This window comes from Arachis ipaensis, chromosome B3 (genome assembly GCF_059453495.1).
Source record: "Arachis ipaensis isolate K30076 ecotype BB chromosome B3, ASM5945349v1, whole genome shotgun sequence".
Lineage (NCBI taxonomy): Eukaryota > Viridiplantae > Streptophyta > Magnoliopsida > Fabales > Fabaceae > Arachis > Arachis ipaensis.
Genome location: NC_142438.1, coordinates 25954175 through 26098353, shown reverse-complemented (window position 1 = coordinate 26098353; position 144179 = coordinate 25954175). Strand labels below are relative to the sequence as shown.

General features: G+C 35.9%; 12 protein-coding genes, 1 long non-coding RNA gene and 2 pseudogenes across 18 annotated transcripts in view; 10 read left to right on the top strand and 5 right to left on the bottom strand.

Annotated features, from left to right (window-relative positions):
* Positions 1–2684: 2684 nt before the first annotated feature.
* LOC107634304 (senescence-specific cysteine protease SAG39-like) lies at positions 2685–4894 on the top strand. The gene is made up of 2 exons (XM_016337846.3): positions 2685–3206; positions 4022–4894. The coding sequence occupies exons 1-2, from the start codon at positions 2744–2746 to the stop codon at positions 4618–4620; spliced, it is 1062 nt and encodes a 353-aa protein (XP_016193332.1). The 5' UTR covers positions 2685–2743; the 3' UTR covers positions 4621–4894.
* Positions 4895–18416: 13522 nt separating this feature from the next.
* On the top strand, positions 18417–22898 carry LOC107630039 (chaperone protein dnaJ C76, chloroplastic). Its single transcript, XM_016333060.3, has 9 exons — positions 18417–18850; positions 19247–19375; positions 19465–19594; positions 19682–19802; positions 20725–20806; positions 20905–20958; positions 21426–21464; positions 21553–21652; positions 22571–22898. The coding sequence occupies exons 1-9, from the start codon at positions 18629–18631 to the stop codon at positions 22699–22701; spliced, it is 1008 nt and encodes a 335-aa protein (XP_016188546.1). The 5' UTR covers positions 18417–18628; the 3' UTR covers positions 22702–22898.
* A 2437-nt stretch (positions 22899–25335) lies between these two features.
* LOC107634303 (uncharacterized) lies at positions 25336–26477 on the bottom strand. The gene has a single exon (XM_016337845.3). It carries the CDS (start codon positions 26329–26331, stop codon positions 25576–25578), a length of 756 nt encoding a protein of 251 aa, XP_016193331.1. The 5' UTR covers positions 26332–26477; the 3' UTR covers positions 25336–25575.
* A 10551-nt stretch (positions 26478–37028) lies between these two features.
* Positions 37029–37667, top strand: LOC148570109 (putative protein FAR1-RELATED SEQUENCE 10). The gene has a single exon (XM_088506847.1). The coding sequence runs from the start codon at positions 37029–37031 to the stop codon at positions 37665–37667; it is 639 nt and encodes a 212-aa protein (XP_088362973.1).
* A 285-nt stretch (positions 37668–37952) lies between these two features.
* Positions 37953–39361, top strand: LOC107632754 (protein FAR1-RELATED SEQUENCE 5-like; annotated as a pseudogene).
* Positions 39362–40586: 1225 nt separating this feature from the next.
* Positions 40587–41289, bottom strand: LOC107632753 (uncharacterized). Its single transcript, XM_016336413.1, has 2 exons — positions 40987–41289; positions 40587–40883 (listed from the first exon to the last, which is right to left on the bottom strand). Exons 1-2 carry the CDS (start codon positions 41287–41289, stop codon positions 40587–40589), a joined length of 600 nt encoding a protein of 199 aa, XP_016191899.1.
* A 16433-nt stretch (positions 41290–57722) lies between these two features.
* LOC107632752 (uncharacterized) lies at positions 57723–58241 on the top strand. The gene has a single exon (XM_016336412.1). It carries the CDS (start codon positions 57723–57725, stop codon positions 58239–58241), a length of 519 nt encoding a protein of 172 aa, XP_016191898.1.
* Positions 58242–73713: 15472 nt separating this feature from the next.
* On the top strand, positions 73714–78520 carry TPS7 (trehalose-phosphatase/synthase 7). The gene is made up of 4 exons (XM_016333059.3): positions 73714–74020; positions 74498–76534; positions 77063–77336; positions 77831–78520. The coding sequence occupies exons 2-4, from the start codon at positions 74544–74546 to the stop codon at positions 78155–78157; spliced, it is 2592 nt and encodes an 863-aa protein (XP_016188545.2). The 5' UTR covers positions 73714–74020; positions 74498–74543; the 3' UTR covers positions 78158–78520.
* Positions 78521–80537: 2017 nt separating this feature from the next.
* LOC110270048 (uncharacterized) lies at positions 80538–81591 on the top strand. Its single transcript, XR_015907052.1, has 3 exons — positions 80538–80569; positions 80753–80943; positions 81081–81591. It is a non-coding gene; the product is annotated as an uncharacterized LOC110270048 (long non-coding RNA).
* A 5644-nt stretch (positions 81592–87235) lies between these two features.
* LOC110269417 (pentatricopeptide repeat-containing protein At1g18485-like) lies at positions 87236–87938 on the bottom strand. Its single transcript, XM_088506846.1, has 2 exons — positions 87935–87938; positions 87236–87846 (listed from the first exon to the last, which is right to left on the bottom strand). Exons 1-2 carry the CDS (start codon positions 87936–87938, stop codon positions 87236–87238), a joined length of 615 nt encoding a protein of 204 aa, XP_088362972.1.
* Positions 87939–106867: 18929 nt separating this feature from the next.
* Positions 106868–107345, bottom strand: LOC107632750 (uncharacterized; the record flags this gene model as incomplete). Its single annotated transcript, XM_016336410.3, has 2 exons — positions 106868–107143; positions 107274–107345. Coding segments are annotated over 2 exons (348 nt in total), but the record flags the coding sequence as incomplete, so codon positions are not given.
* Positions 107346–110328: 2983 nt separating this feature from the next.
* LOC107632747 (uncharacterized) lies at positions 110329–116146 on the top strand. The gene is given in 11 exon segments (XM_088506844.1): positions 110329–110732; positions 110775–110868; positions 110871–111062; positions 112399–112476; positions 113294–113335; positions 113403–113505; positions 113875–113942; positions 114159–114266; positions 114359–114450; positions 115439–115485; positions 115788–116146. Coding segments are annotated over 11 exon segments (1305 nt in total). The 3' UTR covers positions 115865–116146.
* A 3163-nt stretch (positions 116147–119309) lies between these two features.
* Positions 119310–125824, top strand: LOC107630036 (CRM-domain containing factor CFM3A, chloroplastic/mitochondrial). 6 transcript variants are annotated; one of them, XR_015907273.1, is made up of 10 exons: positions 119310–120377; positions 120977–121511; positions 121585–121715; positions 122277–122627; positions 123063–123219; positions 123431–123719; positions 123892–123951; positions 124055–124144; positions 124238–124363; positions 125508–125824. XR_015907273.1 is itself a non-coding variant. In XM_016333051.3 (10 exons), exons 1-9 carry the CDS (start codon positions 119442–119444, stop codon positions 124358–124360), a joined length of 2676 nt encoding a protein of 891 aa, XP_016188537.1. In that variant the 5' UTR covers positions 119311–119441; the 3' UTR covers positions 124361–124363; positions 125508–125824. The 6 variants fall into 6 exon arrangements, 4 of the variants coding, with proteins under 4 accessions (XP_016188537.1, XP_016188540.1, XP_088364579.1 ...); XM_016333051.3 differs by having other exon boundaries at positions 119311–120377; positions 123427–123719; XM_016333054.3 differs by having other exon boundaries at positions 119311–120377; positions 123427–123719; positions 125481–125715.
* Positions 125407–126432, bottom strand: LOC110270046 (calmodulin calcium-dependent NAD kinase pseudogene; annotated as a pseudogene).
* Positions 126433–143104: 16672 nt separating this feature from the next.
* ASP1 (aspartate aminotransferase 1) overlaps positions 143105–144179 on the top strand; it is a 6365-nt gene continuing 5290 nt past the window's right edge. The window contains exons 1-2 of the mRNA XM_016333050.3: positions 143105–143397; positions 143700–143785. Of these exons, the coding sequence (XP_016188536.1) occupies positions 143221–143397; positions 143700–143785 (263 nt within the window). The 5' untranslated portion in view covers positions 143105–143220. The remainder of the gene's footprint in view (positions 143398–143699; positions 143786–144179) is intronic.

Here is a 144179-nt window from a genome sequence, read left to right as displayed (position 1 = left end):
AGTATATATCCATTTTGGTCCTCAAAAAATTTTAAATTGGATACTTTAGTTTTCAATTAAACTTAATTACTCGATTGGTCCTAATAATTAATTTCGTCAGTCACTTAGGTCCTTTACTCCATTAACTCTAACGGAGGACAAAATAGTCCCTGACAACTCTAACAGGGGACAAAATGGTCCCTGACAACTCTAACAAGGGACAAAATAATCTCTGATCCCTTTTTTCGAAAACGACACTGTTCTTCCCCAATTTTTATCATATCTCGCATAACCTTAATATTCATACTCTCCTTCTTCACCTTCACATTCTTCTTTTCCATCTTTTTCTTCCTCCTCTTTAACTTCAAGATTAAACTATGGTGTAATTGTCACACGTATCGCACCTACCTCAACATGTCATGGACCACACACTTCCTAAATCTTTGTTATTGGTACATCCACCTCCTCTACACTTCACCCACCAAAAATATCCACTTTCACGTCTTCGATAACATCACCTCCAACCCAGATACGTCCACGACATCCTCAAGACCAAATTCCACAACTATTCCAAGGGCACGCCTTTCTCCACTCTCCAACAAGCAATATAGATTGTTGAACCTTATTAGGACACCATGAGAAGATTCTCCTTCGACATCATATGCAAATTTTTATTTGAAATAGACACCGAGTGCTTCATTCCTTCTTTTCCAGAGTCCAAGTTGGCAGACATTTTCGACCTCGCATCCAAGCTATCAGTACAACGAGCAATGTCGCTATTGCCGCTCATATGGAAACTGAAGTGATTACTGATCACTAGTTCGGAGAAGAAGCTGAAGGAAGCGATCGGAGTGGTGGACAATGTGGTCATGAAGATGATAGGGAAGAGGAAGAGGGAGATGGCAACGACGACGACGGGTCTTAACAAATCAGACTTGCTGTCTAGATTCATGAGATCCATCGAAGACGATAACTAGTTGAGAGATATAGGCATTAGTTTCCTGAGTATGAATTGGTTGAAAACAAGTTGAGAATTTTTTTCTTGTGAATATTATAAGTGTCATTTTCGAACAAAGGAGATAAGTGATCATTTTGTCCCCTGTTAGAGTTGTCAGGGACTATTTTATCCTCTGTTAGAATTAACGGAGTAAAAGACCTAAGTGACTGACGGAATTAATGGTTAGAAACTAATTGAATAATTAATTTTAGTTAAAAACTAAACTGTCCAATCTAAAAATCTTTGAAAACCAAAATGGTATATACTCATCTTTTATCACGGGTTAAAATTTTGGTGTATTTAAAAACCATGACTTTTCAATTATGATAACTACTTTATTTTGAGTAAGGTATAGTCTTATTAGCTTAATGATCTGGTCACGGTGGTTTTTGAAACAAATGTCACAGTTGTTTTATATCAAATTGAAAAACATTGACCAAAAAATTATAATCACATATTTTAGAACACTGCAAATTAATATAAATTAAATAATATACAAAATTAAATTTTTTTAATTATAAAAATCTGTTTTTTTATGAATTTAGTGTTTCGAGATTTATAATTTAAAATTGAAAATTAAAAATTTTTTATTTATAATTTAAAACTTAAAATAAATAAAATAAAATTTAATTATTCTATCGATTCTTATAATTTCACTGAATTTTTAATTACATCCTTATATTTTTTTTTCTTTTTAATTGAGTTCCTATATCATATCAAATTTCGTAACTAAGTCCCTACCGTGACAAAAATATTAGAATTAATGGAATATTCAGTCAAGTGTTAGCCATATTCATTTTATTTAACGAAATATTTTTCTAATTCCAATAATTTTGTTACAGTAAAAATTTAATTACAAAATTTATATGGTATAAACTATAAAGACTCAATAAAAAAACATAGAAACTAAAATTCAATAAAACTATAAAAGCTGACAAAGTAATTAAATCATAAAATAATTTTAAAAATTGAGTGATATTTTGTTAAAAAAATTAATTCCCTAATATTACCCATGTAAATTAGCTAAAAACAATTAGAAATCACAACACATAACGATATAAATAAAATCAAAACACAGCAACTCAGAATTGAGGAATAATTCAAAATGAAGGCACATTTCATTGTTTACTAGAAAAGCAAAAGAAAAAAAAAAAAAACCTAACAGCAAAGAAATATTAGTTTGGTAATTTTATTCCTAATATAATTCCTATAAAATCTTACATATATCAAATTAACAACCAACAAAATCTAAAGTTTCAAAAGTAGAGGTTTAAATATTAGAATGGAAACATACCAAATCAAAATTAAAATGTTAAAGATGATAGAGTCATCAACACACAGCCCAATAATTTTGGTGTTTAAGAAACACTTTTGTTTCTGAGATGGTAGCAACTTATCCAATAAGGTTTGAATTAAAAGGACCATTATTATGCATTCACATCTAAATAAAAAATCAATTGGATGGAAAAGGATCTTCCATCGATAACAAGAGAACGTTGACTAGTTGACTTGGATAAATAAAGCATAACCCACGTGGATTAATTAGTGCTTCTTACAATATTATCCAAAGTTTGAAGTGGTGGAGGCCCCCATGTCATGCACTAAAGTATCCCTAATTGAAATAATTTCCCCTTATTTCCACTCCAAAAGAATTGTATATATATAGTAGTTATTGCATGCCTCCAATGCAATCCTTGTAAACGTTTCTTCTTTCATTTCTATATCATCACACATAACACTTAAAAACAAAATTAGTGTGCAATCATCATGACGATGACTACTACTTCGTTTATCCAATTTCACCAAATAATTTGTTTCTTTCTCATTCTCACTTTATGGAACTCACAAGTAACAATGTCACGCAGGCTTTTAGAGTCTGCATGCACAAGAGAGACACATGAGAAATGGATGGAAGAATATGGAAAAGTGTATAAGGATGGTGAAGAGAAAGAAAGAAGGTTCCAAATATTCAAGAACAATGTTGAGTTCATTGAGTCCTTCAATGTGGCTGGGGACAAAAGTTTCAAGCTTAGTGTTAACCGATTTGCGGACCTAAGCGTTGAAGAGTTCAAGGCTTCTCTTAATGGCCTTCCCAAGAGTCATTGGCCGGGGACGACCATGGAATCCAAAACGACGCCGTTTCAGCATGAGAATGTAACTGACATTCCAGAAACTGTGGACTGGAGGAAAAGAGGAGTTGTTACACCAATCAAGGACCAAGGCGGATGTTGTATGTAATTTTTTTTTAAAAGCATCATGCATTGTTATTACGTTGATGGTGCATTATTTCGTTATATGAGTTTATGTGATCATAATAATTGGATGTTAGAAAGGACAATAAAAATTGGCATAAGTAATAAAGATATAGAATATATATAATTTATAAAAAAATTTTAAATTTTGCTAAGCTGTGACTTTAAGAACATAGATTAAGAACGTTATAAAAAACATAAAAAATATTAAAAATTTTTATTAATATATTTTTAAAATGTGTCCTTATATTAAGATAAGGATTAGCTGAATCTAAAAAATTATAAAAAAATCAACTTTTAGTTAATTAACATGAATTATCTTTAGAATTTAAGTTTATAATTTAAGATTTAAAATTAATGATTTATAATTTAAGATTTAAAATTTAAAATAAATAAAATATTTTTTAAAAAAATAATTTATGTTAATTAGCTGAAAAAATTAGTTCCTTAATGTTACTCTAATTTATAAAAGTTTGATTTGAAGCATCATTTTTATACTAATAATTAAGTAAGTGGTCACTAATTCTATGTATATAAATGTCTAATTTTAGTAAAACCACTAGGGTTGAACTCATTTAAATTTATATACATATATATAATCTTTAGATAATATAAAATTGGACCAACTATTCCATTCAATACGAATAATTTTAGGAATCTATTTTTCTAGTATTCTATTTAATTTAATGACAAAAATTATGATGTTAGTCTATAAGTCTATAACTATAACTATAACTAATATATATTACAAAAATTATATGCTAATATTCTTCAATTCTTGTATTGAAAACAGATAGTTGTTGGGCATTTTCAACTGTGGCTTCAATTGAAGGTATTCACAAAATAGCTACAGGTAAATTGGTGTCTCTCTCAGAGCAAGAACTAGTAGATTGTGTCAGAGGCGACACAACAGGATGCAAAGGTGGTTATATGGAAGACGCATTTAGATTCATTGTAAAGAAAGGAGGAATAACGAGTGAGTCAAACTACTCTTACAAAGGAGTTGATAAGACTTGTAAGGCAAATGAGAAGGAAACAAGAAAACACAATGTAGCTAAGATAAAAGGGTTCGAGAAGGTTCCTTCCAATAATGAAAAGGCTCTTCTCAAAGCTGTGGCAAAACAACCAGTGTCGGTTTATGTTCAAGCTGGTGGGGATGATTTTCAATTTTATTCCAGTGGTATTTTTACTGGGAAATGTGGGACTGAGCCAGATCATGCCGTTACCGTAGTTGGTTATGGTAAAGCTAAGGATGGTACTAAGTATTGGATAATAAAGAATTCATGGGGTACTGATTGGGGAGAGAAAGGGTACATGAGGATAGAGAGAGATATTCATGCCAAAGAAGGGTTATGCGGAATTGCCAACAATCCCTCGTATCCAATTATTTAACCCTTTTTTTTCTAAGTGTGCGTAATCGTCGCTGTGTGTGGGGTATGTCAGTATATGTCTAGGGAATATATTTTGTGTAATAATATCAGGTGTTAAATAAGGTATATTAAGTGGGACTCACTATATGTAGGTGGGGTTCGGCATGTTTACGAGAAATTAATATATCGTGACCGAAAAAAAAAAAGAGAAATATATATATGTCGGGTCAACAGGGGTGTGAAAAAATTAGTACAAATAATATATATAATAAAATGGTATGTTATGTCTGCGACTACTATATATGGAGCTTGCCAAGTTTTTGATTATATAGTTCTCTTTATATTTTAATAATCATTATATCATATGTAATTTATTATTAAACTAAATCAGTTTTTAACGCGGGTCATTATAAATAATAATAATAATAATAATAATAATAATAATAATAATAATAATAATAATAATAATAATAATAATAAAATCAGATAATCATATATATCACTGGTCAAAATTAGTAAACGGCCGTTATTGTAAAAATGAAGAGTGCCCAAATAGGGATTTGTTTCTCGGCTAGGGTTTTTCTCACTGAAGTACTTTTTTCGATTTGATGAGATCGATTATCAAAAGTCTATACCAATTGTATGTGTTCAAACATGGCATAATGAACGGCTGTAATCATGGTAGAGCTATGGAGATTTAGGATAGTGTAGGAGAAGAGATTGAAGGAGTCATTGTTTTTGGAGATGTAGATGTTGAAAAGGGTCTACAGATTTGTACCAAAAGTTTAATTAGTCAAATTCTGGTAGACTGCTCTTTCAATATTTGTTAGAGAAATGAGTATTGAGAGAGAAAATGAAGTATATTGTATTCTGTTATTGATGTAAAATTGTAATTATTGTATGTACCATTTCCATATATATATATATATATATATATATATGAAAATATTTGGTAATTAAAGAAAATCAGTCAAAAACAGTCATAACTTGTCTTATTTAGTATTCATTAATTGTTACGACAATTAATGAATGTTAAATAAGGTAAATTCTGCCTGTTTTTTTTGTCTCCCTAACATTACCCTATATATATTACTGCTGCTGCTCTATTGCACATGGACTTAGTGCAAGACTCTCAATATTAGTATTTTTAATTTAATTAACTATAGCTAACTTAATACACTGGAGTATTAGCTAACATCCCCCTTTAAATTGGAGAATACAAATTATATGTTTCCAACTTGATCATGTGAAAGCGAAATTGCAGCGTAGGAAGTGCCTTCGTTAGAATGTTTGCGACTTGATGCTTGCTGGAAATAAACATGAACAAGCTTTACTATCTCCGATTTAACTTTTTTTTAGATGAAGTGACAATCAATTTTTACATACTTTGACCTCTCATAAAGTGCAGGGTTCGTGGCCATATGAATGGCAGAAATGTTATCGCAAAAGAGTATTGTTGAACTAATTTCAATGTTCACAAACTTGAGCAAAGAAATTACGGAAACTATTTCACACGAGGCATTAGCAAGGGCTCTATACTCAGCTTTGGTTAAGCTTTGAGAGACTACATTTTGTTTCTTGCTCTTCCATGAGACCAAGGAGTCTCCAAGAAAAGTGTAGTAATCGGTGGCGGTGGATCAACGTGTGTCCAAACAACTTTTTCCATTTGCATCGGCATAGACAGAGATGTTAAACTTGGAATTGGATGAGAAGACACTACAAGAGAGTATGGACATTGCAGTGGTTTTTTTATTATTAGCGGCAGTTTTAAACCGCCGCAAAATCAAATACCGGCGGTTAAGTAAACCACCATGGATAGTGGCGCGGGCAATTGTTTTAGCGATGGTTTTTAGCAACCGCTGGTATAACCGTCGCTAAATGGAATGAGTTACTTGCGGCGGTTTTAAACCGCCGCTATTTAAAAAACAGGTTTAAAAAAAAAGTTGTGGCGGTCAGGAACCGCCGCAATTCAGCATGCATTTTTTTTTAAAAATAGCAGATGTTTATAACCTCCTCAATCTTCACTGTCATATTAAAATAATAATTTCTCCCGTTTGAGAAATACAATTTATTAAAAAATAAGTAAACCTCCACAAGCTTAGGTGTTGGAGAAATACAATTTAAGTTTCAAATAACATAGAAAAGTACCCTTCCATTAAACATAGCTAATTCTCTCATCTACTTCCATCTAGACTCACTCTGCATTTCTATTGCAATACTCTGCAGCGAAATAGGGCAAAAATTATTCATGGCATAAAATAGCAAGTGAAACACAAATATAGAAATTTGATAACCAAGTTAACAACTTTTACAAGCCAACTAATATCTCTTTGCAGGCATTACAAGAACAAACCTTTGCAACTTCTAATCTTCCAAGTTGTATTGTGCAAAGAAAAATAGTTCACCTATGATTTGGAAATTCTGAAACTTTCATATGAAAATAAGAGCAACAATCGAACAAAGATGTAAAAAAAGAAATATAGTAGCCTGTGCAGATACTTGTCGCACACAAGTCTGAACTGAATGAAAGATCTTACCATCAATTGCATCGGTATAGTAGTCAAGCATCTCTCTAGCTCTACCTCTTCTAAAATACACTTTGACATTCTGTGAGAAAAGAAAAGACAGGTAATTATAGGGGTGTGCAAAAAAATTGGTTTCACTGAACTGAATTGAAACTGAACTGAAACGGTTTTAAATAAACCAGTTTTTTAAAATAAAAAACTGAACTGAAACCATAGTTTTTATGAAAACCAGTTTATTAAAAACCAGTTTTTATAGTTCAGTTTAGTTTTAAACCAAATTAAAACTGGTTTTATTTAAACACTAAAATTAGTTTTTACATACTCTTTCTCTCTCTCTCTCTCTTCACTTTCTCTCTCCCCTTCCTCTCTCTCTCCTCTTTCTCCCCCTCTCTCCTTTCTCTCTCCTCTTTCTCTCCCCTCTCTCCCTTCTCTCTCTTTCCCCTTTCTTCCTTCTCGTCTCCCTTCTCTCTTTCTCTCTCTCTCTCTCCCCTTTGTCTCCCTTCTCTCTTTCTCTCTCTCTCTCTCTCTGATCTCTCTCTCTCCTTTCCCCCTCTCTCTCTCTCTCCATCTCTCTTTTTCTCTTTCTCCCCCTTCTCTCTCTCTCTCTCCTCTCCCTCCTCTCTCTCCTCCCATCTCTCTTCGTCTTTCTCTCTCTCTTTCTCTCTCTTCTCCCTTCCCGTCTCTCTTCCTCTCTCTCCCCCTCTCTCTCTCTCTCTCCTCCCTCCTCTCTCTCCCCTTCACATCTCTCTCTCTCCCAATTCCTTCCTCTCTCTCTCCTCCCTTCTCTTTTCTTCTCTCTCTCTCTCTCCCTCCTTTTCCTCGCTCTCCCATTTTCTCTCTCTCTCTCTCTCCCCCTATTTCTTCTTCTCTCTCCTTCTCTTTCTTCCCCTCCTCTCTCTCTCTTTTTCCTCTCCCTTTCTTTCCTTTTTCTCTCCTCTCCCTCGCTCCCCCTCCCTTCCCTCTCTCTTTCTGTCTGTCTCTCTCCTTCTTTTTCCTCTCTCTCCCCTTTTGTTTCTCTCTCCCTCCTTTCTCTCTTCCTCTTTCTCTCTCTCTCTCTCCTTTTTCCTTTTTCTCTCTTTCTCTCTCCTATTTCTCTCTCCCCCTTCTGTTCTTTCTCTCTCCTCTTCTCTCTCTTTTTTTGCCCTCTTTTCTCTCTTTCTCCTCTTTCTTCCCTTCCTTTCTCTCTTTTCTCTTTCTCTCTCAACCTTCTCTCACTCTATATCCATCTTCTCTCTCTCTCTCCCCCTCTTTTCTTAAAAATAAGAGAGAGAATGAGGGAGAGAGAAAAGAGAAAAAATAGGAGGAGAGATAGAAAAAAGAAAGAGATAAAAGGGAGGGGGAGAAAGAGCGCAAGAGAGAGAGAGGAAGAGAGAGAGGGAGAAAAAGTGAGAGAGAGAGAGAGAAAGAGAGAGGGAGAGAGAGATAGAGAGGAAAATGGATAGGGGAGAGAGAATGAGAGAAAGGGATAGAGGGAGAAAAGAGAGAGAGAAAGAAAGGGGAGGGGGAGAAAGAGGGTAAGGGAGAGAGAGAGAGGAGGGAAAGAGAGAGAAAGATAAGAAAAGAGAGGGGGAGAGAGAGAAAAGGAAAAGGGGGAGAGAGAGAGAGAGAGGAAGGGGAGAAAGAGGGGGAGAGAGAGAGAGAAGAGGAAGAGTGAGAAGGGAAGGAGAGAGAGAGAAGGAGAGAAGGGGAGAGAGAGAGAGGAGGGAGAGAGAGGGAGAGAAGGGGAGAGAGAGAGGGGAGAGATAGAGAGAAGGAGAGAGAGAAGGAGGGAAAGAGGGGAAGAAAGAGAATGTAAAATCTAATTTTATATATGTTAAGAGAGAGAGGGAGCGAGAGAGAGAGAGGGAGAGAGAGAGAGAGAGGCGGGAGAGAGAGAGAGAGGAGGAGGGAGAGAGAGAGAGAAAGACAAAGAGAGGGGAGGGGAGAAAGAGGGGAATGGGGAGAGAGAGAGAGAGAGAGAGAGAGAGAGAGAAAAGGAAAAGAGAGAGGGAAAGAGAGAAAGGAGGGGGAGAGAGGGAGAGAAGAAGAGAGAGGAAGAGGGGAAGGAGAGAGAGGGAGAGAAGGAGAGAGAGAAAGGAGGGGGAGAGGGAGAGAATAAGAGAGAGAGAGAGAACGGAAGGAGAGAGAGAGAGAGAGTGAGAGAGAAAGAGGGGGGAGAGAGGGAGAGAAGAAGAGAGAGAGTGGGAGAGAGAGAGAGGGGGAGAGAGAAAATGTAAAAACTAATTTTATATATGTTAAAAGTTAAAATTAGTTTTAGCCTATAAATCAGTTTAAACTGGTTTTTTCAATTAAAACTGGTTTTATTTTTATGAACTGGTTTAAACTGGTGCACTGTATTGTAAACTGGTTTAAAACCAGTTTCTTATTTGACAAAGTAGTTTGGTTCAGTTTCTAAACCATTTAAAATGGTTTAGTGTAGTTTCAGTTCAATTTATGAAAAAACCGAACCATGAACACCCCTAGGTAATTAATATCAATAAATAATAAAATTCTGCACAGCTACTAGATCAAAGGAATTATAGAATATGCAAGAATCTAAACCTAAGTTAGAAGGAGCTTCATATGAAGCAGACTCATGATATTTGGACTTTGGATTCTAAGCAAAAGTTGTTTGTCTTCATGACAAGAAAATCAATCATCACAGAACTTTCATAATTATCCATGTTCAGGATTATTTATAGAGGTAAATCACCTTTTTGTCAAGGTTAATTGCTTTTGTACACTACGCCTCAGCTTGGAGGTAACTGCATAAAAAGTTAAAGGATAATAATAAAATAAAATAAAAAATCATGATGCTTGCTAAATAACTTTTGAGAAGTGAAAGACAAGAATGATATGCTACCTTCCAAGCTCTAGATAAACTTGGGACCTATCACTGTCGTATGTTGCATTGTTGCTGCTTAGTTTTATGGCTTCCGAATAAAATCCAATGACTTTCTGCCACTGCTTGTCTTTGTAACCTTGATTTCCCTGATTAAGTAACAAACTGAAAAAGTTAAAAAATAAATTAACAAAATAGTAATAATAATACAAGAAGAAAGAAAGAAAATTCAGCGTATAATGTACATGGATTCAAATGAAAGATAAGCATGGTTTATAACAGCTGAGTTTTAGTCAAAGATGATGTCGTAAAATGTGCCAGCCATGTTGCATGATTACTTGGAATAAAATTTGCAGACAACCATGCTATAAATTAATATTAATAAATTGTACAACTTGGATTAAAAATCTAAAGAAGTATATAAAACTTATAACAAGAGCAACAAATAAATCTAAATTAACGGCTCATGCTAATGCAGTATGTCTAACACTACCATCAATTTCACAAACTTCAAAGTCTTTCTCACTAAAATAGTAATCCAGTATGTCTAACACTTTGGTCCACTGACTGAAGATCAAAACCTAAAAGCAATTGGCAAACACAAATAACCATAACAGCTTGGAGAAAAATAAAATAATGTATTGAGACATAAATAATGGTTACAGACTTCCCTAAGTTGAATAACCAAATTACTAAGAAACTTTATTCCATGTCCTGATGTAAAGCAATACAATACCAAATTATATTAGTATATTTCACTTTAGTCTTGTGTGATTGTAGATGCAACACAAGACTTTTAAACTGTACTAAATTGAGAACTAAAACAAAAAAAAAACCTAAACAAAATTGCAATCCAAATTTGCAGCTATGTTGTGTGATGTTCTCTCTCGACTTTCTCACTTGATTCTGACAAATTTATAAAAATATTTGAAAAAATTATTCTCACACTGCAATTTACAAATTGATTTAGATATTGAATTGAATATACTAAAAAGATTCTCTATTGAGCTTTCTCTTCTTCTTCGATAAAGCAAAACAATCAATTTAATTAGTAGAAAAACCCAAGAACAAACTCAGAACCAGGATTTAGAATGCGCAAAAAAATAGAAAAAAATCATAAAGAGAAAACTAGAAGTGAAGGTGCAAAGCAGAAGGAAGGAGGCACGAGCAGCGAGCGGATCTGGGACATAAGATCCCTTTTGCTATGGGGGAAGGGCACTTATCCTCTTGTAAAAACGTGAAAACCTAGCAGAAAAAAGTAGATAAATAAACGACAATCCAAATAAAGAAATAAAGGAAGAAGGAGAAGAACATGCAACAGGTGTGGTGGAGGTGACGGTGACAGGATGCTCGTGTCGCTACCGCAGATTTGAACCATGCACAACACTACGCGGATGAGATAGCTAGCAGATCTGGCAGAACAGAGGAGGAAGCAGAAGAAGCAGAAAAAGCAGAGGAGCTAGCACAACGTAGAAACTTTGGAGAGGTGCAGAGATGATGATGGAAGTTAGAGAGAAGAGAATTGTGTTGTAACTAGTGAGAGTGAAGACAATCAGAATGAGAATTGAGATAGATCTGAGAAAGAGGGGCATCTAATTGAACCCTGAAAAGAAAGCAAATAGCGGCTTCTCTCAAATCTGCCACGAAAATTGCCGCTAAACTGCAGATAGTGGCTGTTTTCAAAACCGACTCTAATAAAGCGATGCTATCTGCCGTGTGTCTTGTAGTGAGAGGAAACCTTGACCAGGAGCACCTTTTAAGTACCAAGGACACTATGGGCTGCGTGGAGATGTGGCATGCGAGGATCGAACATGAATTGGGCAAGCTTTGCCATAGCAAACGTGATATCGGATCTAGATATGGTCAAGTACATTAACCTGCTAATCAGCCTTCGGTAGCTTGAAGCATTTGGAATTGGGTCTCTTACTTCTGCATCTCGAATCTTTAATTTGGCTTCTATAGGTATCAACGCTGGCTTACAATCAAGGTAACCAGTATCTTCAAGGAGGAAAAGGGTATACTTCCTTTGTGTTAAGGAAATTCCTTGCTTTGAGCGAGCTAACTCCAGACCCAAGAAAAACTTTACCACCCAAAATCTTCAATTTAGAAATTGATTGCAGCTATTCTTTAAATTTTCTCACTAGTTTATGCCTTGGTCCAACAACAATAATGTCGTCGACATAAACAATTAGGAAAGTGGTATCATTTCTCTCACCCAATGAAAACAACGAGTAATCCTGCTTGCATTGCTTGAACCCATCCTAAGTAAGGGTTGTGCAAAATTTGGTGAATCACTGCCTCAATGCTTGTCGAACGCTATAAAGAGATTTCACAAGCTTGCATACTAGACCCTATTTCCTTTCTGGATGTCCAAGAGGTAAGGTCATGTACACCTCTTTGTTCAACTGGTCATTTAGAAAGGCGTTGTTGATGTCAGGTTGCAACATGCATGGTCCAATGCTTTACAGCTGCAATGGTGAGAAGAATGCACAATGTAGTGATTTTAGCAACAGGACTAAATGTGTCCTTAAAATCAATGTCTGATTGTTGTGTAAAATCCTTCGCCACGAGTCGAGCTTTATAGCGCTCTAGAGTGCCATCTGCACACATCTTGACATTATAGACCCATCTGCACCCTATGGTGTGTTTACCCTTTGGTAGAGGAACCAATTCCCAGATTTTGTTGGCTTCGAGTGCGTCGAGTTCTTCAACCATGGCATGGCGCCACTCCTCATATTTCACTGCCTGATAGTAAGATTGAGGTTCTGGGACAGCATTAGCATGAGCAAAGTTGTGATGATAGGTGAGGTTCAACCTACGATTACTAATGTAGTTAGTAATTGAATATGGTGAAGTGGTAGAGCATACATAGTCATATAAGTAGGAAGGAAGGTGTGGATGTCTGGACGAGCGACAAAGTAGTTGAGAGATAAATCCGGTGGCTCTATTTAAAAAAGAGTGAAAGACTTTGACTATGGCTCTACAGATTTGAGGCTAAGGATGTGAGGTACAAATCCTAAAAGAAGTTTATATATTTTTGAAATTACTAACTTTTATATATCTATATTATATTATATATTTATTATTATATAATATATACCCTGGGGTGGGTAGGGACGGGTTCACCCCAAATCTGACCCTGTCCCACCTCGGGTCAGGTTATTATCCAACCCAACTGAGTAAGGGGCAAGTCGGGTACCCACGAGTTTGGGTACTGTTGTCAAGCCTCAATTATGTGCATAAGTTTACTCTAAAAGTGGGAAAGATATAGCCCTTTACCAGCATAGAGACACAAACATAAACACTTTGAGATTCATAATAGACTTAGCCTATCAAAAAAGTAACCAACAAAATATCATACAGTGGCTATTTAGAAACTAGTTTATCAAAAAAGACAGCCTACATTTGTTTATATATAAACCTAAGAGTACACTTCTAGTTCTTCATAGGAGGCCTAAATCCAAGAGTAAGAGGATGAAGTTGAAGAATCTTGATGAGGTTGCTATTGTCATAGTCTCAGTTATGACTCCACTTTATCCACTTGGTTTAGGCACTGTAGATCTACTAGGAACATTAGACAAAATATTGATAAAAAGTTGTGTGATAGGTGGAACAAGAGGCCTTAAAGAAAGGTCAACGGTGGAAAGTTTAAATTGATAATCTCATATGCTCCCTATAAACAACAAAGTTGTTTTTATATATCACACAATTATTTATATCTTGTAATGACATAATTCTAATTGGGAGAAAGATTACAACCTCTTCTTGCGGAACAAACTGTGAAAGTGGAATTTCATTCCCTTGTGCTATTAGTGTCATTCTCTTTAGAGTTGATTTAGGTATTTTTTTTCTTCTTTTTTTGTCTTTGTCTAGAGTTACGAACAACATACAATTTATATATCTAAACAATCACAAGATTACGAGCATATCTTTGAAATATACTTTTTGAAGACTACTTACCACTGGATCTATAGTAGTTCTTAACATCATGCAATATTATCATTTTGACTATCTCTCTCTACTACCAAGACCTGTATAAATCATTATTCAAAAATGATATATTAAATACCTTACCATTATATTTACAGACAATTAAACCTCTAACTAATAATGTAATACTTAAACCCTTAACCATTTCTTAAATAAGACAAATCGTACCCTAAAGTAACAATACTTGTGTGGTATTGGTAGAGTTCACTGATACAATATTTTTCTTGCTAGCTCTTCTTTTTTTTCTTGATCATATGCTTTCAATTAGGATCTTTTGAGGGATTGGAGCAAGTCTTGTAGTAATGGTCTTTTTGGCCACACTTATTATAGGTCACTTCAAATGTCTTTTTAGCCTTATTAGAATGCATCTCTCCTTTAACAGAATTAATTCTTTTCTTCATTTTTAGAGGATGAGTAGATTTCTTAATTGAGAGAGGTAATTAATGACTTAGGTAAATCAGTTGGCATCCAGTGCTCTTTACTGTTGACTAGTTTGATGCAATGTTAGTAGGTTGATCTGATATTGTCCATTGTGAGTCATATGTGCACGAAGTCCTCTAACTTTAGCCCCATCTTAGCCATGGATGCAACAACATGCTTTCAGGACAAAGTACAAACTTAATAATTTTATATTAAATTAAACAGACCGAGCAAGTAAATTGAGAAAGACTTTATCAGTCAGCTACTAGACATTGCAGGTAGAAGTCCTATTTTACAAGTTTACTCCAACTTTGTGTCCTTGCCTATGAACTTCAAAAAGTATTTTATTATTGTTTCCAGCCCAGATTGCACTCTACTTGGTGCTCTTAGACTTGATAAACTCATCAAGTTTCTTCTGTTGCATAGGGGCTAACATGCCAATATGATTCTCTAACTTCTTTTTGTGCACAATTCTTTTCTTCATAATGTATGACCTCAAGTGCTTACACATTGTAAGTATTGGCTTTCTCCTGTAATCGACAATCTTGACGTTTCATATCTCGCACATATTATTTGTAATATTATCAATTTTTGGCTCATTGATGAAATAATCCTTACACAACACAGTAGGATCAAACCTCTGCATATATTCTTAGGCTCCCTCATTTATCTGCTTTAACTTTTTCATAGATGTGCTGAATTTTTGGAATGTTTTGCAGCTAGAGCACTTCAATATCCTCTACATATACTCCCATATGTGCATTAGGCATCACTTTCTATTCTAAGCCCTTTCATAATCAGGAAAACAACAACATAAGAGAGTTACATAAATTAAATAAAATCATAAATAAATACATAATAACATATCATACATGAATATGAACAAGTTAGGTTGTAGAATTTACTTTTTGTTGGTTTAAAATAAAATTCTTTCCAAATTGTATTACCTCTTCTAGGTCTTCCTGCAAGAATGTCAAAAACCACTTCCAAATATCCTTGCATTCATTAGGAACCACTGCATATGTAATGGTATAGAAGTGGTTATTGGCATCTTGTCCCACTACACTTAGAAGCTATCCGCCATAATAGCTTTTCAAGAAGCAGCCATCCAATTCAATCAGCGGTCTACATCCCTCTTTAAACCTCTTTTTGGAGCATCCAAACTGATGTATAACTTATCAAATAGTGGCAGAGATTCAGGTTGGAGATTGTCTCCATTAGAATTGTTGATCCAGAATTACTTCTATGCAATTCCATTAGATAATCACGTGTCTTTTCATATTGTGCTCTTTCATTTTCGATCATAACGTTTCTTATAACCTTCTCTAGCTGTCATTCTTGGGTTGAGTTGAACATTATACTCCTCTATCATATAATCCATTACTTTCCTTAATTTAAGGTCAGGTTGTATGAGAAGCCTTTTAACCAATTTTTCAGCCACCTAAGATTTGTCAACCAAATTACTATCAAAATATCTTTCTACAAGAGTGCTCATTATATAAAGTCTTTACTTGAAAGCAACTTTTTGCACTATTTCAAATGAAAATCAACCAAGGACAATTTTTATTTGTACAAGCTACCCTCATTCTATGCTTCTCATTCTTAACATACAATACATCTTTATCCTCGTACACAAAATAATCCTTCAGAGCTCTGTTGAAGACTTTCATAGTAGAAAAGATTTGTCCAACCTTAAATTCCACCTCACCATATTCAGAGTCTCCATTAAAAGAGTCATAAATTGTCTTGCCTTCATCTTCAGATAATATTAGTACATTTCACATTCATACTCATAAGGTTTCTCAAAATCACTGTCCAATTCTACTGCAGTTGGGTTAGGTATGAAATCTTCAGCTCCATCAGCCACATTAGCAACATGTCCACCAAATCCCCCTCCAACAGGCTCACTTCTCCTAGACTTTCTTGGGCCTTTCACATCTAGCCCAGGCCCACTATTCTCATCTTATATTCTCTGTTTATTTATCTCATCTCTAAGTACAATTTTTTTTCTAGTACTAAAATATTTTTTAGAGACTATTTTCTTAGTAGTTTTAGGAGACATCTTTGGCTCACTATTTGTTGAGTTAAGCCCCTTCTTAGATGCACCAACCTTATTACTTTTTTTAGGTGTCACCCTTTTTTTAATAGGACTCATAATCTTTTTTTTCTCTTCAAACTATTGTCATTGCTACTGTCATCAGACTAATATCTAAGAAGCGGAGGCTTATAACCCTCATTCTCAACACTTTCAAATCCATCATCAGAGGAAGATGATGATGAATCAGAGGGTGTCTTCTCACTTAAAATCACAGTTTTCTCCTTAGCTCTAATATCAATTACCTTTGGCAGATCCACGAGATGATTGAAATAGATATAAAACTCATCCACATATCTATTCTTAAGAAGAGCTTCTCTCAGTTCATTAATCTCTTCATTCTCTAAATGACATGAAGCCCAGACTCTATATCAAAATTAGTCACATCATATCAATACATAGCCTTATACTTCAAGTAGCCTAATTCTTTAAATAAAATTACCAAATCAAAAAGATTAATTAGGTCAACATCTAATGGTAAATTTTTTGAACTTTTTCATGTAAATAGTGTAAAACTTTTTCGTTATCTTTCTTAAAATTTTTCTCTTGATGAAACACAAGGACAACCAGATATTTAACCATCTAAAAAATAAAAAGGCCTAAATTAAATCCTAATTAAAAACTCAATATGTTACACAAGCATTTTAATCTGATCTTATTATAAACACCTAATTCTATTACTTTATTTCAACTTTGTTTAATTTATTACATAAAAAATTATTTTTAAACAAATCTCTTCGCTTTCATATTATTTAAATATAGGGCATGACAATATAAAAAATATTTTAACATTTCTAAACCTTAACCAGAGCTGGATTCAGACAACAATAGTTGCATGTCATACTCAAGACCACACACATAAAAAGAGAGAGGGACAACGACACATACCTCTACACTTCGTAGCGTCAACAACAACCATCCAAACTTCGCCAGTAGCGCCGTGCAAGTTCCATCAACTTCATCATGAGAAGCTTCGTCAGCAACCTTGTGAACACATCCCTCTAACTTTGCACACTCACCACTGCCTCAAAGGAAAAAAATGTTCCTCTAGCTACTAGGATTTTCTTATAATTGTTAGAGAGGGTCCATGGAGTTTTATAGAAAAATCTATAAGGCGTGAAATGAAACATCTTCTGGGGAAGCAAAATGGTATTATTTGTGCTCACGTGGAAAAGGCCCCTGTCCTTTCTAACAAGTCACGTGGGTCTCTAACCTCCATCTCACAACCTTAACTCTCTAGCTAAGCAGCTTAATAAAACACATAAACAAGTTTCGTTACTCTTTGATGGCAAAAATGATAGAAGAACCGCATTAGCAAACGGAGCATAGGAACATGAGGTGAAGTAGATCCTTTTTTTTGTTAAGGGTCGTGTTGTCATTCAGGCAAATGAACAGTGTTGGGTTAGTAATTTACTCTTAAATTAAACTTTATTTATTTATATAATTTGTCCAATAAATTTAATTTTAGATAAACCACAAAAAATACACTTGAATTATTTTATCAATAATAAAAATTATCTCTAATTTTGTTATTAACAAAAATACCTTCAAATTATTTAAAAACATGATAAAAATACATGTGTAAAATTAAAAATTTTATTATTTGAGAATATTTTTGTCAGCGATAAGATAATTCGAATTCATTTTTAGTAATTTATCCATCAATCTTAATTAAATCAAAATTATAAATTTAATAATAATCAATTTTTATTTTATTTGTTTTACAAATCTTTTCAACTTTTTTATCTTTTGCCGATTATCGTAGTGGCACTTCAACGCCAAAACAAAACTAAAAGGCACTTGCAAATTACAACACAAGCGTTTACCAAAAAAAGAAAATTACAATTTACAAGACGAGGTAAGCAAGTGACAAACCATGCAATGCAACACCTGTGCACGTGAGGACACGTGCCACCTCTAGTGAAACCCAATTCGTCTCGTTCTTTTTCCCCCTCTCAGATTCATCTCAGGGTTCGTGCAGATTCTTTTGAATGTCTTTGGCTGTGACACTGCCATGTCAGCAACACCACCCTTCTACGCCAAAATTTCTCCCTCCGCAAATATTGCAAAATACTCCATTTTCCACTCTCAACAATATCCAACAACCACCCACAATTATCATTATTATTTTTATATATTTATATATTATACTCAATTTCGGTAGAGAGTTGGTATTGGAATGGCTCAGTTACTCTCTCCAGTCCAAAATCCTTCACTGAGTCTGTGTCCAAGAACCACATCATCATGGCGTGTAATGCCAAACGCTGCAAATTCTTGGAGCTTTGTAACACACAATGGCAACAGAAGAGCCTTCAATTTTGGAAGGCTCAGAGTCGCAGCTGAGGAATCTTTTTCTACCACTGATGCTGTTGCTGATGACTATTATGCAGTTTTGGGCTTGGTAATTGATCAAACTCTATTTCTTTTTCTTTTTTTTTTATCATTTCTTATTACTTTTTGTAGAAATTATTAAAAAACGGAAGTAAAATTACTAGAAGTAATGAAATTCTGACACTTAGTTAAAGAGTCAAAGTTTCTTTTTGTTTTGACCATTAATGTTCATCAAAATATTATGATTCACTTATCAATTGGAATAGTGGTAGTTTCTTTTAGCCAACTAACTAATTCTTTTCCAATTATAGTTACTAAGTTCGTAATATGATTTTTGAAAATCTTAATCATAAAAGCTTCAATAAATTTAAAATAATGGATAAAAACGTATGAATGATTTTATATTCCACCAAAAAAAAAATGAAATGAAACTAATAAAAATTTATTGTTTGGTGGAATTTACTAGCTTCCGGACGCTACACCGGCACAGATCAAGAAGGCCTATTATAATTGTATGAAAGCTTGTCACCCTGATTTGAGTGGCAATGACCCGGAGACTACAAATTTCTGCACATTCATCAATGAAGTCTATGCAGTATTTTTCATTTTGAATATCTTAAATTATGTTCATTGAAACTTTACCCTATGTTTTCTGCATTGTAAATTGACTATTGCAGTGTGCAGGTGCTAAGCGATCCTGTTCAACGCATGGTTTACGACGAAATTCACGGCTATTCTTTGACATCAATAAATCCCTTCCTCGATGATTCTAGCCCAAAGGATCATGCTTTTGTTGATGAATTCAGCTGCATAGGTACTTTTTTACTTAGTCTTGCAATGATATATCTAGAAAGTTATGTAAGTTGAAAAATTCCTGTTATGTTGCAAAATTCCTGAACAGGATGCAAAAATTGTGCCAATGTGGCCCCTGATGTGTTTTCAATAGAAGAGGACTTTGGAAGAGCCAGAGTATACAGCCAATGTGGGAACCCTGAATTAGTTCAACAAGCAATTGATACTTGGTATTATTATTATTATTATTATTATTATTATTATTATTATTATTATTATTATTATTATTATTTGTTGTTGTTGTCTCTCTGCATGACTCTAATTGATTATTAATCATCCATTTTGGTCACTTGTTGCAACTTTCTTTCTGACGATGTAATTAAAGCATGATACAAATATAATTGAGCCACCTCAATTTTTCATTACTGTCTGAGATATCTAATATCTTTTTCTTATACTGATCTTAGTTAAAAAAAAAAAAAAGAGAAGAGAAACATATTCAAGTCATGATGAGAAATCCATACGACATCGTATAAACTAACATTTCGAGTGATTCGCAAAACATGAAACACAATAACATAGCACATGAACTCCAGATTCAACACACAATAATAGACAAGCTAAACTCTCAAAATTTTTGGCTATCCATTTTACCAAAATGAAAGAAAGAAAAATATAGTGTTATTCAGTATAGGGATGCATTATGTAAGCATATCAATTGAATTTTCATGAAAGCATGCAAATCACATGTTTTGATATTCATCCTTTGTCAACAATATACATATGTATCGAAACATCCAAGGGTTAACTCATTCAACTGATCATTAATTCCAAATGCAGAACCTTCATTTGTAGTTAAAATCCATTATGAGGCATAACAAGGTACCATTACACCAGGATTCAGTTTCATGTTTATATGTGAACAAGAACTTTTCCTCCTCAAGTTTCTAGATGATATATATTATTATCTGTTGATGCTATTAGATCTTAGAACTTCATAACCTTTGGTATGATAATGTTGCAAAAAGAGCCTCCTTCTGTAGGATCTTGAGCCATCAGTGAGATACTAATCTCGAAGAGCTAGAATTTTAACCTTGTGAAGCAACTAAGCCGATCGAGATTGTTGATTTCTTTTATTTTTTATTTTTTAAGCCCTGTTGACTGCATTCATTGGACTTCAGCTGCACAATTGTCACTACTTGAAGACGAGATGCGCCGTGTAGAGAGAGTTAATGTAAGGAGTCCGTTTCTTCCTTCAATTTTTTTTCCCTCTTATGATCTCTATTCATGAGTTTTCTGTCTTCATCTTCTTTGTTTTATACCTCTCTGCAGGTTGCCCTAATGCTTTCTGGTATGGGGTCAGCATCAAGTGATGTTTTCAGAATGGTAAGTTATTTGCATGTTCAAAGTTTTTCTTATAACTTCTTAATTTGCATTTTGTTGAGGGGGTTCAATAGACTTTCTCAGTTTGAAATATGCTTGAAATGACCATATTCTGCATGCTCCGAAAACCTGGCTGAATTACCTTGAATTTTCAACTTAAAACATCTAAGTATCATTAGATAAGGAATCAAACTCAAATGGTTTTAAATTGTGGTTGCGATTTCGGTTGCTTCAACTTCAAGCATAAAGGTGTGATTGTTTATGTTCACAACTTGAAATTTAACTTGTTACAGCTTTGATAAGGCCCATAATGCTATAATTCATCCAATGTTCGTAACCCTTGAAACAGAGGTTATAAAGTCATCATGTTATGGATTAATAGAATGGTTTTCAGGATATTATTCATAGTGTACCATATATGTGTGGATTATTTACGCGTTCTACTTCTTCTTAACTTGATCTTATGACAGGCAAGTAGCAGATGGGAAAAGAGGCAAGCAAAAGTCTTGGTAATAAATCTTATATTCTGATTTATCTTTCCACAAAAAAACCATGTCCTGAATTGAATACTTTATTAATGTGATGAGTTTCTTGAAGGAGCAAGCAAAAGTGAGAATGATGAAGCAGAAAGGTACTGATGCAACAAACTCATACTGGGACAACTTATGGGCAAAACCAAAAGAATACCAAAGTTCAGGTATGGCCATGTCAAACTGCAAAAACTGGTGTAACTTGACACATCACTGATTCCACAACTTGAACCTATAACGTTAAGGTCTCATAACACCACTAAATTGTCATTCCAAGGTTTCCCTTCATTTTTTGATATAGCAATTTAGAAATATTTTATGGCCTAGACACTCTTTCAAAATTAGATTGAATGTGAGACCCATCGTATATAGATCACACACCACATTCAATGGTGAGGAGGGATAAATTATTGCATTCTCATCATGGAGCATTTGGAATATGCTTCTTTCATTTATAAAGTGACATTTCCAATAAAAATACGGATCTATTCATAATAAATGGTAATATATTCTGCCACTTTGTAAATGAATGACACACAATCCACCTAAATCACTAAATGTCTATAAATATGCAATAATTTTTGGATCGAGAGGTGTGCAGTAGAATAAACTACAAGATGTAATAATGAATACAAATTACACATTTACACATTGAACAACTGATATATGACTAGTTATGCCTTATGATTTGGTTTATGTATTAATTATTGTATTACTCTTTATAATTTAACCAAATTTTTTATTAGTTATTTTTTAAAAGAAAAATACAGTCATTCTAGAATGTGTTTTTAGAATATTCCATAATTCATTCTACGTCAAACATAAAAACGAATATTTCAAAAAAAATATTTTTTAACAAAAAATAATTAGAAAGGACCTAATTAAAAGTTTTGATTTAGTATAGGATTTTAATTAAAAACTTTTAAACTATAAAAATTTAATTTAAAATTTAATAAAATTATAAAAATTAACAGAATAATTAATTTTTTGTTTTTTTATTTTCACAACCACAAAATATGAGAGATATATATTCTCTATGCAAAATTGGCAGTTATGATATTTGAGATGTTAATAATTTATTGCAGAGGAGGAAGTGAAAGAAAGAGCAAAAAGAGCTGCTGCTGCTGCTAGAAGATGGAGGGAGTACTCAAGAAGGGGTGTTGATAAGCCTCCAACTTTTAAGCTTCCAGAAGCTGCCTCAAGCAAAGACAACTGACCCAATATTTTACACACTATCTTATATGTAGCTACAAATCCCATGTAATTAATTCATCCATTGACCATAGTCTAAAATTAAATCATGTAAGTCTATTTCTTATTGTATATGCAACAACTCTAATCAAGTAAATATAACACGTTATTTACAAGGGTAAGATACAATAATAATAGAAGAAAGTTACTACTTTACTTCAATGTGCTTTTATTATGACTTTATAGAGATTTGTTTAAAAATAGTCCAACAGTGATGGAATTCCTACTAATTAAGCTCTTTCATTTAAATTGTCAACTTCTTCATTCAAACAACAATATTGTGAGCTGTTGTTAGATTAGCAAAATTTTAAATTTGGTTTCGTCATCATCGTATCTTCCATTTTAAATAGTCGTGAATGAGGGGAGAATATTCTCTCACAAATACCATAGCACACTCATCCTTCTTATCCAATTCAGTTAACCGCAACTGGTTTTTTTTTTTTTTTTTTCAAATCATGTCATTCTCATTCGTACTCAGAATATTGAGAACTTTTATTTTTGTATATTGGATTATGAGTGGTGAAGTCTTTAAAAGTGATCTAAATTAGGTGTTAAACGTTATTGTGGGTGTTTACAAAACGTCAGTGACGTTTTCACTTTATATAATTAAAATAATATTTTTTTTACAAAACGTCAATGACGTTTTCTCATTTTATAATTAAAAAATATTTTTTTACAAAACGTTGGTGACGTTTTGTTTTTTTATATTTAAAAAAATATTTGTTTTACAAAATGTTAGTGACGTTTTGTACTACCATCATAGCATTGTAAAATACCAAAATGAACAAATATTGTCGTATTTCACATTAAAATTATCCATATCTAAAAATTTTAGCCGAATATTGATCGATTTAGTAAAGTTTTTATTTTTTAAAAATGTACTATAAAACATGAATATGAGACAAGATATGACACAGGGTATATAGTTATACGAATTTTAATTTATTGTAAAACATAGGAACACAATATATATATATATATATATAAAATGTAAAATATTTTTTAAATAAAAATTACAATAATATATAAAAATTTTATTGATATTAAAATATAAATTAATGTTTCTTTTAGAAAGTACAAATACATTTTCAAAATATTTTACTAAATCAAGACTATATTTCATCGTACTAGATACAGATACAAATACAAATACAAGGTATAATAATTTGTAAACTATGAAATATAAATATGAGAAAATATTATATTTAAGAGTGAATGCTCCATCCGGCCCCTGACAATTATCTCGAAAGGACAACGAGGTCCCCAAGAAAAAAAAACACCCAATCCGTCCCCTGATAATTTTTTTTTGGGACTGGTTAGCCCCTGTGCCAAAAATATAACATTGATTTTTTTTTTGTACAGGGGCCTCGTTGTCCTTTCGAAGTAATTGTCAGGAGCCGGATTGGATTTTTTTTTATTAGGAGCCGGGTTGGGGTTTTTTTTTGTCAGGTGCCTCATTGTCTTTCAAAGTAATTGTCAGGGGCTGATTTTGATTTTTCTCTATATTTAAATGTAAAATAGTAATAAAAATTGATCCAATTGAAGAAATATTTTTAAGCTAACAAATAAATTAGTTTAACTTTGGTTGAAAACAGTTGGTTGTCAAGTTTATCCTATTTTACAAAAATAAATTACATAGTATATAATATGAGATTTAATATTTTATAAGGATTAACTAATTTGGATGCATTGAGATCGATAATATTTTTTTGCATAATATTTCACTAGTAAGTACTTTAAAAGGTCGCCTTCAAATAGCATAGTCTCTCCATACTCATTTAAGAGGTCGCAAATTTAAATGTCTCTATCTTTGGTGAAAAAAATTACTTAAAAGAGTCCAATAAATACCGGCGAAATGTCTTAAATTGTTAAGGAATAGTAGTGTTTTATGCCTTACGATATATAAACCGATATATCATATATATAGCCCCGTATTTATAAAACACACCCACACACTGTTATTCTTTCTATTTCTATTTTTAAATACTAAAATCATAAATATTTTTTTTGGTGACTACTAAAATCATAAATATGCTCTAAGAGACATCATCCCCTACAATAATGAAAATATATTATTAATTTATGAGTCAACCTTTTCTTCTATTCTCTTCCACTTTAGCCCAACCAATCTTATTATTGATTATTCACGAAACAACATAATTTAAGTTGTTGATGAGGTCCCCGTGTCAACTACGCTAACGGCACCTGTCTAATGTTATTGTATTGCTCAGTTATTGAATAAAGAAACAAAAAATTAATTGAAGGTAAAAAATATCTTTATATCAACTTTGAATTTGAATAAACAAATCAAGATTCTTCAGAGGAAGAAAACAAATTTACCCTACCAAGATGGCAAAATCAACTAGTACAGGAATGTCCAAAACGCAAATCAAGGTTACTTTACTCTCAAGAATTCTCTCTCTTTACGAATAAACTTCAAAATGATTTTTGAACACTCAAATCCTTATACTTTATATCTCTATATCCCTCTTATCCCTCTTGAATTTTATAGCGATTCTACTCCATCTCTAAAATCCTAAATTGCAGCCTAAACAACAATGGGGACAAAAATAAAAAGGAACATAGAGAAAAATAAATCTTGGTAAAAAATTGTACATATTGGATAAAAGATATCTACAAATCTACAATTAAGATTTTTTATTAAACAAAAAAAAAAGACAAATACATAAGAACAAAAAAAATATAAGGTATTTTTTAGGTAAAAATTCAAGTACAGTTATTTATGTGATGACAATTTAGTTAAATATATTAAATTATCTTACAATTTTTAACTATTAATTTCACATAAAAATAATTTAACGCGAATTTTGGACGAGGATTATCTTACAATAGATGCAACTGTATGAGCCCAAGACTTAAGATTGTGCTTCATGTCATTCTCATTTCCCAAAGCTGGCACCCTCCAATTGAACAATGAAATATTTCTAATCTCCTTTTGTTCATAAAAATCCCAAGCTTCTGATAAATAAGGCTTAGAATTCGAAACCAAAGCAATTCCATCATTTTTGTTTTGTTCTTCGTTTTCTTCTCTTCCCAATCTTTGCAACCCAGGTATCAAAGAAACCAACCTTGAATCTTTATCTTCTTCAGTGAACACAAAACCCAAATCCATAAACCCTTTCAGCTCCTGAAACTCAAGTTCCGTTAAGCTCTTGCTGCTGTAAAAATTGCCTCTGTTCTTGAATCTTCTTCTTTTGACTGTGTGTTGGTTTTCATGGCTTCTAGAACTTTCCACTGCGAATTCTCTTACGTCTGTTCCGGAAGGAATCGTCCTCAGTTTCTGTAAAGTGAGGACAGAATTCGGCGACGGCGAATCTGAGAAAACAGATGCCGTGTGTCCCAAGTTTTGATCACTGAAGGACCTGAATTCAAGTGTATTATTAGCTGCTTTTGCAACTTCTTCTATGAGCTTTATATCCGTGGAAAGAATCACTTGTTCTTCTTCTTTTCCTTCTTCCACCACCTTCTTATTATGGGAATATTGATCACGTTTTGAAAGGGCTTTGTTGCTTAAGATTGTAGTCTCAAACCAATAGGAATCTAGGAGTTTCAGAACTTGTTCAGCACCAACCATTCTTTTTTTTGTGGTTTGATTTTTGAACTTTGAAATATGGATTCAACTAAGATATGAGGAGGTTGAAGAATATCTATAAATAATGATGAGTAGTTTTTTTTGGAGATAAGAAGAGAAATTGTGCGACTATTTGTTTATTATTTCTGAGTGGCATATTACATTGATTGCCACTGGCACTGCCGAAAAAGTTTTATTATTATTTTTGGTGCTGACCACGCTAGCTTTATTTATTTATATTCTCATTTTATTCGAATATGCAACCTAGGAAGCTTAATGAAAATTTCTTTTGTTTGTCGGGTTTCATGGATATGACAAAACTCATATCCCGATATTCATTTCTTTTGTGGAAAATTGGACAATGAAAATATTTTGTTTTTCTTCCATTAATATGCAATTTCGAAACATTGAAAGTCAAGGGTTCTGAGTTTGATTACAATTATCTCTAGTAGATATAAATTTGTAGGATTGAAATATGAAACTTCAATCTTCCCTTTCTTCGCAGGGATTATGACTTATTTAATACAGATAATTCTTGAAATATTAATAAAGTGGTAAATTTAATTTGTAGTTTAGTAAAAAAGTTTTATATTATTTTTGTTATGTATCAATTTTTGTCTTTTTTTTTATTTTGTTTGTGTTGAGTTCTACTTTTAATTCATTTTATTAAATTAAATTGTGATGTTAGTTATTTTGTTCCTTTTGACTATGTTGGTTTTAGTTGTATCATTTACAATTCTGATGAATGTTGGTTGAAAGGTTGTACTAAAAAAGTTGAAGTGTGCAGTGTTCTTTTTATTGAATTGTATGCGATTTAGAGAAGTTTATTTCTAGTTTGGGATAGTAGATTTCGTGAGGTTATTTGTGAAACAGACGGTTTAAAAGTTCTTTTCTTGATAAACCAAAGAATGCTCGGTAAAGATATTCCAGAATAGAATTTGGCAAAGCATATACAAGAAGTTATGAATTGGAATTAGAGAATGGAATTTGACAAAGCATATACAAGAAGTTATGAATTGGAATTAGAGAATCTCTATTCTTGTAATTCAGAGGAATGCAAATAGTGTTGCAGATTGTATGGCTAAAGCAGCTACTTCTGGCGCGAACATTCAAGAATTGAAGTCAACCATGGAGTGAGCTTCAACATCTAATAGATTTAGATATGAATCTAACCAATTAATTTAGTTTTGTCTTTTTTCTGTTTAGTGCATGTTTGGGCGCCATTATTTTGTTAAAAAAAGGTCTTTTTTCAATGAAAAAAGATCTTTTTTTATTTTTTAACGTGTTTGGCAAATTTCTAGTAGTAAAAGTAAAAGCACTAGTAAAATCAAAAAAAGATCTTTTTTGAGAAGCTGTAATTTACATCTTTTTTTAAAAGATCTTTTTTCCTTAAAAAAAAGATGTTTTTCATGTAATAAATGAATAAAAAAATACTTTTATATTGTTATACCCAAACATAATTGATAGATAAAAAGACCTTTTTACATGAGATATCCAAACATAAAATTACTTTTACTTCTTTATAAGATCTTTTAAAAAAAGATAACTCGAAAAAAGATCTTTTCTTAAAAGCTCACCCAAACAAGCCCTTAGTCAAAACAAAAAAATCATCAATTTCTTCGTAGTTCTATTTAAAATACTCATAAGTATAACTCTTAAATCACTTTTAATTTTAAAATAAGTTTTCAAAATCAATTTTAATTTTATTTTTAAATTTAAAACATTCCATTACATCAAATCAAATTCAAATACTTTAAATTCACTAAATATTTTTTAAAATATATTCTTTTAATTATAAGTAATCTAATAAAAACTCATTTTATTTATCTAATTTTCTAAAACTAACTTTAGTTTCACTAGTTTAAAAACTCTTATAGAAAGATTCAAAATCATTCTTTAACTTTAAAATTTTTAACAAAGTTCAAGGCTATAACAGTTAGAAATTAATAATTCTAATTAAAAATCTCAAAAGTATTTATTTTTAAATTTATTACTTTAATTACTCTAAAATTTTTAAAAGTATTCGAGACATATCTCTTTTGATAAAATTAATCAAATCAAACTCATTTTTTTTTTAATCAAAACTTTCAACCTATTTTTGAAACTATAATCAAAACTCTTCAAATTCTTACAAAAATAAGTGAATCCTTGTTATTAAATTTCATTTAAACACTTAAAAAAATTTTAGCAACATCTTTTTTAAAATTCAGACTTTATCACTCTTTAAAAGTTTTATCCAAATCACATTTTTCAAACTTTTTTCAACAATTTCAAAACCAAATCATTACTCAAAATATATATATATATATATATATATATATATATATATATATATATATATATATATATAAAAGTCGAATTTCTAACACAAAATCTCTTTCTCAATAAATATATATATATACACACGACTTTCAACATAAAACCACTTTTCATATATATATATAAACAAACGAATCCACTTTCCAAATCAATTTTTATTAATAACCACATGCTAACTCAAAAAATCAATAATTTAGTCAGGTAGATAGTAATATACATCCAAAATATTTATTATATTTTCCTTGTACGGTGTCTCCACTCCTTTTTTTATTATATTTATTTTAATTCCTCTATCTTACACCATAATTAAATATTTATTTTATAGTACCCATTAATATTTTTTTATGATACCCATTAATATCTTTATAGTATAACAAATATTTTTTTGTTTTAAAATTAATTAATATTAGTGTATCAATACTCATTATCATGCTTATTGATTAAATCTTTTATACAAATTTAATAAATACACACATTAGTGCGTACAGTAGTATTAATTAGATTTAAAATAAATAATTTTTGTTATAATATAAAATATTAATAAATACTATAAAAAATCAACTATATTAGATTTATATTAAGATTAATCATTAAAATCAACTACAAAATAAAATACATATATAAAAAATATTATTTGTATATAAAAATTAATTATTAAAATTAACCATTATATATTTATAAATAAATACATATATAATTTAATTTATTTTTAATATATATTTTATATTTTAATATATATTTTATTTTAAATTAATTTTAGTATATATTTAATATAATTAAAAAAATATTAATAAATTATTATTTTATTGTATTTATTAATATTTTTTATAGTATAATAAATATTTAAATATATTTTAAAATAGAAGAATACAGATAAATATAATAAGAAAGGGAGGAATAAAAAAAAGTTGGGAGCACAGTACAAAATTTTTTTATAATACATGCCATTCGTCAATACATACTAAGGGAATAAGAAAATTTTGTTATAAATATTCATAGAGGTAGGTTAATCTTGTCATTCATAGCGTATATTTAATTATTTTTAGATGGATGAAGAATTAGGCTCAATTTTTTCGTATGTGATGTGATTGGATATGGAATTAGGATGTGCTAAATCAAATTGTGGAATAGCTTTATGTGAGTAGTAAGAGTTAGAATTCAGACAGTGCGAGTTCTGTGTTGCTAAAAGTTGCTAAATAAATTGGAGAGTCCGATTTGGTAGGAATGGAAAAATTTGAATTTCACAGCATGCAAATTAGATCATGCGTTTTGTATATATATATATATATATATATATATATATATATATATATATATATATGAATTTTTGTATGAATCCGAAAATAAATTTGCACAATTCGAATTGTATTTTTTAAATTTAAGAGTGAATACCTCATCCGACCCCTGACAATTATCTCGAAAGGACAACAAGACCCCCAAGAAAAAAAAACACCCAATTCGGCCCCTGATAATTTTTTTTGGGACTGATTAGTCCCTGTGCCAAAAAAAATAACATTAATTTTTTTTTGGTACAGGGGCCTCGTTGTCCTTTCGAAGTAATTGTCAGGGACCGGATTGGATTTATTTTTTGTCAGGGGCCGGGTTGAAATTTTTTTTTGTCAGGGGCCTCATTGTCTTTCGAAGTAATTGTCAGGGGCTGATTTGGGTTTTTCTCTAAATTTAATGAATCAGCTGTGCCTAATTGGTGGGTCCGATTTATGGATATTGTATATATAAAAGTGTGTAACTCGTAGAAGAGATCAGATTCCGTCTTCTTCTTCATCTTGCTCGGCTTCTTCCTCTGGTTTTTTCTATTTGTGTTTCTCTCCTTCTTGGTATGTAGCCCAAAAATCTGGTAGTGAAGTTGCTATTCTTGTTTAGGTGAGTGAGAGAAATGGATGACAGAGTTCTTTTAAAAGTATATTATTTTGGTCAGATTTTGTTACAAATATCTGAAGCAGTAAAATTTATTTGTGAAAATTCGTTAGATGTTGTTATTCTCTTCACAATCTCATTTGAAGAGCTCGAAGGTGTGATCTGTGAGAAGATAGATTCTGAGATGTCAAAAAAAATATCATATATTTTATACAGATATCCTATACCGGTGTTTAGTGGATTCGTCCAATTTCAAACCAAATATGTAACGGACGAAGCGAGTATGCAAGAGATATTTTTAATGTATATTAAAAGTCGTGCTCAGATCTCGTTCATCGAGTTATACGTTGAGTTCGAACAATCTGAGGCCGACTGGAATATTGTACGCGAAGATTACAATAGTGACAGTAAAAAAGAGTTCGAAAGCAATTACGAAGTTGTTAGACAAGACGGAGATGAAGGTCATGGTGATGGCATCATGGTTCCAAATGTGACAGACGTGGCAAATGCACTCGCAAACGAAGTGCCGTTTGAGGAGTCATCTTTCATGCGAGTTTTGGATTTGGAAGCCATGCATGTTCCGGAGTTTCCGGAATATATGAGTGCAGGTACGTAGTTGCCTATATTTATAAAAAGGATTAGAAGCTTGTAATAATTTATCTTGGGTATGATGGGGTAAACTGTGTTTGAGGTACATATTGGCTTCACATAGGTTGTTCTTGTGGAAGTGGATTTGGAGGTGGAGGTGGAGGTGGTGGTGGAGGTGACTGTGGCTCCTGCTCTCGATTGTCAACATCCATATCCTGATTACCCTCATCATTCTCTTGAACCACAAGATTAGACAAGTTCAAACGGTCCCCAAATTTTGTCTGGTACCAGTACTTGTAAGTATCCAAGGGATGCTATGAAGGCATCAGAAGCTCAGTAAGAACGTGATTAAACCTGTTTGTCCACTGCATCACCCAAAATGAATGAGTCGTAGCCGTGACCCAGTTAAGATTCTTAGGACCAGTCAGGACTTCTCCGTGTGCCTTGTCTAGATTCCATTCTGATGAGGAACTCCCCGAACAAAGCCGAACTGTCACCTATACCTATCGGTTACATGCCACTCAATGCATTCAAAACACACCAATGGCACCGTAGCGCTCCACACAACTGAGTGCATGTAGATGTCTGGAGAAATTATGTCCAGATCCACGCGATCGACAGCATAGGCAACCCACACAAACTGAAAAAAATAAAGTAAACTCATGATTACAATCCACTTCAAGATCACAATGACAAGAACAATAACAACAATAATAAGATTAACACTAACACTAAACCCGAAACAAATACTTCTTTAATGAAAACACACATGGCCTTCCTAAAGATCATCCAAGGCTTTCCTAAAGTGAGCAAGCATAAGATATCTATAGCGTCGGTTTTCATGCTCCCAGTTACGCCACCTAATATGACTTATTTCATTAACACAATTGGATTATAAATATGCAGATATGGGGTGTCTATAAGATAATATTACCTGTTTGCAAGCAAAAAATTGCGGAGTTTCCTAAGAAGCGGTGCTAGATATGGCAGGCGGATCCAAGCCCAACTGAGCAGAAGTGTTAGCGGACCATCGATCTCCTTACAGTCATAACGAGATGCCCTACATAACGTCCTGTATAGGTGTGCTAGGCATGCCGATCCCCAACTGTACTGTCCAATACTCCCAAAATCACGAAGCAGAGGTAGAAACTTCCAATGCACAGATGCGCCAGACTTGTCCCCAAACAAGATTGTTCCAATCAACAACATAATGTGGCACTTCACGTACCTTTGTATACTGTTTTCATCAGTCAACTGTAAATTTTCTTTTAGATCTCGCAGCCAGATCAGTTTTATGCAGCTTTCTCTACAGTCCGACTTATTGGGTGCAACTCCAAATTGGTATAAACACTCCGCCTCCAAGGCTTCAAAACTACTCATTGTCATCCCAGTGACTGGAAGACCGTACGTCGAAAGACCAAGAATTATTGCTACATCTTCAAGCGTCACAGCACATTCACCAATCGAAAGGTGAAAGGTATGTGTGGCTAGGTGCCACCTTTCAATTAGAGCATTCACCAGTGCTTTCTGATATTGGACTACCCCAATCTGAGATACATGATAAAAACCAGTTAATCGTAAATGCTCCTCCACCCTATCATTGTACCGATCCGGAGGGATTGGGTGATCACATATCAACATCCTTAAACTCTACAAAATCATAACAAATTATTAGTCAACTCATTAACAATTTCTAATTTACTACTAAACGATAATAATTTTCTTACTAGAGCAACTAAAATATTAAACTTGTGCTAAACTTTTTCGTAATTACAACATTTAGTAGTTACCATGTACTAATCCACCAATTTATTAAGTCTCATTAGTAAAAAATCTGCACAACTAACTCAACAACACATATTAATTGAAACCACACAACTATCATAAATTATCTTACTAAATCCAACTAAAACAAATAATTCTAACTTCTAAATTTAATTAATAATCCTAAAAATTATTCATAACTAACTATTAACAATAACAACTAATACATAATTCTAATTCTTATTAAACTAATAATGCTCTTATTTAATATTAAGACCTCAACTACAACCAAATTAATATTACCAAAAAAACAAATCCACTATATTTAAGTATTTCATAAAACCGAATCATGCTCAATCAAAATTCTCAACAACATTACAAGATTTAGATTAGTTGTTTATTTATTCACAGTTACAAAAAAATGTTATAATATCTAAAATTAATGATAAAATTTAATTAAATAATTATAACTTTAAAAATTATTACAAAAAATTTTAACCATACATTATTTTTTACTTAGTTATTATATCAGTCTAACTCAAATATTATCATTCATTCAAATATTCTCTAATTACAATTAAACAAATATTCTAACTATTATTTTTACATATATTCCTAAATTTTTAAAAATAATAATCATTCTATTTATATTCCTAAATTCAATTTCTAAAAACAATAATAATAATTAACTTCCTATCAATAATAATTATAATTATAAAAAACTAAAAAAATTTCCGAAAAAAATTACATAATCAGATAAAAATAATAATAATCATTCTGTTTACAGTCCTAAATTCAATTCTAACAACAATAATAATTAACTTCCTAACAATAACAATTATAATTATAAAATATTAAAAAATTCCAAAAAAAAGTAATCACGTAAAATAATAAACATTTCTATCCAACTTCTAACAACAATAATAATAACTGACTTCCTAACAATGATAATTATAATTATAAAATATTAAAAAAATTTAAAAAAAATTACATAATCAGATAAAAATGATAATAATTCCTAAATTCAATTTCTAACAACAACAATAATAATTAACTTCCTAACAATAATAATTATAATTATAAAATATTAAAAAAAGTTCAAAAAAAACTTACATATTTTAGATGGCTGAGATAATGTATAATATGAAGTTCAGGACGATCAACATCTCTAGATTTTTTTTCTTTGGTATTTTGATTTTTCTTCCACCATGCAAAGCAAGAACCAGTAGAGAAAGGAAGAAGAAGAAGGAGTGACTACTCTTTGATGTGAAGATGATAGTAATATCGGATAGTGGGTGTGGGTTCAGCATGGGGTAATGTTAGGATTCAGGGCACCGTTGTGGGGAGACATCTATGTGCGACATGTGGCTGGAGAACCACAACACGGACCGTCTGTTTTCGTGCCTACAACTCGGACCGTCCGACAAGCTGTGAGGAACTCACATGGTCCGATTTGTAGTGTTCTGACACCACACACAAGTCAAGCCCCTCTCTTCTTCATAACCACGTCTAACCTCACCTTTGCCTCCATATTAAAATTAAAAAATGGAAGAATTAAGTCTTAAAGTGACTCCTCAAATAAAAAATTATTTATATTTATTTTTGAAATTACATTTTAAAATTTAGAGTAGTTCTTTAAGCAATTTCTATCAAAGAGGGGCATGAATTCGGTACGCGGCTATACATAGTATACCGAAACGCCATTTTCTTGTTTGGCGCACCGGTCAATCGAAGGAGACAAGAATAAAAATGCATATTTTTGGTGGGTCTTTTCCATAATTTCGTATAAGTTAGAGGGGTCACTTTTAGAATTTTTAAAATGAATATATTTAACTTAATGGTCAGAATTAGTTGGACACTCAGCATTTGGTTAACAACTATTACTGCCGCTAAGTTCCTCCTCCAGCCCAGGTTCTCTTTCTCCCCTTCCTCTCCCCTTTCCCCTCCGTCACAATCGCACCCTCTTCCTCCCCTTTTCCCTCCGTCGCAATCGCACCGCCTTCCTCCCCTTCCCTTCCGTCGCAATCGCACCGTCCCTTCCTATCTCCACCACCGAGAACGACTGAAACCTCCCCACTGAGCTAACTTCTTCTCCCACCCCCACTCAGTGTTAACGAGTCTGTTCAGGCGGATCCAAGCATACAAAAAGCCTCACCTCTAACGACGACGGTACCTGATCTACATTGTCGGTTGTCTTCAGCAGTTGATGGCTTCTCTGTCTCCATCAATGGAAAGAAGGTACCTGTTGTATTATCACCCTTCACTTGATTTACAAATATCCCCCTTTGTTTCGTCATAGGTCTGCAATTTTCTTTGGAAGACATCCCCCAATTTTGCGTGTTTCGCTAAATTACCGCATTGTTGCTGTTTGGCACAGGGTTGCCGGGGATGAAGATACCACTAGGGGCATTCGTGTATGATAAACCCATATTTTATGATATATTTTGTGCTTAGTTTGAGTGATTTATTCAATCCTTCACCCACTTATTCATATTAATTGCATAGTTTTACTTTTCCTTCCTCATTATGTGATGTATGTGAAAAACATGTTTCCTATGCTTTAAAACTAATTATTTTAATTACCTTTAATTCCATTCGATGCCGTGACTAGTGTGTTGAGTAGTTTCAGATCTTCTAAGGCAGGAATGACGTAAAGGATGGAAAGGAAACATACAAAAATGGAAGGAAAGCACAAAACGGAGTTTCTAGAGAAACTGGCATCCACGCAATCGCATGGGTGATGCGGACGCATGCCAAGCGCGAATCAACAGCGATGCGGCCGCATGAATGACGCGACCGCACGCCTTAAGCAAAACACATATGACGCGGCCGCATGACTGACGTGACCAGGTGACAAGAAAAGCTCCGAATGACGCGACCGCGTGACCCACGCGGACGCGTGACAGAGGTCACGCACCAGAAATTGCAGAAAATGCCCCCAGCGATTTCTGAAGCCTTTTTTGGCCCAAATCCAAGTCCAGAAGGCATAGACCAGAGGTTATGAAGTGAGGGAACGCATCCAATCAGAGAGACGACTTTAGTTTAGTTTTCATGAGTTAGATTTAGTTTTGAGAGAGGTTCTCTCCTCTCTCTTAGAATTAGGATTTATGATTTCTTTTAGCTTTAGGAGTGACTCTCGATCCCAGGTTTAATGTTCCTTTACTTTAAGCTTCCCTTTCACTTTTGTTCATTCCATTACTTTAGTTGATTATTCACTTTTGCAATTTGATTTATGAATTCTTCCATGTTACAGATTACTCTTTTGAATTAATGTTATTTGAGGTATTTCAGTTTAATATTGCTTTCTTTTCTTTATGCTATTATTGCTTTTACTCTGAAGACATTTTTATTCCAGTAGATTTACTTTTCTTCTTTTGGCCTTGGTTAAGAAATCAGTAACTCAGGAGTTATCAAACTCAAACATGCTTGATAATTGTTATCTTCGTTAATTAAATTGAACTTCAATAATCCCAGTCTTTTCTTAGGAAACAAATAGGATTCGAAGATCAAACCAATTAATCCATTGACCTTCCTTTATCTTAGTAAAGGTTAACAAAGCGGAATTAAGATTCAATTCTCATCATCATTGATAAAGATAGCTAGGATAGGATCTCTAATTTCTCACACCTTGCCAAAAGTTTATTTACAGTCATTTATTTATTTTACTTGCCATTTAAATTGCTTGTTCTTCATTTACTTTATTCGCTAATTAAACTATTCGCTCCTCATTCTCAAAACCCCAATTTACAATCTCCATAACCAATAATAAAAACATACTTCCCTGCAGTTCCTTGAGAAGACGACCCGAGGTTTGAATACTCGGTTATCAATTTTTAAGGGGTTTGTTACTTGTGACAACCAAAACTTTTGTAAGAAAGGTTGATTGCTTGGTTTAGTAACTATACTTACAACGAGAGTTTACTATAACCTCTGAACCATCAATCTTCCGCTTCTTTCAGTGTTGCCGAGGAAGCACAAATGTCCGACGGAGCAGACCACGGAGTTAGATCGTTTGAGGGCGAAGGCTTTGCAGGGATGGAGTCGGACGAGTACGATTTTTAGGAAGATGAAACAGAACACGACCATCATACAGAGGCCGATGTCGACAATGGGATGCGGTTAAATTGGAAGACAATTTGGACAGTGTCGGAGGAATGTCTGACAATTATTCGGATGATGACTTATACACTGTTGATTCCGGCGAATCGATAGGTTGGATTGATTTTTTGAACTTGAGCGAGGAGGAGGTTCTCCGCTTTAATTTCACAGATGTTTACATTGCATTTGAGTTCTACCAGCAATATGCAAAGCACCATGGCTTCGGCGCGAGACGTTTCAGAAGTGAAAAACGTGGTGAATTAAGGATACGGCAGGAGTTCGTGTGCCACCGACAAGGGTACCGATCCCCGAAGTTCTACTCGATGCCTAACCAGCAGAAGAGGCCGAGGGCCGAGACACGGTGTGGATGCCCTGCAAGGATGCTACTTTGCATGGACGATGAATCAGGACGTTGGTGCGTTGCGTACTTTTCAGACGCGCATAACCACCACGTTCTTGAGTTGCGATTTTCTTCCATGCTCCCAGGCCATCGAAGGATGAGCGAAGCGGACATCGAGCAGATGAACGACATGCGTAAAGGAAGCATTGGCGTCTCGCGAATCCATGGTTTTATGGCGAGCCTAGCCGGCGGGTATCATAATGTCCCGTACACAACAAGGGACATGCACAATGTAAATGTGAAGCAACGAAGGGAGGGTGGCCTAGATGCGAAATCGTGCTTAAGGTATCTCTGAGAGTGCAAGTCAAATGATCCAGCACTTTACTATAAGGAAGTTGTTGACGGTGAGGGCGTGTTACAACATTTGTTTTGGTGTGATGGCACCAACCAAATTGATTACCAGGTATTTGGAGACGTGGTCGCATTTGATGCAACGTACAAGAAAAATGTTTACCTTTCACCTCTTGTAGTGTTCTCCGATGTGAATCACCACAACCAAACAGTTGTCTTTGCCGCTGCACTAGTGGCAGACGAGAAAGAAAAGACCTATGTCTGGCTGCTTCAACAGTTGCAAACCTCAATGAAAGGGAAGGCTCCCGCATCCATAATAACCGACGGTGACAGGCAAATGAAGTCTGCGATCGAGCAAGTTTTTCTAGAGGCTCACCATCGACTATGTGCTTGGCATCTACTCCGAAACGCCACGAGCAACATCGGAAAGCCTAAATTCACCAGGATGTTTAGGGATTGCATGCTTGGCGACTACGAGGTCGGAACATTCCAGAGAAAGTGGTTTGAGATGGTTGAGAAATTTGGCGTCGCCGATAAAATATGGGTACAAGACATGTACGAGAGAAGGTACAGTTGGGCCACAGCACACATACGAGGAAAGTTCTTTGCCGGATTTCGCACAACCTCAAGGTGCGAGGGCTTACACGCTGTGATATCACGGTATGTTAAGTCTCGATACAGTTACACTGATTTTTTATGTCATTTCCATCGATGCTTGATGTTCGTGCGTGCAAAGAAAATAGAGGCTGATTTCGAGTGTGCAAATGGTGACCCTATTATGACCACCAACCTGAAACAGTTGGAGCGGGGTGCAGCCGAGAACTACACTCGGACAATATTCTATTTGTTTGTTCACATTCTTGACAGGGCCTGTGCAATGAGGGTGGTTGATTCTGAAGACAACGGTTCGTATTTTATCCACACCGTCTCTCGATACGGCACTCCAGGGAAGGATTGGCGTGTTGTTGCAACGTCTGATATGAGCGAAGTCCGATGCACGTGCATGAGAATGGAATGTTTCGGGGTCCCCTGCGAACATATAATTGCGGTGCTTGTTCTTAACAATGTTCATGAGATCCCAAGTTCTCTGATATTGCCGAGATGGACCAAGGATGTAAAACTTATGGTGGTGCAGTCGATGGGCGTGATTTGGAAAAAACACTGAAAAGTTCCAGTTTGCAAGAGACATTGCATGCTGATGCTGATGCTGAAGCACTTCGAGAACGAACATGCAGCAGACACCAGTTTTTCACCCGAGGGGCCACCCACTGCGGGTGGCAGAGCCCCGGCACGGAATCCACCCAAGCGCAATACAAAGGGTAACGGTGATGACGGTGGAAAGAAAACCAAGCGATGTCGTTTGTGCCGCGAGGTGGGACATAATAGGACGACGTGTCCGGACCGCCGCACAATGGAGTCATCTAGCGCAGTTGCAGATGAAATGGATTCGATGGACACTGACATGGTGGGTTAGTCGTTTTATAGATGATCTAGTTAACATTTATGCCCTGTTAAATGGTTCTAATAATTTGGTTTTTACATTGGTGTCAGCTCTATGATAACCTATCGGGGGATCTGTATGCGACTGCGGAGATTCCTTCGTTCCGATGCTCCGACAGTGACACGCAGGCTGGGTTTGTTGACAGTGACTTCGCTGGGACTAACACGTCCGGGCCAGTCATGTCTCTCGCCGATTGAGCAAAGGGGGCCTATAGTCGTCACTGTCGTGCGTTGCAACGGTATGTTAGTCGAACTTTTCACATTCTCCGGTAGGCGGTAGCCAGACACCGAATATTGTCTGCATTTCATGTTGGTATAGAACCACTATTTGAATTACAGAGTTTATTTTGTTAAACTACATATACCTAAGGATGTCTATATGTCGTCGACATCCAAAATTTTTTTTTGCTATGTTGGCTTTCGTTGGTATGTGGCTGTGCTCTAGAATTAACTGATTTTAATCGTGTATTTTCAGTAAAACCATAGAGCTAAACGGACGACTGATTCCAGAAGTGGAGGTGTGAAGTGGTGTCGTGCGAAGAGCTGCAAATCCACTGTCAAACCCGATGTATTATATATCGTTCATTGTCGACCCTTTTGTTGAACCGGACATGGTAGTTAGGGGCATCTTTATAGCGATTCTATATTTAGTGGATATTTTGTATGCATGTTGGGGATGTTAAGTGGATATTTTGTATGTAACGTTGTGTAGTAGCTTGTGTACTCATTTGAAACCGAATTTGGTTCAATCGCAGTTTTGAAATGCTTTGTAACTTGTAAAAGGTCATGGCTTCTGGATGTAATTTAAAGCACCCGATTAAAACACTAGATGTGATGAATTAAATACACTGAATGAAGCACGGTAACAACTCTGAATCAACAAACAACTACTACTAATTAGCATTTTTAGGAGATTAACAAATCATTGCGAAGTTTCAAAAGTCAAAATTACAAAAATTAGGTAAAGTTGATCGAAAAATTGAAAATTCCTCAGTCGTAATAGTAGAGGGTGATGTGGTTCTGTAAAAAACACATAAACAACAGACTAACGCAGTTTTTTCCAACGAAAATAATTTGACCATGTCCCATATTAACACCGGCCGACGACTACTTCAGTCATTCAAACTTTAAAGCCATTAGCACTAATTGACATACATTTCTAATCCTGGGAGAACACTTTACTTGCATTGCTATATGCACATTAACAAAAGAAAAGATTATCGTGTTTAGTATCTAAAGCATAGGTTAAGGAGGGCAAGGTAGAATTGTATGCTTGGAAATAAAATATAGATTAAAGATATTAATATATTGACATGCAACTTGCAGCATTGTACTTTACAAATGGAGGCAAGAAAACAACATGGATCGAGTGTACTTGGATGGGGGTGGGGGTGGTGGTTGCGGGTTTAGTACACAGGAGTTCTCAATATATATGCAGACGGTAGTCTTGCGGCGCCAGCCGCTCGAAGACACACACATGGCCGTGTCTTAGTTGGCATGCAGTTGCTAGGACAGACCAGCCTACTCCAAAACATCCGTTCGTCCTCCCGGCATAGTGCCTATACTGAACGGTCCAAGCGCCCCTCTCGTTGGTAATCGAAATTGTGCTATCCTCGTAGACTTCCGGCAAAGGTGGGACATTTGGCTGGAAGCGAAACATATTTTTTAGAGTGAGTGCAATGAAATAATTGGCTAGAACAATAGCACCAGAAATAGTTGCCTTTTAAAATGAACATTTATAGTATAGACCATAGAGTTACCAATTATGATCCAACATAATGTAATTCGGTGAGGACATATATGTTAATTGTCAGCACACTTACGAGAAGACGGGATGTCATGGGGTATACGATTGACACAACAAAGAATGGATTGGTCGATCTGAACCCGTTGGCTATGTGCATTGTCCTGGGGGCCGTCGGATACATTATACAAGTGCAGTCTGTTCCCGGTCCGTCATGAGCCAAGTAGTTTATTTCCATTGTATGCCCGTTGAAGAACATGGCATACATGGTATTTTGAATGTTGTGATAACGGAACAGGACCAGCCACTCATCCCTTAGGCCGTAGTGTTCCCTAACAGTGTCCCATCCTCCACGAAGCACGATCCTTCCATTAGGTTCCATATTCTAGCCCACGCGATGATGCTGTCCTGTAGGCATGATTAGGGTTAAGGGTCGCGGTAAGGACCGACCATAATCCCGCGAGAACCGTCGCGGCAGCATCTGTAGCGGATGGTGAAAAAAAATGCGGTGTCATACATTGATTGATGATTGCAGGTAGAAAAGGAATTGAAATTGGCGTCTATACCAGTGTATCAAAGTCGTTCACCGGGATTATCGCGAAGAACTGGACTGTGTAGTTGCCATGTGCCGGTATTGCTGGAAGACTTCCATGTCGTAAGTTTCTGCTGGCACAACATAAAGCAGCAGAAAACACACGCTTTACTCAAGTTCATATAGCATATAGAAAACCCGTTAAATAATCGTGTTACCTTCCATAGTTGATCTCGCAGAAACTTGTGCCATGGATGGCTACATAGAAAAACTTTGGTTGGTGATACGATAATAGCAGCATGGAACCTATTCGAAGATGGTAGTGTTCGTAAAAATGCCGCCACCCTCCGGTGAAGACGATTCGATGCGGATGCTCCTCCTCGACGCCCCACAAGATGCTCCACGACTGACCATTTGTGGTGCTTATCTCAATGGGTTGCTCATGGTCTCCCGGGCAAGGTTGGAGAAGGTCGTCAGTATTCTCTACACGATTAAGAAAGCGATAATGATGTGTCCTTGCATGCGGGTCTTAGGGTTATGGGATTAAAACAAAAAATGAAAACTTACAATTTGATTATCCATGTTGGGGATTATGAACTTGAAGAAGCGGAAATCCGCGACCGACGGCATTGTGATACTTCGCCTTTGATTACTTTGATGGTTGACAGTTCTTACTGTTGGATGCTTTGGAGTCTTCTACAATGGCTTTCCTTCTTCGAAACGTTTGCGCGTTAATTTGGCAAAAAACCTCCGGCTTTTTAAATTTTTTTTTTAAATAACCCTTAAACCTGATTAGACTGGGCATTAATTGGGCATTAATATTGGTTCAATTACCAAGGGCAATAACCAAATTTCTAAAAAGGTGATAACCAAAGTAATTCAAAAATTAAATTATAGGGTTAATTTAATCTTATCATTTATTCCATTGAGTGGGTCAGTGAAGGATCACTTCGTATTGTCAGCCTTGCCTTGGTGATAGATGAACGGATTGATGTAGTCGATGGTAGCAGGTAATTAGGTCATAATTACACTTTTTTGTATGTCAATGTTTTTTAGGGTTTTTTTTTTGGAAAATAACGTTAAATAACATTAATATGATATATGACCCATGATATAATTAGCCCACGAAGAATGCCCGTCCATTGATTAGGCCCAACAATTTCACATAACATTACTTGTACCATGACATCGAACAACCAAATTAAAAAAAATTGTAGTGCATGACAAAAAACGTTGTTTTAGGCCACTTCACACTTAGCTTGGAAACGGTTCCCATGCCTTAGCCGAATCTGCTGCCTTTGCAAGCAATGCACCCCTTTCCTCGTTGCGTCTTCCCGTTAACAGTGCAATGGCCATTTTGATTCTGGTCTTCTCTTCGTCAAGCTGCAATAATCATTGCGGCGTAGATTAGAAACACACATTGGAATGGCATTTTACTTGTATGCATGCGTTAACTTACAATTGGCAACACCGCGTACGTGAACCGCCGTCTCATTGTCATCCATTGCATGACCCAAATGCCAGAGTCTGTACTGCTGCTGTTTTTGGCACCCCCTGTGTGGCCATGATGTCCAAACTGCAAACTCGGCAGCACTCTTAGAGCGTAACTCTTTATACGCATCAGCTGCAATGATTCCATCCAGCGCAGTCAGCTGCCATGGATTCGCCAAGATACAAAGATTAGCGTATTCGGACAGGACGCTGATTTAACCTATGTGCGTCGCTTACCATGCATTGTATGACACGTCTCCTTCTTGCCTTCGATTCTTTAGTTGCATTCGTGTCAAATTGGAAGACCTGCTTTTCCGACAGGTCCACCACAGCCAAAAACTAGTGCTTGTCACAGTCTTCTTCCAATACTAGCATATAGACCTGCGATTGATAAAAAGGCCGAATACGATAAGATAGTCATAATTCAGTCCACCAATGTTCAGAACTTGCATACAAGAATTTTATCGGTCGGGTACTTACAAGGCGCAGGTCTTCCGTCGGGTGCATTTGGTCATTGCCGTATCGCTGCGCCAAAATCTTAGGGTGGACACGTCCATTACATCAGCCTAGTTACTCAGGGAGTATTCAACGGATGAAACAAGTCACCGTGCATGTCAACGGTACATGGTTCATGTTAAAACAGAGAACGTTAAATCATAGTTATGCACTCAATTAAGCTACGAAATTAGAATTTGTACCACAAACTTCGTATGCAAGCACCACACATCTCGAGGGTGATCTCCATCGGTTTCACCCTCTGATGCAACCATGATCGTGATCAACTCCATTATCTGCAAATCATCGGATGACAGAAAAATCAGACATCGCACAGAAAGGTCAAACACGGGTCAACGGATAAATCCATTAATTCGAAGAGGATACGATAGATTACTACGTGCCTTCGGGGTTGGTTGCCGGCCGTCTACCAGGCATTCCATGTCAGAACGAGTTGCATGTTGCGAGCTGACACGTACAACGATCTCTCCGCGGTCAACAAATAGAAGAAGTTACACCCGTGGGGCCAGTTCAACAGGGGCCTTCCGGCACTAATGACGCCACACGTTAGATTCAGTTGTTGATTTTCATATAGAATACTCACATGGGGTCGGCATCATGGTCGTAGACGTACTTACAGATGTCCAGCTCGTGCTGAGAGATGGGCCAGCCGTTGGTGGTGTTTATTCCCTTCTTGGTCAAGTTTGACAGAGGACTTCATGAAATCTGCTTATAGGTGTCGGCTGTCCGTCTGTGGCTGCTTTCTGGCTTTGATGAGCTCTCGTCGGATGATGTCGCTGTGTTAAAAGGAAAACTGCTTTTTCTGTTATGTGTTGGCTGCAGTCTATTGGCACCCTTTGGCACCTGTTCCACGCTGTTCGTGTTTGACCTACAGATCTTTGGGTGCACGGCCTGTTTCTGATCGTCATCGTCATCGAAAACAGACATGTCGACGTCTCCGGCGCTGCTTTTTGACGACAACGGGTGTAGTCTCTTCCTTATCGCTTCTGGAAGCATCATCTGTCTATGGTTTGGAATGGAGGCGCGTGACATCGGCTTGTGAATGTATTCCCCGTCGGTGACTGGTAGTCTTTGTTTCTCTATCTGGTTTCCATCGGATGTTGCGTTAACTTTCTTCGCAAGTCCCTTATGCGCCTGGGTGAAAGGCTCTCTGAGACCGCCCACCAACAACCGAATCATGACCATTTTTGCCTCGACCCTGTCCATTCGGTGTTGCGTGCTCTTTCATGGAAAATCGGAACAGATCTGTCAGACGGTTCGATTTACCAAAACAGTTAGAGCGAAAATTGACACGGGTGTTACTCACCTTTGTATTCTCGAGCACTTCTCTCATTATTTCCATTAAATCATCGTTCAAAGTGTTGTCATTTGGGTCCGGTGTTCTCTGGTCCTCCTGGCATTGGGCTTTCGTTAGTACGTCATGGTACACAACTAACTCAGTAGAACCGAGAGCAGCATAAGCATAATAAAAAAATGGAAACCCAGCCAATGCATCAGAACCGTACCTGAGCCATCTCGTCATTGACGTTGTTGGTTGTAGCGAACGTTCCATGATTGGCCATTGTTGGTTGCAGTATCGCTCGTTGGGGTCCGATGGGTCGGTCCGCATTGGCTATGTATGTGGTTGATTGTGTTTCCGTGATGGCTTGAGGCATGTAGACGATCGCATCGGCTAGCTGTTGCCCAGTCAAAAAGTTGGGTCTGCGAACACCTTGCTTGGAGTATGAAGACGGTCTTATCCATCGAAGCAGGATGCATCACATGCGTTAAGAATTGCACCAGTTAGGCAACCTCAGGTGCCGTCCAATGTTGAAGCCTTTGCAAAGTATTTCCTAACATAGCAAAAGGTGACCTGCCATTATACGATATCAGCAGCGTCTGTACACGGCGATACGATATTAAAATCTATTTTAATTATGTGGCATGGAAAAAATAAAAACATAATATGCAAAATGAAAAAAATTCAAATAAAACGAGCAGAATAAATAACATTTTTATTATATAATCTACATAATGACGCGTTAATATTATGATTAATTTATCCTTTTAACCCTATTAATTCATAATTTTCACACATTGTTCAAAATTTCACATTGTTCACACATTGTTCAAAAATTGTTGGTTACCTATACTTTTCCTAATCTAAAATAATAAGAATCAATAATGTATAGTAGCTGTATCAGATTGCATACCTTTCATTATTTTCATGTTAACGTTTAACGATATGAAGTTTTCCATTGCATAATAAGCTATATACATATGAATTATTTTTTTCCCAACTATTGAATACACAATGCAGGGATCCTATTCCATAATCTCGTCCTCCGTCGATGCACCGACGCCTCGCTGTCACTGTGGCATGAGGCCGCCCATCAGAACTGGTTGGAAATGTGATTGTCCAGGCAGAAGGTTTTATGGCGTGACAGCCTACTTGCTGTATTTGTGATCGTCTAACACAAGCAGCCGCTCCATCAGGGAACTAGAGAACCCACCCCCACAATTAAAGAATGCTGAAGGGACATGTTACTCGGCCACTCGCCCTTAAATGCGGTGACTATGTGTCGGCTAACTAAATTTATCTTATCCAACAAAATCTCCGTCACAGGAACACCGTTAACCCCTCTTGCTGCCCGTCTATGCAAATTTTTGCGCACTGTGATCATACAATCACCCATGATCGTCACAGGATTCCATAAAACACCCAACTGACCAGCAACTCCTAGCTTGATGAATGGGACGACGCACATTGAGTCCAAGTCAATCTTGCACCATATGGTCGATAGTCCGTGCGGGGATCGTTCATATTTGACCAAGTGTGGGATGCCATCGAACACACGCATCGCCTGCACGTGCTGAATTGAGCTACGATTTATCCTAATCTTTCTCATAAGAAATTTGTCTGCATCCAGAACGACCACATGTGTTGCAACCGTGGCATCACGTCCACCCCAGTTGACCCACAAGGTCTTACCAAGGTGGAACACTGAGCTGCACTAAGGTAAGTGAGACGCTGATCGTTTATGTACACGTGTTTCCAGTATCCGTCTGCGGAATTAAAAATATTGTAGTGCAAAAACCTATTTTTGAGATGCCTCTTTGAAATATGGACGACGTAGTAATTGTCAGTTCCCGCCCGGTATCCAAATGCATATCCAATAACGGCTTGTTTTCATAGGGTGTCGGCGGGATCGTCCAGATGCCGAGCGACTCGCAGCAATGGATTCCATACCATGAGTCTCGTATCAAAACCAACCCGGCCTTACCGGACACAGATCATACCGCAATCGAAGCCGATAACATTCCACCATCCGCGAGGACCCAGTTGTTCTGGCATTGGCGCGGTACTCTTCCTCCGTCTAGACAGTCCACAAGACAGAAAGATACTGTTGAACAGTACGTCTTCTTGTCACCAATCTGGAGCAACACCTTATGGTGTTTCCCACTATTTGCGAGCGTGTTGCCCCTCCTAAATTCGTCGGAAGACAGTCGGACACGCCAGGTTGTGCTTGCGGTTCTGCATCTCGCCGCCGTCTTAGGGTCTGTCTGGGGGAAAATCTCCATCAATATATCGTCTGGAAAGACCTAATCACCCATCTCAGCCAATGACTCCGCCAACTGATTTGCCATATTCCAAGCTGCTTTTCTTCTCTCTCTTTTTTTTGAATGTCGTGAATTAGACTATCCAGAACAAAATGGAGTAAACATTTAAGGGATGCGTGTACTATACACTTTCTCACGTTTGCTTGATTTTATCATTGATGCGCGCGGTTCGCGGTTGTGCATCATGATGGGTCTGACCCTCTTGTTCCGCGGATAGCTACAACGAGCTGTCACTCACGTCACATCAAGAAACATAAATGCCCCTTAAATAAAAACAGTATGAAACAATTAATTAACATCGTTTTTCAAGGAATAACAAGAAATTAGATAACAATAAATTTTATTTATTCCAGTGTCAAACAAACTAGGGCAATTGCATTGAGAAGAGTCCCGCAATAATGACCACGGAAAGCTTTTTTTATTTTTTATTTTTTTTTAACATGGCTTTGTGTCATCAGTCCGACCCGGCCCAAAACAATAGAAACAATTCGCCCCGCAAACCAACCCAATCCCCACACCGACCCAGATGAAATCGGACCCTACAAGATATATAGATATGCATTATGTTTCCGATATTTTTCCTAGAGAAAGATTAAACCCATCGGATATAACGGGGCACATATTTAATGTTAATGGTTTGAGTCATCAGCTAACAACTCAATGGGGGTGAAGATGCCTCCACCCTCGAGGCTTTAATCGACCGGTCCATGCCAGATTAGCGTCACAGGTGTCAGTCAACAAGAAGACTGTTGGGATGTGAAGACATGATGCCATTAGCAGAGACGTGAATATGAACCCTCGTTGCGCGTTGCTATTTCAAAAGCCAGTCTTTCACTCTCCCCGTGAACTATTGAACACATAATGCAGGGATCCTCTTCCATAAGCTCGTCCTCCGTCAATGCATCGATGCCTCATTGTCACTGTGGTGTGAGGTCGCCAATCAGAACCGTTTGGAAATGTGATTATCCAGGCAGAAGGTTTTACGGATGTTCTGGGTACGGAACCAACAAGAGATGCTCGTTCTTTCAGTGGTACGACCCAGATCCCCTGGCTCGTTATTTTGATGTCATTTGCAAGTTGCTGGAAACCAACGAGGGCATTAGAAGTGAGAACATGGAGTTGAAGAAGAGCAGATAGGAACTCTTAGACGAGGTGCGTCGTTTGTAACAGTGTGTGCATGAAACGACGTCAGAGCTCGAGGCTGCCGTTGCAGCCTCTATGTCCATGGAAGACAACATGCGAGTTTTACGACGAGGAGGAGGCGTAGAGTTGTGATTGTCGCGCTGATATCCATGATCATTTTGTTGGTTTTTTTCCAATCAAAGTCACCAGTTGAGGGTTATTTTTTTTTTGGTGTTGACGACTGAAATACATTGTTAATTCAAAGGATTTGTTTAGCATTGATTGTAGCGTGGATTTGTTTGCATTGGTCCATACGTACTCACGGCAAGCATAAATTAATCATACCCAGAATACAAACAACGATTACATTTTGTCCATACGTACTCGCGATAGATTTACGCAGTGACAGCCTACTTGCCGCATATGCGATCGAATCACACAAGCGGCCGCTCCATCAGGGAACTGGAGAACCCACCCCCACAATTATAACGCGCTGAAGGTACATCTCACTTGGCCACTCACCTTTGACTGCGGTGACTCTGTGTCAGCTATCTAAATTAATCTGATCAACGAAATCTCCGTCACAAAACCACCATTAGCACCTCTTGCCCGTTTATGATTGTTTCCGCGCACTGTGATCATACAATCACCCATGATCGTCACAGGATTCCATGGAACACCAAACTTATCAGCAACTCCTAGCTTGATGAATGGGATGACGCACATCAAGTCCAAGTCAATCTTGCACCATATGGTCGATAGTCCGTGCGGGGATTGTTCATATCCGACCAGGTGTGGGATGCCATCAAGCACACGCATCGCCTACACGTGCTGAATTGAGCTACGGTTTATCCTTATCTTGCTCAGAAGAAATGTGTCTGCATCCAGAACGACCACATGCGTTGCAATCGTGACACCACGTCCACCCCAGTTGACCCACACGGCCTTACCAAGGTGGAACACTGAGCCTGCATCGAGGTGAGTGAGACGCTGATCGTTTATGTACGCGTGTTTCCAGCATCCGTCTGCGGAATTGAAAACATTCAGTACAAAAACCTGTCTAGGGCGTGCCTCTTTGACATATGGACGACGTAGTAATTGTCAGTTCCCACCCGGTATCCAAATGCGTATCTGATAATGGCTTGTCTATATAGGGTGTCGGCCAGATCGTCGAGTTGCCGAGCAACTCGCACCAGTAGGTTCCATACCAGGAGTCTCAGATCAAGATCAGTCGTGCTATACTGGAAAGATCATACCGCAATCGGAGCCGATAACACTCCACCATCCGTGGGGACCCAGTTGTTCTGGCATTGGCACGGCTACTCTTCCTCCGTCTATACAGTCCATAAGACAGAAAGATTCTGTTGAACCGTACGTCTCCAGGTCACCAATCTGGAGCAACACCTTATGGTGTTTTTTGATGTTTGCGAGGGTGTTGTCTCTCCTAAATCCGTCAGAAGACAGTCGAACACGCCAGGTTGTGCTTGTGGTTCTGCATCTCGCCGCCATCTTCGGGTCTGTCCGAGTGAAAATCTCCATCAATAGATCGTCTGGAAAGACCTGGTCACCCATATCAGCCAATGACTCCGGAAACTAATTTGCCATATTCCAAGTTTCTTTTCTTTTTTTTTTGAACGTCGTGAGTTAGACTATCTAGAACAAGGGCAATGGAGTAAACATTTAAGGGAAGTGTATACTATACACTTTCTCACTTTTGCTAGATTGTATAGTTGAGGCGCGCGTAGAGTTGGGCATCATGATGGTCTGACCCTCTTGTGCTGCGGATAGCTACCGCGAGCCATCACTCACGTTACATCAAGAAAAGTAAATACCCCTTAAATACAAACAAATATGAAACAGTTAATTAACATCGTTTTTCAAGGAATATCAAGAGATTATGTAACAATAAATTTGATTTATTCCAGATTCAAAGAACATGGGAGATTGCATTGGGAAGAGTTCTGCAACAATACCTTGGAAAGCTTTTTTTTGACGTGGTTTTGGGCCAGCAGTCCGACCCAAATCAACACAACAGAAATAATTCACCCCGCATCCCAACCCAGTCCCCGCACCCGGTCCAGATGAAGCCCGACCCTACAGGAACCTTATCTTTGCTCTTTGTCCTCGTTCACGCTGTGTTCTCCCACTACTATTACTGTTTCTTTCAGCTCACCTGAGTTTGATGCATTATAAGATGAGGATACGGAAATTGATGGGTGGGGCTGTATGGTCTGGATAGGGTTAACGAGCTTAGCCAATAAACAAAAGAAAAGTCAGAATAAATAAATTTTAATTTAGAAATCACGAAAAAATTAGACTTTAGACATAATAATAATAATAATAAGACCCAGCTGGCCAGGACGAAGGTGGACAGGTGACCTCTATAAATGTAGCGTGATTTCCTCTCTTTCCTATAATAATGTCAGGGATAAATGGTAATACTAAATAATAATATAATAATGATAATAATGTTAACAACGTTACTTATTTATTAGCCGTGAAACAATAAATAAACATTGTATTTCAAAAAAGTCCAATTATAAAGAAATATATTTTATAATGCTTTATGTTATTCTACATTAGTGTTTAAGGGGTTTATGGTTGAGGGTTTAGTGTTTAGGGTTTATGGGGTTAGGGTTTAGACTTTAGGGTTTAGGGTTTATAGTTTAGGGTTTATGGGGTATGGTTTAGGGTTTATGGTTTATGGTTTAGGGTCTAGGATTTAGGGTTTAGGGTTTGATGTTTGGGTTTGAGGGTTTATAGTTTAGGGTTTATTGTTTGGGATTTATGGTTTAGGGTTGATGGGTTGATGGTTTAAGGTTTAGAGTTTAGGGTTTAGGGTTTATGGGGTATGGTTTATGGTTTATGGTTTGGGGTTTATGGTTTAGGATTTATGATTTATGGTTTAGGGTTTAGGGCTGGGGTTTAGGGTTTAGGGTTTGATATTTGGATTTATGGTTTAGGGTTTAGGGTTTGGGTTTTAGGATTTGGGGTTTATGTTTAGTGTTTAGGGTTTAGGGTTTAGGATTTATGGTTTATGGGATATGGTTTAGGGTTTAGGGGGTATGGTTTAGGGTTGATAGTTTAGGGTTTAGGGTTTATGGGGTATGGTTTAGGGTTTAGGATTTATGGTTTGGGGTTTAAAGTTTAGGGTTTAGGGTCTGGGATTTTGGGTTTAGGGTTTGATGTTTGGGTTTGAGGGTTTATGGTTTAGGGTTTAGGGTTTGAGATTTAGGATTTGGGGTTTATGGTTTAGTGTTTAGGGTTTATGGTTTAGGGTTTAGGGTTTAGGGGATATGGTTTAGGGTTTAGGGGGTATGGTTGTGGGTTGATGGTTTAGGATTTAGGGTTTAGGGTTTATGGGATTAATGTTTAGGATTTAGGGTTTATGTTTTAGGGTTTAGGGTTTATGGGGTATGGTTTAGGGTTTAGGGTTTATGGTTTGGGGTTTATGGTTTATGGTTTAGGGTCTGGGGTTTGGGATTTAGGGTTTGATGTTTGGATTTGAGGGTTTATGGTTTATGGTTTAGGGTTGGGGGTTTTGGGTTTAGTGTTTAGGATTTAGGTTTCAGGTTTAGGGTTTATGGGATATGGTTTAGGGTTTAGGGGGTATGGTTTAGGGTTTAGGGGGTATGGTGTAGGGTTTAAGGTCTAGGGTTTAGGGTTTATGGGATATAATTTAGGGTTTGGGGGGTATGGTTTAGGGTTGATGGTTTATGGTTTAGGGTTTAAGGTTTAAGGTTTAGGGTTTAGGGTTTATGGGTTTATGGGTTTAGGGTTTATGGTTTAAGGTTTAGGGTTTATGGGTTTATGGGTTTAGGGTTTGTGGTTTGGGGTTTAAGGTTTAGGGTTTAGGGTTGAGGGTTTGGGGTTTAGGGTTTAGGGTTTAGGGTTTAAGGTTTAGAGTTTATGGTTGAGGGTTGAGGGTTGAGGGTTTAGGGGTTTGGGGTTTAGGGTTTAGGGTTTAGGGTTTAAGGTTTATATATTAATGTTGGTTATTGAAACAATAAATTAAAATGAAACAATAAAATTAAATCCTGTACTTTTCCAATTAAAAATAACGTAACGAGATTCGCGGGCAATTGTGCCCATAACTGGGAGAGAAATAGATACTACTAATCCGCGCACGATAGTGAAAAGTAACATCCTCCACTAATTTCCTTGTAATGCGCACGATGCCAAACTTTATGACGCGCTGACCTAGAGCATGGGTAGCTGCAGACAAGTAGGTGTATATGTCAATTCGGGTATGGGACAATACACTGTGTATAGATATATATGCTTAAACAAGTATGTCACAATCTTTGGACAAACCGGTTAATACGTACAATGGAATAGGAACCAGATAGCTAAAGGCATCTAATTTATTTGCCATTTTGGCTTTGTCCCATCTCCCAACGAATGCCTTTTGACGGTGTACTGGTGTAGGCAAAAAAGCATTACGCCCATTGCATATGTAGCTCGCAGTTCCATGCCTGTACGATATAATCAATTAAAATAATGGCCCTGTTGTATTGATAGGGGGCAAAGCAATTGTCAGATTTAGTGCTGTAGTAGAGAGTTTTGGATAGATTTGACCGCAATCATCCCAAAATAAGTGATTGCAAAAGGAAATTTTATAGTATATTGTCACTCAGAACATTCATTTTTGGATACGGAACAGACTCTAAAACGATCCCGCATACGAAGGTACCATACGGGTGAAAGATTTGTCACGCGTTTGACGATTACAATGAATACCCGTGACTCCACCCACAATACCATACTATCGTAAACATAAACGCAACACACTCCGAAAACGGAGCATACAACCATCGGCATTTACAAGAATCTTTGCAATTAAATAAACCCACCTACCCTTCTAAACCACCATCATTCGAAACACAAACAACAATGGGTGACAAATAAGCACGCTCGAGCTCCGACAGTGACATACACAACAGGTTAGACTAGTTTCATTTATGACTTTTAGAATACAATAAAATACAGCACGTTGCATATGCATGGTAGACGAATATTCGCATTAACAACCATGTACGACGTACATGCAAGGACGTATGCGAAGAGGTCCATGATGCAGATACAGTTGAGCAGTCGCAGCCCCCGCAAGCATCTGAGGTAAATCTTCTGCTCAGGTGTACTGCACACATTCTTTCAACAAATAACTGATTCGTTGGCACCCTTTTGTCTTGGTATGTAGCTTCCCGGTGTACCCAAAGCTGCTTCCAAAACCTCGGACGAATCTCCACAGCCGGAGGATGTTACTACGGTCAAAGGTACAGGTTAAGACTGGTCGTTTCCGAAGATTGGTCTCATTGTCAAGGACTTGATGAGGGGCCTCGTGGAAAAGGTCCAGGTTAGGATTTACTCCTTGGCCTTGTATGTAACGTGTTTTGTTGGTGTCCCTTATCCTAAACGGGTTTAGCTTACATTTTGATAGAGGGACCTCGAGAAGGAAACTGACAACCTAGCTGCTGCAAGCCGCAAAGAAACCATCATGTTGTTGGACTCTAATGGGAAAACGGATGAACACTCAACCCCACACAGTCCATGAAAGTTGCATCCGGCATCGCAGGTGGAACGCCGGTTGTCCCGGATTCGGCTGAGAAGAGTACTCCACCCTTGGAAGGAACCGACAGCATCATGCGAAAGTTGTTCCGCACATCACCATCTGCCACAAGGAACACCAAACGGCCACATTCCGATGAGGGAACGGATAGATCCGTGCAAACTGGCTCCAACAGCGAAAAGTCTACCCATTCAACGAGCAAAAAGGTAAATAATCGGTTAGTTAGTTTAACCCCAAATGCGACTACCGACTGACGTTAGACAAACTTATAGCGTAGAGCCATAGATGAGGTTCAAGATCACTCCTGCCATGGACTTCAACAACCGACAGTCGGCCTTATTCGCCTATGTGTTCGACAAGAATCTTGATCCATGGTAAAAATTGATGCCCGTGTGTTTAAACCCGCCTATCCCGGTTGTTTTAACGCCTTAACACTTTCCTCCTACTGTAGCGAGGAACTTGTTTGCATTGGAGTCAAGTCGGCAGACAGAGCTGATTTACACAGCTTACTACCAGGAAATGACGTTGATGACAAGGTATGGCACCTGTTTAGTCTTGTTTTGAAGAGGAAAAATATATATGATGTATCGTGATACACCATAAAATTTTTGTTTGCTATTCTTGGTTACCAGATCATCTATATGGTTGCCCTGACAATGACTGGTGCTGAGATCCTTGCCACGTCCCCCTCGTACTGGTGCATTCTTCCGTTGGTCTCGGTATGTTAACTCTGTCTAGTGTTGGTACTCGAAATGAATCATTGCGTGATTAACGCTCCTTGACAGTCGTCGGGGATCAGATATAGAACATGACTTATTTCAATCGTCAACGTTGTCTTTGTAGGATGAAATTTTGAACGGGGAGACGACAGAACTAATGCTCAATCGTTACATGGAGAAACGGATGAGGCCATCCAGATTCTTCGAACTTGTCTGTTAACGGAGAACTATTTGTTAATCGAGACCTAAACCACGAACAAATGTCTTCCGTGGATTGACTATACGTGTTTATTTTGTGGAGATTTATGTCCCCATGCTGGACGCGTTGGACCACTGGTTTTTTATGCTCGTGTCTTTCAAAGACCGGGCAATTTACAACCTTGATTCATCACCGAACCAGTTCGAGACGCCGCACCGAGAAGACTGGATCCGAAAAATGGTTTCCAGACAATTTTGATTGTAGCCTTTACTTTAATTTGGCATACCATGCAACAATTTTAATTGTAGTCTTTACTTTAATTTGGCATACCATGCAACACGACGTGCATAAAAGCGTTCTGACTAATATTTCGCGGTTCGTGTAGGCAAGGGTCTTATACAACATGACACAGGCAGTATACGAGAAGCACTTAATGAACTTACCAAGCAACTTCAGAGATTTCCCGATAAGGAGCCCCGTAGGGATACCAAATTGTGGGAAAAGGTACGTTATCACCCAGTAAAACATGCATGCATGACATCTAAGTGTTTCACGGGTTATCCATGATACGTACTAACGGTTACTGTCTATTTGTCCGATCAACATTCAGCATGAACTCTAGGATATGGGTCATTGGATGGCTCAACATGGGGGACAACTTCAACCCGATCATGGATGGGATTGTAAGTACGCTCAAATAAAAAAAAAAGTAGATTATGGCTATTATATTATACGGGCACATTAAACCCGAGTGTCGATCGTTTTACAGTTACGGGAGAACGAGATTAGGGCAACAATTGCGGTGAACCTGACCAGCACACCATTCAACAAACTCAAAGAGCGTGTGTTGAGCAAGGCAGAGTTATGGAGGATGAAATCAAAGAAGAACACCTAAGTCAACCGCCTGGTACTGCATAGGATACATGGTTCAACCAGCTTTGACGCTAATGGCCCCCAAGTTATTATTAGGTTGCTTCTTTCTTTTGTTTTTTATTTGGGTACACTGCGAGCATGTGTGACGATTCAAGTTTTTCTTACTCACAAATTAGGACTTTGTGTGTTTACGGCCTTTCCCTTTATGTTTTGTCTTTCGTGCATGGACGTCTGTTGCAATTTCCAAGACAGATTTTCCTTAATTATATATATGTATATGAATGCGATGATGATTTATTAAAATATATTTTATTTTCACCCTTCTAGCCATCGACTAAATACGCACCAGCGAGTAAATACAAATCTAATAAATGCCCTCAATTAATAATGTTATTAATATTTGCAATGCAAGTGCATAGAAGCCTTCTTTTTTTTTTTTGAAAAAAACAAAAATGGATTTCGTCAAGGATAAGATGCGACGGTTAAGGCCGAGGGAACTAAATTCCAAAGGGCGCAGTTAAACCATAAATATACTAGCAGGCGCATTTTCAATACCACTGGATAACACCGTCTTAAGCATATACACTGCCAGGCCCTCGTCCAACGAAAAGTTACAATGAAACGTTTGTCTACCACCGTCGAACTACCCCGCGACTTTGGTTAGTCATAGCCATTAAAGTCACGTCAAACTCCATTGAGGACCTGTGCAGGTTCTGTATGACGTGTTGCGCTGCGCACGATGTAGGCGACGAGGATACTGTACTCAGGATGGTTGCCATACCACCCCCACATGAGATGAATTGGTGGTGGATACGCAACCCGATAAGGCGAAGATTTTTCGAGAGGTGCTTTGAGATTGGTCATCCAGAGCTTCTGTTTCGGGAGGTGTTGTGGGAGCTCTACATACGACGTAACCACGCCATCGGATGGGAAATACTACAGAATGTAGCAAGCAATGGGTTGGACGCTGCCAAGTACGCACTTTCAATGGAGTTGCTCATCCGAAGGGATGACAGCAAGGCCAAAAAAATGGTTTGGAACTATTTCGAGTGCTTGAAGCAGGTGGCTTACTCCCCTTATGTTACTCGAGTTGCTTCGCGGTCCTCACAATTTCTTGGCCGGATGAAATCTAAATGCCAAAAAAGAGAGAAGAACATACGGTCTGTGACTTGACCAGATGCTTGACCCGAGGCCACATGGGTCTTCTGTATGAGTACTGCCGAAGGGCGGCAGAGCGGGGCTCCGTCCACGGTGTCGGAGGCGCCGACCATATTCGGTGCATTCGCTATCGCGCCGACTACGAGGTCGAACGATACGTAGACATACCTAGGGTTTAGGATTGTAATGGATATTGTGGTTGACGGATCAACACTGGGTTTAGGATTGACGTATAATTAAATATTATATTGTTTATCGTATAATGAATGCTATGTTTTTTATATATCCATGATGTAAATATTTGACAGCGATTTATATTATCTAGCCGATTACTCGTTTATAAATCCCAACAAATAACAGGCAAACCGTAGCAAAAGAAAAAAAATGGAAAACCCCAAGCGACGAAATGAAAAAAACGGAAGACAATATGATAAAGAAAGTTAGACTTCTATAAATCTATTTTATTAAGTGGACATCATATTTTTCAAGATTCTCCTCGAGTTCACTATATTATTAATTATGAATTTCTTGACCGGAAAGTAAAAAAAATAAAAAATAAAAATAATCTAAATACAAGGGACGTGTTTGCTAAGGAAGCCGTGTGTGAGGCGACGGGAAACTAAATCTGCACGCTCCTAAATCGATGTGTGGCTGAGTTGGTGTAGAGGCACGGTACATAACCGATGGGATACCATCGCAAACGGCACCAGGTGGCTATAAAGACACCGTAAAGAATAGCCATTGACAGAACTACTTGGAGCCTTTGTGTTGTCCCCTCCTTATACATAACTGTCCATTCAACTATTGTATCAGGCATTCATCATAAGGATAGGAAATGGAGCGTCCGACAGGAACCGCAAACCTTTTCCACGATGTTTGGACTTTAATTGCTGCGAGGACCACAGCACAATCCTTCAGGGACTTGTGCAGTCTCAGGATGTCGTGCACTACTGCACACAATGCAGGGGATGAGGATTTCGTATACTGATGCGCCTCGATTCCGATTTCTGACCAACGGTGGTGGAGTTTCAGTCCGATGCACCAAGGGGAAAGGGACTTCTTAGCGCGATGCAAGCAGAGCAGACACCTAGAAGTTCTGTTTCGGTCTGCTGTGTCTGACCTTTTCCTCGGCGGGTGTCGTTTTGCGGGGATGGAAAGGATGCACGTTGTCGTAGCCCACGGCCATTTGGCCGCCTGGTATGCAGTGTCAACGATGCTGATGCTACGTGACGACGCCGAGGCAAAGAACAAGGGCTTGGAAATATTTCGTGGGCTTGAGGCGGCCGGTGCCCTAACAATCTGCAAATTGGTGTTCTGCGGTGTTATCCAAGGGACGTGGACACACCTGCGTCGCGTGCCAATGCTAAGCGCAGAGAATCTAGTCTGTTCTTCGCATGCATGTCTAAGCCGTGGAAACATGGGTGCTATTTACCACCGTCAACGCTGTGGAAGAGGGTGGCACGTAAACGACGGTGATGGAGGTGCTGCTCATCTTCCGTGCGTGCATTGTCGGGCAGACTATGAGTTGATCCTGTTTGTCCACCTCTTTGACTGATAGGATATGATTGGGTTCACCATATTTTTTTGGTTATCCTATCTAATATATGTATTATGTAAGCATTTTTCTATTATGTGACTCGTGGTGCTATCATTTTATTTATGTGTTTTGTGTTTCGTATTAAAAATTTTATTTATAAAAAAACAATTGTTCCTCGTTATTGACCTCCCATTCAGTGACTCCCCATTGCCTCTGCAAGTAATCATTTTTGTATAAACTTACCGACAGTCCCGTCTGCCACGTTATTCATAGCAGTCCATAACCCTTCAGCCCTTCATGTCTATTCTAACGTCACATTGCCAAGATTTGCATTTATTGCAAATTCTGCGCAATCAGTACAACACACGTTTCCCCATATTTTTTCTTCGTTTACCGATAAAACTATCAGGGGCATTATTATCTTCATTTTTCAAGGAATAGCAGACGTACATTAATTAAACACATTAAAATGTATTAATTTATTTATTCGTAACTAAAATTTTGATTAAAAAATGTATATCAATGCACAAGTAAGTCCGTCATAAGTCATAACCATTTGTCAGTTCTTATAATCCGTACCTTCTTCTCTAACCTCTCTGCCGGGAGAAAAATCATTGCTTGAAGGGCCTTCATCGTCTAGCAGACCTCCCCGTCTTCATCCGAGAAAATGTCGCACGAATCCCTCAACGACCCGCCGTTAGTCCCGACGACCTCGCGGAACTTCCGACCGCAGATCTGATCGACACCCTCCAACGAAGGATGAGGTTTTTGAGGGATAGTCTTCAAACAACACAAGAAGAACTAAGGCAGACGAGGATGGAGACAATCACCACGAAGGTCAGGGCGAGTATAAGGAAGCATGAATTGGAAGAAGGTCGCCGGTTGCAAAAGAAGTTGCGCATGGAGCTGGAACAGCATCAAACGACCACTCGCGAATTGGATGACAACGCAAACTAATTGAAGGCAAAAATTGCCGATCTTCATCAAAGGGAACAACAACAAATTGCAACGTGGCGTGAAGTGGAAGGCAGGCTCGAGGTTGTGGAGATCAAGCTAGGGTTATTGGCCCGCCAATTGTGTGGTCAAGCTCTGGTAACGGCACATGGCTCAACTATCAGGAGTCCGCCGGGCAGAATGGAGACGATGTTGGGGGTATATGACCTACGGCTTCTATGTTCCAAATCTTTATTTGCTTTGTTTCTTTAGCCATTCTTTTGATGTTCTGTAACTTCTACATAAAACTCGATTTTCTTAATTATATCTAATATCTGCAGCATTTGAATTTTCTCTGGTTTTTTTTTTCTCCTTCCGGATGAAGCTATGTAATAATGCGTGAACAACAATGCGAATTAATTATGTTAATTTATTGGATCAAACTGCCATTTTTTCAACCAAGAAATAGATTGTTAACAAATCGCCAGTTGCTAGCCACTGTTTTGGCAGATTGCATAAAGATAACCCTACAACAGTTCATTCGGGGGCAGATTGACAAGAGTGATAAACAACCACGTTCACTAAAATCTAAACATCTCTAGGAAAACCCTGACCTTGTAATCCGTCAGGCAGTACACACACGAGACATGGGATACATCATTCACATAAGCCATGGTGCCGCGGGTAGTGCAAGTGGTGGACCGACAAGCCACGGCATGTCCCGGATCCGATGGTCTCTCGTCAACCCATCGCTCCCAGAAAATGTCCGCGAAGAACTCCCTGCACCTTTCGACCTCTCCAGAAGTACGGATAGACTCTAACATTGCAACACCCCTTTGTACTTCTTCTTCGTTCTCGTGATCACACAGTAGCAACATGGTAGACAGGTAACCTGCTTCGACGCTGCCCTCCGTCGAGGCCCTAGAAAGCAGTTCCATCCCAATGCCACAGCAAACAATCTAGAAATACTCCGTCAACCCCTGTCGAAGAATAGCATCCACATTTTCTGCTTCAATGCAGCGATCGAGGAACCTCCTTTCCGGCCGGTCAGGGTAAAATAAAAAGGACACTAACGGTATAACCCGCATCGTCGCATGTTGGTACACAGCTTCGAAACTCGCTGCATCCAAAAAAATCTTACAACTCGCCTGCATGTTGAACAGATCATGAATCGAATTTGATACAACTTTAGTGGCAATCCTCACCCATATATCGCGAGGAAGAAGATTTAGCGGACATTCATGCTCGACGAGCACGTTCCCTTCCTTTCTGTTTGTCTTGGAAGATCCAGTCATTTGCAAGGGCTTAGCAGAGGCTGAAGGGGGCTTGTTGAGGGATTATAAAAAATTATTAGCAGGAGAAACGACCACTAATTAAGAGACGGAATGTAAGCTTTTATATATTATTATTATCATTTAAACTTATCGGTTATCGCGATAATACCAATTTCCAAAACATGTATATCCTCAGCTATAACATTTATTTTCTATCCTATAAAAGTTAATTTATCTATAAATATATATGTATATAATATATCACATTATCGGTCAGAAAAAATTATATATTATATTATATACTGACATTAATTAATTATTACGGCTTAGCGCGTCAGACATTTCGTTGCCCAATATTATGGATAATACCGGATAATTAATACATTTAATATATGTACTTATACCCATATTTATCTATACGTACAAGCAGAAGTGTCTTTCTTCTGCCAAACGGCAGTGGGCAGTCTCGTTTTCATTTTCCAATTTGCCTCGATATCCGAAAATGGGAAACGTGAATGACGTTTTGGTTGTTTGCAATTTTATTGAAGCTCATCGATAACAGTTAATATTAGGAAACATCAGATAAAATAATTAAATACATATCGTAATTGCGTAGATTAAGAAATCTTAAACCGATTAAAAAACTGTGAATGGTCAAATTAAATTAAATTATCGAATTAAATGATAAATTTTTTTTGCAGTTAATTTCATTCATTTTAATATGTTGATTGACAGAACAAACCTTTTTTTCTATCTAAGTGGGTGCAGTACACCCTTACTCCTAACCCTGGTATCCCTGCACACCTGCTTCTGAACCTACTTCCGTGTGAAGTACCCGCTTACTCCTGAACGTGAGGTCCGCGTGACAGTGCACCTCTGCTACTCCGTTGGAGTTCTTCAATTTACTTTTCCAGTTTTGAGCATCCAGGCGAGGGAAAACCCCTAAACCACTTTACACCATCAAGCTTAACCAATTCAAACTAACTAAGATCTATCCACGCACGAAAACGGAAACACAATAAAAATATATTTAATATGAGGATAACCATGCGTAAACTCTTAACAAAAGTGGAGATAATGCTTCATACGGTAATACCAGATACGAGAAGCATAAATGACAAACTTGGGAAACACAAACCCTAAAATAGACCATTTTTATTCGAATGCAAACAACTCACGAAACACCCGAACCTTGTAATCGGCCAGGCACTGCACACACGAGATGTGGGACAAATCTTCCACATCACCCATGGTGCCTCTGGTGCGGTAATTGGCGGAAGACAAACCTCGGGCAGCCCAGGATCCAACGGTTTAACCTCCACCCATGGACCCGCGAATACCTGCCTGAAAACCTCTCTGCACCTTTCGAGCACTTACAATCTCCAAAAATTCAAGTCCCTTTTGCAGGTGCTCTTCGTGTTCATTGTCATAAGACAGTAGCAGCATCGCACACATGTAACAGGCTTCCAGGTCGCCCCTAGTTGCAGCCATAGTCAGAGTATCCATTCCACCAACGCAGTGACTAAGCCAGACAAATTCAGTCATCCCCACCCAGAGTAGGGCAGCCGGATTTTCTGCCTCCGTGCAGCATTCGATGAAACTGTGTTCAGGTCGGCCATAGTAGTATAAAAAGGATGCAATCGGCAACTCCAACATCGACGCCTCCTTGTAAACAGCATCGGACCTCGCTGCACCCAGAAACACCTTGCAAGTCGCCTGCATGTTGAATCGATCCTTAATCGAATATGACACAACCTTAGTGGCAATCCTGACCCATATGTCACGAGGAAGAAGATTCAGCGGACATTCGTACTCAACGGATACGGTCCTTTCTCTATGATCGTCTTGGCTGCGTTCCTTTTCTTTCTGTTCTTCATGGAACCTCCAGCCATTTTGCAAGCAACTTAGGCCAGGGGTTTTAGAAAATACCAAGACGACACACGACCACCAAAGAAACGTTTTGTACTCTTATTATATCCTTTTTTTGTTGTTGTTAAAATGGTTCAGTGCCTCGTACGTTTCTTTGCCAATTGTTCTGGAAAAGATAAGATAATTAATAAATAGGGGAGGAACGAAATACTCATTTTCATTGATTTATTTTTCTAGGAATATGAAACAAAGACAAGCTTAACTCAATACTTTACCCCTTTATTTTAATATTAATGTGCTATCCTATTCAAATGCTTTGGTTTTACAACGCAAGAATTTACTGTTGACTGTTCGATTTTTGTGTTATATTCATGTCAACTTTAGTTGCTTACTTTAATTACTCGCGGAATAAATGTTATCTTTTCTTCTTTTTTTTTCCATCAAAATAGTTTAAATTAATGTTTTATTTTCCTGAAAATAAATCCCCGTTATTGACACATTAGTTACGAAAAAAAGGATACCAAGCAACTTTCTACCTACTTCATAATATATATATATATATATATATACGTGCTCGTTATTGACAACTCCAAACCCTACTAAGTACTAACCCTTCTTCAGTTCTTCCATGCCGTAACTCCTTCTTTCCACTATCTGTCTATCCTTCTCCCTCTCCTTATTACTGCCATACTCCACTGCTCTCTCCGCCGTCTGCCACACCACCACAGTCATCTCCGCACACGGCTTCCACGTCACACTGTCGGTGTAACTTCAGAAGAAAGATTCGACGTCTATCGCCTGAGAATGACCACCCGGAGGACAGCCGTCGTCGCGTGGAATAAAAATCGTTGCTTTAAGGATCGTCATAGTCTGCCATATGTCGTCTTCTTCCGAGAAAATGTCGGAGGTATCCATCACCAACCACGCCATTAGTCCCGACGACCTCGCGGAACTTTCGATCGACACTCTTATCGACATCATCCGTGTGGATGAAAAGTTCGCGGATTGTGACCTCGTTGAGGCCGCACTGGTCAGGAGGGAGGAGATTTTGAAGGATAGACTTGTAACGACCATAGCAAAACTGAGGTAGGCGAAGGTGTAGATGTTGGCCGCCAAGTTCGTTTTCGAGGCAAAGAAGGATGAACTGGAAGAAGAGGAGAAGGAAAGGCGACGGCTGAAAAAGGAGTTGAAAATAGCGCAGTGAAAGAATGACGTGATCCTTCACCAATTGGACATCAAAGCAAAAGAATTGGAGGCAGAAATCGCCAAGCGCCGTGAACGGAAACAGCTGGAGGCTCTATCGTGGCGTGACCTGGAACGCAGGATCGACGTTTTGGAGGAAAAGCATAAGTTTTTGCTCCGTCGGGGTCGTCATCCAGCCGGGCAGAATGAAGACGGGGCCGGAGTTATTTGACCTGCTGCACATGCTTGATATCTTAATGTCATGTTTTCCGTCGAGGCCTGTATGATCCTTTTATTACCTTTTTTTGTTCTGTCTCACATTTGATATTCTGTAGTGGAACTTAAACTTTGATAATATAATTATATCTACTTTCATATGTCTATTCTTAATTTCAAAAATCATGTGACCTGTTGACTCACAATTAGGGATTTATGTTACGATGGAGCCAAGTACCATTTCCAAATCGTGATTTCGGACCATTTCTGCAATTATTTACGTGTGCATTATCAAAGACGTGTTTGTCGATTTATCCTTCCATGCAGATTGGTATTACCCCATAGGCAGCGCGTTTGATTGTCACGAATGCTTATGGGTTCCTTCTGATTTAAGGTCATATACCGTCATTTTAAACTAGATAATAAAACAAAGGAATGTAGACATAGTATCATTTTTATGATATCCTAATATTATATGAAATTATAGGAAATAAACATCTTTCAAATTAGATTGCTTGGATGAACAAAGAATACGAAGCCATTGATCGAAACAAAATTCAGATTACTTCTCTCTCAGGTTATAATAAAACATTTAGTGCAATTACAGAATAAAAACTCCTTAAAATATGAAAGCAAATTTTGTTCTTTAAAGGACAACTATTCAATCTCTCAACCGGTTATATTATACGAATAGAATCCCGTGGTTCAATTGGAACATAGATGCATGTTCATTACTCAACGTTTGTACAGATTTTATACACCATCGCCAATTATCATTGCACATACAAAAATTATCTCGTACCCATTTTTTACCTGACCCCTTTCGGTCACTCCCTATTGCCTATCCAAGTTTACCAGTTTTGTATAAATTCACTGTCACGGTCTTAGTACCCAGCCTGAGAAAAAAATCGTTCGATGGTTTAAAACGTTGATTGACTAAACAGTCTTCTGTCCATTCAAACGTCACTTTATTAGTGCAAAGTTCAGATCATATCCCACTCAAGAAGAAAGCATTATTTGGACTAAGTTATAGGCTTATAGCCAAGATACGCATTAATTGATGAAACTGACAGTTTTTTAACAAATAAAATAAAATACACCATCAGTACGCATAGTAATTAGTAAGGGGTTAATGAAGGGGTTAATGAAGGATCATAACAAACCGGCATTTGCTAGCCACTGTATTGGAGGATTACATAAAGATAAACCCACAACAGTACAGTCGGGGGAGGATTAGCAAGAGTGGTAAACAGTCACCTTCGTTCAGATGCAAGCATTTCTAATAAGAGCACCATGATATCTTTGGAAATGTCCCTGAGGAACTTGATGCAGCTCTCGAGCTGCCCAGAAATACGGATAACCTCCATCATTTGAACACCCCTTTGCACTTCTCCCTCTTCTTCGTGATCAAACTTTAGCAAGTGGGCACACAGGTAACCTGCTTTGACGTTGCCCTCCGTTGAGGCCCTAGCAAGCAGTTCCATCCCATTGTCACAGTGTTCAAACCGGAAATACTCCATGAACCCCAGTCAGAGTATAGCATCCAGATTTCCTACTTCCACGCAGCGATCAAGGAATCTCCTTTCAGGCTGGTCGAGGTGAACTAAAAAGTGCGCTAACGGTTTATACGACATCGTCGCATGCTTGTATACAGCGTCTGAACTCGCCGCACCCAGGAACACCTTACACGTCGCCTGCATGTTGAACAGATCCTCAATCGAATTCGATGCAACCATCATGGCAATACTCGACCATATTTTGCGAGGAAGAAGATTCAGCGGGCATTCGTGCTGAACGGATACGTCCACTTTCTTTCTGTGCTTTTGGGAACTTCCGGCCATTTGTAAGGACTTCATGGAGGGATTATTAGAGATTATAAAGGGAAAAGTATAGGTAACCAATAACATTTTTAAACATTGTGTGAACAATGTAAATTAATAGGGTTAAAAATTTGCAACTGACGCCCTGACCTTGTGGCATTTTGCTTTTTAATATACTGCCATTGGGGGGGAGGGGTTGTGGTTCAGTACCGCATACGTTTCCCTAAATGTTTTCTTCATTTACCGATGCGTCTAGATAGTATAATAATTATATTGATTAGAAAGGTATTTATGGTATCCATAACCTTGCTTTAGTTTTCAAACTATATTAAATTAAGTCATCCTTGAAAAACTGTATCTTATAAAAAATGAGCATCCACATAAGATGTGATAAGATATTCTTATCACAACAGATTGCAATTTATAATGGAAATTAATTCTTGATCAAAATTAATTTTAAAAATATAATAAATTCATTGAAATTAATAGTGGTGAATAAGACAGACGTTATTACTTTTTTATTTGCTAGTGCAAGTACATCCCTATTCCTGTACTACTGTACATATAGTCCCTGCACCTACTCCTGAACATAGTGTCCGCGTGCAAGTAAATCTCGACTGCTGTTGCACCATTCTAGTTGCTTTATTTGTTTATTCTTCCATTTCTTAGCCTCCAGGTGAGAGAAAAACCCATAAACTGTATTCCACCATCAAGTCTAACCCCCTCTCCCTCTGCAAGGTCTACCAGATCTCCTCTAACAGTTGGATGGCAATGCGAACAGAAGGTGGGTGGTACGTCGTCTTTAGGGAAAGGATACCCAGAATATACCCCAACTGCGAGACGGCATCGGCTTAGGTGGAAGGCTTTCCACGGAACCTGCTTCTTCGTTACCGGAGTTACCAAGAGGCCGTGATCGCCTGGAACGACTACTTCCAGGTGACTGTATCGCCTGTTCCGGGGCTAGGCAGCGAGCTCCCGCCGGAGTCGGAGTTCAATCAATTCGTTCAAGGTGGACGGCACGAGGCGACGGTGACGACGACTTCGCCTTTTCCGGGGCTGGGCAGCGAGCACCCGCCGGCGTCGGAGTTCAATCGATTCATTCACGGTGGACGGCACGATACGACGGTGACGACGACTCCTGCGACGGTACCAGGTGCATCTGGTAAGCGAAAAATGTCTTCTTGCGACGCCCCAATGTCTAGTCACTTGCGTTGGTATCAATATGTTGCTAACAAAGTTACATCACTTGCAGCTAGCCAATCGATTGAGGACCTACAACAGGCCATTGCGTCGATCGAGTACCGTGTATCCCAGATCGAAAGAGAGAGATAAGAACTCAAGACTCAACTGGGAGAAATCATACGGCAACTGGCCAACGTTTTGCTGGACAGGTAAAGTCCCAGGTCTTAGGGGTCAGTGCAACAACGGGATGGAGACATCGTAAACCGACCCCACCCCTCCCCGGCAATGTATGAAGTATCGTACTGTTCAGGTTTAGTATTGTACTGTTTAGGCCCAACACTAATATTGTACTGTTCTGGTTTATTTTTTTTTATTCGGCATGGCCTATTAGCTAATGAAGTTATAAAATAGTGCTTCTATCGAAGGTTATACGTGTGAGCGTTTAAAACATGGTGATATGCATCGGTTCAAATATGTCATTTGTCTGACCCACAAAAGCAAAAATTTACAAAGCCACCAAACTCAACCACCCGAATCATTAGCAATAAAATACATTCAAATTTGGTTACAACGAAGCTTCATATGAACGTAAACAGACTAAAGAAATGCAACACCTCGAACTCTGCAAGGCAGTGGACGCACAACACGCTCGACAAATTGTTGGCGGCAGCCATGGTCTCGTGGGTCGGGCACACGCTTGACCGACAGACGACGGGCTTTCTTGGATCCGACGGGTTCACCCCAATCAGCAGATTCGCAAACATCTGCCCAAAGAGTTCTCTGCACATTTTGATTTTTCCAGAAGCCAATATGTTGGCATACAGTTCAACCCCCCTGCCAGCGTCTGCCTCGTGCTTAACACTGGGCGTAAGTAGTAGCATCGCACACATGTAGCGCGCTTGGATATCACCCGCATCGGCGGCCGCAAGCAGGGTGTCGATCCCACCGACGTATCGGCCCATCCAGAAGAATTCTCTCATCCCTATACGGAATATAGCGGCCGAATTTCCTGCGTGCGCGCTTCTATAAAGAAACCCATCCTCAGGACGGTCGTCGTCGTCATAACCGAACGCGACGGGTAGCTCCGCCATGGAGGCCACTTTGTACACCGCAGATGCATGGGCTGCATCCAAAAACACCTTTGCAGGTCGCCTGCATGTTAAACAAATCCCAGATCGAGGCCGACGTAACCCTTGCTGCAATTCTCACCCATATTTTGCGAGGTAGAAGAGTCAGCAGACAGCCGCGTGGGGGCACCCCCTTCCCTTTCCGTCTCGCATATCCGGCCTTCTTTTCCCTTCTGCCTTTGTCGGAGGTTGCACCCAATTTCATCCTATTTAATTTAAAATTGTTGGATGGGGGGAAGGGGAAGGTTACAGGAGGACCATCGTTAGTATGGAAGACTAGACGCGATGAAGGAACGCTGGGGAGGAAACTTATATACTACAAGACGCCTTACCAGATAAGTCAGGTACCGTGCCACATATGCCTTCATTTACGCCCACTGTAACCGATGCTTCGTTTGTGGGTTTGGCACAGGATTTGAAGAGATCGTAAACGTAATTTTTAAAGCTGATCATTGAAACATAATTTTAAAAACAAATTTAAAACTATATTAATGCGAAATGTTAATTTAAGCCAATATGTAATTAAATTGTTATCTCTTCTTTTTTTTTCTTCCATCGAACTAATTTAAATATAAATTGTTTATTTTCCCAAAAAAATGAAGTACATTAATTACTCATTTTCTACGTAAAAAAGTATTCGAAGCAGCTTCCCACTTTACACTATATATGTATACGTGCCCGTTAATGACAAACCCTATCCCTCCTAACGCTTCTTTCCCAGTTCTTCTCTGCCGTAACTCCTTCTCTCACCTCTCTGTCTATCCTTATCCCCATTCTTATTTCTGCCACCCTCCACTGCTCTCTCCACTGTATACTTCTGAGAAAATGTCACAGGAGTCCGTCACCGACCACGCCGTTAGTCCCGACGACCTCCCGGAACAGCCGATCACTTCTCTTATCGACATCGTCCGTACAGATGAAAAGTCCGTGGGATTGTGACCTCGTTGAGGCCGAACTTGTCAGGAGGGAGGAGATTTTGGGAGTCTAGACTTGAAAAGATCTCAGATGAACTCTTCAACGTCAGAGCCGAGAGGTTAAAGTTAATGGTCAAGTTGAGGGAAAAGGAGGATCAACTGGAGGAAGAGGAGAAGGCACGGCGCTGGGAGGAAAAGTTGCTGCGCAGGGCGCAACAATAGTTTGAAGCGACCGTTCGCCGATTGTATGACAAAGCAAACGAAATGATGGCGAAAAGCTCAAAGTGGCGTGACGTGGCACATAGGGTCGTCGATGTTTTGGAGGTCAAGCACAAATCTTTGTTCCGTTGGGCAGGCGTTCAACCGGAGCAGATTGAAGACAGTGACGGAGGTATTTGACCTGGTGCACATGGGTGATATCTTTATGTTGTATTGGTTTCTATCGAGGCCTAAAGCCCTGAATGATCTATTTGTTTTTTTTTGTTTGGTCGTCCTTTTGATCTTATGAAATGCTAATTAAAACTCGGTAGCGATTATTATATCTACTTTCATCGGTTCGATATTAAAAATTTGTTTATCTTGAATTGTTAATCGGTTTATTCTTCCTCGCCAGTGAGTATAACACGACAAGAACAAAATTTTTGAGTTATTTCCATTTTGATTGCTATTGATTCGGAAGATTAATATTCTATGCTTCGTAGTCAGTATAAATTCGTTTAATCCAGATGCGGTTAACTATCAATATCTTCTCATCTCCTTTCTTGTTAGTAATAATTTGAATTGATTTAAATTGAAATAGATATTTCCTAAACATACGCAAAACACGCTTTTCGGTGACTCCCCATTGCCTATCCGAGTTACCAGTTTTGTGGGCTGTTTTGTATAAATTAATTGTGATGGTATCAGATAGTTCACAGCCCCAAGCAAAAAACGGGGGATGTAAATCATCCAATATAAAACAAGTCATCTGAGCGGTTGATACATAAGTAGGAAATCATCTTGCGTTGTTAGCATTTACCGTTTTCAAATCGTGATCCAGTACCTTTCGCCAACTATTTACGTATGCATTCTCAAAGACCTGCTTATCGATTTTTTTCTTTCTGAATTATTTTCATGTGGCGTATCGTAATATTATGCCCAATTCGGTTATAATGGATAAAATATTATCCAATTAAAATGCTTGGATGAACAAAGAATACGAAAGGATTGATATAAACAAGTTTCATAGTACTTCTTTCTCAGTTTATAATAAGCCAATTAGTGCAATTAAATACTAAAAACTCCTTAAAAAACCTCATCAAATTATGCTTGTTAAAGGAGAGGTATTCAACCTCAACCAATCATATTGCTCGAATGCAATCCCGTGTTCAATTGGAAAATATGTGGATGTTCCTTATTCAACGTTTCTGTTAATATTATGCACCAGCATATGGCAAAACTTTACATTAATCAGATAAGTTGGTTTTTTACAGAGCATTTTAATTATTATATCCTATAGAATATTAGATTGTTTAGCAACTAATTATACATGCAATAACTGTTTTTGTGTTATCCTTTTTTTTTGGTACTGGGTGTTCCTCTACTTTCTTCAGCCATGTAATTTTTTTTTACCATACCAAATCAGTGATCCATTTTTAACAAAATTATTAATAACCCAGCACTTGAGCCCATCATTGGTTTCAGAAAAAAATTATAACGTAGAGGCCCATCTGGATTGAGCCAAGTCCAACCAACTGTGTTCCAACTTGACCCGCCCGACCCAAAAAACCTTCTTCCTCTCTTTCGTCATCCTCTCGCCCACCATCTCCACGCCGCTTCGATCCTTCCTTGTTGATCGTCTCCGGCAAAGCCATACAGCTAGCCGAAACATCACTCATTGTTATCCGACGGTGATCAAATCCAGCTCCGGCGAGGACACTATGCAGATCTTCATCCTCCGAACCAACGAGTCGCGACAGATGCGCCATTCTGAGTATGACTTGGCCACGAGGGAAAGAAGGCGCCAGAGAGAGATAGCTTCTTGGAGGACCGGTTGCTAGCCCCATCATCATCTCGAGCTTTCACTAAGGCGAGATTGGCGGTCCCATGCCCATATTGAGAAACGACGAGCCCTATGAGCTACCTCTTCCGTCTCTGCCGAACGGTGGGCAACTTTGCAGTGTGATTCTGCGGGAAAAAACATTAACTTCAGGTGAGTGTTACGTTTAATCTCTTGTGGTGTCGAGGAGGAGCACCCGCGTCGAATCGTCTTCACCGGAGGCTGGCGGGACTTAATGCAGAATCATTAACTGCCATTAATTTCAGTCTTAAAACATCGTGAACTAATTCTACATAACCCAAATAATTTTTGAATCTAACAAAAATAACCACCTACAAAGTAAATTTTGCAAAGTGACCCCTCTAACACAAGATATCCACTAGCCAATCAAAGGAGAGAAGAGGTAGCATGATCTCTATCGTTGGATTACAAAAACAAGAGAGATCCGACGGCCATCATCAATTGGTGCATCGGTCAGCCGAACATAAACTCTATGTGCACTGGTGTGCTAGAGAGCGTCGGCACATGGAATCCATGCCCATCAAAGAGACATCATCGAAAAACTGTCGTAAACTCGTTGCTGACATATTGGCAAGCTCTAAGTGACACTATAATTGATTGACGCCTAAATTGAGTCAAACCACATTGCTTCATTCTTTAAGCATATAAATCCTTTTCTCAACAATAATTTAAACCACTCAGATAAAAATATTTAAAATATCTTTTTTTAAAAACGTTTTTAATAATTAAAATTCAACCTATATAATTAATTAAACTGTATTATTTTTATGAAAATTAGATCAGATAAATCGATTTAACTAAAAAATTAGTAAATCAAACTTTAAACTTATCTAAATTAATTTTTTTTATAAAAAATAACTATAATATTTTTATTATAAAAATAAATAAAATATTTATATTATATTTATTAATTTTAAAAATTTTAAATTTTAATTAAAAATTAGAATTTAAAATTTTTAAAATTAATATAATTAATAAATATATATAATAAAAATATTATAATTATTTTTTATAAAAAATATTAATTTAAACTGATTTAAAATTTACTAATTTTTTATTTAAATCGATTTATTTAATATAATTTTAATAAAAATAATATAATTTAATCAATTATATGGTTTAAATTTTAATTATTAAAAAAAAAACTTTAAAAATTTTTTTTCCAATACTTTCTCTCCCTCCCAAAGCACAAGCAGAGATCTTTTTCTCTCCTTGTTCCTCCTCGATGGTGCTGTTCTGAGTGTTTTGATTACATTAAAAATCAGCTGGTCTCCAGAGTCAGCTTCATCATCGTCGTTGTTGAGAGAGTGTGTTCAAAATCCTATAGCTGATCACCGTACACGGCGATAATGGCCGTGAAGAAGGGGGGACAGAGAAGGGGAAGGGGAAAGCTGGGAGAGCTAGAGGAAGCGGAGGAAGGAGAGGATCTCCGGAGGCGAGGTGGAGACGGGGGAGGCAGCGTTGCAGGAGCGGGAGGCCACGGAGAAGGAGGTTGAGAGGTTGAGGAACGCTGTGAGGAGGCAGAGGAAGGATTTGACTATTTGAGTTCGAGGATGCTTGAAGAGGATGCTTGATGAACGCTCCAATTACCGGTCCACTTTTGTTTGTTTTTTATCTTTTCATTTGTATAATTTTGTCCTAATTTCTGTGTATTGTGCTTGATGATTGTTAAAAAGTAGAGAGAACATATTACATAGCAGAAAAATTGGTAGAATTTGCCTTACCCTAATTTGTGTATATATAGAAAGGTCAGTGAAGTCTTGTTAAGGACAATATCTGAGATGCAAGTAAAGTAGTATAATAGCTGGTGCTAGAGATATGATTTTATGAGTTATGTTTAGAAATATGCGTTTAATGATAAGAAATTAAAATGTAATTAAATATGATTTATGATTTCTATTTAAAAGGAAGGTTTATATACTTTTGTCTATGCTGGTGATATGTTTGAAGCAACAAAACAGCTGCAACAATAAGCCTTTTTTCTATTGGTGTGATCAGCTACACACTCTCTTAACAACGACCATGACAAAACCAACCGTGGAGACTAGTCGATTTTGAACGGAATCGCTGCAGTGAGAGTACTCAGAGCAGCGCTATTGAAGAGGAATGAGTCCACATCAACTTTTCTATGGCGCTTCGTGGACAGAAATTGTTTGACAGAACTATTCTGAATTTCAAAGTGTAATTTAAGAATGAATCTAGGTAATTATTAATTTAAAAAGACTATTTTAGAGTTCGAACATAATTTAAGTGACCACTTTAAAATTTAACTGATGAAAGGAGTAGCTATTTTCAGAGTTCGTTAAGGATTATGTGAATTTTGGAAGATAAGTTCGTCGAGGGTTGCGCGAACCTGGTGAGAAGCCAAAAGAATAGTTATTTTGGTTAGATTTATTTTTGAAAATAAAGATTTTTTTGTTTTTATAAGAAAAAAATTCACAAAATTTACATCCTCTCTCATGTTTCACGCGCACGACGCGTGCTATTCCGCACACCCTCAGTGCTGCCAGCTGGCACCTATCGGTTCACTCGGTTGGCCAACCTTATCCAATTTCATATTAAAGTTTTACTAACCTCACCTGCAGTTACTCACTCACTTACCCCTTACAGCTAAATCTCACAGCAGCAGCGATTTTGCAATGACGGTCCCTTCTTCACCTTTGACCTCACACGTGCCAAATCAAGCTCTCATTGGTCTGTGCCGCGATTCCTTTTGCCTCTGAAACTGTAGATAAGAGGTGCACGATTATGTTGTGCTTTAGAAAAAGATAATAAAGAAATAAAAAGAGACACCAACTAATATTTTTGTTTAAAATAAATAAAATTAAGGTATTTTCCAGTCATCACATCTCTTGAATAATAATATTTTTTAATTATTAATTATATGAATTAATGCGTAAAACTGAAAACTAAAAGGTTTATATTATTAATTCTCTGAATATTCATTATTTCCTAGCGCTTTCCTATTTCATCATCATAATAATTCGTTTCTTATTTTTTATTTTATTATTATTGTTCTCATTTTTGTGGGAGAGAAGAATAAGGAGAAGGAGAACGAAGAAGAAAAGAGTTGAGAATTGAGATCTTGCGAAATAAGAAACCCTAGTTTTTTTCCTTTCCCTTTTTAGGTGTTATCTGCAGAAATTTTCCCAATCGAATTCAGCTCCAACCTGCTACTGTCACCAATAAGGATTCTTTGGTCATTGTTTCAATCGCTACAGGTATGTTTTAATTCCCCATTTTCCCAATTCCTTAGCTCCATTTCTGTGTTGCTTAGAATGAGGGTAAAGAACAAAAGGTTTCTATTTTCATTTTATGTGGTCGGATTTTGTTGTCTTTGATCTTATTGTGATGGGAATCGACGGGGTTTGGTTGGTATAATGCATGTTTTCTTGTTTGTGATGTAATATAGCCTATGTTGGAACACTGTCAAACGTTGGAATGCTTCTTTATCGAATCATGTTGCATATGTGTATGCGCTATGTGTCTGCATTTGGGTAAATTGCAAATAATTTTTCAGCACAAATGACTAGCCAAGAGTAAGTGTTCTTGGTTATCATCAGTTCATGAATCTTACTTTCGCTTGTTAATGTTTATGCTTACGCCCTCTTGTGTATGTTGGTTGTGAGTTTCATTGTTTACTTGTGTATTCAAATGATGAATGATTTTAATATTGGTGCTTTTTGTCAATTTTGTAGAGTAAGTCAGTTTTTTTGGATTGTGTGCAATTAAGACGACGCAAAGATGATGTCAAGGTCGTATACAAATCTCTTAGATTTGGCTTCTGGGAATTTCCCGGCAATGGGGAATTCGTTTAAAGAACGGCGGCGGATGCCAAGGGTTATGAGTGTACCTGGGATTGTCACAGAAGTAGATGATGATCAGGCAGTTAGTGTTTCTTCTGATAACCCGTCAACTGTTTCTACAGATAGAATGATCATTGTAGCAAATCAGCTACCTTTAAAAGCAAAGCGACGAGAGGACAACCAAGGTTGGAATTTCAGTTGGAATGAGGATTCCTTGCTTTTACAACTCAAGGATGGACTTCCAGAAGAGATGGAGGTTCTTTATGTTGGATCATTGCGTGTTGACATTGACCCAGCTGAGCAGGATGATGTGTCACAGTATTTGTTGGATAAATTCAAATGTGTTCCTACTTTTCTACCCGCTGATGTTTTGGCAAAGTTTTATGATGGCTTCTGTAAAAGGCAGTTATGGCCACTTTTTCATTACATGTTACCATTTTCAACCGCTAACAGCCACCGTTTTGATCGATCTTTATGGGAAGCCTATGTGCTAGCAAATAAGCTATTTTTTCAAAAGGTAGTTGAAATAATAAACCCAGAAGATGATTTTATTTGGGTTCATGATTATCATTTGATGGTGCTGCCAACCTTTATAAGAAGGCGCTTTAACAGGGTTAAACTGGGATTTTTCCTGCATAGTCCCTTTCCTTCATCAGAGATATATAGGACTCTTCCTGTCAGGGAGGAGATACTTAAAGCATTACTCAACTCTGATATCATTGGATTCCACACGTTTGACTATGCTCGTCATTTCCTTTCTTGCTGTAGTCGTATGCTGGGTCTGGAGTATCAGTCAAAGAGGGGCTATCTAGGATTGGAATATTATGGAAGGACTATCAGTATTAAGATTATGCCTGTAGGGATTCACATGGGTCGAATTGAAACCGTTATGAAGATGGCAGATGAGGAGTGCAAGGCAAGGGAGCTCAAACAGCAATTTGAAGGGAAAACCATTTTGCTTGGTGTTGATGATATGGACATTTTTAAAGGTATTAATTTGAAGATTTTGGCTATGGAGCAAATGCTCAAACAACACCCCAAATGGCAAGGAAGAGCTGTTCTGGTCCAGGTTGTAAATCCTGCAAGGGGAAAAGGGATACATCTAGAAGAGATACATGCTGAAATAGAAGAAAGCTGCAGCAGGATTAACAGGATGTATGGACGGCCTGGTTATGAACCAATTATTTTTATTGATAGATCAGTTTCAGTTGCTGAAAAGGTTGCCTATTACAGCCTTGCTGAGTGTGTTATTGTCACAGCTGTGAGAGATGGGATGAATCTAACTCCTTATGAATATATTGCTTGTAGACAGGGAATATCTGGTAATGGTTCATGTTCCGATATTAGAAGCCCAAAGAAGAGTATGTTAGTAATATCAGAATTTATTGGGTGTTCTCCATCACTCAGTGGGGCTATACGTGTCAATCCATGGAATGTTGAGGCCACTGCAGAGGCAATGAATGAGGCTATCTCAATGAGTGATGGAGAGAAGCAGTTGCGGCATGAAAAGCACTACCGGTATGTTAGCACACATGATGTAGCATATTGGTCACGTAGTTTCTTGCAGGACATGGAGAGGGCTTGCGCTGACCTTCTAAGAAAAAGATGTTGGGGAATTGGTCTTAGTTTTGGATTTAGAGTTGTAGCACTTGACCCAAATTTTCGTAAGCTCTCAATTGATGCTATGGTTTCATCTTACAAGAGGGCAAGGAGTAGGGCCATTTTGTTGGACTATGATGGTACGGTGATGCCACAGAATTCCATTAATAAGAGTCCAAGCAATGAGGTTATCTCTCTTTTGGACACGCTTTGTGCAGACCCCAGAAATGTAGTTTTCATTGTTAGCGGAAGGGGGAGGAATAGCTTAAGTGATTGGTTCTTACCCTGCAAAAATCTGGGAATTGCCGCAGAACATGGTTACTTTTTGAGGTATGATCTTTGCTATTACTTACTGTATGGGTCATATAAAACATTTACGCACATAACTTATGCTATAAGTTAGAAGGGGCCTTTTGTCTGAATATGAAAAATGATGTTAATTTCCTTTTGTTACTCGTGGTAGTTTTCTTCCCAATCCAAATTTGGCAGTATTTAGTCATTTAATCTAATTGGAAATCCTTTTATCTCTGCTTTGACAAATGCTTTTAACAAGTCGTTTTACCCTGTATAAGTTTAAATTAGTCATGAGAATTGAGAAAACCCAAGATTAAATAGATCTAGGTATTCTTGTAAGTAGAGGTGATCAAATCTAGAAACTAAATTCACTAAATACTACTTTTTTATTTATTCTTATCCAAAATTAAATAAAAAGGGGTGTAATTATATATATTGAGGGCATTCTTGTAAATATATGTGCATTTGCATTTTTCTTCAGTATAGTTTCTTATCTCTTGACATTCAGTCATATGTTCTCTTTTATGATGAGGCGATGTTTTAAGAAATTTGAGCCCATTTCAGATGGTCGCAAAGTGCACAATGGGAAATTTGTGGTAAGAACATGGACTTTGGATGGATGCAGATTGCTGAACCCGTGATGAAACTCTACACAGAGGCAACTGATGGTTCCAACATTGAAACAAAGGAAAGTGCTTTGGTCTGGCAATACCGGGACGCAGATCTTGGTTTCGGATCTTCTCAAGCTAAGGAAATGTTGGATCATCTAGAAAGTGTTTTAGCCAATGAGCCCGTTGCCGTGAAGAGTGGCCAGTTCATTGTTGAAGTAAAACCCCAGGTATATATAATTTCTTTAAATCATTATCTAATAAAACCCGGATAAGCACTTAATAGCAAATGGTATCAGCAGCAGAGATCATTCATGCCTTGCCAGCAATTTTATTATTGGAGTGTTCATTTCAGCCATTGAGTGACAAATATTAGAGGAAAAGAAAGAAAAAAGGAAAAAAAAAAAGAAAAAAAGGGACATTTGCAGCCATAAAGGTTTAAAATTTGTTGATTGTCAAATTATAGGCAGGGTGGAACTTTATTTAATATATAAGAAAAAGAAATTTTGGAGATTCTTATAGTTCATTTGGTTGAACTACAAGCATATAGTAGAACTCCTCCATCAACTTGACCTGTGAACCTGAGCCGTTTAATCATAATATCTTTTGTTTTTTTTTTTTAAAACATTGGCATAAACTCTTATGGTTAAGATTGCTGTTGTGGACCCTGATGAGAGGTGACCTGCTTCATGTTGAATACATCTGTCAATGTTTTTCTTTGCAGGATGTGAGCAAAGGCTTAGTTGCCGAAAGGATATTTTCATCAATGGCAGAGAATGGCAAACAGGCTGATTTTGTGTTGTGTGTTGGTGATGATAGATCAGATGAAGACATGTTTGAAATAATCAGTAGTTCAATCTCAAGAAATATTCTTTCAGCCAATTCTTCTGTATTTGCCTGCACAGTTGGACAAAAACCAAGCAAAGCTAAGTATTATCTGGATGATACTACTGAAGTAATAAGCATGCTTGAATCTTTGGCAGAAGAATCAGATTCTTCACCCGACTTAGAAGAAATTGGAGATTCTTTTCAAAGGCAAGTGAGATTATGATGAGGTTTCTCCTGACTTTTTAGATAAAATGATTTGTTTAATTGGGTGTAATATTCGTGGGTGAGCTATCATTTGGGGCGTTGGGCTGAGAATGCTTTCATAATTTTTTTTTTCTTTTCCTTTTTTTTCCCCAATCTATTTCTTTTTTTATTATTATTTTTAATTTCTTCAATTATATATTACATATATTTTTGGGATAATCCCGTCATTGGTTTTCTGTTCATGTCATTGATAATTCTAGTTGGAAGAGTAGGGAAAGATGTTATACTGGCATTCTGTAACAAAGGAAGCAAGAAGTGGAAGCTCTTATTTGCCTTCCCAACATTTCCAAATATATTTAGACAGTTGATTCACTTGATTGGATATAGAAATGCAATTATTTCAATTTTTTTTACATAATTAACAAAAATTAGAGAAGTAAATAGGAGGATAGAATAATAGCATAGCTAGGCCACATGGGAAATGGATATTTTCATATTAAAATTTTATGTACTTCTTTCATTTGTTAATTGTTGTTAATTGAATGTTTTCATGGTTAATATTTGGATTTAATTTAATTTGTGTTTATGTGTATCTATATGAATATATAGAAAAAATTGTATTATATACATGTTTAACTAGAGTAAGGCATGGGCGATGCACATAGGAATAACGAAAGTGAATATACTATAATCGTGGATTAGTGTAAAAGTATAAACATTAATGTTATGTGGATGTTAAAATTAGTTGTTAAAATTAATTATTAGTATAAAATATATATTAATATATGCATTTATATAGTCACCAAAAATATGTATTTATATATAAATACAGAGTCATTAATTGCAGTGTATAAATATATTTTTTAATTGTAAATGTACCATGAAATGCAATGGAGATGAAAATAAACTATACTTACACGAGATGCACAGAAAGAAAAAAAAAGACAAAAAAGAAAATAGTTAAACTATATATTAAAATGAAAAATAAAAATATCTTGGAGTGGAATAAGATTATAATAATATAAAGCATAGTTATCAAAATCGAATCGGTAATCGATTCGATCATATGATTGGGTTATTGGTCACTAATTCAACTGGTAAGTTACTAATTTACTCGGTTGATCCGGTTATAATTAAATAAAAATATAAAATTATAAAAATATAATTAAAATTAAAAGTTAAATGCATATTTTTTTAAAATATATTAATAATAATTAAATATTAATTATTAGATATAATTTATACTGTAAAAAGAGATAATAAATTAGTCACTAGTATAAAATATTTTTTTAATTTAAATAAACAAAGAAAAAAAGATAACACAATCAATATCAATATATCAATATATTTATATACTATGTGTTTTTACTTGTTTAGTATCCATGTGAATCTATACTTAAAAGGATAAAAAAAAAAAATTCATTCATGGTTTTTTATATATATATTTTTTTGTCATATATATATTAGTAAGAAACTAGTTAGCATAGTGAAGGGGGAGCTTGTGTGCACAAGCAGCCCCATATTCAAACCTTGCTTTTAACATTTTTGGGGTTGTATTGGAGGGAGTTTCTACGATGATTCGGCGGTCCGTGGGTGCACCGTGAATCCGCGACGAGTCTAGTGGGGTCTGAAGTGCGAATGGATCAGTTTTTAACGGATTTAACCATCGTTGACCAGTTTAAATGCAAGTCCGATCTTAGTCTACTAATCGAATCAGTTAAACTATCGGTTTTTCGGTTTACTCGGCTGATTCGGTTCAATTCTGATAATTATGATATAAAATGGTAAATTTGTATTCCACTTAAGTGGATGACATGAATGTTGATAATATTTTTAGTTAAATTATATCTTTTTAATTTTGTATATTATATAAACATGATCAAAACCCTTTTTTAACATTTTTTTTTCATTTTTTTGTATAAAATCTCAAACTTTAGTAATTAATTATCAACGCTCCAAAATCTAAGAAAAATAATTTATATATGTGATCGTTGGAGAATTAATTTCACTTATGTGTTGAAATTAAATGTTATTGTCTATTTAATATGTTAATTGTTCATGTCATATTTAACAGTGAGATAATATTGAATCCATTTGAAACTTTTTGAGACTAAAATAGAACTTTTAAAAACATTAAGAATCAAACTAAAATTTAGACAAAATATTGAGAAATCAAAATAATACTTTACCCTTTAAATTTTTTTCTATGTCTTCTTTTACATTTAATTTTTGCTTCACCTATATTATTCATCGTTTATACCATCTTAACTTTTGACATAAGATATTGTTATCTTTGTCATTCAAATATTATTATTTTATGATATATGATTAATTATTTATGATATTTAAGTAATCCAATTTATGTTTATCTTTATAAATTAATAACGAGGATGATGATTGGTTAGGCATTTTGACTGTGATACTCAACCAAGTTGGGTGTTTGTTTTTCTGATGAACCTTGGCTTGAAGATACTCTAAATTTGTATTATCATTTCAGTTATCTTTTTTGATTTTGTCATTTTTACTTCTGGCAATTGGTTTGTTCCTCAATACAGTGGAGAGTAGTTTCACAGAGTTGAAGTTATTAATTATCAATGCATTTGTGATTGTTTAGGATAGGTCCATGATGTTTTGGAGTAAAGGAATGACTTCAACCTCAGTTGTGCCTCAAAAAAGCCTTTGACTAGTTTGGCTGCTTTGATCTGGGCATGCATACCTCTTTCGCTTGGGGATTTATGGATCCATTAGATCGACATAAATGAATATTTGAAGGCTTTTACATTTAGCAAGGAGGATGACATTATGGTACTTTTCTTGTACAACCTTTTCTCTTTTGACAATTTTCATGATTTTTTGATATGTGATGTACTTCTTCAATAGTAGCACCACTGGGATTCCCTGGATCTAATTTAGGTTTTGTTTTTCCTTTGGTGACATTGCAGGCCAAGTCGAAGTGTATGATTTACCACTTCATCTTAAAGGATTGGGTATCAGAATGTTTTGATGGCGATGAACAAAGTGATGTGGTCATTAGGTGCGACTTTTTCCTCATAAACACTTATGAGTTCATCATTATGATACTTTTTCTCAATGTGTTAATCCTAGAGCATTAATAAATTGGAGGAACATGGTGCTCAATATCCCAACTAAAATCATGGCGGTGGGGGGTTTGGTGTTGGTAAGGGATCGTCAGATAAGCTTGGGAGCAAGAAAGGTACTAGCTGGGAGGGGATTTGTTATCTAGCTCTCTAAGACTATGTTTGGTTGGAAAGAAAGAAATTGAGTGGATTTTTATTTTTTTTAGATGTGTTTGGATGAAAGAAAAATAAGAAGGAAAGAAATGTTATAAAAAGACAATTTCATTCTTGTATTATAAAATATATTAAAAAAATTGAAAAAAAAAATTGGTATGTCTCATCCACTTTTTTACACCATTCAACTTTTTTTCTTTAATTTCTCTTCTCAACCAAACAATGAAAAATAATTATTTTTCTTCTAATTTTTTTTCCTCCCTTTTCTTTCCTTCTCATTTTCTCTCAAACAAACATAACCTAAGAGCGATTTGGATGTTGAGTGTCTCCTACTTCTTGGCTTCAATGAGGTTGGATTTTCCTCTTATGGTCATAGGTAGTCATACACATAGTTTTGGATCTTGATATTGTTTTTTTAGTTAAACTCCTTTTGAAATGAGTCTATTTCCATAACCCTTTTATGAGGGTTATTAGGATTGTCTAGGATTGTAGGTAATCTATTTGAAGGTGGTTCGTGCTGAAACAATCTATATGATCTTTTTGTTGAGACTCTTCTGGTTTTTGTATGATGGAGAACATGTTGACACAATTTTTAAGTAAGATTAGAATTACCTCTCGGAGTCATAGAACATTAATTTTTAGGATTGAGACACGAGACTGTGGATCTCCTTGATCCTGGTTAGTGTCTCAACGCGGTGGCAATGTACCTACAAAAAACTATGACGCTCAAGTCAATGATTGTCTAAGAGGTATAAAGATTAAAAGTAGATATTATACCTTGATCATATATTAGACCATTTATTTGTAATATTTGGAGAGTAAATGTATCTCAAGTATCCAACAAGATCAGCTCCATTTGAGAGAATCTTTGGCAAAGAAGCAGGGAGCGAACACAGAACTTTTTCGAAACCAAAAGGCAAGTGAAAATTTTAGAATATTAAAGCAAAGATCCTTTATAGTATTTGTGGATAATATTCCACAATTGGTGAATCTTCAATGGGTATGGGAAGTATTTATCAAGGAGAGACAAGATGTTGTTGTCTTTTTATCGAAAAAGAAACAGTTGAGCACTCCTCATGAATTTGCTTTTGTTAAATATACCTTCAAGAACCATACACATAGGGTAGTTTATAACCTTGAAGGCTGGGAAATAAATAGAGTATAACTATTAGTGTCTCTTACCTAGATTATTTCTTTATCAATAATAGGTTTACCATTGTAATTATTTTTTTAGTGAGAGTACATAAAAAGTACATAGTATATAAGGTGTAATAACTTAACAAATATTTTCTAAGGTGATTTTCATTCTCTCCATTGAGAAGAACTTATTTCTCTTCCTCTCTTAATCCCTTCTGGTTCATCAAACCATCAACATCACAGCTTGAACAGTTTAGGGCATGACATTTTCTTCATGGTGCGGTGAGCGTAGATAGGTGAAGTATAGTTTTCTACTAAGAAGGGCGTCTGCACGCAAGCGACGTTCTAGATCATGTATAATAACGGCGTCTTTCTCATCTTGATTTAACAGCATCGGAACCATCAGTCGCACAGGAACCCCACGTATGTGGGAAAGGACTAATCTTACCCACCCAACGGTTGTGGTGTCTAAGACTTTGAAACGGAGAATTGGTTCTTCGGGCCCTGGAACCTTCACGAACATATCCGTAGCTTCCATTGTATGTGCTTTAACGAACCCTTGACCCTTCTTGAATCCGTTTAGGGACAAGCATTTGTCTGGTCTCATTCATTTTATACCAGTTCGTTCCAAGGATCAACTTGCTGATTTTCTTACCAAAGCTCTGCCACCGGGTCCTTTTCTTGCTAATGTTTCCAAGCTAGGATTGTTAGATTTACACACTTCTAGCTTGCGGAAGGGTGTTACCTAGATTATTTTTTTATCAATAATAGGTTTACCATTGTAATTATTTTTTTAGTGAGAGTACATAAAAAGTACATAGTATATAAGGTGTAATAACTCAACAAATATTTTCTAAGGTGATTTTCATTCTCTCCAACATGGAGAAGAACTTATTTCTCTCCCTCTCTTAATCCCTTCTGGTTCATCGAACCATCAACATCACAGCTTGAACAGTTTAGGGCATGACATTTTCTTCATGGTGCGGTGAGCGTAGATAGGTGAAGTATAGTTTTCTGCTAAGAAGGGCGTCTGCAAGCAAGCGACGTTCTAGATCATGTATAATAACGACGTCTTCCTCATCTTGATTTAACAGCATCGGAACCATCAGTCGCACAGGAACCCCACGTATGTGGGAAATGACTAATCTTACCCACCCAACGGTTGTGGTGTCTAAGACTTTGAAACGGAGAATTGGTTCCTCGGGCCCTGGAACCTTCACGAACATAGCTTCCATTGTATGTGCCTTAACGAATCCTTTACCCTTCTTGAATCCGTTTGGGGGACAAGCATTTGTCTAGTCTCATTCATCTTATACCAGTTCGTTCCAAGGATCAACTTGCTGATTTTCTTACCAAAGCTCTGCCACCGGCTCCTTTTCTTGCTAATGTTTCCAAGCTAGGATTGTTAGATTTACACACTTCTAGCTTGCGGGAGGGTATTACCTAGATTATTTCTTTATCAATAATAGGTTTACCATTGTAATTATTTTTTAGTGAGAGTACATAAAAAGTACATAGTATATAAGGTGTAATAACTCAACAAATATTTTCTAAGGTGATTTTCATTCTCTCCAACATGGAGAAGAACTTATTTTTCTCCCTCTCTTAATCCCTTTTGGTTCATCGAACCATCAACATCACAGCTTGAACAGTTTAGGGCATGACATTTTCTTCATGGTGCGGTGAGCGTAGATAGGTGAAATATAGTTTTCTGCTAAGAAGGGCGTCTGCACGCAAGCGACGTTCTAGATCATGTATAATAACGGCGTCTTCCTCATCTTGATTTAACAGCATCGGAACCATCAGTCGCACAGGAACCCCACGTATGTGGGAAAGGACTAATCTTACCCACCCAACGGTTGTGGTGTCTAAGACTTTGAAACGGAGAATTGGTTCTTCGGGCCCTGGAACCTTCACGAACATATCCGTAGCTTCCATTGTATGTGCTTTAACGAACCCTTGACCCTTCTTAAATCCATTTAGGGACAAGCATTTGTCTGGTCTCATTCATTTTATACCAGTTCGTTCCAAGGATCAACTTGCTGATTTTCTTACCAAAGCTCTGCCACCGGGTCCTTTTCTTGCTAATGTTTCCAAGCTAGGATTGTTAGATTTACACACTTCTAGCTTGCGGAAGGGTGTTACCTAGATTATTTTTTTATCAATAATAGGTTTACCATTGTAATTATTTTTTTAGTGAGAGTACATAAAAAGTACATAGTATATAAGGTGTAATAACTCAACAAATATTTTCTAAGGTGATTTTCATTCTCTCCAACAATGAGAAGAACTTATTTCTCTCCCTCTCTTAATCCCTTCTAGTTCATCAAACCATCAACATCACAGCTTGAACAGTTTATGGCATAACATTTTTTTCAGTGTCAGTAGCTAAATACGAGAGAGATGTTAATAAGAAAGCTAGTTATAGGATCAATCCTAGTAGTTACCACATGAAAGAGCAACAAAATACTCAAAGAAAGAAGGAGACAAGATATACAAGTTATGATAGATCTTTCAAACATGTCCTTATAGGTTCTGATTATGAAAAAAAATGATTATAAAGTGGTTGAGAAGTACGAAGAAGGGAGCATGTGATGTTGGAAACTATTAAAAGAATATCCATGGACCCATTTAAAATGGTCTTTGTTTACAATTCAATTGAAAATATGCAGGAGACTCTCCAATCTTCTTTCCTGTTGTATTATTTCGGAGAAATAAAGAGATGGTCTGAGGATGAATCTTATAAAACAAGGAGTGAGGAGAAATTTTTGTAATATTGTAGAGGTCTGGGGTGCTATTATGAAATGAGACAAAAATTCCTTTCAAGGTCAAAGCTTCAATTTGATACATGTCATGGCGGAAACTACATGGGTGTTGATATACAAGATAAAGTTCAGTTGGAAGTAAATGAAGCAAAATATGAGATCTTTGTTGAGAAGAGGTATGACAATTTTCGGGTTGATGGTGGCAACATTGTGAGAGTAAAAAATAGAAGAAGGATGAACGGATATGAAAATGAGATACCTATGGGTAGCAAAGCCAAACACAAAGGGTTAGAGAAGATAGACAATGATGGGAAGGGAAAAGGGGAACAACATAGTAAATGACGTGGGTGCAATTTATGATTTGTTGGTAGTCTTGGCCTCGAGGAGAAGCAATGGAAAATGATATGGGTGAACTTCTAGATATACAAGACATGAAACTAAGAAATAGTATTGATAGTTCAATCTCAACTAAATACATAGAAGATGATAAATATACAGATGAAGTGATACAAAAAATTCAATTGGGCTTGGTTGGTTGCCCAAGCCAAAGAATGATTTAAAATAAAGTGGAACGAGTTGTAGTAACTCATAAAGTGGATGATGATGAATTAGTGTCTACTCCTCTATATCCACCGAACTTTTAAAAAGTTACTAAAAATGAGCGCCTCCATAATAAGACGAGTAAGGGCAACAAAAAGTCAAGAGTAGGGTTGCAATATGTCCTAGTGCCACAGATGAAAAAAAAGGAATGCAAATCATCAAGACCTAGAAGAAGATTAAGAGTAGAAATTGATGCTAAAAAATGCTTAATGAAAAAGAGCAAAGACAAATAGTTCTAGAAAAAGAGAGCCATATAAAAAATATCAGTAAAAACAAAAAGAAACAACACAATTTCTCACTAAAATGAAAAGTGAGTAGGGTGAGACCATAGCAATGAAAGAGAAGAAGTAGAGTCTCAAGATAAAACTATTAAAATTTGGAAAGTAAGAATTCAATTAAAGATGACTTGCAATGATGAAGAAGCAGTAGTAGCGTATCTCATAGAGGAGCTTCTTGAAACTAACAAGACGGATGAGAAACCTATTAGAACAAGATCAAGATGAACAAGAAGGACTAGGCAAAGCCAAGTAGGCGGCAACAACTAAGGCCTTCATTTACATGAAAAGTGAAAAACTCTAGCAAAGTACAGTCTTTATACGTGGGTGTTATTAGTCTTGCTTGATTGGTGCTTTTATGAAGAGTTATTGTCAAATTTTATTAAGGGTAAATTTGTCAAAAGATGATTTTAATACTAAATATAACGTTAGAGTCATTTTGAACCAAAAAATTGGTTAAGTATAATTTTGATTTTGCATAAATCTTTGGGACCAAAACAATACTTATCCTAAAGATTGAGTATTATTTTAGTCCTTATGATTTTGGCTGAAAATCAAAATTGTCTCTAACATTTTTTTATGTTGAAAATCGTCCCTATCATTAATTTTAGTTTTAAACTCATCTTTTAAATCTCAAACATTTTTTAAAGATAAAATTGCATCTTCATTTCGTTTTCATTTTTTCACTCTGACAAAGTTTTTTATGTATCTTTCGTCACTTATAACGTAACAAATGAAAACAGTCACCAAGATGGTTGCTTGAAGGTCTAACATTAGCATAAGTTTAATAACAAAGAATGAATAAACTACCATATGTACCTATAAAAGATACGAACACTAACAAATGTACCCATCAAATAAGAAAACGACCATTGTATCCATAAAAAAATGGGTTCTGTGTGATGGAAATATCCAAACCTTAAAAAACTATTCAAAAATCCCAAATTGTCTCCATCACTACCACCATCATCCTCTCTCACTCACTCTCTTTCTCTCTTTCTCTCTCTCTTTCTCTCTATCTCTTTCTCTCTCTAAATATTCTTTCAACTCTTCGGTAAGTGTCCCAATTTCAAAAACTCAATTTCAAAGCCAAACCATGAAGCAGCATCCCCAAATTCACTTCACTCATTGCAGCCACCATAGGAACCATTGTGACCATAGTAGTAATACCAGGAACCGAACCTTCATCACTACCACCATTCAACAAAACCTCCTTAAACAGACCACAAATCTCACCAAAAAGTCTATTCTCCGAGAACATAAGCATAATCGAGTTCCACGAAACCAAGTTTCTTCGAGACATTTTCTCAAATACCTTGAACGCACTCTCTACAAACCCACACTTATCATACATAACAATAAGCGCATTTCCCACAAAAGAATCAGAGCACAGTCCTAGCTTCAAAGCAAGCGCGTGAAGCACTTCCCTGAGCTCCACCTCTATGAGCCCAATGCAGGCCTTGACAGCACACGACAGCGTGAAATTGTCCGGCAGAAGTCCTGCCACGGAAACCAATTCAACGAAGAGCAAAATGATGTATCGGTAGAGCACGTAGCTGCTGAAAAGCGCATTGTAGAGGAATATGTCTTTCTTATTGGGAAAATTGTGGAACACTGAGCGTAATTCGGAAGGTGAGCCGCATGCGCGGGGTACATGGTGATTAAGCGGGTGGTGAGATACTTGACAAAATTTGAAGGAAGAAGGAATCAAATGAAAGAATAGGGGAAAAGAAGGAAGGAAAAAGGGAGGGGATCGTCGGCGGGGCACTCATCGAAGAGTTTGAAGAAGAGAGAGAGAGAGAGAGAGAGAGAGAGAGAGAGAGAGAGAGAGAGAGAGAATTTGGGGTTTTTAAATTTAGAGTTTCTGTCATACGAAACCTATTTTTTATAGGTACAATGATTATTTTCTTATTTGATGGGTACATTTGTCAGCGTTAATATCTTTTATGAATACATATGGTAATTTATTCAATAAAAAATTTATGTTAAGATTTTAAGCAATTATCCTAGTAAATGTTTTCTTTTGTATTGTCGTGAGTGAAAAAGGATGAATAAAAGGTTGTATGAGAATGAAAAAAAAAATAAAGGTAATTTTATCTTTAAAAAATATTTAAAATCAAAAAATAATTTTAAAATTAAAATTAATATTAGGAACAATTTTAAATATAATAAATGTTAACAATATGACATCAGTTTGATGGGACAAGACAACAACAATGCTTTCCTAAAATTATTTGTCTCATCTTAGACTTATTAGTGTTAATGAGACCTGCCTAATAAAAATGTTGGTTTAATATTTTTGCTAATGAGTTTAATGTGCAAAACGAATGGTTTGGGCCTAATAAATTTTAACGATTTTAGTCTTTTAAGCATTAATTTAAGTGAAATATTAACTATAATATTAAAGAATATACAACGCATATAACCAAAATATTATTTGTTACTGTTCATGTGGATTATATAGTTCACAAAGAAATTTTATATTAGGTTCTGGGTTTCATATATATGGGTACATATTTCTTTTCAACATAGCAGAATAAACACGAATTAAAAGTCTCTTGGAATAAATTAATTTCAATAACCCAAATCATCCATATTGAATCACCAAAAATATATCATAATGCGGAAGTATATCTTTACTCACAAGAGTTAGAAATTGATGGAAGAATTTGGATCTAGTGGTTCTTTCGATCTTCCTTAACCAAAGCCTTCTATATTCCTAGGAGGCTGAACTGTAACTCTTTTGATGGAAAAAGAGTAACAAAGGCGGCTTTGGTATATTGGGGACTGAAACCCTGAATGCCTATTTATATTTGAGCATGGCACCCATTAAACCCTTAAACCCAAATAAAATAGTATCTAAAGTCCAAAAGATAATATATCTAAAATCTAAAAGATAATTATCTAAGGAACAAAAGATAATATCCGGTTTTATTCTCATTTAATTCCAAATCAAAAAGTAATAATGACTTATTCAATTTAGCATTTATAACAATAAATGAAATCACCATTATATAAGTCATTTAATTTGAAATAGCATAATTTGTGATTACAATTAATATATGTATTGCCCACAAACAAATTAGGAAATTAAAATAATTTACTAACAATCTCCCACTTGGGCTATACATATATTCTTTCTTGACATAATCACACTTTATAAACTTTATGCGCGCATCTGAATGCTATTTCTCTCATTACTTTAACAATCTGGTCCATCTCATACATTAGATATGGAACTACCGCAGCTTTTATCACATTGATTGCCGTGACTAAACCACGCCAATCACCATCCTAATATACTTAACGACATAGATCAAATTTGGATGAGTAATATGGAAATTACATGCCAAGTGATCTCATGCATGTCTATTTCCAGCTAGTCCAACTTTATTGAGATCAAACACAATACAAATATTACAAAATGAATATTTTACATAACATAAAATAAACCATCAATTTAATTCTGCAGAAAAATAATTCAATATCTGTCATAGGACATATAGCATAAGATAAACTCCCACTAAACCAAGGCATCACAAATATTGACACCCATCCGAGCAGTATGCTCATGAAAGACTTTAGGGATCAACCCCTTGGTAATGGGTCTGCTAGACTGCTAGCATATACTCTGTTCCTATATGTCCTATGGAAATCTGTTTTTCTTAAACTTTCTCCTTGACAACTAAGAACTTGATGTTTGTATGCTTCGATTTTGTCAAGCTCTTATTGTTATTGGAGTATAGTACTGCTGACTTATTGTCACAAAATATCTTTAATGGTCTTTCAATGTCATCTACTATATGAAGCTTAGTGACAAGGTTTCGCAACCATATGCCATGAAATCGGAATCAGAGTACCTAATGATCTCCAAATTTTCTGATCTCCGATAAGTAAGCATGTAACCTTTGTTCTCTTTAAATAACGCATTACGCATTAAACAGCTATCCAATGATTCATGCCTGGATTGCTCAAGTATTTACCCAACACTCCCACTATAAATGATATATCGGAACGTATGTAGACTTGAGTATACATTAAGCTCCCTAGTGCTGATGCATAATGTTTATCATGCATTGCTATCCTCTCAAGATCATTTTAGGGCATTGTTTGAGACTGAACTTGTCTCCTTTAGCTACGGGTGTGTCCATTGGTCTACATCTTTCCATGCCATATCTACTTAAAATTTTTTCGATATAGTTCTTTTGTGATCATCCAAAAATACCTTGAGAGCGATCTCTTAGTATCTCGATTCCTAATACAAAAGAGGCATCACCAAAATCTTTCATTTCGAATTTGTTCGATAGAAATTTCTTAGTTTCAAGCAACAAGCCTATATCGTTACTGGCAAGTAGAACGTCATCAACACGTAAGACCAAAAAGATATATTTACTCCCACTGAACTTATGGTATACACACTCATCTATGATATTTACCTCAAAACCATGAGGTAATGACTTGATGAACTTGTGATATCATTGACGGGAAGCTTGTTTGAGACCATAGATGGATTTTCTCCTTTCTCTATTGGATCTCCTTAGTGACACTTCTTGAGGTTGTTGAGTTTGCTGTATGGATTGGGATTGAGGAGGATTCTCATTATTTTCCTGTGCTGTAGCAGTATCTTGAGAAACAATGATATTCTCATTGTTCTCTTGTACTGTAATTGGATCTACAGTAGAATTCTCATTGTGCTCTTGTACTATAAATGTGTCTTGAACAATAATAGGTACAAAGACCAGATCATTGTCAGTTACAGAATCCTCATCAAAAGCAACATTCTTAATATTTCCTTCCCCCCAAACTCAACATCCTCAAGAAATCTCGCATTTTCTATTTCAAAAATAGACCTTGATGCAGGATTGTAAAACTTGTACCCCGTGAACGCTCAGCGTAGCCAACAAAGTAGCAACTAATTGTCCTTGAGTCCAATTTTCTTTCATGCGGCCTATAAGGTCGCGCCTCAGCTGGACATCCCCAAATATGCAAATGCTTTATACTGCGCCTTTTCCCAGTTCAAATTTCATATGGGGTTTTGTTAACTGCTTTGCTTGGCACCCTATTAAGGATGTACACTGCGGTCTTTAAGGCTTCTCCCCAGAGTGATTCAGGCAAAGAAGAATGACTAATCATACTTCTCACCATGTCTTTAAGAGTTTGGTTCCTTCATTCTGCAACACCATTCATGCTAGGTTTGCCTGGCATGGTGTATTGCGGAGCAATATCACACTCCTCTAGGAAAAGAGCAAAAGGCCTGGGACGTTGCTCACCTGAACCGTCATATCTTCCGTAGTATTCACCACTACGATCATATTTGACAGCTTTAATTTTCTTTCCAAGTTGAAGTTCAACTTCAGCTTTGAAAGACTTGAAAACATCCAAGGCTTGAGACTTTTCATGAATTAAATATAGATACCCGTAACAAGAGTAATCATCTATGAACGTAATAAAGTACCGTTGTCCATTCCAAGAGACAGTAAGGAATGGGCCACATATATCGGTATGTATCAGTTCTAAGACATCTTTAGCTCTCTTGGCACCTAATTTTCTTTTGTTTGTCCTTTTTTCCTTTATGCACTCAATGCAGACTTCAAAGTCCGTCAAATTTAGGGGTCCAAGAATTTCATTCGACACGAGCCTCTGAATTTTCTGTTTAGAGATATGACCTAATTTGTGCCATAATGATGCCGAATTCTCATTTTGTTTTCGTTTTGTACCCGTTTGTAATATTTTATTATTATAGGAATTTAAGTCCAGCCTATATAGATTATCCACCAAATGACCAGAGCAAATATTATTCGAATTATAGAAGAGATTAACTTTATTGTCTCCGAACGAACAAAAATAACCTGATTTGTCCAAACGAGAAACAGAAACTAAATTCCGTTTAAATGACGGTACATAAAATGTCTCTAATAAATCTAAGTAAAATCCACTCGTGGAACATAATCTAAAGGTTCCTATAGCTTCGACTGCAACTATATTGCCGTCTGCCACATAGATGTATCTTTCAGCATCACTTGGCGGTCGGCTCCACAGGCAACCCTTCATAGTAACACTTACATGAGCAGTAGCAGCTGAATCTACCCACCAAGTATCAACAGGTGCATAACTTAAACTAGTCTCAGAACAAACGAAAGTAAGAATTATACCCTTCTTTACACGTCAGGTGGCATATTTGGTACAATCCTTTTTTATGTGTCCCACCTTCTTACAAAAGAAACAGGTTAAAACTTGATCGTGTTTCTTAGCCTTTTTCTGCTGAGAAGGCACATCCGCAATGGTATTATGCTTTCTTTTATACTGAGAAGATGAAGCTATGTGAGCACTTTCAATCTTATCTTGCTGTAGCCTCTCTTCTTCTTGCACACAGTGAGATATAAGCTCATTTAAGGACCAAGTGTCCTTCAGAGTGTTATAACTCATTTTAAATTGCCCAAAGTGTGCAGGAAGGGAAATCAAAATGAAATGCACGAGTAAATCTTCAGACAGCTCTAACTTTAGTGCTTTCAATTTTGAAGCAAGATGAGACATTTCCATAATGTACTCCCTCATGTTCCCTTTACCTTTATACCTCATGGAGACAAGTTTGCTCAAAAGACTACTTGCCTCCGCCTTTTCATTCTTAGTAAAGAATTTTTCAACATCTTTCAGGAACTGTTTAGCATCTTTATCCTCAGTAATTGAGCCCCGAAACGCCTCAGGAATTGAGCGTTTCATGATCATAATGCTCATTCGATTGGATCTCTCCCACTTCTCTATTTTAATCTCATTGAGATTTTTCGGAGTGGAAGTGGGTTTCTCCTCTCGAAGAGCTATATCTAGATCCATACAACCGAGGACAATCTCCCCGGTATCCTTCCAAACTTTAAAGTTTGAACCATTCAACATAGGAATACTGCTAATTTGTGCAGAAACATTGGTAGTTAAAGCCATAGTTTCTGGTTTAGAACAAATAAACATGCAGTAAACATTAGTCAAATAATGGAAAAAAATCCATATTGAGATATCTAGAACAACATTAATTTTCAATCTTTGGATAGAAAAATTAACTGTAAGTGATAGTCTCATTGCAGTAATCAAATATTGTCAAAATTCCCGTCACACATTAAGCATTTCTTTGGACCGACTTAATGCGCACATGGAAACTTAAACTTCGCAACCTATTTATTACCGCATATATTTTCTATTAATTGGCAAAACAATAACCTTCCTTTGGGCCGATTATTGACCGCATAATTAATAGAAAATAAACAAAAGTGTGCAATGCTTATTATTTGGCCAAACAATAAACTTCCTTTGGGCCGATTATTGTCCGCATAAATAATAAGCATTACTTTATTCTTAATTAGTTACCCAAACATGTATTTACCATGAATATGTGTATGTAATTCGGCCAAATATAGGCCTTCCTTTGAGCTGACCAATATTCGCATGAATTACATAACATCACATTCCTTATGTTTTGAATAAATCAATTTTCCCAAAAGAGGCTACTTTGGCAGCATAATGTTCAATCAATTTATTCTAAAACCAAATCTTTATAAAATAGATGGGGATACTAATCCAAATTGTTACCAGTTTTTTTATGTAACAAAAAAATATTTAAATTCCAAAAGAAATTAAATCTTAATAGTATCCTTTTAGATCTTTAAAAAAAAAAAAAAACATAATTATAACTAAAACATATTCATGTATCAAAGGAATTTTTTTGATCCATTAAAATTAAAATTAATCATTATATATAAATTAAGTGCCAAATTAATATCGTATAATTATATACATATATAAATATACCTTTACTGTATAACCAAACAATTAATGTCCATCAACATACATACATATTAGTATGTCTTTAATCATAAGTTGAAAAACATAATGCATCTGTAGACATATATATATATATGACACACGATGCACATGGAAACAATTTCACAAAGCTTGCAGCAATTTTATATGTAATGTAAATAACGCATATGTATGTATATTGATCGAATAAAATAAAATTAAATATTTTTAATGATTAAATTATGGATGGCTCTGATATCACTTGTTAGAATAAATTAATTTCAATAACTCAGATCATCTATATTGAATCACCAAAAATATATCATAATGCAGAAGTGTACCTTTATTCACAAGAGTTAGAAATTGATGAAAAAATTTGGATCTAGTGGTTCTTTCGATCTTCCTCAACTAAAGCTTTCTATATTCCTAGGAGGCTGAACTGCAACTCTTTTAATGGGAAAAGAGTAACAAAAACGACTTTGATATATTGAGGACCAAAACCCTGAAAGCCTATTTATATTTGAGCATGGCACCCATTAAACTCCTTAAACCCAAATAAAATAGTATCTAAAGTCCAAAAGATAATATATCTAAAATATACAAGATAATTATCTAAAGAACAAAAGATAATATCCGGTTTTATTCTTATTTAATTCCAAATCAAAAAGTAATAATGACTTATTCAATTTAGCATTTATAACAATAAATAAAATGACTATTATATAAGTCATTTAATTTAAAATAACATAATTTGTGATTACAATTAATATATGTATTACCCACAAACAAATTAAAAAATTAAAATAATTTCCTAACAAAGTCAACATTGTCAATTATTCATCAAAGTTCCTAAATATATATCTGAGTTTGAGGTTGTCTGGAATCACTTCACATAATATGGACGAATATGAATGTCATACATTATTAAACAAATACTAATATACTATATTAAATAATATGTACGTGAGTTTAATCACAATAATAACAAAGGACTCGATTGCATAATTAATTAATTAACCAATATAATTTATATAAACCATGCATATATGGTTTTATTTATTAAAGCCATATGTTTGCATAGAAGCATATGGAGCTGCAAAGATGTGATAAAGCACCCATATTTATTAAAGCCATATGTTTGCATAGAAGCATATGGAGCATACAGAGAGATTATTGAAGTGATATTAATGCGTTAAATTTAATTTAATATTATATATACTGATATACATGTTTACTCTAAACTAATTAAATTTATGAGAAATATTAGAGAGCCATTAGAATTATTATTTTTAATAATTATTTAATTATTAATTTAATTTTTTTAGTTTAATTTTTTTAGTCTAATAATTTAACAATATATTTTATTTTATACTTTTAAACAATTATGAGGAGTAAGAGGAATAAGATTCATAGTTTGATGCTTAAAGATAATACTTGATCAAAGGATGAGAATATCCTTAAAGCAGAAGTTAACACGTATTTCTAGTGATTGTTCTGTTTTAGAGAGAATGTGATAATTGATGGTTTGAAGAATATCCCTCTTCCGCAGCTTAGTCAAGATGCGTGCTTTAGATAATTCTTAGGCGTTGAGTGCCCATTTTTCTGAGAGTTTAATATTGTACCTTTCTTATTTACTTCTCTTCTCCTGATTACTTTAAAAACTAATCCTAAATGCACAATAATTCTAAAATAACTTCAAACATATTATTAGTCATGAAAACTTCATTAAAAACGTAAGAACTTCAAATTAAATATAAGAAAACTACTTAAAAAGATATGAAAAAATTACTAGAGATGTCAAGGTATCACAACACCAAATTTAAAACTTTGCTTGTCTTCAAGCAAAAAGATGGATAAACATAGATTATTTTAGTGATAAGAATTGAAGAGTTTATCAATTCAAGTCTAAGTTGGATATTTAAAATAGAAAGTGAGGTTTATAATAATCCTTATGATCACATGTGGATTTTTTTTGTCTTGATAAATCTTGCATACTTAAGAATTAAGAATATTCAAAAACTCAAATCAGGATTATATTATGAGAATTCTTTTATAATTTTATGACCTTAAAAGCATCTTACTTTTCAAAGAGTTTGACTTTTTTTTTTAACTGGGGTGGATGCTTGAGATTTTTTTATTCTAAGTATTTTGTCTTAAGAAATCTCTTAATATAGGTTTTCAATTGATAATCTCGAACTAGTTGACTCAAGTTATCGGGTGATAAAGCACCCATCGGATCTAATCACCCAAGCCTCTCCTCGACACAATCAACACCACAAGTACATAACTATAAAATCTTTTCATTCATCCAGACATAAGTGCCCAAAGCTCCCTTGAACAGTTGAACTCTAAATGCTTTATCTCAAGGCAACTCTTAATATAGGTTTTTCAATCGATAATCCCGAATCAGTTGGCTCAAGTTATCGGGTGATAAGGCACCCATCAGATTCACTTACCCTAAGTTTCTCCTTAACATAAAAGCATCACAAGCACATAATTGGACTCTAATCATTGGTTCTTAGAGCCTTAATATTCTTCTGCCTTAGTGTTCTTCTGTTTTTGATCTCTCTCTTCGTCTTTTTTTTTTTATGTGAAAAATCACTACTTCATGGTTTGGAGCTTGAATTCTCATAATACTTTTCTAGATTTTTGTTTTTGAAGATTCTATCTCCTTTTCCACAAGATTCCATATATCTTGGGTCCATTAATATAATCATATACTTCTACTAGTCCCTCACTTTTATTTTAATCTCCTTTTTATTCGTCAATTCTTTTCATTTAAAAACTCTCTTTTTACATAAGCAATTTGTTTACCTTGCTTGATGACTGAATTACTTCAACAAACCAATTTCGTTTTTTCTATTCCATCTTTTTTGATGACGCTTCAGTTTCGTTTTGGAGGGAAGGAAACTCTGATTTTTGTAAAGGAGTTAGGACAATATATAGTAATTTATGTCTTTCAAAAAGATTTTTAATAATAATTTAAAATTTGTAAAACGACGTCGTTTTTATGATTAGAGATTTTTTTGTCTTTGTAAATTTTAGCATTCTTCCAGCATGACACCATAACAAATACCTGGATATTGTTACAACCATGTCAGTCAATTCTATTTAATTTGTGAAAGATAAATAGACAGAAGAATAAAATTATTTTTTGTTTATAAAAATTAAAGACTATTTTATATTTAAATTTCGTCAAAAATATATTTATCAAAAACTTAAAAAGACAGACTTTTTAATACTTTTTTCAAAAAAAAAATTCAAACAAACCAAGTTCAAGCAAGCATAATATCACAGTAAATTTTAGAAGGTTAGATTTAACAATGTTTGTATAGTTTTCTAGAGTGTTTGAGAATACTCTAGATGATTCCGGAACGTTCTAGAATGTCTTAGAAGGTCCCGGAATATCCTAGAAAGTTCTAGAAGATTCTGGAAGGTCATAGAGTATTCTAGAAGAGTGTAGATGTATAATCTAGAAACATTTAGAGAGTTGTGGTAGGATAGATATTTGTAAAGAAGGTTCTGGATGATTAATCTGGACCGTTGATTAGATTTAATCCTAACCATCCATTGAGGAGGTGGATGGCTATAAATAGGGGTGAGAGTTAGAGTTTGTGTGTGTGTGAATCATTTGTAACAAACACTTGAGCAATAAAGTGTCCTTCTACCAAAGCTTCCTTTCTCTTGTGTTCTCTTGTATTCTTAGCTTTCTTGCTAAGTATTGAGGGTTAGGTTGAATTGGTCTTAGCTCAAGAGGTTGAGTAAGTCCGAGTGCCGACACGATAGCGTTGGAGTGTGTCCAAGGCCGTGACAATTTGGTATCCGAGCAAGGTTCGAGAGGGAGCACAAGTCGCTTGTGGGTATGGCTTATAGTATCACCATGGAGCATGTTGAATCTAAAAGGGGAAGGAATGCTATTCCTTCTCAATGGGGAGGCAAGAAGGTCCGTTCTTCAAGTGAGCCTAGAGGTAAGGACTCTAACTTCTTAGAAGAGAGAGTTTCTATGTTGGAGAATGTTCTATCCTCTATGGATGAGCGTTTCCAAAGGATAGAACATGATAAGGAGACCCTCGAGGCTCACGTGTTAGGAGAACTAGATGCTTTCAAAGAAAGCATGCTCCAAATCGAAGAGAAGCTTGAGAATTCCTTAAAACTATTAGAGGAAGTTCGAGTTTGGTTCGAGGAGGCAAAATCTCGACCAACCATTATAAGGGAGACGACAAAGATTGATCTCCCCAAGCCAAAGGAGTTAAAGGGCGTAAGGGACGCTCGCGAAATGGAGAACTTCCTATGACAAATGGAGAGGTACTTCGAAGGCCAAGGTGTGGTCAAAGAAGCAATAAAGGTACGCACTGCAGCTCTCTACCTTTCTGATAATACTACTTTGTGGTGGAGGAGAAAGTGTGTAGATATGGAAAAGGGTATTGCAACATAGCCACATGGGAAGACTTTAAAAGGGAGTTGAAAAGACAATTCTTCCCTAAGAATATGGTTTATGAAGCAAGGAAGAAGTTGAGGGAGTTGAAGCACAAGAGTATGATTAGCGAGTACGTAAAGGAGTTCACTACTCTTACGCTTTAAATCCCCAACTTAGCATTAGAGGATGCATTGTTCTTCTTCATTGATGGACTCCAACCTTGTGCAAAGCAAGAACTACAAAGAAGGAATGTTAAGGATGTCGATGAGGCCATCGTGGTGGCCGAATCACTCACTGAGTATCATAGGGGATACTCTAAACTTAAGTCTTCCTCCAAGCCTAGTTTCGCTAAAGGTGGGGGAGACAAGGGGAAGAGTTTCTCAACCAAGAAGGAAGGAAAATACTCTTCAAAGAAAGAGTACGAAGAAAAGAAGAAGGCTTTCGTGCCCAAAGGAGGATGCTTCGTGTGCAAGGGACCACACCAAATGAAGGATTGTCCCAAGCTAGAGACTTTGGCATCTATCGCCGAGGAACGAAAAGCTCAAACTCAAGTAACTGAGTGTGTTGGATCTATCCAACACATAAATGCTGTGAAGGGCAAAGAGGCAAGCACTGCAGAAAAGAAAGGCTTGATGTATGTCAAAGCCTTTATCAATGAAAAACCTGTCATGGGATGATCGACACTGGTGCTACACACAACTTCATCACGCCTGATGAAGCAAAGAGGCTTGGGTTGAAGATTATCGAAAAGAATGGCTGGTTCAAACCCGTGAATACCAAGGGTGAACCCCTTAAAGGAGTAGCAAAAGGGGTTGAGATGACTCTTGGTTCTTGGAAGGGACTTGTGGATTTCTCAGTAGCACCCATGGACGATTTCAAAATAGTCATCAGGTTTGATTTGCAAAGGAAGGCAAATATAATACCTATGCCATACTACGGCATAGTATGCGTCATGGAGAAAGGCTCTCCATGCATGGTCCCTACAATCTTAAAAGCTGGAGGAATCCCGATGTTTTCGACCATGCAACTCAAGAAAGGTTTCAAGAAGGGGGAGATGACGTCTTTGGCTCTACTACAAGAAGAGTCGACATCTGAAGGAGAAGCTATTCCCCCTAAAATCAAGGAAGTCCTTGAAGAAAATAAGGATGTGATGCCTCCCGAGTTGCCAAAACAACTACCACCTAGGAGTAACATGGATCACAAGATTAAATTGGAGTTAGGAGCGAAACCACCTATCTCAGCACCATACAGGATGGCAGCCATTTCTATGGTTGAAGGAGATATTGTGCATACCATCAAGGAATGGTTGCATCACGATCCATTAGCCAAGAAGTTGGTGGATTTGGCTAGAGAAGGTAAGACCAAAAGATTTTGGCTAGAAAATGACCTTCTCTACACTAAAGGGAGAAGATTATACGTCCCTAAATGGGAAAATCTAAGAAGAAAATTAGTGAGAGAATACCACGACACCAAGTGGGCTGGTCACCAAGGTCAGCGAAGGACCTTGACACTCATTGAATCTTCTTATTATTGGCCTCAAATGAGAGATGAAGTGGAGAGCTATGTGAAGACTTGTCTTGTGTGCCAACAAGATAAGATTGAAAACAAGATACCAAGCGGGTTGTTGGAACCTCTGCCTCCATCAGAGCGACCGTGGGAAAGTGTCTCTCTAGATTTCATCTCTGTCTTACCGAAGTCCGAGGGGTTTGGATCTATTCTCGTGGTAGTGGATCGATTTTCGAAGTATGCTACCTTTATACCTGCCCCTACTGACTGCACTGCAGAGGAAGCAGCACGACTATTCTTCAAGAATGTGGTGAAGTACTGGGGATTGCCTAAGAGCATCATTAGTGATCGAGATCCACGCTTCACAGGATGACTATGGACAGAGCTGTTCAAACTCCTTGGGTCGGAGCTTCATTTCTCAACAAACTTCCATCCTCAAACCGATGGGCAGACTGAGAGAGTGAATGCCTTACTTGAGTGTTACTTGAGGTATTTTGTAAGCGCTAATCAGAAGGATTGGACAAAACTCCTAGACATTGCTCAGTTCTCATACAATCTGCAAAGGAGTGAGTCTACAGGGAAGAGCCCATTCGAGATTGTGACTGGACAACAGCCGCTTACACCTCATTCTCTTTCTTCCTCTTACTCAGGGAAGAGCCCTGGAGCTTATCATATGATTAAGTCATGGGAAGAACAAGCAGATGTCACTCGTTCTTACCTCGACAAAGCTGCCAAGAAGATGAAGAAATGGGCAGATAATAAGAGGAGGCATGCAAGCTATCAAGTGGGAGACAAGGTAATGATCAAACTTCTTCCACAACAATTCAAAGCCTTTCACAAGGTTCATAAGGGCTTAATCCGCAAATACGAAGGGCCATTTGAGATCATTGGACGTGTTGGGGAGGTTGCTTACAAAGTACAACTCCCTCCCTCTATGAAGATCCACCCGGTCTTCCATATGAATATGCTTAAACCATATCATGAAGACCAAGATGAACCGAGTAGATGTGACTCGAGTCGTGCTCTGCCTGTGGTGATTAGATCTTTTGATAAAGAAATCAAAGAGATCTTAGCTAATCATGTCGTACGACGAAGAGGAGTACCACCAAGTATCCAATACTTGATCAAGTGGAAAGGACTCCCGATAACCGAAGCTAGCTGGGAAGCTCATGAAGATCTGTGGCAATTCCAGGAACACCTAGAGCGCTATCATGAACAGAACGCGATAAGGACGTCTACGCATTAGGTGGGGGAGAATGTCACGGTAAATTTTAGAAGGTTAGATTTAACAGTGTTTGTATAGTTTTCTGGAGTGTTTGAGAATACTCTAGATGGTTCCGAAACATTCTAGAATGTCCTAGAAGGTCCCGGAATACCCTAGAAGGTTCTAGAAGACTCTGGAAGGTCATAGAGTATTCTAGAAGAGTGTAGATGTATATAGAAGTATAAGGAGTGGTATGGAATAATCTAGAAACATTTAGAGAGTTGTGGTAGGATAGATATTTGTAAAGAAGGTTCTGGATGATTAATCTGGACCGTTGATTAGATTTAATCCTAACCATCTATTGAGGAGGTGGATGGCTATAAATAGGGGTGAGAGTTAGAGTTTGTGTATGTGTGAATCATTTGTAACAAACACTTGAGCAATAAAGTGTTCTTCCATCAAAGCTTTCTTTCTCTTGTGTTCTCTTATATTCTTAGCTTTTTTGCTAAGTATTGAGGGTTAAGCTGACTTGGTCTTAGCTCAAAAGGTTGAGTAAGTCTGAGTGCCGGCACGGTAGCATTGGAGTGTGTCCAAGGCCGTGACAATAACACTCCGTTTGTTTCATGTGTGTGTCTTGCCAAGACATGGACACAGTGGGGCGTGTCTATTGTTTGGACTGTGAGACACAAAAATAAGAAGGACACGCTTACACACATACATACACAGAAAACATGTATTTCATGTCTCAGTAAAATGGTGAGACACGGATTTTGGACGATGGACACGGATCTATATCAATTTTTTCAGACAATTTTATCCTCATTCATTTTCTAAAATTCCAAATGTCTCCCCTGTTTGATTGAAACCCTAACCAGTGATAATTCCTTCTGTATACTGAATTACTGACAGTGGCTCTTGAGAGCGAGAGAGGGAGGAACAACATAAGCTCTATTGTGTTCTCTTTGAAGTTCTGAATCTGTAAGTTGCTGCTCTTCCAACTTCCCTTCTAACGCACCGTTTTAGCTTCTTTGATTTGCAAAGTTTGCTTGCATCTTTATAATTTTCTAGCTTCAACTATTGTGTAGATTTTTTTTTTTTTTGTTCTTTTGGGTGGGTGGAATCTGATTCTGACGTGTGGAATATAGGAATTTGAATTGATTAATTGGGTTAGAAGAGCGGGACTTGGTTGAGTTTTTAATTATTGTTTCTTAATTGGTGAAAGTTCAATTATTTCTCTTCCTCCCTTTTTCTCACTTTGCATGTGGGCCAAATTCCATTCCTTCTTAGCTATTGAAGTATTGATTGGTAGGAAATTTTTAAATTTTTTTTTTGCGGGTGCATTGCTGTTAAATGCTTAAACCACAAACTCAAGATTTAAATAATTTTCATGTGTAAATATTATAGTGTAAAAAAAAATTGGCGTTAACTCCATGAAATCTCTTTTTTGTTCTGCATCATCTCATATGTATCACTACCGCAAATCGTCTCTTTTTTGACATGTTAATTTACAAGTCTGGATGTTATTTCATTGTGATAGTAGTTAAAGTTAATTTTTTCTTAAAAAGTTATCAATCACATGTCTCAAAGCATTATTTCTTTATTTTAATTAATAAAAAATTACATATTAAAACTCTTAATTATTTTTCAGCTGACATTTTTATTGATATGTATAGATTTCAATCATATCTTTTCTATTTTGTTCATAGCATTTAAGCCGGTTGGTTGGTTACTTAAGTTTGAAATCTATTAGTATGCTTTGAACTTGATTATGTGAGCATATGCTTATGTAATGGGTGTTTTTCCTATTTTTAGTTTAATTGAGTATTTTTTCTATTTGTACAAATTATTAGAGTTCTTCATTTATATATTTACTTGTTATTGTTTCTTAGGAAGTGATGATGGATCGTTCTGAATAAATTAAGCTATGTGTTGGATATTACTGGATTATGAGAATACAATTTGACACGTTAATGCTGCTTTTATTAGTCACTTTATATATGTATTTTAGGAATAGAAGGCGGAGTCATTCTTCGATTGGTCGAAGAGTGGACACACTGCCATTAAGGCGAGATGCATTAGATAATATCATTGGGGAGGGTGGAGATAGAAATTGCATATGGGAGTTAAGAATGAGTTTGAATGCATTTGCAACTTTATGTGAATTGCTACAAATTCAAGGTGGATTAGACGAAGATGGTCATGTTAGCATAGGCGAGCAAGTAGCTACTTTCTTAATCATATTAGCTCACCATACCAAAAATCGCAGCGTACAAGTCAGGTTCTATAGGTCTGGTGAAACTATTAGTAGGTATTTTCACAAGGTATTGTGTTCGATTTTGCGTGTCCAAAGTATCTTATTTGCAAAGGCAGACCCTGTACCGGAAGATTGTGTAGATCCCAAATGGAAATGGTTCAAGGTAGGTCGTGTATGTAGCTCCAATTTTTATTAGTCAAGTTTACTCTGCGTGTAATAACTTTTTTTTTTTTTTACATTTGATAGGGTTGTCTAGGAGCATTAGATGGAACTTATATAGGTGTCACAGTCCCGAAGAGTGATAAATCTAGATATCGGACGAGGAAATCTAGAATATCAACCAATGTCTTAGGAGTTTGCAATCGGAACATGAATTTCGTCTATGTCCTTAGTGGTTGGGAAGGATCGGCATCTGATTCAAGGGTACTTAGGGATGCTATTACTCGACGTAATGGCTTGAAAATACCTATTGGTATGTCTAAATTAATCTTTTCAAAAGAATAATAACTATTGTTTATGAGAATTAAAAATTATTTCTTATATTTTTCCATCCTTTTAGGGTGTTATTACTTAGTGGATGCTGGCTATACCAATGGGAGAGGATTTTTATCTCCTTATAGAAATGTTCGGTATCATGTGAATGAGTGGGTTCAAGGTCATCGGGCACCACAAAATTGTCTAGAGTTATTTAATAAGAAGCATTCTTCGGCTAGAAATGTAATTGAGCGGTGCTTTGGGTTTCTTAAGAAAAGATGGGCAATTCTACGAAGTTCTTCGTTCTATCCTATAAGGGTTCAAAGCCACATTATTATTGCTTGTTGTTTGTTACAAAATTTTATTCGTATGAACATGGATGTTGATCCCGAAGAAGATGCAACTCTTTTGCCAGAACACATACCCGTAGGAGATGATACTATAGTTGATGAAGCTGACACAATTGATGTTGTGAAAAGTAGCCATGAGTGGACTCAATGGCGTGAGGACCTAGCAACCGAGATGTGGGAAATATAGAGAGGAGAAGGTGGCGCGTAGAGTTTTTATCTTTGCTAGTTTTGTCATGTTTGCATTTGTCCTAGACGATAAATTATTGTATTTGAATTCATGTGAGTTTTTTCTTCGTGCAGTATGTATTTGCCAACTCGGATTCATAATTTGTATTCTAATTAAACATATAATTAAGCAAGGGTTTGTTTTAATTGTTTCAAGAGATGTCAAAATTCTAGACTAGTATTGAAATCTTTGAAGTATGTTAATATTGTGCTACTGATTGTTTTAATTGTACTGCAATTATAATTTGCTGGTAGTACTTTTTTGCACTATCTTTGGTAGTAGATTTCAGTTTGTTGTAAGTAATTCTAAAGATAATTCTAATACCATTGAACTCTAATTTTAATAGTACTTATGCTTCCATGGTTTACTTTATTTGTTATTGTACATAAATATTATCTAGCAGCAAATGGTCTCCACACCCCGCCAATAGACTGAACAAGAAACTGAACAATTCGTTGTGTTCATGAAGGAATTGGTTGTTGAAGGCAAGAGGGCAGATGCCGATCAATTTAAGCCAGGGGCATTTCAAAAACTGGCGGACAAGATGAATGAGAAGTTTCCTAGATGTGGTCTCACTGTGAAGCACATCAGAAACAAACACAAGCGCCTGAAAGAAAAATATATGTTTGTGGCTGAGATGTTAGGTTGTAGTGGTTTTGGGTGGAATTTTGAAAAGATGTGTGTTGAAGTGGATAGTAAACAAGTATTGGAAGCGTGGGGAAAGGTGTGATAGTAATTTTACGCATTTAATCATGCTTCTTACAAGTACTTTTTAATTCTCATGTAATTGTACACTTTGTTTTATGTTGTACAGGGTCGCAATGTTACACTCTACACTCCAGGCAAGCCATTTTCTTTGTTTGAACATCTTGAGAGCATTTTTTGCAAGGATAGAGCTACTGGTCTTGATGCATGTAGTGGAAAAGATGCTGAAGAAGATGTCACACCGGGCTCTAGATTTGCTGCGGCCACAGCTGGTGGGTTGGGTTTAGGCGGAGACGATGTTGACATGGAGGACTTAGCAACTGGCGAGAGCGAACTACCCAATACTTTTTCAACCTCATTTGCTTCGTCAAGTGAGAAAAATCAATGACGTCACACTGCAACTAGAAAAAGCAATGATGCTACAGTCCTATCAAACTTAGCTGAAACTTTTAAAGCTGCGGTTGAGGATCAAGGAAAGCATGTGCAGGTACTAGCCAATGCAATGTCTGGTGTTAATGAGCAAGTGAATCTTGGCCGAACGCTGAAGAGTCTTGGTTTTAACACAATGGAGATCGTGCAAATTGCAAAGAAATTTGTGCAGAATCCAAAATTGAAGGCAACCTTTTGGAGTTTGGACGAAGAAAAGGCGACATTCGCATGAGATATAATGGAAAACTTTTAGTTATTGTTGGGTGTAAATGGTGGTCTTAGTAGTTAACTTATTATGGTCTCTTTTGCTAAAACTTATTAGACTTTTCTGCATTATGTTGTTTTTTCTTATGCTAATCAAGTGAAGTACACTAGCTAGTTTGCAACTCCTTTATGCGTGAATAGAATTTTATTCATATTGTCCAATTTTCTGTGTTGATTTTCTGCTATTATGCAACTATGTTATCCATCAGGTAAATATTAATCGTATTGTGCAATTTGCACTTAAATTGTGCAGTCCTACTAAATTATATTGAATTCTGCATTATGTATATTAGGTTTCTGCACTTAACTTATTTATTAGGTGAGTGTGTGCAACTGTGCACTTAAATTTCTGCAAAACTACAAAATTCTATTGAATTCTGCAAATTTGGAATCAAGTCTTGCTTATAACTTGTGTTTTCTTAATCCTGTGTTGATGTTTATAACCTAAATTCTTAATTTCTGCACTTATATATTTGTGCAAATCATACAAGATATAACTTCAAATACTATTAGCAAAACAAAGAAACAGAACAAACCAAAGTAAACATCAAAGAAACAACTTTTCATTGAATTTTCAATTCATATAATTTCATTACAAAAGAAGGACCCAGCAATCAATTATGTATTTGCTAAAGCTAAACCAAGTTTACTCTTATGCTGTTGTTTGTCATGATTTATTGTACAGATACAAAGCCAAATATCACAAAGAAAAAAATACAACTTTCAAAGTCTATTAACATTCCCAACAGCCATCATAAGTTACTAGCACTTTGTCTTCTCCTCTTGTAGTTTTATTCTTTGAGATTTTCTTTCTTTGTTTGCTCCTTATGCATTCTTAAAGTCATGCTTATCTGAAATGGGATAGATGTAATACAATAAATTGAACAGTTCACAACTAAAGAATTCAATAACAAAAGAAAAAGATAAAATTCACTCCTCTTCAGTACTTTATAAAGATAAAGCAATTTCTTTACTAATAGTATGATGAATTCATTTAAGCCTTTACTCAATATTTTCAACTTGGATTACGAAATGAATTAAAATACGATTCAACAATGTCCAAACTGTGATGATGATCTCTTCTTTAAGATGAGGCAGAAATTGAGATCACATCATTGAAATCAGCAAGGCACTCAATTGGAAGGGCAAGGAAGGAATTCATGAGAAAATCATCAATTGAATCAACTTTTGCCACACCAACCAGCATGCAATTTCCCTCTTCATCCAATCTCTTCCCTCTTCCACTTTTCATGTCATCCTTTGATTCTTCAGATCTCAAGGATGTCATCACCATTAGAGGTGGAGCCTTGTAGATACTCCCAACAGAAAACAAGAACTTGGCCTTGAATTCAAAATCAACCTAGCTTGTTACAAAGATGATTGTAAGAATTTAAACTCAATTCCCACTATTGATGTAAGAATCACTATGCCATACATATAAAATTCTAGAGTTCAAAGATTGTAATCTCCTATAAAATTAAATTGGTTACCTTACCAGATTCTCGGTTAATGGTTCCTTGGAATGATTCTGGGACTATATCAATCTTCAAGAATGGGGGTAATGGCAACAATCACACTCACGTATATATAAAATAAGAGTTATCTACTTAAACAAGTCCTATGCGTAGTGAGGTTAATTAATTTTAAATATTTTTTGTAATGAACTTCAGCTAATTGTAGAAAATTTTTTTATGTTTTGCGGTCTCCACTCTAAATGAGTCATACAAGATGCAATAGCATTTTAAGTTTTCAACCCTTATCAGGATAATTTTATATCCATTACACTTTGAGAAGCAATGAGAAATTATTAATTTTGTCACTAATTCACTTTCACGACACCAAAATGCATCAGATGCTCTGTAGAAAATAAGAAAGAAACATTGATAGGAATACAGAGAAAGAGAGTGACACCTCTAGAGTATTTCAACGGTAATGAATAAAATCCAATATCAGCACACGCGCTCTCCATGGATGAGCAATACTTTGTGAACAACATTGGCTAAATGGACCGCAAATAATGACAACCACACAAAGATGCACCTAGAAAATATCCACCAAACAGCAAAGAAGAAGGAGGCTAGAAGAGAGATATTTGTGGGTAGGGGTGAGGGGGAGAAACCCTCGAAGCAATTTGCAAGTTTCTGAAGTAGGTTTTTTTTTTAATTATTTGATTCTTATTTTAAATTATAGGGAGAAAACTGTCTTTTACTAATTATGTAGTGTCTTGTTCTTTAAAACAAACACAATATTAGACACTTTTCTAATGTCATGTCTATTAGGTAGCGTTTGTTTTCGGGGGCAGGACACGGAAACATGGACAACACTTGTTTAAAAAGGGTTTGGAAGCAGAGACATGAACAGTGGACATATTGTCTCCGAGACAGTTTTTTATACTTTTGTGTCCACTCTTTCACGAAGGACAATGATGGACACGAGATTTGGAATAGTGGACACGGACAATTTTATAAATTTTGTTTTCCTTTTTTCCACTATTATCCCTTCTTATTTTTTCTATTGCGTTGTTCAGAGATACTTTTTTCTTCCTGTTCTTCCTCTATCTCTTTCTTTTTCAGGTACTCTCTCCTTTCTGTAGAATTTTTTATTGGGGGTAGATAATTCTTTTCTTTTTATCGTTTTACTTTAATACTATTTTAACCTTATATTATATTATTTGATTTGTAATAAAAATAATAACAAAATTAATTAATCTTAAAATTTTTGAAAGATAAATATTAGCAAAAGTAAAATTAATCTTTTAAAATGCTAAAAATAATTTATAAATTGTAATTGATTTTATATAATTTAAAGAAAAACCAGTTTTTAGATAAAAAAAATTAGTTTTTTTTTTTAAATAAAAAGAGATTTTTATATGCAAAAACTAATTATTTTTTCATGTAAAAATGGATTTTTTTTAAAATTAATTTTTTATTTAAAATTAATTTAGTTTATTAACTTAAACAAAATTTTTTATTAATCAAACTCAAATTTAATTAATCTTAACCATATGTATTCTTATATATTAATAATAAATTTTAAAATAAAATAATTATATTTATAAATTTTATTTTAATATAAATACTAATATATTTTTTTATTAAAATTTTTTGCCTCTTCAAATATTTTTTTCAAGTTCCGTTTATACTCCTACGTACTCTCATTTTTTATTAAATTAATTTGTATTGATGTAGAAAATTTGGAATCACAGGGCTATTTTAGTCATTTCATATAATATTTTAGTCTTGTATATCCAAATATAATATTAGACATTACATTAGTGTTTTGTCCATCGTATCCAAACACAATACACAAAAGATAATTTTTAGTGTCTCCATCCTATTGTCTCCGTTTCAGTGTCATGTTCTGTCCTGTCTCTAAAAACAAACGCAGCCTTATATCCAAACATCATACACAAATACAAATATTTTATGTCTATATCTCAAGTGTCTATGTCTTAATGTCTATATCTTAATACATACACAAACCAAACCCAACCTAAGCCTACATCTAAACCAGAGAGTTCCAGTCACCCAAAAAAAAAAAACCAGAGTTCCTGTTAACCCGGTTCGACAAGTCTGAGCTCTTCTCAGAGCATCTCCAATGGAGAAGCCCAGCTACTATTCGGTCAGAAAAAAAAGGAATTGGAATCGTTGGAGAGAACTAACGTGAGTTCCTTCACGTTTTTTCAAGAAGAGAGAGAAGAGGGAGTCCCTCTGAATGGAGACTCTCATTAACCAATATATGTTTGCCAAGTGGCAAGTATAATAAAAAATAAATAATTATATTATATAATTAAATAATAATTAATTTAATAATAATTATAATGACTAATTAAATTAAATATTAATATTTTTATTTAATTAATAATTTATATTAATTAATTAACTAATAATTAATTAAGTAATTAAGTTATAGCCAATGAGTTATAGTTCAAATAGCATAGTCTCCCCATACTCAATTAAGAGGTTGCGGGTTCGAGTCTCCTATCTTTGATAAAAAAAAAAGTAATTAAGTTATAACTAATTTATTAATAATTATAATAAATAAATAAATTAAATAATTAAATTTTATTTAATTAATAATTTATATTAATTATTTATATCATAATTAATATTAAATATTATTTATATTTATATTTATATTATTATATTAATTTAGCCATTGTAAAACTAGCTGTTGTAAAAATAGTCGTTAGAAACTAGCCGTTACTATGTTACCGTTATTGTTAATAAATTAATATTTTGTTACTCTATATATACCACTTAGATACACTTCTATTCTCACACTATCTACTACTCTTCTTTATCTTCTTCCAAGTTTACGAAATCAAAATTCTGCTACTATTATTTTTTGTTCGAAAAAATGGATCCAAACCAACTCAACTCTTTTTTCAATTACTTACAAAACTTTCTTCAAATTCCAAATACCCAACAATCTCAAATATTAATATATGAATTTATTTAATATTAATATCTTTTAATAGTGAATTATTTTTAAATTTAAATATTTAAATTATATTAATTACAAGTATTTTAATTAATTAATTAAATGAGACCACAGCAGAAACTAAAGTTACTTCCTCCTAATAGAAAAGAGGAAGATGCTTTGAGTTCCTATTTACTGTTCTCACTTCACTCTCTCTCATACTCGTACACACACAACAGTGGCGGCACTGAAGCTTCTCCTCTCCCAAGCTCGCCGCCACCATTTCCTCTTCAAACACCCTTGGCGCTTCCACTCCCCATTCTCCGTCACATCTCACAGACCCCTATCTTCTTCCTCGCCACTACCACAATATCAACAAGACTCACCGAACCCACCACAAGACCCTCCTCAAAGGAGACTCTCCTTCCAATCCGTCCCAATCCATCCCGTTTCCTACCCTCTCAAACCCAAAGACCCGGCGCCCCAACAAAACGAATCCCCGGAGCCTCAGTTCCTCGCCGCCCGGTGTCGGCCGAGGGCCAGGAGGAGTCGCAGCGGGGATGAACAAGGGAGGACATTCGGTACGTGAAGGATGCACCTTCGATTGAGCCGGTTTCTTACGCTCCGAGAGTGGCGCCGCCGCCGGAGGATAAGGTCGGCGATGATCGGGTGTTGTGACCGCGGAAGAGAGGAATGAGGAAGCGGAGAAAGAGAGGAGGATGCTTGAGGTTGAGGATGAGATAAGGAAGAAGATGGAGGAGGAGAAGATGAAGGTGCCTTTTCCGATGCTGATCATGCCCAAGCGCAATGAGACTCCCCCTGTCCTTGATTTGAACGAGGCCATTCGCCAAGTTAAGGTTGGATCATATGTTCTTGTTATCGAAATTGCAGTTTTGAATTCATTTCTGAGTTTGATTTCCGTTCGCTGTGTGTGGATAACTGTTTTAGTGCATGCTTGGTATGCATATCTCAAAATCAATTTCAAGAAAAAATAATCCATACACACACTTAGGTTGACATTGACATTGTATCAAGTGTGCTGCCAGGTGCGTTTTAGTAATTTCTTTGAGATAGTGGATGGGGAAGTTTATTTCGGGAACAGATTTTGATTTGAAGAAAGAAAAATGACGATGTTTCGGATTTTCTCTTTTTCATTTGCCTTTAGACTCCCAAATATTAGGTGGTTAGGTTGTGTAGATTTCTTATGTTCTTTCTTCAGTGAATATTCATCTTGGGATCCAGGTAGCCTACCCTATGGGAGAAGGATTAGTTATTGGTGTTGCTGACTTGCTTTTGCTTCAGTAGGATTTGTTCTTGGCCCAACTTTAGTTTTAGGTGATTGGTGCTAATAGAGAAGGTAGAGGTTGAAAAAAAAATTATTTGAATAGTTTTGGCTGCCTTAGCAACTTGTATAGACCATTGAAGATAGTACTCTTCTGAGATAACTTGTAAGTTATGCATTTTGAGAAGTTAAAAAAGGGAAAATAAAAATCTTTTGTGAGACTAGGGTAAACACTAGTAGGTCATTTCTTTTCAGACAGCAATCTATACTGAAATTCTACATTTAAGTGGACTTAAAATTATTGCTGCTAGTAGGTAGCATGTAGGTATATAATATGCATTTATCTGTCTCTTCCTATAAAAGTTAGTGTAGTAATTATAGCAATAGAAGTTGTAGAAGTAACAGCCATAAGTCATAGATATATCATATATGGATGGAGAAGTGTACTAATGTTACTTTCTTTCTGAGAGGAAGAGGACAATTACAAAATTCTGGTGGGATTTAAATTTAACACTGCTATACTGTGTATACCTGCAAAACATTAAAAAAGTGACTTTAATTTTAGCAACAACTAAAAGGTGTTGCAAAGATTGTTTAGCCACCATAGCCGCTGTAGGCATAGGCACCATAGACTCCATATGTATTCAAATTTTTCAAGTATCATGATGTGTAACAACAGTATTGTGCCTTCTTTCCTTTTTTTTTTCCCCCTTTTTTTGGGGTGTGTGATTTGTAAATTATTGGATTTTAAAGTTTTGCTTGGTGCCAGTTGCTATTTTTTGGTATGGACTCTACTTATTGGCCGTCGGCCTCCTGCTGATCCTTTGAATGAATCTTCTTGAGTTCTTGACTTCTTATGTTAAATGATCCACGACTTACTATTATTTGAATATATTTTAAATATTGTTCAGGTCAGTGCCAAGGCAAAGTTTGATGAAACTGTTGAAGCACATGTAAGATTGGGTATTGATTCAAAGCGAACAGAATTGGTATGAGTCAGTATATATCAATTCCGTTTCTTTTAACTGTCCCACGTCTTATTTGCGTGGCTAACTTTTTTAAGTTGACATAACGGCATGAGCTTTGAAAGTATGACTTGTTGTCCATGTATTACATATATCGTATGAGTGGTAGTCTCAATACATCAGAGAGAGAATATGATTATTATCCCACTGATTAAGCAAATTCCTTCTTTATACGTATAACTGCCATGTGATAAGAAGACTGCCTGTAGGACTTCAAATTATCCACTTCGAATCACCTATCATATATGCTTGTATGTGCTTCATTAATAGTTAAATTTTGAGGTCCAATTTACATTATATTTACCAAACATGGAACATCTGCATGTTTTTATTTTGATAATAGCATTAGCTTTGCATGGGAATTTTTTTCCCTAAAGAATATATAAATATTATATTTGACTGAGATAGTCCTTTTAAAGCTTTTTTGGTTCTTTGTTGGACCAGGAAAGAGTGAAGAAATTTATTATCCTTGATGCTTGTGGTACAAAACTGCTCTAACATTGCTTCAGTCAAACTCATTTGCCCAATCCCACTTTGAAAGAGAGAGAGAGAGAGGGGGGGGAGGGGGTCTTAACTGTTCTAAGCATTGCATGCTTTAAATTATTTATTATGTTGAGTGCATTTCTTTCAAAAAATTTCAGGACTGCTAAGTGAAAATGATATTTTTTATTCTTTTGCTTCTACATCCATATCATTGCTAGATGGTTTTTTTTTTTCCGTCTTGTTATATGGCGTTCTGTTAATTCATTCCTCCTGAAGATAATGGTTTCAACTGTGGCAGGCAGTTCGTGGTACTGTGATTCTGCCTCATGGTGCTCCAAAGGTAACCTGTGATTATTAATTACTGCATATAATGCTTGGTTTGTAGTCTAATTATTTATATCTTTCAGGCTGTCAGTGTGGCTGTTTTTGCAGAAGGGGCAGAAGCAGAAGACGCCAGAAATGCTGGAGCTGATATAGTTGGTGGCGAAGAACTTATTGAGGAGATTGCTAGTAAGGAACTGATCTCTCTCTCTCTCACGTGTGTATTGTTCATCATATGAATTGGTATTATAGCTTTTTCCCATTATAGTTTTTTCCCTTATGATTCAGATTTTCATAGTTTTTGACATGTCAAACTCGGGCGTGCTGATCTAGGAAAATGTGTTTTGTTCATCACATGCTTATGTTAGTTACGAGACATTTGTGTGCCATTAGTTATGCAGAGGAGATATTAGGCTTATCTTCCATGTTTTAGCAATGATAACTTTTTAGTTTTAATGCCAGTAATATAAAACCCTAAGCTATGTGTTAGGCTTTTTTGTTTTTTGTGCTTATGTTATTCGTATCTAATAGAATTTGTATTTGTATTAATTACTACAGGTGGCAATAATAAACTTAAAGTTGACAAGTGCTTCTCAACTCCTGGAATGGCACCTCATCTTGGAAAGGTATTTTGAATCTGTCATCTGAATGATTGGTTGGTTTTTCTGAAATATGAAGCTTATGCGAACTATTATGTAGATAGCACAATATCTTAGAAAGCGCAGGCTGATGCCAGACAAGAAAATAAGCTTTTCCAATGCTTATTGACTTTCTAATTTTCTTTTTGAACGGCACGGCATGAGTAGATCGTATTGACTCGTGATTGCAAATATGTTTTACAGCTAGGTACTCTGACTAGTGATATTGCTGGTCAACTGAAAGAACTAAGGCAAGGCCGCATTGAGTTTAAGATAGAAAGTAAATCAATTTTGCATATTGGACTGGGAAAGGTGAAATCATGTTCTCCTTGAACTCCATATGGGAATTGCTATGCTGCACGAGATGTAATCTTATACTTAAAAGTTAAAAGTACTATTTGCAGGTAAGCTACAAAGAAGAGGCTTTACGAGAGAATATTGGCGCATTTATGAATGCTGTTTTGCTTGCCAAGCCTGCTGGCTTAAAGAAGAGCAAGTAAGTAGCACATATCCTTGTGCTATTGTTTTTTTTATCTCAGGAGAAAATATGATTTACCACTACCTATTGGGAAAGGAAATTTTCAATGTTTTAGCTCCTGAAATAGTGGAGTTGCATGTTAATAGTTGGTCACAAAAAATAACCAAGCACACTAAAAAGTTAAGTCTAAAATTTTTTTAAACACTCCCATGTCTCAACCTTGGCAGCGAACACAAGAATTTGACCTGTATGAAGACTACAATGTATATATATAAGACTGTTAATATTGAATGGTAGCAAATAAATACCGTATACTGGTATTGTAGTTTTACTGTTACAATGGAAGATTTCACTTGGTTTTTCATTGAAATGTTGATCTTATCTATATAATTGATAGCATTTAAGCTGGATTCCCTAACATAAATCACAGTATTTTGACATGTTCTTAAGTCAGATTTATCCTTTGCACTAATGCTGATATTTCTTTTTGACTTATATAGCTTAAGCCTGTGGTTTTCCTGGAATCCTGTTGTCACCTTCCATGATTGATTTGGTACTAGTGTTTATTTTTCTTACAACTGGAAAAGTCATTGGAATAAATTGCTAACTGAAAATTCAGGGTATTACCCTTGCTGTGCGTTGCAAGAAATTCTGTAGGTGTTAATATAAACTAGGTTCTAGATTTTAAATAAACAATATGGTATCATTTTAAGACAACCATAAGTATGACTGAGAAAGGTTAAGGATATTATATATCAAAATTAGGTTTATTTTAGGGCAAGCTTACTGTAGAGAATGAGACATTGATAGTTCATTAGATGCATGTGATGGTAATGCAGATTCACACAGATATTCACATATTTGGAATGATGATTCTGTTTTGTATGGAGGAGTAAACTTCGAATGCTTGATTCTGGTTTTATTTTGTTTAACATGATCACCAAGTTCATGTGTTAGTGTTACATTTATTTCTATTATCCGACACTTTTTCTTTTTTGCTGCTCAGCTTCCAAATATGCTGGGTATGTGCTTTCTGTCCATCTAAGCAGCACGGTAAGCTCGAATTTATTCTTCTATCTGTTCTATTTTACTTCACCACTATCTTGGCCTTTGCTTAACCACCAGAATATTATAGAAATGAATCATCTCCTGGTGTTACAGTGCCTTGTAGCCTGATTCCTACTACTAGTCCTAGGTTAGATGGACTATACAGTTCAGAATTTTTTATTAACTTGGAATATTTGTGCTGAGGATCATCAATTCAGAAAAACTGATAATGCACATTTTCTCATTCTTGTATATCTGCTTTCTTTCTTTCAAGTTGCTAAGTCAGTGCAATGTTGTTGTTGTTGCAGATGGGGCCAGGAGTACCTGTTTCAATACAATCGCTATCCAAAGCAGCCATAATTACAGGAAAGTGCACGTGGTATGAGTCAGTGGATGAGGTGCAGTTATTATGGGCTCTCAACATGACTTGTAAGTTTTGGTAACAAAATGTTTGCTTAGTTTTTCTGTTTATTACCTTGATTTTAGGTGGTTTCATTTTAGATGTATCTGTCAATAATTACTTGAATAGTAACATTTTTGTGCGAACTAGTGGAATAGTGACCTTGTAAAATATAGGTTACCGAATTTGGTTTAAAGAAAAACATTCAGCTAACCTTTTGGTCGCTAGTGTCCGGGTTTAGCTAGTGGCATGCTTGCTGATCTTTAATCTTAATGAACTTTTTTTTTTTTTCAAATTGGTATTTGAAGATCACTTGGGAGTTAATGTAATGTTACATGATGACATCTGCTAATAAAGTCTAAACTTGGTTTGAAGAAAAAAAATGCTTAATGCTAAACATTGGTCATCAGATTAGGTATTATGTATTCGTGTGTATTTAACTATTTATAGGTGTTGTTTTACTCATTCTCTTTAACAAAGTGGTCGAGTGTAAAAGTAATCATTTTTTTTTTTGCAGTAGAACATTATATTTTTCATGAGCACATACCATTATAAATTTTATACTTTTATTTCGGTTTTGATTATAAACTAGCTTTTAATTTTTGCATCAATGTTTAATTATAATTGGTTTTATATAATTAAGTTCAATATGTAATATGGTAAACTTAAATTCCTTAAATAATTGAAATTGCTATCATTAGTGTTATTCATGCTCAGAGATTAAAATAATCGAAACTCGTTTAGGATAGAAACTAAAATCAGAAATACATATAAGATATATCCGAGATGTAAGCCACGAATCCTACAATACGACGGTAAAAACCGAGATATTTTCTAACTTACTATTGGATTCTCTTATGGTAAATTCCATGACAATGCTGGCAGAGAAATTTGGACAACAATGAATGTGTTTCTAGTAGTACATGCACTTTCAATGCTTGTCTCAACAAATCCAACTCCTTATAAATCTTTTTGTGATTCTCTTATGAAGACGATGCTATCAGCCAAAATATGTACCATAGTATGGGTTTTTAGATATGTTCAGTAAGTACAACCAAAATTAGTGTGGAAAATTATGGACTTAAATATTATGCAAAAATTTCTTTAAAGTTAATTGTGATGCGAGTGCCTTTTCGGACTCTCATGTAGCGGGGTTTGGTTGCATTATACGAAATCATTATGACACTTGGGTGCGGGATAGTTCAGGACATTTGCCATATGATTCAGTCTTTAAAAATGAGCCTTTGTCAATCTGGAATGGTCTTATGCTTGCGTGGAAAGTTAGCTGTGATACGTTTTTTTAAGGTGTATCTCTTCCTGGAAAGTAGAAAATATTATGAATTATGTTGTAGGTGATAATATGAGATGTTAAACAAGAATTGGAAAGTGCCTTTCAATTGGGTTTGAAGATACGCTAATGTTGTTTCTGACTGGCTGGCCAAGACAGGAGCTAAGAGTGTTTATTCCCTATTTGATGTGGGTTCGGCTGAGTGAGGATCTCTTGCAGATTCTGATAAAAGAATTTGCTGTTTAGTTTTCTGTTGTGTTCTTGCTTTGTTGCTTGTTTAGATTTTCTTAGACATGAAGAAAATACTACCATGGGATCCCAACCTAGTTATAACATAATCATATGTATGCACTTGTACGAATATATAGAAGAGAAACATTCAAGGACCATCAGAATTTATTTTTTTGGCTATCACTTTTAGCCATTAACCTAATTCTTTTAATCTAGTAATCTAACAACATATTTTTATCCCATATTTTTAAATATTAATGGTTAACTGTTGATTAAAAATAAATTTTGCTGGCCTTCTAGCATTCTTCTATATGAAATATTTGCTTCCCTCTTCTCTAAAACCCTTTAAAGAACTTATCTTGGCACCTTATCATACAAATTTTCTAAGTCAATAAACATAACGTGTATATCCTTCTGGTTTTTCTTTCACATATTCATGTTTTTCTTTCATTCTATATTATAGATTCGATTGGATGGTAGGATTGTTCCTTGAAATACCTCCAAAACAGGATTGTCTTATATGATATGTACCTACTTTAACTTCTCTTGTATACAAAGGCTCTATATTAAGAATATATGACAAATAGTTGAAGTTGAAGTAGGTGCAGATTATAAATTTATAAGTTATATAAGACAATCCTATCTTTTGGATGTATTTCAAAGAACAATTTTACAATCTAATCAAGTATTTACTTCATAATGAGAGAAAAGCATGAATGTGATATTAGATATTCTTCGGAAACAAAGCAAATTAATAGTTTCAAGCTTGGGAAGCATATTTTAGAGATTGAAAAATATATACATTCATACGCATGCCGTTGTCTAATAAATTCTGCTTTTGAGATAAAAGGCTCTCGACAATAAGTGCAAGTTTTGAAATTGCCTCCATTGCAATTGATTGAGTATTAAGTCAAATTTCTTTGAGAAATTTAGGTAGTTGTAAGCAATTTCAACCATAGCCGCAAGAGAAGGTATCCCCCGTAGTCCCGTACCAAATAACCAAATGTCCTTTCAAGGTTTCCAAAATGATAGGGTATGATAAGGTTCCAACGAATAATGAGGAGGCAATCTAGATAGCCGTGGCTAACCAGCCAGGTCAGTTTCTATTGATGGCAATGGAAGTTTCATGTTTTACCCAAGTGGAATTTTTATCGGAGAATGTAGAACTCCGCTAGCGCTTTTTATTTTTAATATTAGAGAAGAGTATGTGTTTTGCTATATCATGAAGATGAAGCTGTATCACGAAATTGTGGAGGACAGATAGAAAAAACTTGAGGGTCAGATTTATGGGTAATTGGGTATACAAAAAATTTTGAGGGTTAAATTTGTGTTTAAATTTTTTTATTATTTTAAAAATACAAATCTGAGGTCAAATACATTTAAAGTCATTGATTGTATTTATGGTCATTATTTTTAATTTCTATTAAAATATATTTAATAAAGATATTAAAATAATTAATTTCATATAACCATAAAAAATATATACAAATAATACTTTTTAAAAAATAAAATCATATAACAATTAAAAATATTCCATTTCAATAGAATAAAATCATATAACAATTAAAAATATTCCATTTCAATATATATTATAATTTTATTTTTGAGATAATTATTAGTAAATATATCTAATAAATAAATTAAAAATAAACTACTAGATAATCGTTTTTAAATATATAAATTGTACTGTTTTATTTTCGTGCAGGAAACGGAGCCATTTGCATTGCGCATGTGGGCTTATCAATCCAGGTTATTTTCATTTCGATTTGTGCAGTCATCAAATTTATTTAAGTCGGTAACTAACCGCACCTTAATTAATTGTCATATAGCACATATTAATTAAATAGTTTTAAAACTTAAATGCACAAAATATTTTTTATTAGTAAACCCTATTATTTTAAAATATTATTGTTCCTAAATCATTTTTAGTAGAAGTATAAAATTGTTCTACCTATTTCCACTGCCACTCTATCCTCTTCTCCCACCACCACCACCATTACGTTAACATTCACTTTCGTTTTATTTTCCCACGATTTTTATGGGATGGCTCTTGTTCCCACTTGCAATCTTCACCCTTTCTTTGATTCCTTCAACACTATCCCCAAGCTCCACACTCTTTGCTTCTTCAGGTACTCTTCTTATTCTTTTTCTTCAATTCACTGCTCTGATAAGCTCACTTTCTGCGCAACACGGAACTGGGTCTTGTGCCATTCAATTAATGGAACAATACCCTCTAAGAATTCTAGTCTTTTTGGTGTGAAAAATATAATATTTCAATGTAAGGGTTTGTGTAGTGATAGTTGGTTGAAACGTTGGAACGAGCCTAACAAGTACACTCGTCCAAAACAGCCATGTGCTCTTTTGGATTATCAAGGTTCTGGAAATGGGCACTCATCAAAATCTGGTTTTGTGAGTTCTGATGATGATTATGATTATGATGATAGAGGTGGTGATGGAAGCAGTGGTGGTAGTACTATGGATAGGATTGTGGAGAAATTGAAGAAATTTGGGTATGTTGATGATGATAAGATTGAGAAGCAAGATAGAAGGGAAGAGAGGGTAATAGAAAAAGGATCTGTGGAGGATATATTTTACGTGGAGGAAGGGATATTGCCCAATATACGAGGCGGGTTTTCACCGGAGTCTCCATTTGGAATTGGAAACATTGTGAGTGATAGGGAGGTGAGATTTCCATGGGAGAAGCCAATAGATAAAGAGAAAGAAGAGGAAGAGAGGTATAATCGAAGAAGGAGGGAAAGTAAGACTTCTCTTGCAGAACTGACTCTTCCAGAGTCGGAATTGAGGAGGCTGAGGCGCTTAACTTTCGAGAAGAAGCATAAGACCAGAGTTGGGGGTGGTGGGGTTACTCAAGGTCTTGTGGACAAGATTCATGAGAGGTGGAAAGAGTCGGAGATTGTTAGGCTGAAATTCGAAGGGGAAGCTGCACTTAACATGAAGAGGATGCACGAGCTACTGGAGGTTTGCCTTCTACCTTTGGCTTAGTTTCATGTATCTAAGTCTTCTATGTTTAGTTTAGCTTCATTTATAACTTATAATGATAATTAGATTCAAATGCAATAGTGTATTGAAGGTAACAGTGTCTTTGTGAAGCATAGGTAAACTTGTCTTAGATGAATTGAATAGCATTCTATAGACACCTTCCCTTTCTTGGTGTTATAGTTGGACATCCAAGGTCAAATCTGTCCGTATGACATGTTCTGATATTCTTAAAAGGTTTTGATGTGAAACATGATATTTCTTTTTCACAAATTTTTTCATATAGTGATGAATTCTTGTGACATTTTCTAGAATTCGAGAGAACACTTCCTCTCTTTTGGATTTGGATACATTTCTTGATCAACCTCATCTCTTGTTAGAATAATCCCGATTATCCTTTGGGATTTGTTTGAATGTTGAATGCTCTATGATTACATGTTCAACTTGCTTCTTCTGACTGCTATTGTTTTGTTTATGTGTTTTCTTTTCTTTTATATTGTTGGGGTGTGGATATATTCTTCATTGGTCATCAATAACCTTAGCCTTATTCTTATTCTTGATTATTTTAAAATCACATTCAGAGGAAAACTGGTGGTCTCGTGGTTTGGAGGTCTGGCAACTCTGTTTCCTTGTACAGGGGTGTGAGCTATGAAGTTCCTTCAATACAACAGAACAAGTGGATATATAGGAAAAGAGGGAGTTCTTCAGTGCAACAGAACAAACAGATATATGGGAAAAGCGAGATTTCTTTTAAGTCTTTACCAGCACCTTCTCATCATTCATTGGAAAAGCATTCTGACATTGCTTCTAATTTTGGGACAAGTCCACATTTGGAAAAAATGGAAGCTACTGATGACCAAAAGGAAAAAAATTTGCTTCCAGAAGTTAGTTATGAAGATGAAGTAGACAAATTTTTGGATACTCTAGGCCCTAGATACACAGATTGGCCTGGGAGTGAGCCGTTGCCAGTTGATGCAGATATGCTTCCAGCAACTGTTCCTGATTATGAGCCTCCCTTCAGAGTTCTTCCCTTTGGAGTGAGACCCTCGCTTGGTCAAACAGAGGCAACTTCTCTACGAAGGATCGCAAGGACCCTTCCTCCACATTTTGCATTAGGTTAGCAATCAATTCTCTTGTGCATGTGAAGTATATAGTTTCGTGCTGATTATAAATTAATCATTGTGTATAGGCAGAAACAGACAGCTTCAAGGGTTAGCTACAGCCATGATTAAATTATGGGAAAAAAGTTCTATTGCAAAGGTTGCACTCAAACGCGGTGTGCCGCTAACTACAAGCGAGAGAATGGCAGAAGAGATCAAGGTGATAAATGATAAATCATGTCTCTTCCAGTTCCACTTGTAAAAATGTTGACTTTTTCCCAGTTTTTTCTTCAACGTTATTTTTATTACGTATGCCGTTTCATAATGAAAAAGCTTTTCCCGTGTTCAAAAAATGTACGGTTTTTTCTCCATAATTTGCTAATGGCAGCTTCCTTTAGTAGACATGAAATGTATTTAAGGGGTCAAGACTGCTCCACAACTTATGTTTGTAACACTTGAGGGATTCAACTCTTATAGGTGGAAGGCAGGCGATGGATTTGTATCTCTAACAAGTTTTAGTGATATCAAGTTATTTTGAAGCTATCATATTATAAAGGGGATTTTGGAAAAATATAGATATTTAATAAGTTAAATGTAAAATTATGAACTAAATGTATATTAATGTATAGAAGTCAGTCAGATGGCCTTGCAAGTTGCATTTAGATTAGTGTTGGATGGACTTTACATGCATCAACGAATCTAGTTATAGACAAATACTGAAATAATAATAAATGGTTGCCTGTTATATGCTGTTGATAAATTATTACTTTTTTTTTCCCAGAAATTGACAGGTGGTGTACTACTCTCGAGGAATAAATACTTCTTGGTCTTTTATCGGGGAAAGAACTTTTTGTCAGCAACAGTCACACAAGCCTTGAAGGAGAGGGAAAGAATGGCAAAAGCAATGCAAGATGAGGAAGAACAAGCAAGATTGAGAGCGTCATCTTTGGTCTTACCAACTATGAATAATTCAGAGATATCTGCAGAGGCTGGGACCCTTGGTGAAACTTTGGATGCAGATGCAAAATGGGGAAAGACCTTGGACGAACATCACAAACAAAAAATAATGAGAGAAGTAGAACTACAACGACATACCAAAGTTGTTAACAAGTTAGAACGAAATCTGTTTCTGGTAAGTGAATAGAAATCTCTTATCAACTTGCTAATGGATTTCATGTTAAGTCACTTCCATGATTGAGAAAAATGATAGTTCCCTAAGGGTTTTCTTACAGGCATTAAAACAATGAATAATGAAGGCAATAGACCAAGTTTACAAGGAGAAAAAAATATTTATTACTTATTTTGTACCTGACACTCATCCGTACATTATCAACAAGTTTAAACACTTTTTATAACTGCTAAGCTTGTTTAATTTCCAACGTGCTCAGTATGACACTAAATAAGGCCTTATCACCAATGCTTATAGATATTATGTTTGATGTGTAAGTGCCTTGGAGTTTTTTACATTCTTGTTGTCTTCTTTGATGTCCTAACTCCACTCTAGGATTGTTTTCCAACTTGGCATATATATTATTGTGATTGATCCTGGGATTTTCACTTATACCAGGCTGAAAGAAAGGTAATGAGAGCTGAACGAGCCTTGATGAAAGTGGAGTCATCTTTGATGCCATCGGAACCCAAATCAGACCCTGAAAGCATAACTGACGAAGAGAGGTTTATGTTTCGCAAATTAGGATTGCGGATGAAAGCCTTCTTACTTCTTGGTAAGAGCATATAAAATTGTCTCCAATTTATTTCAGGACCACTTTGGTTCATTTCACCTTTAGCAAAGGGCGGAAGGGAAGAAATCAGGGTGTCCTTGGTTAGAGTAAGGGTGGGATAGTAAATTTGATTAAAACTACACATGATGCTTATCCATAAAACAAATTTAAATCAAATTTGTTTTATATGAACCTGATTTTTGGTGTCAGGTAGACGTGGAGTTTTTGATGGTACAATTGAGAACATGCACCTGCACTGGAAATATAGGGAACTGGTTAAGATAATTGTGAAGGCTAAAACCTTTGATCAAGTGAAAAAGGTCGCATTGGCACTCGAAGCCGAGAGTGGAGGCATTTTAGTTTCGGTTGACAAAGTTTCAAAAGGATATGCTATAGTTGTTTACCGGGGTAAGGACTACCAGCGACCTTTAACTCTAAGACCGAAGAATCTTTTGACAAAGAGAAAGGCTCTAGCACGGTCAATTGAGCTCCAACGACGTGAGGTATTGATACAAACTTTTGTTTCGTGATATCTAATATCAATCTTCATGCAAAATCCAAAAACACTTGTAGGTCTCTCTAATTAATTGATAATTTATCCTAATTTTCTTCTAGTATTGTACTTACTAGTACAATGCATGCTCTTTTTTAATTTCCCTTTTCCACTGATAACAGGCTCTCTTGAAGCATATTTCAAATTTGCAAAAGAAAGTGGAGAAGATAAGATCTGAAATAGTATGTACCTACCTTCTGATCTTATATCTTTAGCATATTGCAAGCAAAATTGTATTATGGGAAGCAGACTGTACTCATATTTTGCTTATTTCACTTTTGATAGAAACAAGTGGAGACTGTAAAGGACCATGGAGATGAAGAATTGTATGACAAATTAGAATCTGCTTATGCTAGCAATGATGATGACTCCGAGGTTGCTCTCTCTCTCTCTCTCTCTCTCTCTCTCTCTCTCTCTCTCGTTTTATTTTTAATTTTTATTTTTGGTTAATATGTTATTTATAAATAGGTGGAAGATGGCGAGGAAGGAGATGAGGCATATCTTGAGACCTATAATAGTGAAAGCGACAGTGAAGACAATGAAAGTGATAATTTGTATACTTCAACTGAGCAATTTGCATCACAAAGTTGAAAGGTAAAAAGACATGTCTGAACTCTTAAGACTATTTCTACCATTTATGGAACAGTATACATTGAACACATGCTGAATGTGGATAAACATAATAACTCTTTCTGATCAAGCCACTAAAGAAAAGACTTAGTGCCATGTGTGTCAAAGGACATGTTATGCAGTCATGATAATGAATCGAATTAGACAGAATTATTGAAAATTGTATGTAGGTACTTTTTGTTCATAAGGGAGCTCTCTGAGTTGAATTAGTTAATAGATCTTTTTTGTTTATGTATTAAAAATTCAGGTTCAGTATTATGAGCTTATATAAATGAAGGAAATAACTGCTGATTTTAAGGCTTAAGGATTTGATGATGTTATTGTTGGTGTTTACTGTTTACCCCCCCAACATTAAAGATAATACGTATGTTCTTAGAGGGAGTGTTTGGAATTCTTTGGAATTGGAATTAATTTGATTTGTAAATCAATTCATTATTCGGAATTGATAAAAAGTATGAATTGATTTGATTTGTAAATCTATTGATATACTTTTTAACTAATTTTGAATCATCTCAAAGATTTCACTAGAATTAAAATGATTTCTTATTTTAGAAGTGTAAAGAAAAGGGATTTGAGAGGGAGATGACACTTCGATAATGGTATAGGATTGTGTAATATAATTGAAGAATAAATGATAAAAATGTAAAATCTTACCTTAAAATCAATTCAATTCTCGTTAATTTACAATCCCCAGTTATAAGCAAGAAAAGTTCACATTGTGGACTCCATATTGCATTATAAATGCAGAAAAAAAAATGCATCTTGATCGATTTGGCTGGCTGCAATGGTTAATGTTACAAATAATGGTTACTTGGTGGAAATGGATCTTCTCAATTTTTTTTTTTTTTAAATTGAGGGAGTAAAGTATTATCTCTAACTTTTAAATGATTTTTCTTTCATGTTTTCTCTTGGTCTCCTACTTATAAAATGTATGATGAGAGATCATGTTTTACCCCTTCAAGTTACTTGAAAAAAAAAAATTAAGAGGATCCAATCCCGTTAGTTGGTTACTGCTTCTTGTTGGATTTTCCTATTTTCAGAATTGTCTCCCCTAACAGTTTATGATCACTTGTCCTGGAAGATGATAGAACAATTTCCTTCGAAACAGAACCAGGTTCCGTTATAAGGCTTGATTCCTTGTAAAGTTCATAGATGGAATCAGCTTCCACATTCAAACCTCCTATCATTTCCAAGCATTTGATATCTTCAGGATCTACTAACAGGTTATGATCATCATCCTTCCACCCTATGAGCTGTGTTGTATGACAAGAGAACATAGTTACCATTTTATCATCTTAATGTATCATAGTGTAATGTCAGTATTTTTTCATGACAAGGTTGAGTAGAATATTGTTCATATGATTTTAATTTCCTTTGGTGGACCATCAACAGCATTTGTGCAATAGAGCCTAGCATTATCAACAAGTTTGCAGTATCTTGGAATGCATTAGCAAACCTTTTGTGAGATTTCAACTGTGAATTCACCCTCACTTCTCTCCCATTCATAACAGCTCAACCGTCAAAATTCCGGTAAGAAATGTTAAATTATCATACAAACTCGAAAATAGTAATAATTAGCAGAATTCTTTCACTCACACAAGAAAATATATATATACCTACCTAATGCCTCGAACAATAGCAAGATAGCCATCACAAACTACACCAACTAACTCTATTCTGTAAGGCTTTTGATCACGGGGTTCTCCATTATTGTTCTCTTCTGGTTGTTCTTCTTCTGCCTCATTCACTTGCTCCCAGTAGTTTTCGGTAATAGTTCCGTCTTCAGATACTTTACTTCCATTGCATTTGTGAACATTTCTTGCCATGGAGATAGTCTGCTCCACAAAAGGCTCCCATGATAAGGTTCCATCCATGATCACATGTCTCCCTTCATTTAGAGCTCTCACCAGCAGAGATGATGCTGCATCAGTCAACGATTGGTGCACCTGTTTCATATTTCCAGAGTTCAATGTGTTCATTAGTTAAAAGCGAGTTTGTAATGGTTTAAAATGTATAACTAATAATTTTATAGGAATTTTATCAAAGCTACAAAAGGACAATCTTTTAAGATTTGAAAGTAGTGAACTATCGTTTTTTTTACTATGAAAGATTTAAGTACTGACAATATAATTACAAAAGATGTACAATAATTCAATACATATTAAATATTGGGTTAGTTCGACAAAACTACCATCAGTGGCAGATTACTGTACCTGTATCAGATGTTGATAGTCCAATGTTATAATTTGTTAAAAGCTGGTTTATAATGTAACTAACCCATCAGATATCCAAATATTTAGAAAGAATCAATTGGATAGCTTCAATTGGATCCTTCACTCACTTTTGGGTATCGTACCTCAACCTCCAGGTTAACCTTGATCAGAGCACAACTTTGCCTAATGTAAGACTCAATATGTAAACAGAACAACACCACAATCCAATATGTAAACAATTAAAAGAAAAAAACAAGCTTGCAATCATAAAGCACAACGCAATTGGAATACCACTCCTAAAAACTTAAAGAGAAACAGGTTTACTTGATTATTCCAGTAAGAGAATTTTAGCAAGTTATTTGGACAGACCTATGAATTAAGAAGAGAGAGTGAGCTCAGCACAACACAAGAGAACAAAGAAAGTGAGATTGTGAGAACCCTTATGTGACTATGTGAGTGTTTGTGTGGGACCACCATTCAATTCAATTCAATTGAACCCTCATGCAATTATTTTTTGGACAAAATGCTATATTAAATCAAATGGAATAGGAAATTACGTTATTCTACCAAACTAAAAAATGTAATCTAGATTATTCAAAAGCATATTTTAATAGCATATTTTAATGTAATTCGAATGAGATTAGTTCGAATTAGCTAAAGTAAGAGTAATTCGAATCATTTAAATTTAAATTAGTCCCTGTCAAAGTAATTCGAATGGGTTCAATTCGAATTATGCATGAGTGGATCTAAAGAGTAATTCGAATTATATTGATTTGAACTATATGCAAACGTGACCCACACTGGTTTGAATTAGGCTGATTCGAACTAGCCCACCGTTTTGACACCCTAGTAATTCGAAACAGGTTGATTCGAATTGCACACATACAATTATTTTGATACACCAACAATTATATCTATATGGAATTAATGTTAAATCGAATTCAATTAGTTCGATAATACGAGTCTATGAAAAAAATTACATTTTATAAAGTTTAAAAATTTTTATTATATGATAGGTTAGTAAAAGAGTACATTATAAATTTTTATAGTACTCATCGTAACAATGTTTAATTTAAAAATTATTATTTAAATTTTAGTTGTACTTATTACAAAATGAATAATTACAATAACACATTCGAATTATATTAAAATATGCTTTGGGATGATTCATGTTATATCTTTTACTTTAGTAGAATCACATAATTTCCTCTTTCATTTGGTTTAATATGGCATTTTTTTTACCTACAATCACTCCATCTTTTTGTACTCTACATCTTTCTCCAATAAAGCCAGAGGACTCTTCAATAATGCCCTCTCTTTTGGGAACCACAAAGGTGTCTATGGCAAACGTGTTGAGAAAGAGAAAAGTGTGTTTGAATTTTTTGAAAATTTTATTTTTATGTTTGGTAATCTTTATTCAAGTTGATGGTGGCTGATTACACCTAAAAAATTAGGTGAAAAATTTATTTCTTTTTTATCAACTTTACTCTTCATTTTCTTCTATGAAGAGGATATCAGTAATTATTTTTCTAGTAATTCTCTGTAATTTTTTCTAGTTCTTCATAGTTCTTTGTTCTATTTTTTTTTCATCAAAATCGTTTAGATTTGTTTCCATCACTCACAAAGTGAATATTTTAATTTTTTTTATTATTTTTAGTATTCTCTTTCATATTTTAATTTTTATATTTTTATTGTATTTTTTTATTTATATAATAATATTTTTATATTATTTGGGTAGTGTTTTAATTTCTAATGTTATGTTTTTATGATTTTTTTTTATGATTTATTATACTATTCTTTATATATGTATATTTTTTACGAAGCTTTTTTTTATTTTTACTTGGCTTTGTTTATATAATTTTTTATTTATTTTATTTTATTTTTATTATTTATATGACAAATATTGTTGACTTTTTTAATTTTTGTTAGTGTTCTGATTTTTGAGGTGTTTTATTAATTTTTATGATATTTTTGTTTTTTTATCCACATTAATTTTTTTATCTTTTACTGCTTTGTATTTTTGTTGTATATAATTTTTTTTATTTGATTTTATTCATATAAATTTCATTTATCTTTCATTTTTTTGTTCATATGATATATGTTGTTAATTTTATGGAATTTTTATTATCTTTTATTTATATATTTTTTGATGTACTCTATTTTCGTTTTGTATTGATTTTTTTATTTTTTATTCTGACTTTGTAAAATTTGTAATTACAATTATTATATACTACATTTATTATCAAAATTTTATATAATATGAATTATGATCCTATAAAAAAGGACAAAATAAATAAAAAACTAATTATAAGTAACAATAGAGTCATAAATAATAAAAATTTATAGTCCAAAATAATACTAAATTAAAGAATATTGACAGTACTAGAAAAATTATAAAATATTTTCTTTTTGTTTGACATTATAAAATTTATAGTATTCTCTTTCATATTTTTATTTTTTATTGTATTTATTTTATTTATATGATAAATATTTTTTATATTATTTTTGTTATAGTGTTCTGATTTTGTATGTATATAAAAAAAATATTTAAATTGATGTACTTTTTAGTAATTTTTTATCTATAAGAGATTTTGAATAGTATAATCCAAACAATATTTATTTTATTATAATTTATTTTAATTTAAACATTGCCAAACATAAATCACGTTAACATAAATTTATTTTTCATCAAAATCAATTTTATAAAATTAATTGTATACAAATTTCTGTTTACAAATTGTAATATTTTTTTGGTGACTTAAAAGAAAAATAAACAAAAACTAAGAAAGAAAAAAAAAACAAGAAACTGCTTAAGAAAGGCAGTCCCGCTGAATACTACTCTCAAACTCCTTCCAAGGCAATGGAAGCTCCACTTGGGGAGAAATAGTCCTCATTGCAGTCTTTGCCATGATGTCTGCTACTGTATTTGCATCTCTCAAGATCAACCGAAGATCAGCACGCCATTTCCAAGACATGATATCTCGGATTTTTAACACCAAAGGATCAGTAAACCCAGAGCAATCTTGTAAATTATTGACAATAGTAAAAGCCTCCACACAGTCTGTCTCACATATAATGTCTCTTTGTCCCGAGTCCCATGCTAAAAGAAAGCCTCTCCAAATAGCAAACAACTCTCCTTGCAAAATGCTACGACTCTCAATTGTTCCCAGACAGCCTCGTTGCCACCTTCCCTTCCAATCTCTGCTAACACAAGCAAAACCAACTCGAGCACCACTGCCAGGATAGCTAGCATCACAATTAATCTTAAAGGTACCCACTGAGGGGGGAATCCAAGAGCCACTAATGGTTGAGGGGATAGATAGTCGTTGCAACTCAAAAATATTTCGGAGCTCCTTTTCTAAGGACAAAGCCATACCAATCACCTTATCTGTGGTCCAATGCTCGTGAGGATGAAAGATCTCGTTGTTTCTCGAACACCAAATCCACCAGAGACCAGAAAAGAATCTAAAGGGGCGCTGTTTGCTATTATGTAAGAACCAACTCATCAAATCCACTGGTTGATCGGAGATCCCTAAAGCTTGCCAAACAAGTTGGGCTTTTGGACAATCCCGAATACAATGTAAAACCGACTCCTGATTTGAGAAACATCGTGGACAGCTATCCGTGTGCGAAATGCCCCTTTTAAAACGAAATGCAGCAGTAGGAAGAGCCTCCCGAAGACATAGCCAGGCCAAAAATTTGTGCTTTTCCGGAACATGTTGACGCCAAAGCCAAAGCCAATTACCCCTATCCTCCCAACTAAACATCTTCTTACTGAGCCATAAATAACCACTATGAGCATCATAAACCTTTGAGGCCGCACCAGTCCAACACCAACCGACCTCTGAACCAGCTTGAACATCTGGGTTGTAAGAATTAATGTTGCTCTGCAGAGACTGATTCAGAGGAGAATAGATATTCTCAAGGTTCCACTGTCCAGATGACCAAAGGTCCAAGATCCTGAGATCCGAATCAGAAATGTGAACATAATCCATCTCCTGACACAGTCGCCCCTCTCTTCTCCATTTAGAAAACCAAAAGTTCTGTTCCAAATCCCCAATGCACCAACTAAAACCTTCCTTTAGGATATCCCAAGCTCGACATATACTCTTCCAAACATAAGATCCACTTCCTCGAGACCGACTAAAACAATCATCCTTAGAAGAATGGTATTTCTCCGTCAACAGTTGAACCCATAGCTTGTTGGGATGGTGAAAAAGTTGCCAAACTAGTTTTCCAAGAAGAGCAATATTGGCACAAAAGGGATCTCTAATTCCCAGACCTCCAAACTTCTTAGGAGTGACCAACACTTTCCAGTTAACTAGATTCAGGCCTCTACCATCAGCTTGACCCTTCCATAGAAAGTTTCGCATCATGGATTCTATCTTATTAGTTACCCCTTTAGGGAAGAGAGATACCTGCATGCGATAAGTAGGAATCGCAGTCACTACCGAGTTGAGCAAACAGAGTCTGCCTGCCTTATTAAGCAATCTTCCTTTCCAGCTGGCTAGCCTTCCCCGAATCTTGTCCAAAACATCGTTGAAAGTTGCGCGTGTCACCCGAGAGTGATTAAGGTTCACCCCTAAATACTTGCCCAAGTTCTGAACGAATCTGATGGAGGAGACTCCAGTGAAAATCTCTTTTCTTGTCGCTGAAACATTCTTGGAGCATAGCGCTTTAGATTTTTCCACATTAACCTTCATCCCAGAGGCTCTGCAGAAATTTTCCAAAGCTACCATTACAGTTTGAACTTGCTGTTTTTCAGCTTTACAGAAAAGAAGCAAATCATCGGCAAACATCAAATGAGAAATTCTTGGACCCCCTCTAGAAACCGCAACTGGCTTCCACACGCCCTTATCAACTTGCTGATTAATAGAACAGGACAATCTCTCCATACACAACACAAACAGATACGGTGATATAGGATCTCCTTGCCTAAGACCCCTGCTCGGAGTAAAGCTATTTAATCTATCCCCATTCCAGAGGATAGACAGTGAGGAAGCAGTGACACAACGCATAATCAGATTGACTGTCGGATGAGGAAAGCCAAAACTCACCAGGGTTTGTTTCAGAAATCCCCAATCCACTCTATCGTACGCTTTCTCCAAATCAATCTTAAAGGCCAGGGTGCCTTTCTTTGACTTTGTCTTCTTCATGAAATGGAGAACCTCTTGTGCTACAATAATGTTGTCAGGGGTTCCTCTCCCCGGGATAAACCCTCCTTGAAGGGGCCCAATAATCTCTTTGAGATGGGGACGAAGTCTATTGACCAGGACCTTCGTTATAACTTTGTAAACCACATTACAGAGACTAATTGGTCGGAAATCCTTCATGGAAACCGGGTTTTCTACCTTCGGAATAAGAACCACAAGAGTTTCCATCATCCTTGGATCCATATCCAAACCAGAGAACGCATGACGAACCATAGTCCAAACATCAAAACCAACAATCTTCCAGTATTCTTTAAAGAAGAAAGCCTGAAACCCATCAGGGCCCGGCGCCTTAAAAGAATGCATACTGAAAACAGCCGACTTAACCTCTTCCAGAGTAACTGGCGCTGTGAGGCTACAACAGGCTTCATCATTCAGGGAAGGCAGTGGCACATCACCAAGACAACCTAAGTCTACATCCTCCGACTGGCAGAATAGGCGTTTATAGAAGGATTCAGCTTCCCTTCTAAGGACATCCGGGTCCGTTTCCCACACCCCATCTTGAAGAAAGAGACCATGAATCTTATTATACTTTCTCCGCACAAGAGTCTGGACATGAAAGAACTTGGTATTTCTATCCCCAAATTTTACCCACTGCTCTCTGGATTTTTGAAACCATAGAAGTTCCTCCTGCACAAGCGTGTTATTAAATTCCTCAATCAGCTGTTTTTCTTTTTGCCGCATAGACAAATCTTCCATTACTTCAAGTCGCTTCTGAAGGAAATTAATCTGTCTCTCCAATTTGCATTTCCTAACGAAAATATTGCCGAACACTTTAGAATTAAACTCCAAAGATTTCTTCTGCACTTCTGAAAGCTTGCCGTGCATCTCTCTGTAGCCAGCCTGCCATGACTGGTTCACAATATTTCTGTACCCCGGATGAGTTGCCCAAGCTGCGATAAACCGAAAAGGTCTATTCTTTTTCGGTTGGGGACGACCTGTACAGCGTACTAGGATAGGACAATGATCAGATTGAAGCCTATTTAAAATTTCTGCGTAAGCCTCTGGAAATAGAGATAGCCAGCCACTATTGATACAAACCCGGTCAAGTTTTTTCGCCACCTCAACACCATTTTTAACCCTTCTGTACCAAGAAAATTGTCTTCCAATAGTCTTCAAGTCAAACAGATTACTATCCCCTAGAGAGGCAGCAAGCCGATCTGCATGATGACTCGAGAAGAGGCAACCCTTAGATTCATGAGAGAATAGTACTTCATTAAAATCACCAAGAACAATCCATGGCCCGTAGAAAGACGAAGATTGAGTAACAAGATAATCCCATAGCAAAACTCTGGTATTAAATTGAGGACTACCATAGATACCACTGCACCTCCAAATCACATTATTTACCTGAACCTCAACTGTAACACACTGATCGAAAGCATCAACCCATTTGCAGTGAACACCCTGTATTGCAGAAAGGAACCAAATACCCCCCTTGTGTCCTGACGCCTCCACTATACCAATAGGGTGATAACCAAGTCTTTCCCAGAACATTTTCAAGTGTTGAAAAGGACAGTGAGTTTCAACCACAATAAAAATTACAGGTTTAAATTTCCTAACCAGCTCTTTACAATTCACCCGGGCTAACTTATTAGAAGCACCCCTAATATTCCAAGCTATTATATTTAAACTATCCATAATATAAAATATAAAAATATAAAACAAGGAAATCAAAGTGCTTCACCAACCTCAAACCGAGGCTTGCCCAGCGGAAGTGACTCCCGTGACCTTCAGGTTTGCCGGATCTCCCTGGAATATCTCCTTAATCCCGCCTACCGACGCAGTAACAGTCGGCAATGCGCCTTCCTTCTCCAATGGAACCGCCATGGTAACACCCTCCTTCACGGTTGCAGGAAGACATGACGATGCTTCCACCACCGTGCCTCCATTCTTCTCAACTGGCGAGCTCTGTAGGGACCCCGGCCTTGGTCGTTTCCGGAGAGAGGACCCGCAAGGCACTGGGGTGTGTCGGGTTGAGGAGATCGACGTCTCACCAACACGGGAAGCGCTGTGTCCGACCTTGACTCGTGACCCGACCCTAGCACGATAGGAGCTTGATCCATTCGTGTGAGAGAAGTGAATGGTGGGCCTGATTACTCTACCCGAATCGATTCTGGATTGAATGCCTCTTTGGACCTTGTTAGATTGCTTCTGACCCAGCTTGGTTTTACCTTTCCTCACAACTTGCTCCCAGCCTGGTTCATCATGCATGCAAGCCTCCTCAACATTATTTCTTTCCAAATTATTAGCCTCCAAATCTTCTTGCAAATTCGATGCAGGATTCTCGCCAGTAACGCCACCTACCACATTAGGTTCTACTTCATTTAAATTATGACTTTTGGTCTCAGGATGTGGCACTGCCTTTGTACCGTCCCGTGGCTTGGTGGCATCGGAATCAACACTCTTTCCTTCCCTAGAGTCTCTACCCAAGCACTGTGCCATATCGTGACCATAACGTGCACAAGAGTTACAAATTAAATTTAAACTTTCATACTCCACTACATGAGTTACGCCTTCCACAATGATATGCTTGATCACTGGCAGTCCTAAATTTATTTGAACACATACTCGGGCATATCGTCCTCTCTCAGCCAATTTAGTGGCTAAGTCCACTTTGATGGGAACTCCTATTGCAGAAGCAATACGCATCATGGCCTGTTCCTGATAGCACCAGATTGGGAGCCCCGAAATCCGAACCCATACAAGCGTAGACCCGAAGGATTGCTCACATGGCCGAAAATCTATATCCCACGGTTTTACAGCAACATAGTGCCCCTCAATCAACCACGGACCACCAAGCATGACCTTCTCACGATCTTCACATGCATCGAATTTTACCATGAAGTACCCAAACCCCACATCAAGCAGATCAAAGCCACCTTTGATGCGCCAAACCATCCGAAGCTTGTGTGAAAGAGCTGTGTAACTATAATTTTTATCAAGAACCTTAATCACTAAAGCTTCTCGATAAGGCTCTGCCAAACAAAGCTTGGCTTCTTCAGTGAAGTTCACACATGGAGGTTGGGAATCGCCCTGCTTGCCCACCACCGTGGCTATACTATCCCCAGATAGAGATCCTGCAAGTGCAAACGCCTTCGATTTCTCTGGACCAATAACTTTATCTCTAAAGGAGATCTTTGTAGGATTTGAAAAACCCCCTCGTGAAAAACCCTCCTTGACACCGGATGCACCCCCACCCACACTCTCCCCCTTATCTCTTCCGACGGCATGGCCGCCATGCTCACTGTGTTTCGCCCTCAAACACTCGTTCCCGCTCTCTCCTTCTCTCATTCTCTCTGAGTACGGAGTACGTACTCTTTCTCTGCTAAATTGTAATATAAACACACACAGTCAATAAACTCCTTTTTTTTTTTTTTTTAATATCCTGTCACCTTACTTGCTCATGTTTTAGACTTGAATTACCAATATTTCTTTTCAATCTAACAAAGTTCTTGAACAACATCATTGCAGTAATTCACAGTTGCTGCTAAAAATTCAACTAATTCTATTATGTAATTGTCTAAAACTCTAAAATGATATAATGTCAACATTTGAGATTTAGCCGTTCGATTATGAAAGTTACATTCATTCAAAAGTACAGGTGAAGAAGGATAGAAATTTTTTAGATTATGCAGTAGTCTAAAAATTTGGTAGCAGTTATTTTCTTAAAATGTTCTTAAAGTCAATTATGATTTTAGTGTTTTTGAATTTTTTTAGCGAATTTTAAATACATTTTTCGTATCATTATAGTACCTAAGTGCTAGGTAGTTCGGAACGTCTGTTATTTGATTTAATTTTTAGGAATGAATTTTTAATAGTCTAAAATAATCTTATGATTACGTGACAATTGAAGTTAATTGTGATTAACTGATTTATGAAACTAATTCTATAAAATAGGGGTACACATGGGTCGGGTGAAACCGGGTTTAATGTGATCCAGACCCGATCCGAAATATACACCGAGTTTATTTATTAGACCCGACCCGAAATATACACTGGGTCTATTTATTAGACCCGAACCCAGCCCTAAACCCGATGAAACTAATACACTTTCGGGCCACAATTATATCGGGTGAAAACCGGACCGTTAACATTACATTACGTTGATACCATCTTGTAAGTTAGCATGTAAAAATATCAAAATTTCCAAGACTCCAACCATTAGTTAACATGGTAAAATTCACTTAGAAAAATATAACAAGAACCAACCCTTCTTCAAAATTAAAACATAACCACAATCAATACTAATATTGTCTAATAATATCAAATATTTAAATCAATACAAATAACACAATCTTATGTATTAGTCTAAAGTCTTATGCATTCTAAATATAAAACATTAATTTATAGTCTTATAATGACTAATAACACAAAATATTAAGATTTACAATACTTAAATTTCACATAAAAATAGTCATGTTCCATCACTAATAACACAAAATATTAATTGTGTATGATGACCGGGCCACCGGGACGACTTCGGATGACCCGAGCTATAGCTCGGACCCGACCCGAAATAATAACCAGGTCTATTTTTGAGACCCATACCCGACTCTAAACCCGATGAAATCACACCAAATTAGTCCTCAAAGTGTTTGAGACCGGGTCGGGCCTTCGAACCGGGCCGAGTCTGTGCACCCTTACTATAAAATATATCTTCTACTGACTAATATTATCAACTATATTGCAGGTGATAATATAAATATTATCGAAAAGATTATAAAAATATTAAGTAAAAATTAAAAATTCATTCTGTTGGATTAAAAGAGAAATTAATGTTATTACTGATTGTCTAGTTAGGATAAAAACTAAGAATGTTTATTCTCATTAGAGCTGTTACTCATCCACGATGACAACGACCATGATTATTTCTTCCAAATAATTGCTGCCAAAATTTTACCAAATACATTTCTAATAAAAATTTAAACAAAATCATCAACCTATTCGATAAAAAATTTAGACCCAAATGATGGTGTTATCCAGTAACCCCTTTAGCCAAAAAAAAATTTAAAACCAAGACTTACTAAACATGTTTCGTTAACATATTAATGATTCTTGCAAAAGATTCTAATCATAACGTTTGGACCATTAAATAGTTTCATAATAAAATATGTTTTTTAAGTTTTTTAATAACTGCTAAATAGTCTTTATTTAATTTTAATTATAAATTAGTCTTTTATATATTATTTAATTATAAAATTTATTTTTTATTTTATAAATTATTTTTTTATTATTTATTTATTGAGAATCAAAAACTAAAACAATAATAAATTAAATCTTCCATTAATTGTAATAAATATTTTACAATCTTAATCGATCATAATTTTATCATTGATCCAATTACATTTGTATTGGGTTGGAAAAATCGTTTTTGTTAAAAATTCAATCGATTGGATGTACAAACCAATTGATTGAAATTCAGACTTCCCAAACTTCAATCGATTGGAACTGATATACAATCGATTGAATTTTGCAAGGCATGTGAGATTTTTCGTATTCAATCGATTGGTCATATTACCCAATCGATTGAAATCATCAAAGCAATCTAATTCAATCGAGTTCTATTAAATTATTATTTTCGAAAACCCCATTTTTAACTTTAATTCTACGACGAGTTTTTTTATGCAAAGCAAGTTCGCCGCACTATAATTTTTATAGAGTTTGTCTAACCCCGACGAACTTCACTCCAAATTCTAAAAAAAATAGCTAACTCAAGTTCTTAAACTTCACAATAGACAATGACAACCATTATCATCGTCTCCAGAGTACATAGGATAGGAGTACACAAGAATATTGGAGAAATAATAGTTTTTTTTAATTTATAATGAGAAAAAATCCTTGTTAAATATGCCTTATTCGTTGGTTTTGAAAAAAATTCGAGTGAAATTCGTCGGGGTTAGGCAAACTCTATAAAAATTATAGAGTTCGGGAGGTCAGACAAACTCTATAAAAAAATATAGAGTGCGGCTAACTCGCCCTAAATAAAAAAAAATCGTATTTGAAAAATTAAAGTTGAAAAATAGAATTTTGGAAAATGATATTTTTTTAAATGATAAGTAAAAATGATTTTAGTGTTATAGGAAGTGTACTGAAATTTTTTTTCATTGGTAAATTTTGAAGATGTCAGGTATATTTACGGACATTGAGATAGATGAGTAATACAAGGACGATGACATTAACCAACAAGAAGAACTAATATGTGACCAAGATATGATGGATAAACAATATGAACCTGAACAAGATTTTGGAGATGAATTTATTGAGGGAATAACAGAACCAATCGATTGAATTAACTAAATCCAGCTTTGATGATTTCAATCTATTGGGTAATATGACCAATTGATTGAATAAGAAAAACCCCGTTGCAAAATTCAATCGATTGAAGTTTGGGAAGCCTAAATTTCAATCAATTGGGTAGTATAAGCAATCGATTGAATTTTAAAAAACCAACATTTTAGTCATCGTTCAATCGATTGGGTAATATGACCAATTGATTGATTTTTGCGAAAACCATGATGCCTTGCAATTTTCAATCGATTGTTTTGTGATAACATGTTGTCTAATCGATTGAGTTATGGAAAACCTGAAATTCAATCGATTGTTTTGATAATCCAATCGATTGATTTTCAAAGAAACAAGATTTTACCGCCCTGGACGAACGTCACAGATCAAATATAAACTTTTAATTGATTATAATGGTCAAAAAGTTTATTACGATCAATGGAAGATCTAATTCGTTATTGTTTTTTATTTTGATTTTAATTGTTAATAAACATAATAGATGAATAATAAAATAATAATTTATAAAAAAAATTTATAATTAAATAAAATATATAAAATTAATTTGTAATTAAAATTAAAAAAAATTATTTAGTAATTATTAAAAAAATTTAAAAAATATATTTTATGGGCTGGGCTACACATACAAGCTTACAAGCTTACAAGTTGGCCCAGCCCAAACACAAATCACGCGCATCAACACAGATTACATGGAGCGTCACTTCACGCGCTCAACACAAACGGTTACGTATGGGAAACTCTTCCACTTCTTCCACTTCTCAAAATGCTTCGAAAACAAGGAAACCCTTCCATTTTCGAGCGAAAATCAAAATTCAAAATATACAAATCGTTGTTCGAAACCTCCATCAAAACACCATCAAACTCTCCGTGAAGAATCTGAAGAGAAAACAAAGCAACAATATTCAACGTAAGTTCATTAAGATTCCTGTATATTTTACTTTTCTTCTACGTTGTTCTTCTAGGGTTTACTATTATTCTTGCTTCTTTGTTACACTGTTCTAAGTTCTACGTCGTTCTTCTAAGTTCTACGTCGTTCTACGTTCTTGTTCTAAGTTCTCCTGCTATTGTTGTTGATTTTTGGGGGTTTATTCCGTAGATTGGGGGTGTATACTGCTTGAACTTGTAATGTGGCTTGATATTGAAGCATGTTTGACTGATATCTGACTGATATATATGGATGTATCTGAATAATATCTATGGGTGTATCTCACTGTTATCAATGGGTGTATCTGATTCTTACATATGGGTGTATCTGACTGATATCTATGGGTGTATTTTTCATTTCAGAAAAAATGGCAGGCAGAAACCAAGCTGAAAAAAATGTAAGAAAAAATATATGTCTTCGATCAAATCAGTTTTTCATAATAGAAATATATCTAACTCTAATTTTGCTTTGTTTACAGCAAATCAAGGACCTAAAGTGTGCAACCCATCTGTTGAGTGAGAAATTCAGAAATATGAGCGAGGAGAAGTGATGCAATAAGACTGTCCAGGCTATCCTCATTGTTATTGAGTCCATTTTGTCAGATAGATTCTAATGATATTGTCACTGATTAATGTAACTGTTATATACTCTTGTAAGAAATTGAACACATGGTATAAATATATTTGATCCAATTATAAGTAAATTTTTTTTTCCATAATTAAACTCTCTCTGGTGTATTCAAAATGTCTGATTTACAGGTACTATAATATGAAGTGGTGATCCAGATAGATTGGAACCCATATATGACGGTCTGCATAGAGATCTACATAATACACCCAAACACAGACTATAAATACACCCGATAAAAAATTAAATTTACACCTCTACTGCAGATTTTAACCCAACACTACCTGAAATCCACTTGTTGTCCACAAGACCAAAATTAATTAAACTATCTCTGGTGTATTCAAAATGTCTGATTTACAGGTACTATAATATGAAGTGGTGATCCAGATAGATTGGAACCCATATATGACGGTCTGCATAGAGATCTGCATAATACACCCAAACACAGACTATAAATACACCCGATAAAAAATTAAATTTACACCTCTGCTGCAGATTTTAACCCAACACTACCTGAAAGCCACTTGTTGTCCACAAGACCAAAATATAGCAGAAAATCATTCCAATTCCTATCAAATGAGTCTTTACTATGAGGGTTTCATTTTCCCTCTTTGCTACATGTAATCAATTGATTCTTAATCTCGTTTTCCTTCCTATTTGTGCTCCACTTCGCCCTGATTCAGCTGACAATCTGAGGTTGAATCATCTATTATCTTCAAAACGAGTTCAAACTTTGATTTCAGAAACCAAAAAATCGAAAAGAAAACGAAGCTGGAGTTACAGAGAGAAGAACTAACGTCAATGACGAAGAACAAACCAATGAGAAAGGAGAGGAAAAGAACGATCGAAAAATCAGGGGAAGACGCGCGAGAAGAAGAACGATGAAATTTGGAAAGAAGAAAAATAAAGAAGGAAACAAATCTTTTAAATTTGGTAGTTATACAAACGCGGGATCTTTGTATAGCGCGTGTAAGTGACGTAGAAGTTACAGCGCATTTTAGTGGATTAGGCGTTAATGAACTTGTAATAGTTACAAGTCCTAATCACTTGTATACTGAACTTTTCTCATATTTTATTATGAGATCATTTAATGGTTCAAATGTTTTGGTAACATGATTCTTATACGAAATAAACGGTTCAGAAAAATACTACTCTATCCACGCATTGCACAAAAAAATGATACATTTTAAATTTTTTAGTATAGATATTTTATACCATCCATAGGATAAAATCTCCTTTATTATTATTATTATTATTATTATTATTATTATTATTATTATTATTTGTTTCTCCAAATGTAATCCTAATCATCATCCGTCATGCATTGTCATCTATGAGTGCAGAAATCCTTTTCCTTTCTCTAAAGATAGATATTCTATCTTGTAAAAGTCGCCAAGTGTGGCTACTGGCTACCATGAACTCTATCTTGAATTTTTATTATTATTACCCACGCAGTGACACGCATTTCAAGGTTGTGACATAAAGCACACAGATTCTTCTAGTACTCTCCTTCCTAGTTGAAAACAAGTAAGCTGTCTAGTTTTGTTTGCTAGTACTAGATCGGATCTCAACCCCTTCCAAACATAAATTCAAGATATGTGTTTTTACCCCCAAAAAATTGCCTATAGTTTTTTTTTTTTTTATGAAATAAATAGCTCAACACACAAGGTGGAGCATACAGAATTCAAAAACCATAAGTACAAATAAAAATAAAGATTACTAATAACTGAAATAGGTAGCGTAATCCCGAGTCATCTTCGTCATTGTCATCAACAACCAAAGGATGCCCCACCAATCCACTCGTCGGAAAACACAAAAGACCTATTAGTAATTTCCTGAACTGCTGATCCTTTATTCTGGAACACCCGATTATTTCTTTCCAACCAAATTGTCCAAATTACAGCAAAGAATCCAATCAACCACCTCTTCCTCTCATTCTTTCGTGGTGCAGCAGTCGTCCAGCTCTCAAAATGTTATTTTAGTGTACCTAGGACATACCATTCTCGTCCAAGAGCATAAAGTTAAGCACCCCACACCTGCCATGTGACCTTACACCTAAAAAACATATAAAAAACAGATTCAACAAACTTATCACATAAGGCACATAGATTATCAAACGGGTTAATGACCCCTAATCTGCCTATAGTATTAATACTACAATTTGTCAATTAAATCACATCTTGTATTGTAACAAATCCAAAATATTGTTATATCAGAATTTCAAGATATTGTCTAGCAGATAAAATATTTACGGTATATTTATTTCCGGTTCCCAAAATTAAATCCTGTGGTCTCTATCTAACATAAGGTGAAACTGCAGTATCGGTGTGTAGCCGTGTACGATTGGATAATAGTAGTTCTTTTTCTCTACTTCTTTCTTCCACTTTGTCACCTAATAAAGAACAAATTACAATGTTAAGTACGCAACATTTTCCAATTACGTACCGTAAACACGTCATGATGAAATCTCATGGGACATGGGAGTCGGATAAATATGATTTTTTTTTAAACCTTTATAAAATCACAATGACAGTGACATTCTTCAACATCAGTCATTCAAATTAATGAAATTATAATGTTTGCACTACTTTTTGTGGTTTCAATTAAAGGTCGGATAATTTTCAAATTTGATTTTTTTAGAAATAATTATTTATCGAAAAATTTAGATAATATTAATTGTTTTATCAATATGTGTGCAAATAATACTTATCTATATGTATGTGTATACTGTATACTAGTGTCTGTGTAGTACAAAATAATAAAATATAAAAAAATGTAGTGTACTATAATAAAAGATTATAACTACATTGTAGGAATATAAGAAATTAACTACCAATTAATTATTATATATATTCTTTAAAAATTTTATTATAATACTATAAATATTTAATTATTTTATAATAAAATATTTAAAATTTTACACTAGTTATTTTTTGTTAGAAAATATATAAAATAATATACATAGATACACAAATATACAATAACAGGTTGATTAGTAATATATTTTGTTCATAAATTTATTAGTCATTTATTATTTTAATTTTAAGATAAAAATTTGTATATAATTATTTTTAGTAAAGATAATAATTAAAAATTATTAGATAATAATTTAATTAAATATATTAAATTATCTAATATTTTTATTAATAATTTTACATAAAATAATATAAAATTTTATTTTTGGTTTTTTATTTAAAAAATAATAAATATTAAATTTACATTTAATTATTTTTATATAAATTTAATAATTTAAATAGTCAACCCCAAACCTGAATAAAGAAAAAAAGTTATATTAGATCTTAAACAATTAATATAAAAATTTAGTCAAATTTTTATGATATGAATTAAATTTAATAATTAAAATTATTTAATAAATTTTAAATGTTAATTTAAAAAAAAAAAATAGGCACGCTTGAGTGCTTGACACTCCCTCGACCATTTAAGACAAGACACGCCGTTTTTTCCGTTCTGTTCTAACTCACGTCTCTCTCTCTCTCCTCTCCTCTGTTTCATCGATCCAAGACGCCGCGTCATCACTGAGACATGGCTGTTCGCAACTCGCTATCCGGACAACTCTTCCGCCGCAGCTCCGTCGTAGCCGGAGCCAGATTCATGTCATCGTGGTTCCGGAGCATCGAACCCGCTCCCAAGGATCCAATCCTTGGTGTCACCGAAGCTTTTCTCGCCGATCAGAGTCCAAACAAAGTCAATGTTGGAGTTGTGAGTTCTCTTGTCTAATTTTCTCTCCCTTCCCATCTCCAACTGGTTTTCTCTCTCGTTATCTCGGAAAGTAAATCCAACAGCCAGTCACCTTAGTAGGTAGTGATCTAGCTCTCTACGTCACCGCAAATAAGAGTGTGTATTTATTCCTAAAGTGCGAAAATTTTGTAATTTTTTAGCTCAAAATTCCGATTCTAGTGTATTTTCCTAGCAACAGAGAGTAGCATGCAACAGTGAGGAAAATGATTTTTGTGCTTTGTTGACCATTTTTATTTATTTATTTAATTTTTATTTGCAAAAAGGGTGCATATCGTGATGACAATGGGAAGCCTGTGGTTCTGGAATGTGTCAGAGAAGCGGAGAAGAGGATCGCAGGAAGCCAGTTCATGTGAGTGAAGAATATATATGCTATATTTATTTATGTTCTTGTTATTTTTTATTTATCTTTTTAATATTCTATATATATATATTTAATCGGTTTTGCTTACAAGTTACAACTTACAAGTGCCAATTTGCCAATTTGTGCCAATTTATCTTTTTTTATTTTTCTTTTTCAAATAAAAACTTAAAGAAGAATGCTAGGGGCACCAGAGAAAGAAGAATGTTAGGAGACACCAGAATTTATAATGTATAATCATTAATTAGTCATCATCAATATTTTTAATAGTGTGAGATGATATCTAATGATATAGTGTAGAATTACTCATTTTTTTTTATGGTTAAGTGCGAACCAGATTTTAATATTTCAATAAAAGTGGTGCTTCTGAGACTTTCTCAAACTA

Bases quoted from the DNA above. Each gene is read 5' to 3' on its own strand.
- LOC107634303 (XM_016337845.3), bottom strand. From the start codon at position 26,331: ATGGTTGGTGCTGAACAAGTTCTGAAACTCCTAGATTCCTATTGGTTT.
- LOC107630039 (XM_016333060.3), top strand. From the start codon at position 18,629: ATGGCTCAGTTACTCTCTCCAGTCCAAAATCCTTCACTGAGTCTGTGT. The intron at 19,595-19,681 runs GTACTTTTTTAC...ATTCCTGAACAG, and splicing joins TGATGAATTCAGCTGCATAG to GATGCAAAAATTGTGCCAAT. The intron at 21,465-21,552 runs GTAATAAATCTT...AGTTTCTTGAAG, and splicing joins AGAGGCAAGCAAAAGTCTTG to GAGCAAGCAAAAGTGAGAAT.
- LOC107632752 (XM_016336412.1), top strand. From the start codon at position 57,723: ATGCACCAAGGGGAAAGGGACTTCTTAGCGCGATGCAAGCAGAGCAGA.
- LOC107634304 (XM_016337846.3), top strand. From the start codon at position 2,744: ATGACGATGACTACTACTTCGTTTATCCAATTTCACCAAATAATTTGT. The intron at 3,207-4,021 runs GTATGTAATTTT...TATTGAAAACAG, and splicing joins CAAGGACCAAGGCGGATGTT to ATAGTTGTTGGGCATTTTCA.
- LOC107630036 (XM_016333051.3), top strand. From the start codon at position 119,442: ATGGCTCTTGTTCCCACTTGCAATCTTCACCCTTTCTTTGATTCCTTC. The intron at 122,628-123,062 runs GTAAGTGAATAG...CACTTATACCAG, and splicing joins TAGAACGAAATCTGTTTCTG to GCTGAAAGAAAGGTAATGAG. The intron at 123,720-123,891 runs GTATTGATACAA...CACTGATAACAG, and splicing joins TTGAGCTCCAACGACGTGAG to GCTCTCTTGAAGCATATTTC.
- LOC148570109 (XM_088506847.1), top strand. From the start codon at position 37,029: ATGTCTGACAATTATTCGGATGATGACTTATACACTGTTGATTCCGGC.
- LOC107632753 (XM_016336413.1), bottom strand. From the start codon at position 41,289: ATGGAACCTAATGGAAGGATCGTGCTTCGTGGAGGATGGGACACTGTT. The intron at 40,884-40,986 runs GTAAGTGTGCTG...TCATTTTAAAAG, and splicing joins CCATGACATCCCGTCTTCTC to GCAACTATTTCTGGTGCTAT.
- TPS7 (XM_016333059.3), top strand. From the start codon at position 74,544: ATGATGTCAAGGTCGTATACAAATCTCTTAGATTTGGCTTCTGGGAAT. The intron at 76,535-77,062 runs GTATGATCTTTG...AGCCCATTTCAG, and splicing joins GAACATGGTTACTTTTTGAG to ATGGTCGCAAAGTGCACAAT. The intron at 77,337-77,830 runs GTATATATAATT...TTTTCTTTGCAG, and splicing joins TTGTTGAAGTAAAACCCCAG to GATGTGAGCAAAGGCTTAGT.